Source organism: Mesoplodon mirus, assembly GCF_964341445.2.
Source record: "Mesoplodon mirus genome assembly, chromosome: 5".
Lineage (NCBI taxonomy): Eukaryota > Metazoa > Chordata > Mammalia > Artiodactyla > Ziphiidae > Mesoplodon > Mesoplodon mirus.
Window position 1 is genome coordinate 35999728 of NC_138980.1, and position 121896 is coordinate 36121623.

General features: G+C 49.6%; 3 protein-coding genes across 6 annotated transcripts; 1 reads left to right on the plus strand and 2 right to left on the minus strand.

Moving 5' to 3' along the window:
- The first annotated feature begins 35693 nt into the window (after positions 1–35693).
- FEM1A (fem-1 homolog A) lies at positions 35694–39459 on the plus strand. The gene has a single exon (XM_082623700.1). It carries the CDS (start codon positions 35812–35814, stop codon positions 37804–37806), a length of 1995 nt encoding a protein of 664 aa, XP_082479826.1. The 5' UTR covers positions 35694–35811; the 3' UTR covers positions 37807–39459.
- Positions 39460–57958: 18499 nt separating this feature from the next.
- On the minus strand, positions 57959–75539 carry TICAM1 (TIR domain containing adaptor molecule 1). 3 transcript variants are annotated; one of them, XR_014294211.1, is made up of 3 exons: positions 75409–75539; positions 59626–62396; positions 57963–58381 (listed from the first exon to the last, which is right to left on the minus strand). XR_014294211.1 is itself a non-coding variant. In XM_082622734.1 (2 exons), exon 2 carries the CDS (start codon positions 62252–62254, stop codon positions 60131–60133), a length of 2124 nt encoding a protein of 707 aa, XP_082478860.1. In that variant the 5' UTR covers positions 62255–62396; positions 75409–75539; the 3' UTR covers positions 57959–60130. The 3 variants fall into 3 exon arrangements, 2 of the variants coding, with proteins under 2 accessions (XP_082478860.1, XP_082478861.1); XM_082622734.1 differs by having other exon boundaries at positions 57959–62396; XM_082622735.1 differs by having other exon boundaries at positions 57959–62396; positions 75405–75539.
- An 8195-nt stretch (positions 75540–83734) lies between these two features.
- On the minus strand, positions 83735–108822 carry PLIN3 (perilipin 3). 2 transcript variants are annotated; one of them, XM_082621079.1, is made up of 8 exons: positions 108741–108822; positions 105825–105906; positions 101802–102000; positions 101538–101620; positions 95438–95735; positions 89310–89509; positions 87168–87293; positions 83735–84532 (listed from the first exon to the last, which is right to left on the minus strand). In XM_082621079.1, exons 2-8 carry the CDS (start codon positions 105888–105890, stop codon positions 84191–84193), a joined length of 1314 nt encoding a protein of 437 aa, XP_082477205.1. In that variant the 5' UTR covers positions 105891–105906; positions 108741–108822; the 3' UTR covers positions 83735–84190. The 2 variants fall into 2 exon arrangements, with proteins under 2 accessions (XP_082477205.1, XP_082477204.1); XM_082621078.1 differs by having other exon boundaries at positions 83735–84535.
- Positions 108823–121896: the final 13074 nt, after the last annotated feature.

Below are 121896 nucleotides of genomic sequence, written 5' to 3' on the forward strand. Positions count from 1 at the left end.
AGGTGCCAAACCCCTTAACGGGCTCGGTGACAATGACAGGATATATTAAAACGTGAATAACAAAATGTGAAGTGGAGTGATGGGTACCCAAGAGGTCATGGTACTAGTCTTGTAAACTTTTTTTTTTTTGGCCGCGTTGGGTCTTCTCTGCTGCACGCAGACTTTTCTCTGGTTGCGTCCAGTAGGGGCTACTCTTCGTTGCGGTGCATGGGCTTCTCATTGAGGTGGCTTCTCTTGTTGAGGAGCATGGGCTCCAGGTGCGTGGGCTTCAGTAGTTGTGGCACATGGGCTCAGTAGTTGTGGCTCGCGGGCTCTAGAGCGCAGGCTCAGTAGTTGTGGCGCATGGGTTTAGTTGCTCTGCGGCATGTGGGATCTTCCTGGACCAGGGCTCGAACCTGTGTCCCCTGCATTGGCAGGTGGATTCTCAACCACTGCGCCACCAGCGATATCCCTAGTCTTGTAAACTTTGATATTCATTTCAAAATAAAAAGTGAAAAACCAATATATGGAACTACTCAGCAGTTAAAAGAAACAAATTACTGATAACACCAACAACTTGAATGAATCTTCAGAGAATTATGTTGAATGAAAAAAGCCATTCCCAAAAGCTTACATGTTGGATGCATCCCTTTATAGGACCTTCTTGACATGACAAAACTGGAGAAATGGCGGATGGATTAGTGGTTGCCCGGGGTTAACAGGGTAGAGTAGGAGGACACTGGGTGTGGCTATAAAAGGTGAACAGGAGGGACCCCCGCAGTGACAGAAATGTTCAGTGTCAATATTCTGGACGTGCATCAATAATTTTGCAAGATGTTATCATTGGGTAGAGGATACACTGGATCCTCCTGTGTTCTTAGAAGTGCATATGAATCTACAATTATCTCAAAAGTTTCATAAAAGGTATATAATATTATCTAAAAATTTCTGGGCACTTACCATGTCCCCAGCACTGGTTAAGCATGTGACACGTGGGTTTAAAAAAAAGATACTTGGGGGCTTCCCTGGTGGCGCAGTGGTTAAGAGTCCGCCTGCCGATGCAGGGGACACGGGTTCGTGCCCTGGTCTGGGAGGATCCCACATCCCACAGGCCGCGGAGCGGCTGGGCCCGTGAGCCATGGCCGCTGAGCCTGTGCATCCGGAGCCTGTGCTCCGCAACGGGAGAGGCCACAACAGTGAGAGGCCCGCGTAACATAAAAAAAAAAAAAAAAGATACTTGGGCTTCCCTGGTGGCACAGTGGTTGAGTCTGCCTGCCGATGCAGGGGACACGGGTTCGTGCCCCGGTCCGGGAAGATCCCACATGCCGCAGAGCAGCTGGGCCCGTGAGCCATGGCCACTGAGCCTGCGCGTCCAGAGCCTGTGCTCCGCAATGGGAGAGGCCACAATAGTGAGAGGCCCACGTACCGCAAAAAAAAAAAAAAAAAAAAAAAAAAAAGATACTCACCACAACCTGTCAGGGGGATCCTGTCACTGCCTCCATGTTACATAAGCAGAAACCATTTCTGAGGCATAATGAGAGTTTTTTGAGCAGAAGGAAAGCATATCAGAATCTCTGGGGGCATGTGAGGGGAGATGTGAAGGCTTACAAAAGCCGATGTAAGATGATGATCATCATAAAGATAATTATCATCATGGTCACTGTCATTTCTTGAGTGGTAACTATATGCCTGACACCGTTTACGTGTCCTCCCTGTGTTAACTCATTTTATTCTCACTACATCCTAAGGGGGTTGATGCTATTAGCAGCTCTGTTCTGCATATGAGCAAACCGAGGCATGGAATTTATCTTGAGGGCAATAGGGAGCCACGGAAGAGGTTAGAGCAGGGGAAGTACATGGTCAAACTTGCTGCCAGGCTGCATGCGTTGGGTGACTCTTACCACAGAGACTTTTCTCCTGCACGTGAGGGTCAGCTCATTCTTCTTTGTCCCAATGCCTGGGTTCCTGAGGCACTGTTTATAGTGAACTGGTGGGGTTTGAGGGTTGGTAGCACCCCGATTTACTGCCAGGGAACACCTCCTTCCCTAGGTGTTGGGTCTTGGATGGGCTGTCAATTCACACATCCCACTCAGTCAGGGGACAGTTTCATGACTTTGAGACAACGGGTGGAACTTTCTCAGAATGTTCCACCTGAGTGGGAAGAGGTCAAGATGAATAATGCCTTTGCTACAGGCTCAACCGCGGTAACTGAAGCTCCCTCAAGGGGACATCCATTGGGCCTTGCTCTCCAGGTCCCCAGAACTGCCCCGGGTCCTATATTCAGCTAATCCTGTGAACAACCCAATTCTTCTGTAAGGCTCATTGGTGTGGCTTCTGTTGCCGGCAACCAGAGTTTCTCCGTTGAAACTCCAACTGGCAGAAAAAAACACTCCTGTGTTTCCTCTCTTATGACTGCTCTTAATACTTCAATTCTGACACCAAAATGTGTAGGCTATTCCCCCACACAAAACAGTTCTCAGACACCAGCTGGGTACCCTGAATTCAACTCAATTCTGACACTACAAACCCTGAGATAGCATCAGATCCCACAGGTTAAGGACCCAGTCCCACAAGACTGCTCCCACTTCAGATGCCAGTCACAAGTCCAGACCATCACCTGTGCCTCTGACTGACCAGCTATAAATGGGAGGCTCCCTTGACACCTTCCTCAGGTTGGATAATTTGCTGGAATGGCTCACAGAACTCAGGAAAACAGTTTACTAGATTACACATTTATTATAAAAGAATACAACTCAGCAACAGTCAGAATGGGAGAGATGCACAGGGCAAGGTATGGGGCAAGGGGCGGAGATTCTATGCCCTCTCTGAGTGTGCCACCCTGCCAGCACCTCCACGTGGTCATCAACCTGGAAGTTCTCCAAACCCATACATTAAGGGATTTTTACGGAGGTTTCACTATGTAGGCAAAACTGATTAAATCATTGGCTATTGGATAACAAACAACACCCATTTCATCTTTATTGCTCTTATCACTTAGGAAATTCCAAGGGTTTTAGGAGCTCTGTGCCAGGAACAGAGAAAAAGACCAAATATATCTATATCTATCCTATTATAAATCACAACATCACACCACTCCAAGCTCTTCCAACCACTTTCCTCTCTGCTTTTCACTCCTATAATCCTCTTGCTATCCTGCCCCATGACCCCAAAGCTTTGGGGTAAACCTGTAACTCCCATTTTCATAACCAACACATTGATTGATTGACTCCCTCAGTCCTTAATTGCTCTTTGTCCTGCAAGCCTCTCAAACTCACCTGGCAAGACCTTGTTACAAAATGCACCCAACTGTCACAGCCTGTTAGAATTTAGAAAAAAGAAAATAGCAAGTGATGTTGAGGATGTGGAGAAGTTGGACCCCTTGCAAACTCTTGGTGGGAATATAAAATGGTACAGCCACTGTGGAAAACTGTATGAACAGTAGGTAGGTTCTCCAAAAAGCTAAACATATAATTACCATGTGATTCAGGAATCCTACTTCTGGGTCTTTATCCGAAAGAATTGAAAGCGGAGTCTCAAAGAGATATTATCACACCCATGTTCATGGCAGCATTACTCACAGTAGTCAAGAGGTGACAGCAACCCAAGTGTTCACTGACAGATAAATGGATAAACAAAATGTGAGCCATCCATAAAATGGAATATTATTCAGCCGTTTAAAAGGAAGGAAATCCTGACACACACTACAACATGGATGAACCTTGAAAATATTATCCTAGAAAATAAACCAGACACAAAACAACATTGTAAGATTCCACTTACATGAGGTACCTATAATAGTCAAATTCATAGAGACAAAGTAGATTAGGGGTTACCAGGGACAGAGGGGAAGGGAGAATGGGGAGCTTTTGCTTAAATGGACAGGGAGTTTCTGTCTGGGGTGATGAAAAAGTTTTGGAAATAGTGGTGATGGCTGCACAGCATTCTGAACTACTCAGTGCCACTGAAATGTACACTTTAAGTGGTTAAAATGGCAGATTTTGTGCTATACATATTTTACCACAATAAGCAGGTGCACACACCCTAAGTAATGGGATGTCATCTCCATGATTAGGTTATAAAAGACTGTGACCGCCATCTTGCTAGGAGACTGTTGTCTCCTGGGCTAATATGCTTTATTTTAAAATTATTTTTATTATTATTATTATTTTGGCCATGCTGTGCAGCTTACAGGATCTTAGTTCCCTGAGCAAGGACTGAACTTTCACCCTCAGCAGTGAAAGCGCAGAGTCCTAACCATTGGACCGCCAGGGAATTCCCTCCATGGGCTAATATGCTTTAATGAAGCAATCCACCACGTTGGAGAGACCCGCAAGGCAAAGAACTGACAGCCACCTCCAGCAACAGCCCTGTAGGAACTGAGTCCTACCATGAACCACATGAGGTTGGAAGTGGATCCTTCTCCAGTCAGATCTCAGATGAGACCACAGCCCTGCCCAACACCTTGAATTCAGCCAGGAAGGCTCTAAGACAGAGCACCCAGCTAAGTCACATCCAAATTTCTGACCCACAGACACTGTGAGATGATAAATATTGTTGTTCTCAGCCATTAAGTTTTGGGGTAATTTGTTACACAGCAATAGCTACCATACTATTATCATTATTACTATTACTATTATTATTGGCTTAAGTTTTATAAAGTGAATTAAGTATGTGGGCTTTAATAGACATACCCTTGAAGGGTGGAGTCCCTTCCTCTTGGTTAGATGTTTGCCCCATTCTGAGCCTCAGTTTCTTCATATGTAAAATGGGAATAACTTAGGAGTGTAATGAGGATGAAATGCAGGTACAGTGCTTAGCTGAGGCCCTCCACGTGGGAGCTGTCAGGTGCAGGGGCTCCTGTGATGAGGATGATGATGGGGGCACAGGGACTGTCTCATCTCTGCCTTGTCTAGTGTTGCCCCATCTGAACACAGGCTCTGAGGCTGGTGGGCTTTCAGCAACTGTTGGTCAATGCAAGATCTGTGCCCCTCTGTTCTGCCTGTACACCCCGTCTGCGCATGGGGGAGTTCCTCGCAAGGGTTCTGCGTGTGCCCCCTAGCTCCATCTGCGACCCTGAATCTGCTGTGTCCACCTTCACAGATGACACGTCCACGGGGGACCAGGGGCGATTGGGATGCGGGGGATGGGCTTGGGGAGAGCTGGGGGAGGGAGGCAGCTCGCCTCGCTCACCGGATCCCCCCTCCTCGCCTCCTGCGAGTCTCGAGACCCTCAGCACAGCCACTTCTCCCCGGCACTTGGCAGAGAGGACTTGCGGCAGGCGTTGCCCTGGCAACGCCGGGATGCCCAGCAACAAGTCCACGGTGCGTGTCACGTGCCCGGCGCAGACCAATCCGAGCGCTCGCCCGGAAGCAGGTCAGTCTGGGCCAAAGTCCGCCTCCCTCCCTCCTCCCTCCTTCCCCCGCCGCCAGCAGCTCGGAGCTAATTACCGTAATTGCTGTGGGAGAGCTCCCGATGAGAGGGGGCTGGGGCTGGGGGCTGGGCAGGCCCCGAGGGGTTGAGCAGGGAGGGCACGGAAGCAGGACCCTCTTACTCCAGCAGCCTCGCCTTTGCCTCCATAACCGCCATCAAAGCGCTCATTAAGCGCCTACTGTCTACACTGTAGGGGAGGAGAGTCGGCGCGCTTGCGGTGGGGTTGGAGATACTCGTGCTTGGGTATTTCTGGGTTTGGGGGCGCGAATCAGATCAATGGGTTTGATTCCTAAGATTCGTGGTCTCAGAGGAACTGTTCAATCGCTGTTGGCTTTACTGAATCACACACACACACACCTCCCCCCTAACCAGCCCTCGCAGTCCGCTGAGTCTCGATTTCTGCCTGTACGAAAAATACGGAAAATACGCTCTTGAAGGGAGTGTATAAAGGCTTAGATCTGGATACAGGGGTTCGAATCCCATTTCGGCCTTTTACCGTAGTGTGACTCTGAGTCCCTTAACTTCTCTGAGCCTCTGATTCCTCATCAGTTAAAAAACAAATCGGGAGATCCCAATATCTATTCGTGGGAGTTGTATTTATTGAGAGAATGTATGTGAGGCACATAGTAGGCATTCAGTAAACAGAAGCTAATAATCATCATCATTGTCCCAGCTCTCAGTTATGGGCTGTGAGACCTCCCAAGTGTCATTTAATGGCTCCGAACTCAGTTTCTTCCATAGATAAAATGAAGGGATTAGATAAGGGGCCTCGTGCCAAGTTGGCTGCCACTGGGGTTTGTTTCCTTGAATAATTTTTTTTTTTAAAGAGCCTAAATCGGGCGCTTTCACGTGAAACGCTCCTGTGGGCATTTGAGTTTTCCATCCTTCGACTGACTGATCTCTTAAATTCCTTCCAGTTCTTTGCTTTGTTCATACTTTCATCAACAAACATTCATTGAGCACCTACTGTGTACTGAGCCACGCTATGGGTCTGAATGCTCAGCCTCATAACAGAGAACATAGGCTCCAAGGACTATCTATATCAGTGATCACAGGATGTGGCCCAGGATCTGAGTGGACAGGAGGGCATATCTGGCCTGCTTTCAGTTTCTCCAGGGCTGGTTCCCACCTCCAGGCTTTCAGACTTGCTGTTCCCTCTGCCTGGACAGCTCTTTCCGCTGACTGACTCTCACCTTTCCTGTCCCGGTACAAATAGCCCAGCCTCAAAGAGGCCTCCCTGATACAGGCACATCTTTTCTCTGCCTCAGCTATGGATGTGCTGCCCTCCACCACTGTGACTGTCAGGAATACTGTTCCTGTCCCCTCCTCTGAATTCTGTTCCTGTCCCCTCCTCTACCACTAGGATAAGCAGTCAGAGGAAGGACAGTTGCAGGGGAGGGTTGTACCGGAAATTTTGTCAATACTGTTTCTGAAGCATGTCCGAAAGCTTAGAAGGGAGAACACGGCGTTCATTCAGGGTCCTTCCAGGACTCAGGGCTGGAGAGGAAACCAGGTCTATACAGACTGGCAGCTTGGCAGTTCAAGAATCACCCTTCACAGACCAGGGGCTGGTCCCACTCAGGACACAGACACCAACCACGGAATGTGGCTACACATGGGGACTCTGGTTGCAAATGGCAGCCCTCTCCTCTTCCCTGCTCTGGTGTGGTTGGGCAAGTGTCTCAACCTCTCTGTGCCTGCTTCTGTCTCTGGGAAAGGGGGCTAATAGCAGGGAGCTTGGGATGTTAATGTGAGGATATGATGAGGTAGAGAGACCCCACACCTAGTAGGTGCTCAATAAATAGAAAATTGGTTTTGAAAACATGTAGATACTGAGAGAGGAGGCATTCAAGGGAGCGTCAGGATGGCATGGGAGGAGACATCCAGCCCCAGCCAACCACCCTCTCTTGGTGTAACATTAAGCTAGCAATCTGGCCTCTCTGTGCTTCCCTTTCCCCTCATCTTTCAAACAGGAACAAAACTCCAAGTTCTGGCCTCTTGGAGGGCAAGGGTGTAAGATCAGAGCAGATAACAACCTCAGAAGGGTTCTGGAAGGTTCTGGAAGGCCCCAACCTGGTACCCACAGCATCACTCACAAATATCTATTGGGGCCCAATGTGTTCCAGACATTGCGTTTGGTGCTAGGACTGAAAGGAACTATGGTAGAGCCAAGGAAAAGGGCGTCCAAGAGAGGGGTGGGAAAGCAGATTCTAATCTTGGCTGGGTCCCTGACATGCTGTGTGAGCTTGAGAAAGTTGCTTTCCCTCTCTGGGCCTCATCAAAAGGAGGGGGGGTGGTCTTTGTAATAGGAAGACCTCCCTTCAGATTCCTCCGCTGCTCCCTACTTGCTGCGTGTCCTTGGGGGAATCTCTCCACTTCTCTGGGCCTCGGTTTCCACATCTGAACAATGGGATTCAGTTATTCTGCAGTGGCTGTGAGGAGTAAATGAGATCATTCATTCACTCAATGGCTATCAATTCCGAGCACTGGGAAATAGAGTGGGGATTAAAATGGGCAAGATCCTTGTCCTTTTAAAGCTCTAAGCGTATAGTTAATGACAGATAATTAAGCATTAGTATCATCATAATTATATTATACATAAAGTTCTCCAGTATGCACTTATTACATATAAAGTGGCAGTGTTTGGCACAAAGTAGATGTTCAGGAAACACTAGGTCATATTACTGCAATAGTTCCAGGACACACACTGCAAGATGCTCCCCTCTGTCACAGGGTCTGAAGTGTTAAATTGCCTGACCTTTGGGGTGATTCTCCCTCAGGACTGAGACCTTCATTAGGGATTCTCTGGCGGCCTCAGGTGGGGAGGGTAACCTGTGTGTGGTCCTGTTGGTGCGCTCTGCCCCTTCTGGGTAAATGCCTCCATTAATCTCCCCCTGCCTGGGCTTGAGGGTCAGGTTTCAGGGCTCTAGGCAGATGTTGTCCAGAGTAGCCCTGTTTCCTTAATCCTTGGGGCTCCAGGAACTGTCCTTAGAAGAGAGAACAACAGGCCTGCTGAGGCCACCATCTGTGCATTCTCGATTTGTAAATGCTCATGAGGGTGGCAGGAAGGAGGTCTCTATAGTAACGGCTGAGGAAGGGGCTGCGTGTGTGTGCCTCTGAGTGTGTGTGTGTGTGTGTGTGTGTGTGTATAAGGCAGGGGACAGGGAGGAAGAATCATCCCAGACCCTTAACTCTCACTCCTAAACCTTTATTTCTGCCGTGATGAGCTATTAATTAATACTCACTGCTGGCTTATTATCCCCAGAGATAATTAGCTACTATTCCTAAATGGAGTCTCCTGGGGAACATTTTCTAAAGAGACTCATTCATTTCTGCCCACCTGCACCTGCCTGGGATACAGGCAAATGTTGCAGATCCTGGGGACCCAGGGAGAGAAAACTGAACAAAGGGGACTGTCCGTGAAGCTGAGATTCCCAGCGAGATGACAAGGGCAGAGCTCGAATTAGCAAGGGCACAGTAAGTGATTTTTAAATGCCAGCTATGATGATTCTATTCTGGAAGGTGGAATGGAGCCTCCTAAGGTGCCAGTGTTTGCAAGAGAAAGTCATCCCATCTGATTAAATGGACCAGTCAGACCCAAAGGCAGGCACAACGGGGCAAGAGGAGGAAAGATTCTGCAACCAGTGGTCCTGACTCCAAATGTGCCAAGTCCAGATTCTTTCCTGGCCTTTGCACATGCTGTTCCTGCTGTCAAGAACACACTTCCTGCAACTTCACCCATCTCACTCCTCCTCAGCCTAAGGTCTCAGTTTAGACAGTGCTGCAACCTCCAGGAAGCCCTCCTTGATTTACCCCTCCTTCCTCGACCTGGATGGGGGCAGGTGACTCTCTTGGGTTCCCACAGTGCCCCAAATCTCCTCCATCACAGCTTTGTTCACTCAGAGCTGTAATAGCCTGGGACTGTCTATCTCTCTTACTACACATTTTGTCAAAGACTATATCTTGTTCCTGGGCTTCACTGGTGGCTCAGTGGTTAAGAATCCGCCTGCCAATGCAGGAGACACAGGTTCGAGCCCTGGTCTGGGAAGATCCCACATGCTGCGGAGCAACTAAGCCCGTGCGCGACAACTACTGAGCCTGCGCTCTAGAGCCCACAAACCACAACTACTGAGCCTGCGTGCCACAACTACTGAGCCCACGCACCACAACTACTGAGCCCACGCACCACAACTACTGAAGCCCGCGCACCTAGAGCCCATACTCCCGCAACAAGAAGCCCCCACAATGAGAAGCCCTCGCACAGCAACGAAGAGTAGCCCCCGCTTGCCACAACTAGAAAAAGCCCGCATGCAGCAACGAAGACGCAACACAGCCATAAATAAATAAATAAATAAATAAATAAATAAATTTATATATTAAAAAAGACCCAATGCAGCCAAAAATAATTAATTAATTTTAAAAAAGACTATGTCTTTTTCTTCTACATATACTATTAAGTGAAAAAGAGCATTTTGCAAGGTATGAATAGAATGCTTCCTTATGTATTAAAAAAAAGGAAGAGAAGACAATGCATACTTATTAGGTGGCTGAAAAAGAAACTGACAATACCAAGTGCTGACGAAGATGTGGAGCAATTGGAACTTTCAACCACTGCTCACAGAAAGGCCAAACAGTGCGGCCACTTTGGAAAAAAAAATTTGGCAATTTCTCTTTTTTTAAAATATTTATTTATGTGGTTGCATCGGGTCTTAGTTGCGGCATGCAGGATCTAGTTCCCTGATCAGGGATCGAACCTGGGCTCCCTGCATTGGGAGCACAGAGTCTTAGCCACTGGACCACCAGGGAAGTCCCTTGGCAATTTCTTATAAAGTCAAACTTACCAGGTGACCCACCCATCCCACTCCTAGGTATTTACCCTACAGAAGTGAAAACATACTGTCCACACAAAACACATGTACGTGAATGTTTAGAGCAGCTTTATTCATTATCTCCAAAACCTAGAGATGTCCCTGAACCCATCGCCCCTGCACTGGTGAATGGTTAAAGAAACTGTGCTCCATCCACATAGTGGAATGCTACTCAGTAATAAAAAAGGAGCTGATTCCCAACATACACAACAACATGGATGAATCTCCGATGTATTATGCTGGTGAAAGAAACCAGTCACAGAAAGTTGCACACCATGTTATTCCTTTTTTTCTTCTGCAGCGTCCCCCCATTCCCCTTATGTGATTCCATTTAAATGACGTTCTGGAAAAGGCAAAATTGTGATGATGGATATCAGTTACCAGGAATTATGAGTAGGGGAGGGGATAGACTACACACCCCCCACCCCTAATTAGGGGGCAGTGGGAACTTTGAGGGATGATGGAACTGTTCTGTATCTTGATTATGGTGTTGGGTACATGACTATGTATTTGTCAAGATTTATAGAACTGGGGACTTCCCTGGTGGTCCAGTGGTTAAGACTCTGCACTCCCAATGGAGGGGGCCCGGGTTCCATCCCTGGTCAGGGAACTAGATCCTGCATGCCACAACTAAGAGCCCGCATGCCACAACTAAAGATCTTGAATGCTACAACTTAAAAGATCCTGCATTTCTCAATGAAGATCTTATACGGGGCAACGATGATCCTGCGTGCTGCAACTAAGACCTGGTACAGCCAAAAAAAATAAAAAAAAAAAGAAGAAGAAGAAAGAAAGAAAGAAAAAGATTTATAGAACTGTACACCTAAAATTTATAGAACTATATACCTAAAAATGTGAATGTTACTGTATATAAATTATACCTCAATATGTCTGCTTTATGAATTCTTTAAAAGGTTAAAATCATAAAAGGTGTGTGTGTAGGATGATGTATAAATTCGAATATGCATACAGGACCTCTGGAAGGGAACAGGGAACAGAATGGACATTGACAAGAACTTAGATCTTAGAGTCAGCGGACTGGGGTCCCCATCCCAGCTCCAGCCCCCGCTCACTGCAGTCTGTGGAGAAGGGGCTTGCCTCTGCCACATCTGTAAAATGGGTCATTTCGTATCTGCTCTGCAGCTTGGAAGAACTGGCAGGAGAATCTAAAAATTCTAGGTGTAAAGACGTTCTCTGCTCTCCTGGAGGTATGAGGGGGAACCCCAAAAGAAGGCAATGTTGGGGTAAGTGGTGAGGACCGTGAACTTTGGAACCAAGAGTCAGAGCTGTGTTCAAATCCCAGCTCTGTCACTTGCTCACTTGCTTTCCGGGTGGCCATGGGTTAGTTTCTTAGCCTCTCTTGGCCTCAGTTTACTCATCTGTAAATTGGGGACAACAATGGTAGGTATCTTACGGGGTCGCCTTAGGAATACTTGGCATGTAGAGTGTTGGGCACAGAGCCCTGCACAGAGTAAAAGCTTGAGCAGGGAGAGAAAGAAAGGGGGAAAGGTTTTTCTGTGTTTGTGATCTGCTCCTGTCCTGAGTGACCAGACCCCTGGCCATCTTTCTCTGATTAAATCTATTACCACCCTTGATCATCCTCCAACACATCCATCAGGGCCGGTACCCCTGCCCCCAGGGCTTTTACACCAACTGTCCCTTCAGCCCCATATTTGTCCTTTAAATTTTCCCCCAGTCATCGCTTCCCCACCTTTCAGGTCTCAGCTCAAGTGGCCCCACCCCAGAGAGATCTTCCCCAGCCTAAAGCAATGTCCCTCTCACCAGCCAATCCCATTCTACCACAGGGGCCAGCAAACTGTGGGCCTTGGGCCAAATGAGCTGCAACTGTTTTTACAAATAAAGTTTTATTGGCACACAGTCACATTCATCCATTTATATATTCTCCAAGGTTGATTTTGAGCTACAACAGCAGAGGGGAGTAGCCACGAGAGAGACCGGCTGGCCTGCGAAGCTGAAAATATTTACTTTCTGGCCCTTCACAAAAAGTTTGCTGACTCCAGCACTATCACAATCCCCCAGTCTGTTTTTTTTCATAGCCGTCATCTCTGTGTGAGGTTATCTTGTTCCTCTGTTTACTTGTTTATTATCTTCTGCACTAAATGGAGGCCAAAAATCACATCAGCTGGGTTCCCTGTTGTATTTCCCAGTGCCCGGCACATAGCAGACATTCAAAAAAATTTTTTTGTGGAGTAAATGAATGCATAAAGTAGGCTTGGGCAGGAGAAACAGATCTGGTCAAATCTTTCCAGAATGTTGGACGAGGAGGGGACTTAAGAAATCCTGTAAACAAACTCTTGTTGTAAATAAGGGGGATCAGACCCTGTGTACACTGCACAGCCTTGTAGAAGACAGTGCCTGAGCCAGATCTCAGGGTTGAAAGGAAGAGCCTGGGGTCTGAGTCTTCTTGTTACTACAAAGCTCACCCCTCTGCAAAAGAGATGGAAAACAGGACAATGAAATGCAATGCATAATTTTGAATTGGATCCTGTCTTGGGAAGAAATACCATAAAGGACAGGACTGGGATGACTGGTGAAACTGAAATATGGACTCTGGATTACACAGTGGTGTTGTAACAACTTTAACTTTTTGGTTGAGATCGTTGCATTAAGTTACATAGCAGACTTGATCTTGGGGAATGCGTGCTGAAGTATTTAGGATGAAGGGGCAGTTGTGTTTGCAATTTACGTGATTAGAACAGAGGCAAAGATCTCTAGAGAAAAAAAGACAAAGAGAAAGCAAATGTGGCCAAATGTTAAGGATGGGTAGGTGAATCTAGGTAAAGATGATATGAGAGTTTATTGCCTGGTTCTTGCAACTTTCCTGTGGGTGTGAATTTCTTTTTAAAAAAATAGAAAGATTTTTTTTAAAGAGGGAAACAAATAAATGAGGCAACCGCCCCCAGGCTGCATTCCTATTTCTTCCTCTTCCTTTTGTAGCAGGCTCCCTGCTCCTCCTTTGGAGCTGGGAAGCCAGAACTGGCCTCCGCATGGGAGGCAGGGTGGAAGAATTAAGTCAGAGTGTTTCAGACGAACTCCCACAAGTCACATAGCTGACAGTGAATTTGCTGAGTACCTACTATGTGTTAGGATTCCCTACAGCTTCTGCACGCATCATTATGGGTTTGATTGAACTTTCCCCCAGTGTGTGGATGGTGCTAATCTTTGGTTGGCACTTTGCTGACAAACGCTAGGTACCTTATCTGATGCTCCTGAATCCATGGGTGATCTACAGCCAGCTCACTTGTGAGGTCAAATTCCACAAAATGAGTAGCTCCTTCATAGGATGTTCATACTAGGGACAGCACAAGCTATGACACAAATCCCTCTATTGTCACACATACTACATTTGAGCATAGTTATAACTTCATGTCTTCACCCTCCCTAAAGGCAAGATTGGTTGCTGAATTCATGTATATGTCCCTGGTGCCTAATACAATAAAAGTCTGTTGAGTAAATAAATGAGTGGAATGTCTCAGAAAATAATAAATAGCTACATTATTGGGAAACTTATCATGTTCAGATTATTTCTAGTGCCATGCCAAGCTGCACTGGAGCCCGAGGCAAAAGGAAAAATTAGTAATGCCCATCCTGTCTTTATTTATAAAGTTTGGTATTTTGTTCATTGTGGATTTTTTGCATTAATTCTGATTTCTTAAAACATTGCATTGAAATATTATTTATCTTGATTACTGAGGGGTTTTTTTGTAGCCCCTTAAATTTTGCAACTGAGGCCAGTGCCTCCCTCACCCTAGCCCCAGTCCTGATTATTTATTCCAACATGCAATCCACACCATATCATTAATTCCTCATCACAATGCTCTGAGAAGTTACTACCATCATTGCCATTTCACAACTGAGGAAACGGAAGCACAGAGAGGTTTGATTATACCCAAATACCCACAGCAAGGAGGAGAAAAATCTGAGTTTGAACCCAAGTTCGTGTGTTTTTTGGCTCAGAGTCTGCTCCATAAAGCAAAACAATACACTAAGTTATGAGTTGGGTTCTGAATCAAGGAATCAAAAGATCTAGGCTAGAGTCTCACCTCGGCCCCAGCCTCCTCTAAGCCCTCCAGTCCCATAGACCTCGGTTTCCCTATCTGGAACTGGACTTAAATATTCTGCACTGTGTCATTTTTACCCCAATACAGTTTACTAGCCTTCTCTCTCCTGATCCAGCAATAGCACAAGCTGGGGATGGGGAGAAGCAGGTACTGGCCAGCGTCCCTGAGCCAACACGGAGTTCAGAGACCTAGGAGGGGGCTGGACCCTGTGGGAAGACCCTGAGGAACACAATGAGCGTCCCCTCCCGCTCCAGAAAACCCCTAACCCAGGTTTTGGGCAGATGCCAGACTTTTATTCTGAAGCTGAGGCCACAACCTATGAGGTAATCTTTGGAATTGCATTCGAGGCGGAGTCCCATTGGCAGGCTGGCGAAGCCCCTCCCTGGGTTCCCGGCGCCCCGCCTCCCCTGAAGCCCATAAAAGCGCAAGTCCCCGCCTAGGCAGCCAGTGGACACCTGCATCTGCCTGCAAGACTGGAAGCAGGTGAGGCACACCGGGGAAGGGCCGAAGCTGCGTGGGGGGAGGGGTGGTCTGAGGGATCCGGGTCCCTGTGAATGGGGCTGGTTTGCAGGTCAGCGCATGGACAGTTTCCCAGAAAGGGACAAAGACTGTGAAGTTTGACGGTCTGGAAAACGGAGACCAACCTCGCTGACTACCTGGGAGGTAAGTTCTGGAAACATGCCACTAGGTGAGGCGCAGGTATGAATCCTAGTTATGACCTCTCCGTCTCTCCCCCGCCTTGTGCCGGGAGGCGCACCTGGAAGAGGATCGGAGGGGAAGGAATTGTAGTGGAGGGGAGTTCCCAAGAGGGAGACGAACAGAGGGGACTAGGGTGAGCTGGGGAAGAGAGGGAAGCAAAGCAAGTTTTCTTCAGCACCGAGGTTGAGAACAGCTCTCCGACCAACAAGGAAGGAAACTGCTATTTATTTCAGCACCGAGACTCAGGACAGCGCCGCTCGGGGTCCAGGAAGGGAGCCACAATCTGCTTCAGCACCAGGGCTCCGGACAGCTCCTAGGGGGTTCCCGGAGCCGACTTCATTTCAGAACCAGGACACCGGACAGCTTCCCTGGTACCGGGAATCCCCTGTCCCCTGACGGGGGAACAGAGGGTGGTCTGAAGTGTCTGACGTTTCTGGAGACTTGACCCTCATTTAATGAATCTTTCAAAGAATTGTTTTCCAGATAAGCAGGTGAAATGAAACCGCACACAGAAAAAAAATCTGTAATTCCCAACAGGTGAAATGGCCAATCCGTAGGACGGAAGGGGGACAGGCACCTGCCAAGATGGCATTACGGTGCTCTTTCCAGACTTCTGTGAGAAGCACTGTGCCAAGCATGTTACATACATTATATCATGCCATCTTCAGCCCCAGGACATGGGTGTTATTACACTCAGGTGACAGGTGAGGAAACTGAGACCCAGAGAGGGGCAGGGACGTAACAAGCCCAAGGGCTCTCAGCCCAAGGGTGAAGCTGCAAGTCAACCCCACATCTGTCCAACTCCAAATTCCATGTTTCTGATATGGCTGGGTGCGAGTTGGGCCCTTGGAGATCGGACCCTGCCTCTCTCCAGGAGGACCAGGGACGGGAAACAGGGGGCAGTGGAGAACAGGTGTTATGGCTTAGCTCAGGTGAGGGGAAAGAGCTGGGTGGGGATCTCAGACATGGGGCAGACAGTGGCGAAGACGACTGGAACGGCTGTGGTCTAGTGCTGTGTGGAAGACTAGTGATTTTGTTGTTCTGATGTACTATGACAACAAGTCACAGCTTCCTCATAGCGTGGACTCCCGTCGACCTCTGCCCAAGACGAACAAGCAAGTGTGAGGGCTGGGGGCTCAGGGAGGAATCACTTCCACCCAGGGGTTGGGCTGACTAATTCCACAGAATAAAGGCGGGGGAGGGAACAGAATAGGGGCATGCACCCCATGAATACACAGCAGTGTGTGGTGTTGGCCATGTCACTCCTATGCCCCCATGGGCCTGGAACTACAAAATATCTGACTCTGAACCCAGGACTCTTAACCATCTCACTACACTTTCCTGGAGGATCAATGCGGGAACAACCTTTGAAGGCCTCCCTAGATCAGGATTCTAGGGAGAATTTTCAAGACATTCGGCTCAGCCCAGCCTAAGAACAGCCTTTGCCTTTGTTGTTCCCTCAGCTTGGAATGGATGCCGCCACCCAGAGTGCCCCATGGCACATTCTGCCTCCTCATCCAAGTCTCATTTCATCAAGGGAAACTTTCTTTGTTGCCTCACCGTTCCCCACATCAAGTCTACATTATACATTCTCATAGACCCGGGATATCTTCCACCTGGCACTTAGCCTAATTATTTTTCTGTTATCTATTTACAGAACTGTCTTCCCCATGATACTGTGAGCTCCGTGAGGGCAGAGACTGTGTTTGTATTTTCACTGCTGAGTCCCCGGCACCCAATACAGGGCTTGGTACACAGCAGGTGCTCAATAAATATTTGTTGACTCAATAAAGGCATCAGGGAATAAACCAATACATCAATCAATAAATGAATTGATGGTTTCGGCGCACACATGAAGATCCTACTTCTCCTTGGTCTCCCCCACAGAGATACCACAGGGTGATGGTTGCTGCAGGTGTTTATTGGGAAGTATAATTAAATTTGTGGACACTCAAGGGCCGGCCAACCAACTAGTGCCCCAGGAGACAGCCAGACTCGTTTAATTAGCAATTATGAGGCATTGATTCCTCATTAGCTCTGGCAACCCCTGTCTCCCTCCTCAGCCCCAGACAAACGAAATCTTTCTCTCTCCCGGGAGTACTGCCTCAGTGGGTCCATTAACAAGCAGAGAAAATATGATTACAAGACATCTAAATGCCAGAGGCTCTTCATGAATGAGGAGCGGAGAGAGAATTCAATGTCTGGGTTAAGGCTAACTCTGAGAGACTCTCTGGTATATTTAGAATTGTTCTCTGGGAATGGGAGAGCTTTCAGATAGGAAAAGGCACCCAGATACTGCCCTTTAGGGACACCAATGAAAGAGGAGGTTCTGCCCTGGTATTTCTTTCTTTTTTTTAAAAAATCTTATTTATTTATTTATTTTTATTTTTGGCTGTGTTGGGTCTTCGTTTCTGTGCGAGGGCTTTCTCTAGTTGCGGCGAGCAGGGGCCACTCTTCATCGCGGTGCATGGGCCTCTCACTGTCGCGGCCTCTCTTGTTGCAGAGCACAAGCTCCAGACGCACAGGCTCAGTAGTTGTGGCTCATGGGCCTAGCTGCTCCACGGCATGTGGGATCCTCCCAGACCAGGGCTCGAACCCATGTCCCCTGCATTGGCAGGCAGATGCTCAACCACTGCGCCACCAGGGAAGCCCCCTGGTATTTCTATGAATATCTCTCCCTAGGTGTCTCACCATCACTCCAAATTAATAATGTCAAGGTGAACGCCCAATCCACCCAACCCCCAACTTGCCCCTTCCCTCCATGCCCCCATCATGAGGCAGGCTCTCCACATTCCAGAGACCCTCCCCCTCCCCCTCCCATATTCCCCAAGGCAAGTCATTCTCATCAAATCTGTCCTCTTCTCCAGCCCCCTACCTCCATCACTGCCTGGTCGTCGCATGGTCTCTTCCCTCCTCCCCGAAAACACACACACACAGCCAATTCATTCACCACATACAGTGAGGGGTCTTTCTAGAACACAAATCTGATCAAGTCACCCTTGCCTTCAACACTTCCAAGACTCCCACTGCCTGCAAGATAAAATTCAAATATCCTCACACAACTTGCATGATCTGGCCCCTCCGTGCTGAATGTAATTGCCTATCATTTCCCCCACCAGCAACACTCAATAACTAGCTCACTCACGACCATCTCTTGCTTGAATTCTCCAATATTAAAAAAAAAATTTTTGGCCACGTCACACGGCATGTGGGATCTTAGCTCCCTGACCAGGGACCGAACCCGCAACCCCTGCATTGGAAGCACAGAGTCTTAACCACTGGACTGCCAGGGAAGTCCCCGAATTCTCCAATTTTATTTATTTAAAATTTTATTTATTTGTTATTTTTGGCTGTGTTGGGTCTTCATTGCTGCGCGCAGGCTTTCTCTAGTTGCGGCGAGCAGGGGCTACTCTTCTACTATTCACTGCGGTGGCTGGGCTTCTGTTGTTGCAGAGCACAGGCTCTAGAGCGCGTGGGCTTCAGTAGATGCGGTGCATGGGCTCAGTAGTTGTGGCTCGCGGGCTCTAGAGTGCAGGCTCAGTAGTTGTGGTGCATGGGCTCAGTTGCTCCACAGCATGTGGGATCTTCCTGGACCAGGGCTTGAACCCGCGTCCCCTGCATTGGCAGGTGGATTCCTAACCACTGTGCCACCAGGGAAGCCCTCTCCAATTTTAACATGAGGATGATTCCCCTAGGAAAATCATAGAGAATGCACATCCCAGGACCCTCTCAGTTTCAATAATCCAGAGGTGAGGCAGGTCAAGGAATCTGCATTTTGACCAGCTTCCCCACTGATTGTCATTTAGGGGAATCCTTCGTTTTTTTTTTAAAAAAAAAAAAACCCTCCAATCTTTTATTCTCCCATAGACCACTGGGGGGCCGGAAACCTCAGTTAATCTCAGCAGTTTGATCTTTGTACCCACCCCCATGCCCAGCTCAGTGCTAGTACCTAATAAGTATTCAGTTGAGAAGTAAATGCTGATGCCTGAACCCCTGTCACCTTCATCAGACACAGGAGCATGGAGGCCACATGCACCTATAAAGAAGAGCCATCACCCTCAGAGGTGCTGTGGACAACTGAACTGAAGGTACAACCCATGGAGCTATCTTATTATTTGGTCAGTGTCCAATTATCTTAACTTGGGAAATCCATGAAAGTAGAGTCTGAGACAAGTCTGGTTTATTTGGAAGGTGGTCCCAAGAAAGCAGAAGTGAAGAAACCAGAGGGTGAGGCAAAGAAGGAGGGAACACCAATATATAGGGAGATAGTGGGGTTACTCTAACAAAGTGGAAGTGTATTTTCTTCCCTTTTTTTTTTTTTAAGGCCAGGTAACTTTCTTTTAATTTTAAATAAATTTGGCTGCACTGGGTCTTCGTTGTTGGGTCTTCATTGCTGCGCGCGGGCTTTCTCTAGTTGCGGCGAGAGGGGGCTACTCTTCGTTGTGGTGCGCGGGCTTCTCATTGCGGTGGCTTCTCTTGTTGTGGAGCAGGGGCTCTAGGCGCGCGGGCTTCAGTAGTTGTGGCGCACGGGCTCAGCAGTGGTGGCTCACAGGCTCTGAAGTGCAGGCTCAGCAGCTGTGGCGCACGGGTTTAGCTGCTCCGTGGCATGTGGGATCTTCCCAGACCAGGTCTCGAACCCATGTCCCCTGCATTAGCAGGTGGATTCTTAACCACTGCACAACCAGGGAAGTCCCTATTTTCTTCCCTTTGAGTCAGCAGTTCTATGCCTAGATCTACACAGAAGGGAAAAGAATATCTATTTCCACAGAGCAAATTTTACAAAAACAGTCACAACAGCTTTGTTGGGAATAGCCAAAAACTAACTGGCAAATGGATAAACAAACTGGTATATCCACACTATGGGCAAGAAAAAAAAAGAAAGGAACAAACTGATGATACAAGTGGCAGCCTAGATGACTGAAGGTCATGCTGAACAAAAGAAGTTGGACACAAAAGGATACATACTGCATGATTCCATTTATATGGCATTTAAGAACCGGCAGGGAATTCCCTGGGAATTCCCTGGCGGTCCTGTGGTTAGGACTCAGACTTCCACTGCAGGGGGGCACAGGTTGGATCCCCGGCCAGGGAACTAAGATCCCGTAAGCCATGCGGTGTGGCAGGCAAACAAACAAACAAAAACTGGCAAAACTAATCTATGTTGATAGAAATCAGAATTTTGGGTGCTCCTGGGGGAGGGTAGGAATCAACTGGAAAGGGGGCCATGGGAACTGTTTAGGGTTCTGAAAACATTATCCATCTTGATTAGGGTAGCGACTATATGGGTGTCTACAATTGTCAAAAATTATTGATCTGTACACTTAAGGTCTATGCATTTTACTATAAGAAACATCCAACTCCTCTTTTTTTTTTTTTGATTGTGCCAGTTGTGGCTCCCAGTCTCCTTAGTTGTGGCAGTTGGGCTCCTTAGTTGTGGCTCGTGGGCTCCTTAGTTGTGGCATGCGAACTCTTAGTTGCAGCACGCATGTGGGATCTAGTTCCCTGACCAGGAATCAAACCCGGGCCCCCTGCATTGGGAGTGCAGAGTCTTAACCACTGCACCACCAGGGAAGTCCCCCCAACTCAACTTCTGTAAGTAAAAAAATGTACTACATTTATTTTATGTCAGAAAACTGAGCGTACACAGTTCAGGGCTGGTATGAAGCTCCATGATGGCAGGACCTGGACTCCTTCTATACTGTTGCTCTGCTATCCTTAGTGTGTCACATTCATCCCCGTGGTGTGCTGCGCCATTTGTTAAAATACTGTCTATCTTTTACACCACCAGATATGCTCAGATAAAAATTGGGGGTTCTAGTGCCGTGAGAAAGAAGGGAAGAACAGTTTTTGAGGACAGCTGGCAATCTCTGCTACAGGTATCTCAAAGAGTTGTAAATCCATCCAATGTTGCTCACGTTTTCCAAGCCAGTTTCCACCTGAGACCTCCTATAAGCCTGTATATCCAGTCTCATATTTCAAAATAGAGTTGTAAGCTCCTGAAGAGGGAAGGCGTACGAATGGGTAACATGGCAGAGCTAGTGGGTAGAGCTACCTAAAACACACCCATGTCCTGGCGGCTGCTTCAAGACCCTGGAGAGACAGACAAGGGCAGAACAAATAAAACAGACAATCCAGCCCACAGTGGCAGCAACACAGATCCAAAAGCTAAAAGCACTTGTGAGAAGACAGGGGATTTGAAATATGGAGTTATCCACTACAGGAATGAAATGCCTCAGAGGATCATGGGGAGCAAATGAGATTGTGCCTTTGAGGTACTATATGGGTTGAAAGTTAAAATTAGCCAACTTTGGACTTCCCTGGTGGTGCAGTGATTAAAAATCCGCCTGCCAACTCAGGGGACAGGGGTTCGATCCTGGTCCGGGAAGATCCCACATGCTTCAGAGCAACTAAGTTCATGTGCCACAACTACTGAGCCTGCGCTCTAGAGCCCGTGAGCCACAACTACTGAGCCCACGTGCCATAACTACTGAAGCCTGCGTGCTCTAGAGCCTGCATACCGCAACTACTGAGCCTGTGTGCTGCAGCTACTGAAGCCTGTGCACCTAGAGCCCGTGCTCCACAACAAGAGAAGCCACCACAATGAGAAGCCCGCGCACCACAACGAAGAGTAGCCTCTGCTCTTTGTAACCAGAGAGAGCCCACATGCAGCAATGAAGACCCAATGTAGCCAAAAATAAATAAATTTAAAATAATAATAATAATAATTAGCCAACCTTGGTGCCTGTTTCTTGGCATTATAATAAGTCTTTATAGGATGGTGAGGGCTAGAGACCCACATGCAATGTTTTGGGCACCAGGAAGGTGGGTGCTAAAATAATTTCTATTCTGTGATGGGCAGTGGGGCAGGGAGGTGAAGGATGCTGAGCAGGGACATTGGTCAAGTGCTTCTCCTCTCTCAGCCTCAGTTTCCCTGTCTGTAAAATGGGGTGATTATGGCCTCTCTTTTCAGGCTGTTGTAAAGATCAAGGAGATGGTGTATGTACGTGCATGGCACCACAGACAGTAAGTGCTCAGGAAATGATGATGACAAAAGTATAAAGGTGGATAAATAATGGATTGATAGATAAATGAGAAGGAAGGAAGGAAGAAAGGGAGGGAGGGAGGAAGGGAGGGAGGAAAGATGGAAGGAAAGAAGGAAGGGAGGGAGGGACCCATTTCTGAGGCCCTGGACAGAAGCTGATCAGTTCCTCTTGAGAAACTGCCTAAGTCCACACCTGGACCACTTCCCTTATCAGCTCTCATACTTAAGGGCTACCACACACCTGCTTTGATTGCCCCAGGGCCAGGAACCAGGCAACTAGGGACAGCCCCATGGTCTTGGAACCCAAGAAATTATTCAAATTAGCCAATCCCAGGAAGCCCGGGAAACCTAGCTAACCCCACTGCAGCTCCAGCTTGCTGTTACCCTGTTCAATGCAGGCCCTGTATCCTCTAGTTTGGAGCTCCAAGTAACATAAAGAGTTTTGTCTTTCTTCGATCTGAGTGTCACTGTGTGTATCACACCATCAAAAAAATCTTGACATTTTAGGGCTTCCCTGGTGGCGCAGTGGTTGAGAATCTGCCTGCCAATGCAGGGGACACGGGTTCGAGCCCTGGTCTGGGAAGATCCCACATGCCGCGGAACAACTGGGCCCGTGAGCCACAGCTACTGAGCCTGCGCATCTGGAGCCTGTGCTCCAGCAACAAAAGAGGCCTCGATAGTGAGAGGCCCGCGCACCGCGATGAAGAGTGACCCCCCGCTTGCCACAACTAGAGAAAGCCCTCGCACAGAAGTGAAGAACCAACATAGCCAAAAATAAATAAATAAACAAATGTGGGTTTAAAAAAAAAAAAATCTTGACATTTTATAAAGCAAATACGCATAACATAAAATTTGCATTTCAACCATTTTAAACGGACAATTCAGTGGCACTTAGTACATTCACAAAGGTGCAGAACCATCGCCACTACCTACTTCCAGAACATTCCATCACCCCAAAAGGAACCCCATTCCCATTAAGCAGTCACTCCCCATTTCCCTGTTTCCACAGCCCCCAGCAACCAGCAGTCTGTTTTCTGTTTCTCTGGATTTGTCTATTCTGGAATTTTCATATAAATGGCATCATACACCACACATCCCATTGTGTGTGGTTTCTTTCACTGAACATAAATGCTTTCAAGGTTCCTCCATGTTGTAGCCTGTCAGTGCTTTGTTCCTTTTTCATGGCTGAATAATATTCCATTGCACAAATATACTACATTTTCTTTATCCAGACACTGTTTTGATAGCTTTAGCTACATTACCTCCTGTAAGGTAGGTACCATCGTTATACCTCATTTTATAGGAGAGAAAACTGGGGTCCAGAGAGGTCAAGCAAGTTGCTCAAGGTTGCACAGCTAGTGGGTGGCAGAGTCAGAAGCTGAATTTGGGCACTGTGTCGCCAGGATGTGCATGTTGAACCACTACCTTACACCCCTATCACAGTTTGGTATGCAGAGACAACATGGCAGTTGTGACGTGTCCCTCTGTCATTTCCACAGGGGAGGATGCTAAAGTGCTGACAGGAGCAGAGACTTATGGTCACACAGCGCATTGTCTCCAGCCAGTGCTGGAAACAGATAGTGAGGGCAGAACTCAGATGCTTCATCATCCAGGGGCTGCTGTTCAAATGGTGGTCGCCTCCCACCAGGGAGCGTGGGGGTCTGCCAGAGACACCGTTGATTATATCCTGCACCTTAATGGGTCCTTCAAAAGAGAATGGCTTGGGTTTCCATGACAACAGGCAGGCAGCATCACAAGGAGATGGCTGAGTTTCCTCCCCCAACCCACATCTGGCTCTGGAATCTGTCCCCTTCCATCTCTGCCTTTCTGGATCCCGGGAACCCAGCCGGTGCCCAGGCCCAGACCCAAGCAGACAGCCGTGTGGGTGGTCAGTGTTCACACCCCTGGGTACGCTCAGAGCTCCCTCTCTTCGGCCCAGCCCCAGCCCAGTGAGGGAGGGAGGGACAGACGGAAACAGCACACACCAGGCACACGTGCAAAGCAAAGCAGAAGGGACAGGGCACGGGGAAGAGGTGGTCCCAGGGGCCTCCACGTCACCCCAGGTTTCCCAGACATGTATCTGGCCAACCAAGGGGATGAAGAAAGCTCTGAGGTGGAAATGGTTAACAGGGCTCGACAAGGTGAGACTTATTAACTAACAGGGACCCGACAGGTTACACAGAATATGCTCTTCAGGGCAGAGAAGGGATATTTGACAGACGTCAGAGTAAAGCTTGCCAAGACTCCAACTTATTTCTTCAAATTGTCCAGGAAACATTATATGTACAATGTATATATATTTTTTACTTTATATGTTATATGAAGGTATAGTATATTTATACATTATATATTATTTTATATATTATTATGTATAATATGTATACATAACATGTAACATAGTATTTATAACACATTATATTTTGTCATGCTATGTTATAAAATATTATGTATTATATAATATGAATATTATGGATAATATATTTATACACTTACAATATGTTACATGCAAAAATATATACTATATAGACAACAGTCTATATAATTAGACTATAGAATACAATAGTGTTTATATAGGGAGAGAGAGAGAGAGCATGATAAAGCAAATATGACGAAATGCAAACAGTTGAGGAATCTGAGTAAAGAATATGCAAAAATACTTCACCTCTTCTTGCAACTTTTCTATATGTTTGAAATTATACCAAAATAAAAAGTTACAAACAAGGCGAGGTTGGCTTAACATTTGAAAAACCAATCAAAGTAGGGACTTCCCTGGGTCCAGTGGTAAAGAATCCGCCTTGCAATGCAGGGGACGCAAGTTCGATCCCTGGCCAGTGAACTACGATCCCACACGCTGCGGGGCAACTAGGTCCACGCGCCACAACTACTGAGCTCGCGAGCCTCAACTAGAGAGCCTGCAAGCTGCAAGCTACAGAGCCCATGTGCCCTGGAGCCTGTGCACCACAACTAGAGAAGAGCCTGCGCGCCAGAATGAAAGATCCCACATGCCTCAATGAAGATCCCACATGCCGCAACTAAGACCTGATGCAGCCATAAAGATAAATAATAAATAAATCTTTTTTTTTAAAAAAAGAAAACTAATCAAAGTAATTCATTATATGAACAACTAAGTGAAAAACTACATGACCATCTCAATAAGTGAAGAAAAAGCATTTGACAAAATCCAACATCTATTCTTGATTTTTTTTAAGTCTCAGGAAACTAGTAATAGAGGGGAATTTTCTCAACCCAATAAAGGATACCTATGAAAACCTACGATGAACAGTATTTTCTTTGGAAGGAAGAAGCAAAACTGCCTTTATTTGTGGATGACAGGATTGTGTGCTTTAAATATGTCTAGTTTCTTGTAGGTGAATTTTACCTTAGTAAAGCTGTTTAAAAAAAAAATCACAGACACAGGAAAACAGTATGGTGATGTTTCCAAAAGTTAAACATAGAATTACCATATGAGCCCACAATTTCACTCCTACCTCTATACCCAAAGAACTGAAACCAGGGACTCAAATTCTTATACACAAATATTTATTGCAGCACTAGTCACAACAGATAAAAGGTGGAAACGACCCAAGTGTCCATTGATGGATGACTGGATAAACACAATGTGGTCCATCTATACGACAGAACATTACTCAGCCATGAAAAGGAGAGAAGCCCTGACACTCGCTACAATGTGGATGAACTTTGAAAACATGATGCTCAATGAGAGAAGCCAGACACAAAAGGCCACGTAGTGTGTGATTCCATTTACATGAAACGTCCAAAACAGGCAACTCCACAGAGACAGAGAGTGGATTTGTGGTTGTCAGGGGCTGGGGAAGGAGGGTGCGGAGTGACTGCTAATGGGGATGGGGTTGTCTTTGAGGCTGATGAAAATATTTTGAAACTAGATAAAGATGACAGTTGCAGAATACTGTGAATATACTAAATGCATGTAATACACTTTAATATGCCAGGGGGTGGTCTTTACAGTTAAGACTTGTGCAATTAAAAAAAAAAGATACTTCACCATAGACAGCTAGGAAAGTAGTGTGGATGACATCTGTTTATTACTCAGCAATGTCTTGTCTTGAGGGAAAAATTAAGAGGACTTTGTTGAAATGTCCTCTGGACAGATGTGTTTAGCTCTGAATCTCTCATTCATTGTGTTAAAAAAAGAACCAATTGTGTGATTAATTTGAGGGCTTTTAAGGAGAAGGGAGTGTCCCCTCATCTTTGGCGGAGAAATTACCTGAATTGCTGTCTTGTGGATGTGGGGTGATTCAATGAGGCACTGAATGCACAGCGCCTACCCTGCGGTCTTACCTTTGCAACCGTGTGTGTGTGTGTGTGTGTGTGTGTGTGTGTGTGTGTGTGACTTTAAAACATATCCACAGGGACTTCCTTGGTGGCACAGTGGTTAACACTCCCCTATGCAGGGGGCCTGGGTTCAATCCCTGGTCAGGGAACTAGATCCCACATGCATGCCGCAACTAAGAGTTCACATGCCACAGCTAAAGAGCCAGCGAGCCGCAATTAAGGAGCCTGCCTGCCACAACTAAGACCTGGCACAACCAAAAAACCAAAAAACCAAAACAAACCCACAAAACATACCTACAAATTTATTGACATCCCTCCCACAACTAATTCCCTTCCGTTGAGAGGGTGGTGTCTGCTTCTCTCCCCTTAGAGTGGGCAAGACTTAGCGACTTCCCTCCAGCAAAGAGAATGGGGAGGAAGTGACACTGTGTGACTTCCAAGGCTGTGTGGTTCCTGTATCTGCAAATACGGTCACATTGCAGGGTTAGGGCTTCAACGTAAGAATTTGGGGAGGACCCAATTCCATCCCCAGCAGTCACTAAGCTTGGGGTAGTTTGTTAAGCCAAAATGGACAACTAGAGTGATCTGGAACACTGCTTCATTCAAACACTCTAACTGAAAAACCCCTGTCCATGAATGAAGCCTCTCTCAACTTCCTCCTTCCCTCCCCAGCCAGGCACAATTTATGGGTCCCCTGGGCTCCCGCATCCCTGACTACATACCCTGACTTAAGTTCTCTCCCTCCACCAGATTCCTGGCTCCTGAGAACGCTGTGTGTCTTGCTCACTGCTGCATCCCAGCTTCCAGCACATGGCGCAGCACGTAGTAAGCGCTTAGAATATAAATCAGCGTGGCTGAATGAATGAAATGAAGACATATACCAATACCTCAGGCTGTGCTAAACAAAATCAATCTATCTGTCCCTTCGGGGAGGGGAGACATATCCAGGCTATTTCTTAGAAACTCAACTACGGCATATTCCCCGATGAACAGGCAGTGCCCCAGAGAGGGAGCAGACAGTAAACAAACTCTCAGGGGAACTGTATGATTTGCTCAGTAATTATACACACGCAAATTAAAGCCACAAGCTACATTTAACGCTGTTCTAGTTACTGCTGCTGCATCAATCTATTCCAAAATGTACAGGCTTAGAACAATCATTTTTGTATATCTCACGGATTTTTGTATGTCTCAGGTCAGGACTCGGGGCAGACTCAGCTTCTGTGGCCTGTGGGTGGGGTCAGGTGGATGGCTGGTCTGGAAGGTCTTAGATGGCCTCAGTCACCTAGGGGACACCATGGAAGGGAAGGCTGGAAGGTGGAGCTCAGCTGGGACAGTGGGCCAGAGGGTCTACACATGCCTACAGCATGATGGTCTTTGGGTAGTTGACTTCTTTCATGGTGGCTGACTTCCCAGATGGGGCACCTCAAGAGAACCAGGGGGAGCTGGTGACCTTTTCTGTCCTAGCCTCAGAAATCCCAGCGTCACTTCCGCCTTACCGTAGAGATCAAAGCAGGCACGCACCCACCTACATTCAAGTGGAGCAGACACAGACCATGGCTCTTGATGAGAGAAGGGTCAGTGAACGTGGGGGCCATGTTTCAAAAGTGCCACAAACACCTATTAAACTAGCAAGGAAGGAGGAGGAAGAGGAACAGGGAGGAGAGAGGCCTCAGGAGAAACCAACCCTCCAACACCTTGACCTTGGACTTCCAGCCTCCATAATGTGATACAATAAATACCTGCTGCTTAAACCACCCAGTAAGTCTTAGTCAGTTTGGGCTGCTATAACAAAATACCAGAGACCCAAGGGCTTAACAACAACAGAAATCTATTTTTCACAGTCCTGCAGGCTGCAAAGTCCAAAATCAGGGTGCCGGCACAGTCCAGTGAGGGCTCCCTTCCTGGTTCATAGGCAGCCATCTTCTTGCTGTGTCCTCGTTGGGCAAAGGGGCAAGGGAGCTCTCTGGGGTCCCTTTATAAGGGCACTAATCCCATCAGGAAGGGCTCCACCCTCATGACCTCACCACCTCCCAGAGACCCCACCTCCTGATATCATCACCTTTGGGGGCTAGGATTATACAAATAAATTTGGGGGGGGGGCACAAAAATTCAGCCTGTAACACAGGCCTAGCAAATGAATACACTGATTTAATTTCTTACCAGCCTTCCCCTCCACCCCACCTTGAACCAGATTCCAGAGTTAAGGGGGTTTGCTCTATTTTTCTCCCAGTTCTACCCCAGCTCCTAAAACAGTGCCAGACACACTGGTAACCTTATGAAATATTTATGGGATGAATGAGGACGCCTACTCTTTGGCATTGCTCTCTTGGGGGTCTGTCATATTATTTTCCCTATTTTCCTGAATGTTTAAAATATTTTCTCATTAAAAAGATTTTAAAGCGCCCTACGATGAAAAGCCCCCCAGCTGGGGTTGGGCACGGCCCTAGAGGTCCCCGTGGCCTCCTTGGTTCTTGGTGCACCCGGAGCGCGCAGGTGGCTGGGCCGTGGCCCCGCATCGGCTGCCGCGTTTAGGCTGCCGCGTTTAGGCTGCTGCGCTGGAGGGGAAACGCTGCAGCTGCTGGCGCCCCGCGATGCGCACCTGGCGGGCGGCCCGGGATGTGCCGGCGCATGGGGGCCGGACGTTTGCAGCCTCCCGGGCCTGGCGTGGGGACAGGCATTGGGAGAACAGGCTCCCCAGATGCAGAGGGGCTGGGGAGGGGGCCGCCGCCTGGGTGGACCGCAGTCACGGCCCAAGTAGCGGCCCCCACCGTGTCTCCTCGTGGCTGCCTCCCTGGAAGCCTGCGGGGCGTCAGAAACAAATCAGAATGAAGGAGGAGAAGGTGGATGGTGCCCGGGCCACGGAACGTTAGGCGGGGTGGAGCTGTGGTTAAAATTAGCTTCCTGGAGTGACCCCTTTATTCACATCCCCCATATTTACTGAGTGCCTACAGTGTGCCGGGCGCTGCTAGAAACGGACACAGCAGTGAACGTGACAGACCAAAATCCCTGCCTTGTCCGAGCTGACATGGTAAGCAAGCACACTGAGAATAAAGGTCGTAAACACGTCAGTGATATAGGAAGTTAGGTTGCAAACTGATACGTGCTGTGGGAAGAAAATAGAGCAAGGTCGGGGGGCCTTGCGGGGGAGGGTTGCTGAGGATGCAGATACCCCATCAAGGATGGTTTCGAGCTACCTGATGGCGTCACAGAGTGGGAAATTGCGAGGAGATGGGCAGGTCCACACCATCATATGGTATTTCCGCCATGTACCTTCATAGGCATGTTACCTCGAAAGCATAGATAACAGTAATACTTAGTGAATAATTAGGACATGATGAGTATTTGCGAGAATAATTAGGACGTGATGAGTATTTGCGTACCACCTTCGGTTTTTTATGATCTGTTAAGTGTTAAATCTCTATAATTTAATGTTCAGTACTGGCTGGGCTTAATTTCTGGTTGTCAAAAATCTAGAAAATTTGGCCCTTGTAAGCCAGGGCACGCTGGCTTCAGCACAGCCTGGAGGGGAGAATTCTGAACAGGACTGAGGTCCTAATACGAAGTTGGGAGCCTGGACCAGTGAAATTAGAACTTGCTGTGAGCGTGTGTCTTTACTCTGCCTGCAGCGGAGCACAGCTGGGGACACTCCATGACATGGGGGTCCCCAAATCTCCCCATTTCCATCCCCACATCCTGTTCTCAGTCTTTTCTCTGGAAGGTAGATGAGTGCAAGGGGAGTTCCTCCCACTTTCTGGATGCCCCTCTCAAATTCCTCTGCTATCTTGCCCTATCAATTATCCCCAACCTCATTCCAATTCTGGCCTTCTTCTCCCCAGCTCTCCCTCCTAAGATGGGGCCGGTTAGGACACATTCCCATTGTGTGTCAGAAAATCCACAACTATAGCGGCTTAAAAAGGATAAAAACTACAGTATGGATGAACCTTGAGGACGTGATGCTCAGTGAAAGAAGCCAGACACAGAAGGTCATATACAGTCTGATCCCACTCACAGGAGGTCCCTAGAGGAGTCACATCCATAGAGACAGGAAGTAGATGGTGGGGACAGGGGCTGGGGGAGGGGGATGGAGAGTCAGTGTTTCATGGGGACAGAGTTTCAGTCTGGAAAGATGAGAAAGTTCTGGAAATGATGGTGGGGATGGTTGCCCAACAATGTGAATGTACTTAATGCCATGGAATCGTACACTTAATTTTATGTTATGTATCTTTTACCCCAATCTAGAAAAATAAAGAAAACACAAAAATTTAGCTACCAGCATGTGCACTAGAGTGGAAGTTTTAATAGCTGGGGGTTATCTATATAAATCGTGGCACAAGTCCACACCGTGGAATACTATACAGCCATGAAAAATACTATCAGGGAAAAAATGTGATTAGAATGTCAGCTCTGCCACAGTTGGGAATTTTGTCTTTCTTGTTCACGATCATAGCTCTAGCATCCAGAGCAGTACCTGGCACCTACTGGGCACGCAATAAATGTCTACTAACAGGAGACTGTCTACCTAGAACATGGTACCTGTTGAGTACCATGGGAGTACCATGGGAAATATTCAAACTATACTGTCAAAAAGAAGGTAGTATAACACCTGTATTTCCTTGATCCCCAAAATGAGCACTTTTCCACGATTTTGTGTTTCAGGAACCAGAAAAAAACTGAACTATATTTAACTAAAAGCCATGCGTATGTTTAGCATGGTGTGGGATTTTGTTTGTTCATTTGTTTTTTGTTTTTGCCCCTGAAAGAGCTGTTATTAATCGAAGGTGTTCTTTTCAACAGTCTGTAGCAGGTAAGAGTGGAAGAAATTCAGATTTGTGACCAGAAAGATGCAAAACAGAAGAAGTGCTTGTAGACCATTGACGGTTTTGTCTCTGGCTGGAGGACGCTAGGAAGGGTTTTCATGATTTTTCTTTCTCATTTGCTTGTCTGCATTTCTTGATGAGAGTACATGACATTTATGCAATCAGAAATAGTCAAAACTAAGTGCACTCAATGATGTAAAGGATAGGGCTTCCCCGGTGGCGCAGTGGTTAAGAATCCACCTGCCAATGCAGCAGACACAGGTTCGAGCCCTGGTCCGGGAAGATCCCACATGCCGCAGAGCAACTAAGCCCATGTGCCACAACTACTGAGCCTGTGCTCTAGGGCCCACAAGCCATAGCTACTGAGCCCACACACCACAACTACTGAAGCCTGTGTGCCTAGAGCCTGTGCTCCACAAGAGAAGCCACCGCAATGACCAGTCCCCGCTCGCCACAACTAGAGAAAGCCTGCACGCAGCAACGAAGACCCAACACAGCCAAAAATAAATAAATAAATAAATAAATTTTTTAAAAAAAATGACGTAAAGGATATAAGTTCATCAGGACTTACAGTGCTGTGGCTATGGGCACAGACAGCCTGGGTTCAAATCCTCAAAGCACCATGTATGAATCAAGGGGCATTCCCAGTTGCCTTTGCCTCTGGTCCCCGCATTCAGGCACGCTCCCCTGCTTCCAAAAGAAACTTGCCCCACCAAGCCTGTGGGAGGGGGTCTGTCCTCCCCCCCTGCTCCTTGGAGCTCCCTCAATTCTCCCTCTTTTATGTTCAACAATTCAGGAATTCCATTAATAAGCCCTGAATCTCAGGAAGTCATTTTGAAGTATGTTATGGATGGAATGCTTCACCTCCCCACCAAAAAAACCCCAATATGTTGAAGCACTAAGCCTCAACGGGATGGTATCTGGAGTTGGGGTCTTTGGGAGATGAGCAGATTTAGATGAGGTCATGAGGGTTCTGCCCTCAGCATGCGATTGATGCCCTTATAAAGGGATGAAGGGAGCCCAGCTCTCTCTCTCTCTTTCCTTCTCTCTCCTCCACGTGAGAACACAGTTGAGAAGACAGCTGTCTACAAACCAGGAAGAGAGTCCTCATCAGAACCTGATCATGCTGCCACCCTGATCTTGAACTTCCAGCCTCCAGAACTGTAAGAAATAAACATTTGTTGTTTAAGCCACTGTGATGGTTAATTTTATGTGTCAACTTGACTGGGCTAAGAGATGCCCAGGTAGCAGGTAAAACATTATTTCTGGGTGTGTCTATGAGGGTGTTTCTGGAAGAGGTTAGCATTTGATTCAGTAGACTAAGAAAAAGAAGATCAGCCCCACCAGTGTGGGCGTCATCCAGTCCACTGAAGGCCTGAATAAAACAAGAAGGTGGAAGGGTGAATTCTCTTTTTTCTTGAGCTGGGACATCCATATTTCCTGCCCTCAGACATCAGAGCTCCTGGTTCTCAGGCCCTCAGACTTGGACTGAATTACACCACCAGGTTTGCTTGTTCTCCAGATTACAGATGGCAGATCATAGAACTTCTCAGACTCCATAATCACGTGAGTTAATTCCTAATATATATATATATATATACATATATACATATATACATATAGATAGATAGATATGGAACTGAGCAGAACCCTGCAGGGCCCTCCCCAAATACAAAGGCCCCTTTATGTCCCCTGCCTCTTGTCTGTGGAAAAGCTGAAGTCTCCCAGGCCTCCCTGAGTCACAAAAGAGCGGGCTCAAGCAGTTAACAATTAGGACACTAGAGTCACAGACTCAGTGTCCGATGAAAGAATGGGATTAACATTATTGCTCATAATAATCTATACCTGTGTGGGCATTAGAGTAATTATAGCTTGCTCTGCCCCTATATGTAAGCAGGAGACTAAAATTGTCAGCAAAGAGATGCTACAGACCCATGTCGACATCTTCCACTCTGAAAACACAGCGTCCTATGTCAGCATGAAGAAGTTATGGAAGATGAACCTTTGCCCTTAATCCCACAGAAATGGAATGATGTCTGACAAGTGGGAATTTGTAAGCAGCTCTTTGGCCCCTTTCCTGTTTGTCTATTTCTGTTCCCCTTAAACAATCATAAAAATGAGATCACTAGGTAACATTTACTCTAACTCCTGATTTTTGCTTTACTAAATGTACACAACACCTTGCCTGACCTGTTGATTCCTTTCCTAGATTAAAAGGCGTAAGAATGAAGGATTAAAGAATGACTGGCTAGGGCTTCCCTGGTGGCGCAGTGGTTAAGAGTGTGCCTGCCAATGCTGGGGACACGGGTTTCAGCCCTGGTCCGGGAAGATCCCACATGACGCGGAGCAACTAAGCCCGTGCACCACAGCTACTGAGCCTGCGCTCTAGAGCCCACGAGCCACAACTACTGAGCCCACATGCCACAACTACTGAAGCCCGCGCGCCTAGAGCCCGTGATCCACAACAAGAGAAGCCACCGCAATGAGAAGCCCGCGCACCGCAACGAAGAGTAGCCCCCCGCTCGCTGCAACTAGAGAAAGCCCATGTGCAGCAACAAAGACCCAACGCAGCCAAAAATAAACAAAATTTAAAAAATGAATAAAATCTATCTTAAAAAAACAACAAAAAAAGAATGACTGACTCTCTAACCTCAGCTGCCCCATTGCAAATTTGCAGGTGGACCACGCGTGCAAGACAGCATCCAAAATAAGATCAGGAGAAGTCAGCAGTCTGCACACAATGGGAAAAGGACAAAGAATCTGACCTCCTACCATAATGATTAACTGAGATTTCCCCCTTTTTCCCTCTAAAAATTGTCATGGCTGAGCAGAATCTCTGGACTTGGTCTCCAGACATGACTCCACCTTCTCCCCAAATTGCTGGCTTTTCTGAATAAAGCATCTTTCCTTTCTACTGACATTTGCTACTAGAGTATTAGCTTTTGAACGGCGAGCAGCTGAACCTGAGTTCAGTAACATATCTATCTGTCTACCTATCTCTTATTGGGTTCTGTTTCTCCGGAGAATCCTGACTAATATAGCCACCCAGCCTGTGGTATTTGTTACAACACCCTGAACTGACTAAAACAGAGTATTTCTCTAAGATTAAGGAAGCAGAACGTCAATGGTGCCAGGGAGGGCACCCAGTAAGCTCCAGGTCAAGGAATCATCCAAGAAGACCTGAAGTCTCAGCTGAGACCTGAAGAAGGCCCAATACGTAGCCAAGTGAAGAAGGTATGGAACAGCATTCCAAGCAGAGGGAACAGCACACACAAAAGTCGGGAGGTAGAGAACACCATGCATTTCTCGAACATTCCTGGACACAGCAACCTCCTTCATCTTTCCAGTAATCCTCAATAACCCTGGAGCAGGCAGCAGCAAATTGAAGGCAAGACAGTGTTGGGGGTAAGGGTCTGACTTTGGAGGTGGGGTTCAGGCTTCACGGGGGTGTCGATGTGCGCAGTCACCCAGGACCCCATGCTCAGAAGGGCCCCACGCTTGGTTTAATGCCCTGCTGTCCTTGTTGGGAAGTTCTTCATCACTTTTGGACAAGGGGCTCTACATTTTCCTATTGCACTGGGCCCTGCAAATTACGTAGCCACTTCTGCCTGGGTTCAAATCCCGACCAGGCCATTTACTTGCCCTGTGCCCTTAAGCAAGTAACTGAGATTCTCAAAGCCCCCAACCCCAGAGGTTTACTCACAATGATATTGGAGAAGTTCCCCAGCCAAATGACCAAGGGCTGAGGCAAATTAATTTAGATTTTGTATTGAGGATGTTGAGGGTTGAAGGAAGGAAAACTAAATTTTTAATAGGGTATTAATGAGTGAGCAAATAAACATATGAGTGTGTGAATGAATGAACGAATAAATGAGAAGTGAACGAGCGCCGGACACTGAACCTTAGAGCCACCTGTACTCCCTGCTCTCCTAACGTCCCCACCCCGCCCCACTTTCCTGCCTCTCCCGAGCGCCCCCTGCCGGTGAGCGGCTCGGCCTCGCGAAGCCCAAATCGGACCACTCGCCTGGCTTCGCCTTTGCTCTCGCTCCTGGTTGGCTCCGAGTTGCTCTCCCTGCCTTTTGCGGAACGTACTCCTTTGCCCTGCGTCTGCGTTTCCTGTCGGTTCCGGTATGGTGACAGCCACAGGAAGTACGTAGCCAAACTTTCCCAGGTCCCACAAGCCATCGCGATAGCATTGCATGACGGGAGTGGTAGTCCTCGAGGGACGAGTTTCCGCCACAATTGGCTGTGATTGGAACTGCCGTTCCCGCCATGCATCGTGATATCACTTCGCCGCCGCTGGCCCTCGGCCTTCTGGGAGTTGTAGCTTTAATACCTTACCGTTCCTTTTCTGTTTCATGGAGTGTGCCGGCTTAGAGAACTACATTTCCCTGCATCCTTCCAGGCTCCAGCGGAACCAGGTCGCGGCAGCCATTTTGTTCCGCCCCAGAAGCCCCTAAGATGGCGGCGGGGGAGACGGTGAAGGTTGCCCAGTGTTCCTCCGGGCGCTAGTCCGCCGTCCCCCCCGTCCCCCAGTACCCCGGCGGCCGGCCCATGGCCTGGCGGAGGCCCGGACCATGGACCTCCACACCGCCGTGTACAACGCCGCCCGCGACGGCAAGCTGCAGCTGCTTCAGAAGCTGCTCAGCGGCCGGAGCCGGGAGGAGCTGGAAGAGCTAACGGGCGAGGTGGCCAGCGGGGGGACGCCGCTGCTCATCGCCGCCCGTTACGGCCACTTGGACGTGGTCGAGTACCTGGTGGACCGGTGCGGCGCGAGCGTGGAGGCGGGCGGCTCGGTGCACTTTGATGGCGAGACTATCGAGGGTGCTCCGCCGCTGTGGGCCGCCTCGGCCGCCGGCCACCTGGACGTGGTGCGGAGCCTGCTGCGCCGCGGGGCCTCGGTGAACCGCACCACACGCACCAACTCGACGCCCCTGCGCGCCGCCTGCTTCGACGGGCACCTGGAGGTGGTGCGCTACTTGGTGGGCGAGCACCAGGCCGACCTGGAGGTGGCCAACCGGCACGGGCACACGTGCCTCATGATCTCCTGTTATAAGGGTCACCGCGAGATCGCCCGCTACCTGCTGGAGCAGGGCGCCCAGGTGAACCGGCGCAGCGCCAAAGGCAACACGGCCCTGCACGACTGCGCTGAGTCCGGCAGCCTGGAGATCCTGCAGCTGCTGCTCGGGTGCAACGCCCGCATGGAACGGGACGGCTACGGCATGACCCCGCTGCTGGCGGCCAGCGTGACGGGCCACACCAACATCGTGGAGTACCTCATCCAGGAGCAGCCCGCTGGGGAGGAAGCGAGGCCAGGGCTGGCCCGAGAAGACCCCTCCGCCGGCGTGGCGTGCGCGCAGCCCCAGGGCGCCCGCTGCGGCAGCTCCTCCCCAGAGGAATCCCTGAGTGGGGAATCATACGAGAGCTGCTGCCCCACCAGCCGGGAAGCCGCCGTGGAAGCCTTGGAGTTGCTGGGAGCCACCTACGTGGATAAGAAGCGAGATCTGCTCGGGGCCCTGAAACACTGGAGACGGGCCATGGAGCTTCGTCACCAGGGGGGCGCGTATCTGCCCAAACCCGAGCCCCCGCAGCTGGTTCTCGCCTATGACTATTCCAGGGAGGTGAACACCACTGAGGAGTTGGAGGCGCTCATCACCGACCCGGATGAGATGCGCATGCAGGCCCTGTTGATCCGAGAGCGCATCCTGGGTCCCTCCCACCCGGACACTTCCTACTATATTCGGTACCGGGGCGCGGTGTATGCCGACTCAGGCAACTTCGAGCGCTGCATCCGCTTGTGGAAGTACGCCCTAGACATGCAGCAGAACAACCTCGAGCCTTTGAGCCCCATGACCGCCAGCAGCTTCCTCTCCTTTGCCGAACTTTTCTCCTACGTGCTCCAGGACCGCTCGGCCAAGGGCAGCCTGGGCACACCAGTCGGCTTTGCAGACCTCATGGGGGTGCTGTGCAAAGGAGTCCGGGAAGTGGAGCGGGCCCTGCAGCTGCCCAAGGAGCCCGGGGACTCGGCCCAGTTCACCAAGGCCCTGGCCATCATCCTCCACCTGCTCTACCTGCTGGAGAAAGTGGAGTGCACGCCTGACCAGGAGCACCTGAAGCACCAGAAGGTCTACCGGCTGCTCAAGTGCGCCCCCCGCGGCAAGAACGGCTTCACCCCTCTGCACATGGCCGTGGACGCGGAGACCACAAACGTGGGCCGCTACCCGGTGGGCAGGTTCCCCTCCCTCCAGGTGGTCAAGGTGCTGCTCGACTGCGGGGCCGACCCAGACAGCCGGGACTTTGACAACAACACCCCGCTGCACATCGCGGCGCAGAACAACTGCCCGGGGATCATGAACGCCCTGATCGAGGCGGGGGCCCACATGGACGCCACGAACGCCTTCAAGAAGACGGCCTACGAGCTGCTGGACGAGAAGCTGCTAGCCAAGAGCACCATTCAGCCTTTCAACTACGTGACCCTGCAGTGCCTTGCGGCCCGCGCCCTGGACAAGAACAAGATCCCCTACAAGGGCTTCATCCCCGAGGAGCTGGAGGCTTTCATCGAGCTGCACTGACAGGGCCCAGAGGAGAACCCGGGAGGGGTGGGGCCCGCACCTGTCCCCGCACCCGCCGGAGAGCGCTTCCAGTGGCTGGAATGGGGGAAGGGCTTTCCCGCCTCCACGGCCCCCTCCCCTCCACAGGGAGAGGGGAAAGGAGTCAGCGAGCTGTCGGTGCTAGAAGCCTTCAGGATCACGCGCTAGGAGAAAGGACTTTCTCGAGGAGCCCGCGCGCGCGCCCATCCTCAACAGGGAGAAGACACTCAACCTCCCGCACCTTAGTCCTGTCTGCCTGGGTTTCTGAGGGTCTGAGGGTCTCCTTCTGACCCAGAGGCAGAGGGATTGAAGCCATCGCCATCCTCCCCTGCTAGAAACACAAGAAGAAACGGAGAGTCGGGTCAGGCCTCTGCCCCTTACGTGGCCGGATAGACCCAGCCGCCCAGTGCAGTGTTAGGACTGGGGGTCCCCGGGTGGGGTGGAGTGGGAGACTCGTCCCCTACAGCACGTTTGCACCAGCTCCCTCCGCCTTGCTGTGGGCCGGGCTCTCTGCCGGGGCGGCCTGCCCTTTGCGTAGCTTTTGTGGTTTGGTGTTCCGTTTATTTACTAAGCGGGCAGGTTACAGGTGTGGCTCAGGAGTCCTGAGGTTTTGCTGCCATATACTTTTTTTTTTTTTTTTTTTTTTAAGATTTTGGTTTGTCGGGCTCGCTAAGTTCACTTGACGCAGCGAGGGTTTTGTCGTGCCCAAGATGGCCACGGCCGGCAGAAGTGAGCTTCGTTGTGTGAAGAATTGACGGAGGGAGGGGCCATCCTGGCCTATCAGCCCCCAAAACGAGGGTGACGGTACCTTTCTGAACACTTCACTCGTTTGCCTTTTACTTGGGCCGCCCGACTTCCCGTTCACACTAGAAGGAGAAGTAATTTTCCAAACCAGGAGCCGGCCAAACACTGAAGGAGAAGGGCTTGCCGGCCGCTTCCCGCCCAGCAAGAGCTAGCATGGTTGGTTTGGGCTTTGGTTTTCACGATTTCCAAGTTAAAACTGCAGGTCACTTCTGCCTCACAAATCACACCGGAGGGCACAGGTGTGTAGCGAGCCACCCAAGTGGCTGTAGCCATTTTTTAGCTGCTTGGGGAACTGGATCCAGGTGACCCTGAGACAATGCCAAGTACACTGTTAACCCACTAAGTCAGCTAGATGAGACGCTGGATGCCGGGAATGGGTTGCCAACTAAGGTGGTACAAAGTCTTGCTCTCCCATCTTTCAGGGCGTCCAGCGCCCCTGCCAGAGAACCCATCCCAGCGAGATTCCCTCGGGGGCATCCTCCATCCGTCCCGGCCGCCAGCAGGAGAGTGATCTTGGCATGTTGGGAGAGCAGAAGGGGACGGGAGCAGCCGCCCGCCGGCTCAGGAGAGAGGTCGTTCCCACCCCATGCCTCTCCCGCAGGCTTGTCGAGGGGCAGCTACACGGAAGCCTCCAGAAGCCACATCGGGTCCCTGGATGTCCCGCCCCACTGAGGGACCTAGGTCTCGTTTGGATTTGCAGTGTTAGTTAGGACATTCTTTCTTTACAAGGAAAGACCAGGTTTCGCCTTCCGTCAAGGCGGGAAATGCTGTCACTGTCCCTCCCAAAGGCCGGAATAAAGAAACGAGGCAGTGTCCATTGCGTGTCTCTTGCTGATGTTGTTAAAAGGATGACACGGGGCTTCCCTGGTGGCGAGTGGTTGAGAGTCTGCCTGCCGATGCGGGGAACACGGGTTCATGCCCCGGTCCGGGACGATCCCACATGCCGCGGAGCGGCTGGGCCCGTGAGCCATGGCCACTGAGCCTGCGCATCCGTAGCCTGTGGTCCTCAACGGGAGAGGCCACAACAGTGAGAGGCCTGCGTACCGCAAAAAACCAAAAACAAAAAGGATGACACGGGGAGAGGGCCGTGTGGGCTAGATGGGGGAGAAGGCAGGGAGAGGGTGCCACCAGGTGTAGAAGGTCCACGTAAAGGCTAATGGCTCCCACCCGAGTTTCGGTTTGTGTCCTGGGGCTTTGTGTCAGAGTGTATTAGGAAGATGTATTACTGCAGGGAAAAAAAAAACAAACTGACTTAGTCAAAAGCCCTGCTTTTCAGGAGGGTTGCCACAGAAAAGAGGATGGCTTGACCTTCAGGAAAGGCAAGGAAGGGCTCAGGAAACAGGAAGGCCCCTAGCTCAGCCCTGCTTCGCAGAGACCCCCAATGGAGCCCATGGACCCTCTGGCCCAGGAGGTCTGTGCATGAACTTGATGTGCCCCTAACCCTCCCTTTGTCCTGCTGTCTCGCTGGTTAAATTGTTTTTCTCCCCATTCACTGTGTCAACCCTCCCCAACAGCAGTGCCCTGGTGGTGGGTCATTGAGTATTTCCTGAGGGCCCACTGTGTGCCAGGCAGGGTTCGAGCCCCCTTGGAGGTGGGAGGAGGATTGAACCAGCTATACCTGAGGCCAGTCATCTCCCCTGCGTCCTCAGCTCCTGGGACAGTGGGGAGACCATGCTGTGGTCTCTCCAACTCCTGGTTTCACTGGGCCCCAACCACACTTACCAGCTAACACCCACTCAGCTACGGTGTGAATATATGGTTGTTGCCCTGAAAGAGTGTATTTTGAGTCAGCAGATGCTCTCAGGAAACGTGTACACCAGCAGCATTTATTGAGCCCTGACTGGATGGCAGGCACCATTCTGTGTGCTTGGGTGGGCTGCCCACAGCAGCCCTGTCCCATTATTCCTATCTTGCAAATGGGGGAAACTAAGGCTATTAAGAGATTGTATTTGTCGGGAGTCGCCAAAGAGGGAAACCGATCTAGGCCAAATGCTTTCTTTAAAAGCTCACACCTGAGGGCTTCCCTGGGGCCGCAGTGGTTGAGAGTCTGCCTGCCGATGCAGGGGACATGGGTTCATGCCCCGGTCCAGGGAGATCCCACATGCCGCGGAGCGGCTGGGCCCGTGAGCCATGGCCGCTGAACCTGCGCGTCCGGAGCCTGTGCTCTGCAATGGGAGAGGCCACAGCAGTGAGAGGCCCGCTTACCGCAAAAAAAAAAAAAAAAAAAAAAGCTCACACCTGAGAATTGAGAATTGTGACTTTTGCCTGAGACTCTCCAGAGAAAGCCACCTTAAAGCTCAGGCAGGTTTCCGGTGAGGGTTGATGCAGCAGCTCAGAATTTAGGAATGATCTGCTTCCTCCCGGGTCCCAACATGGCAGCCAGCAGAATGGCACACGCCAGCCAAAGTCCTGATGTTCACTGGAATTGGACCAATCGTAGTAGCCCAGGAATGGGTTGTGCTGGCTGACTCAGCCTGGGTCAGTGATTACCTGCATGTTACCAGTGACAAGACAAGCTCAGAGAGGCCAGTTGCCTGCCCAAGGCCACACAGCCAGGATGGCGACCCACCTTGCTGATAGATGAGCAGACCAGGGCTCAGAGGGAGTGGGGCTTGCCCGAGCTCACCAGGGTCAAGGCTGAGACCCAAGATTGAGGGTGTCAAAGTGTGCAGCCCACCCCACAAGTGGGAGCCACTGCTCCTACGCACTGTCACTCCCCGCCCCACTTCCTGCCTCTGCAGAACTGAAATCAGGGTCTGAAGTTCTTTCTACTCATTGGCTTGTCTACTTGGTTAATGCCTTTCTCAGACCTTCTGGAGCCCTGGGAGGGTCTGTGTTGGTCCCCACTGAGTGACCCATGTGGTGAGTGAAAGAACGAATGCCTCTTGCCTCTGGGGCTTTCAGTCCACGCCTAACAACTTGAGCAGCCCCGATGGCTTTGCCACGCACGGAGCCTGTCGCCCCCATGGGATTCCAGGACTGTCATCTGAGCAGTGTTTACAGGAGCAGAGCGTCCCGGCCCAAGGTTAAAGATAGCACTGCTCAGGGGCTCACAGCACAGCCCCGAAAGGTGAGATGACCAGCCCCTGGGAAGGTGGCACTTGGCTGGCACTGCAGGGCACTAACTCTGCGTCCCTGGAGAAAGGGTGAGGGTGTGGATTCCTTCAGGAAATTCAGTTAGGACTGGACAAAGGGTGATTCCACCCAGTGGTTGCCACAACATGTGTTAGGCAAGACCCAGACCAGATGCAGGCAGCACCACCCTTCCTGCAAGGCGGGGGAGAAGTGCTCCCTCCCCTGACCCCAGCACCTGTGTTTCTAGTAGGTTGCAAAAGAGACAGTGACCCTCAACACTGGACGGGACATTTGAAATCCCCCAGTGCCACCCTCTCCCCCTGACCTGAGTCCTGATGTCTTCTATTAAAAGCCCATCAAGGAAAGGTCTCCGTCAGATGTCACCTCCTCCATGAAGCCCTCCCAGATCATCATTAAAAACGCAGCCCCAGACAGCCTCCACCACATCCTCCTGTGTACTTCCTTCTTAATCCTTAAAATCTTAACACCTGTCATCATCATCTTCTTTTTTAAAAAAAAAAATTCTATTTTATTTTATTTATTTCTTGACCACGCCACGCGGCACGCGGGATCTTAGTTCCCCGACCAGGGATCGAACCTGCAGGCCCTGGATTGGAAGCATGAAGTCTTAACCACTGGACTGCCAAGGAAGTCCTCATCATCTTTTTCTTTGTTTCCTTCCTTGTTTTTTCATCATGTCCCTTCCTTAGAATGTCAGCTACTCAAGCTCATTCCATACTGTGTCCCCAGCACCTAGAAGAGGGCCTGATTCACAGTAGTTCATTAAGCATTTGTTGAATGAATAAATGAACTCACGTGACTTGTTCCAAGACGAGCAAGGAACCCTGTGTGGCTGGATCAGAGTGAGTGAGGGGAGTGCAGGAGGAGCTGGTGGACACAGGCAGATGGTGCAGGGCCTTTAGGCCCTAAAGAGCAATTTGGGTTTTACCCTCAGGGCTATGGGCAGCAATGGCAAAGTTTCACACCAAGGAGAGACATGGCCTGATTTAAGTCTTGAGATCACTGGCTACAGCTGGAGGAACGGATTAGAGAGAGGCCGTGGGATGGAGAGAAGTGAACAGATTTCAGCTCCATTTTGGAGTAAGGCTGGCAAGGCTTGATGAATTGGTTTGGGGAAGGAGAGAAGTCTAAGATGACTCCTAGGTTTTTTTGGCCAGAGCCAGTAAGTAGATGGATGGTGGGGCTGTTTAATGGGCTGTGGAGAAATGGAGCAGAGTTCCTGACTCGGGGTGACTCTAGGGCCTAGTGGGAGCCCTACTGTAGCTGCCTCATTCACCACTGTATAGCTGGTATGCCTGGCACATAGTAGGAGCTCAATCAGTATGTGTTGACTAATAGACGGCTTTCAGTCCCGGGGAAGGTAGGCCTTTGAGTTGCTGAAGTAGCTTAACATTGACTTCTAAAGAGCCTTAAGCTCAGCCACCACTCAGGGAAGGCAGGTAACACAGGTGAGTGAGCTGGCAGGTAGGCAGCTGTGACCCAGCTTCAGTCGAAGAAGTCACAAACAAAACTAGAAAGTACTTTGAATGGAGCATACAACACAACATATGAAAAATGTGTGTAGTGCAGCTAAAGCAGTGCTTAGAGGACAGTGTATAGCTTTAAATGCTTGCAGTAGAAGACAAGAAAAACAAAATCTGCAAACTATGGCCCATGGGACAAATCCAGCCACACTCCTGTGCTTACACCTTCCTGTGGCTGCTTTTGTGCCGCAATGGCAGAATTGCATTGCAACAGAGACCATCTGGCCCCCAAAGCCTAAAATATTTACTGTTTAGCCCTTTACAGCAAAAGCATGCCAATGCCTGATCTAAAGTTTCACCTTAGGAAGCTAGAAAACTCAGCACAAATTAAGCCCAAAGAATAAAGAGTGGAAATCAATGAAATAGAAATGGGCAAACAATAGAGAAAAACCAAAGAAACCAAAAGCTGGTTCTTTAAAAAGTTTAATAGAATTGAATGAAACACATGTGCTGGTGGAGATGAGTTGGGGCTCCAGATTCTGCCCCGGGGTCACCACCTTGCAATCAATCCTCTGATTTAGTCCAGTCTCCTCACTCAGAATGAACATGCTCATTGGACAGTGTGGCATGGTGCTTTAGGACACAGGCCACATGACCCTGGGAATGTCACTTCCCCTCTCTGAGCCTCAGTTTCCTCTCTGTAAAATGGTATTGATGGTAGCAGCTTCCTACCAGCATTGTATGAAGAATTAAATGAGTTTACCCCTGAAAACACCCTGGCACACAGTAAATGTTCAGTGTAGCTGTCATAGTTACAGGCACCTACTGCTTGCACACTCATTTATACATATAATACACAGATGAGCCTTTTAAAAAATATTTTTATTTATTTATTTATTTATTTTGGCTGTACCGGGTCTTAGTTGCAGCATGCAGGATCTGGTTCCCCAACCAGGGATTGAACCCCGGCCCCCTGCATTGGGAGTGCAGTCTTACCCACTGGACCACCAGGGAAGTCCCATACACAGATGAACTTTAAAAAATTTAAGTGGTTATGTATTTATTTGAATGTGTCTTGAGGAACAAAGCGTCGCTAGGCCCCCTGCTCCCAACATGTGAGTTCACAGATGTTAATCCTGAAAATGACCCAAGTTTAAAAATAAAGACGAGTTCGTATTTTTTACAATCTTTTTCTGAGATAAAATTGATCATTTTAAAGCGTACAATTAGTGGCTTTAGTATGATCTTAAGGTTTTGCAACCATCACCGGTATCTAATTCCGGGGCGGGGGGTGGGGAAGAGCTGTTTTTTAAACCTGTTTAAAGAAAAATATTAAAGGACTCAAGGAGGGACTTCCCTGGTGGTCCAGTGGGTAAGACTCTGTGCTCCCAATGCAGGGGGCCCGGGTTTGATCCCTGGTCAGGGAACTAGATCCTGCATGCCGCAACTAAGAGCTGGTGCAGCCAAAATAAATAAATAAATACATACATAAATATTTTAAAAATAAAAAAGTAAAGGACTCAATGAATAGGAAAGAAATTAAACAAACAAGAGGGCAGATGGCCAGCAAAGATGCTGAGGACAGTTAGACAGGTAAGCAAAGTTTGGGAATCCTCAGGAGGCTGCCAGAGAGCATGATGGCCCCAAATGACAGAAAGGGACTCTAAGACCCAGCAAGGGGTGGGAATGGGCATAGCACCTGGTGAGGGGTCTGAGGGACCCCGCGGAGCCTCAGGGAAAATAAGAGATTGGGCCAGGCCCCTCTGAGAGGTCAGGCAGTTCCTTTTCTTGGGAAGAGAACAATTTTTTTTAAAACTTCCTTTGGAAATTGGAAACCCTGGGCGCCTCCCAGGGCTATAAAAAGGCGGTGTCCACTGACCAGGTTAAAAATAAAGATCCCCACCCAGGGGCATTTGGGGTTGGGAGGAGACACTGTGTAGGCCAGGCAGGGGTAGGACTTGCTGTGTGACCTAAGGCAGTTGTCTGCCCTCTCTGGGCTCTGGTTCCCAACAGCATTCGACTGAAGGATTTCCAAACACCCAGTTAATGGGCATATTTATACGGCTGCGGTTGTTGTTATTTACGGAGGTTGTAATCAGGGAGAGAGGCCTTTGACATGGTCTGGAACTTGGCACTCTCTGGGCTCTCTCAGGAGGAAGGCCGTCGCCAGCCCTGGGGTGGGGGTGGGGGGGTGGGAAGGAGGAGAGGCAGGAACTGTTGTACGACGGCGCCCCCTGGTGGCACCAAATGCTCATCGCAGTATCTTCTGGGTTCCCACGAATAAAGGAAGCATCCTGTTCTGGGGGAGGTGGGGGGACAGGTCTTGCACGAGGGTGGGATCACACTGGCTCCTCTCAACCCTTGGGCTGTGACTCCCCCCTCCCCACCTGGACTATCCTTTCTCCCTGGAGTGATGCCTTCCAGGAAGCCTCCCACAGCCGCTCTCATCTCCCCCTACCATCCCCCATCACACCCCGGACCACCTCGGTTGTAACCACCTAGTCTAATGTCTCCCCCACGGATCTGTGAGCCCCAAGAGGGTAGGAACAGTGTCTGCTTTAATCAACAGTATGTCCCCTGATTTGAAACCGTCCCTGGCATACAGTAGGTGCCAATACACACTGTTCAGTAAATGAATGAATGGATGGCAGAATGAATGAATGGAACCATTCACCCATAGGCAAGAAGGGAACATGGAATCAAGAGGCTGTTTTGCACAGCAAAGGAAACCATAAACAAAACGAAAAGACGACCTACGTAGGGACTGCAAGAAAATATTTGCAAACCATGCGACTGACAAGGGCTTAATTTCCAAAATATACAAACAGCTCATACAACTCAATAACAAAAAACCAAAGAGCCCAAGTGAAAAATGGGCAGAAGACTTAAATAAACATTTCTCCAAAGAACACATACAGATGGCCAATAGGCACATGAAAAGATGCTCAACGTCACTAATTATTAGAGAAATGCAAATCAAAACTACGAGGTATCACCCCACACTGGTCAGAATGGCCATCATTAAAAAGTCTACAAATAACAAACGCTGGAGAGGGTGTGGAGAAAAAGGAACCCTCCTACATTGTTGGTGGGAATATAAATTGGTGCAGCTACTGTAGACGAGTGTATGGAGATTCCTTAAAAAAACTAAAAACAGGGCTTCCGTGGTGGTGCAGTGGTTAAGAATCCGCCTGCCAATGCAGGGGACACGGGTTCAAGCCCTGGTCCAGGAAGATCCCACATGCCGAGGAGCAACTAAGCCTGTGCACCACAACTACTGAGCCTGCGCTCTAGAGCCTGCGAGCCACAACTACTAAGCCCATGTGCCACAACTAAGGAAGCCTGCACACCTAGAGCCCGTGTTCTGCAACAAGAGAAGCCAGCACAATGAGAAGCCCTCACACTGCAATAAAGAGTAGCCCCTGCTTGCCACAACTAGAGAAAACCCACACACAGCAATGAAGACCCAAGGCAGCCAAAAATAAATAAATAAATAAGTAAGTAAATTAATTTAAAAAAACTAAAAACAGAACTACCATATGATCCTGCAATCCCACTCCTGGGCATATATATGGAGAAAACTCTAATTCAAAAAGATACATGCACCCCAATGTTCATAGCAGCACTATTTACAAACGTCAAGACATGGAAGCAACCCGAGTATCCATCGACAGATGAATGGATAAAGATGTCATAAATAAATAAATAAATGTACACACAATGGAATATTAGCCATGAAAAAAGAATGAAATAGTGCCATTTGCAGCAACATGGTTGGACCTAGAGATTGTCATACTGAGTGAAGTAAGTCAAACAGAGAAACACAAATATCATATGATACCGCTTGTATGTGGAATCTAAAAAAATGATACAAATGAACTTATTTACAAAACAGAAACAGACTCACAGACATACAAAATAAATTTATGATTGCCAAAGGGGAAAGGGAGTGGGGGAGGGATAAATTAGGAGTTTGGGATTAGCAGATATAAAACAGATAAACAACAAGGACCTACTGTATAGCACAGGGAACTAGATTCAATATTCTGTAATAAACCATAATGGAGGGCCTCCCTGGTGGCGCAGTGGTTGAGAGTCCGCCTGCCGATGCAGGGGATACGGGTTCGTGCCCCGGTCTGGGAGGATCCCATATGCCGCGGAGCGGCTGGGCCCGTGAGCCATGGCCGCTGGGCCTGCGCGTCCGGAGCCTGTGCTCCGCAACGGGAGAGGCCACAACAGTGAGAGGCCCGCATACCGCAAAAAGAAAAAAAAAAAAAAAAAAAAAAAAAAAAATAAACCATAATGGAAAAGAATGTGAAATATATATATACATACGTATATATAACTGAATCACTTTGCTGTACACCAGAAAATAACACACTGTAAACCAACCATACTCCAATCAACATAAATAAATAATTTAAAAGAGAGGTTGTTTTAAAGATAAAAACAGACTTATGTGATAATTCAGATTCAGGCAGACCTCAGATATACAGTGGGTTCAGGTCCAGTCCATGGCAATAAAGTGAATATCGGAATAAAGCGAGTCACATGAATTTTGGGGTTTCCCAGTGCATATAAATTACGTTTATGCTACACTGTAGTCTAAGTGTGCCATAGCATTATGTCTTTTAAAAATGTACATACCTGGGCTTCCCTGGTGGCGCGGTGGTTGAGAGTCCGCCTGCTGATGCAGGGGACACGGGTTCGTGCCCCAGTCCGGGAAGATCCCACATGCCGCAGAGCAGCTGGGCCCATGAGCCATGGCCGCTGAGCCTGCGCGTCTGGAGCCTGTGCTCCGCAGCGGGAGAGGCCACAACAGTGAGAGGCCCGCATACCGCAAAAAAAAAAAAAAAAAAGTACATACCTTTCATTTAAAAATACGTTCTTGCTAAAAAATACTAATCATCATCTGCGCTTTCAGCGAGTCATAATCTTTTTGCTGGTGGAGGGTTTGGCCTCTATGGCTGCTGACTGATCAGGGTGATGGTTGCTGCAGGCTGGGGTGGCTGCCGCGATTTCTTAAAATAAGACAACAGTGAACTTTGCTGCATCAATTGACTCTTCCTTTTATGAACAATTTCTCCGTAGCGTGCTGTGCTATTTGATAGCATTTTACCTGCAGCAGAACTTCTTTCAAAACTGAAAACAATCCTCTCAAACCCTGCCGCTGCTTTATCAACTAAGTTTCTGTCATATCCTAAATCCTTTGTTATCATTTCAACAGTCATCACAGTGTCTACACCAGGGCTAGCTTCCATCTCCAGAAACCACTCTCTTTGCTCATCCACAAGAAGCAATTCCTCACCTGTGAAAGTTGTATCCTGAGATTTCAGCAATTCAGTCCCATCTTCAGACTCCACTTCCACTTCTAGTTCTCTTGCTGTTTCCACAGCATCTGCAGTGACTTCCTCCACTGAAGTTTTGAGCCCCTCAAAGTCATCCATGAGGGCTGGCATCAACTTCTCCCAAATTCCTGTTGATGTTGATACTCTAACCTCTTCCCGTGAATCACGAATGGTCTTCATGGCATCTAGAATGGTCAATCCTTTCCAGAAGGTTTTCGGTTGATTTTGCCCAGATCCATCAGAGGAATCACCGTCCATGGCAGCTGTAGCCTTGTGAAATGTACTTCTTTTTTTTTTTTTTCCTTTTGTTTTGGCTGCACCGCCCGTCTTGTGGGATCTTCCTTTCCTGACCAGGGATCAAACCCGTGGGCAATGAAAGTGCAGAGTCCTAACCACTGGACTGCAGGGAATTCCCAAAAATGAATTTCTTAAAGAATAAGACATGAAAGTCTTAATGACTCCTTGCTCCATGGGCTACAGCACGGATGTTGTTTTGTTACCGAATCCAAGCTTGTGCTGCTCGCTGCACGACAGGCGAATAAATCAAGAGATGAGGTGTTGGGGAAGGGAATAGCAATTTTACTTGGAAAGCCAGCAGATGGAGAAGATGGTGGACAAGTATCCCAAAGAACCACCTTCCCCACGTTAGAATTCTGGGTTCTTTTATATTAGAAGGTGTGGGGGGAAAGTTCTGGTTCTGGGTTGTGTTAATTTCTTCCTGCCTGCAGCCTCTCACAGGTGGGCCTGGTCAGGAGGTTTCTGCGAGCTGAACTAAGGTGTTTTAAATTAACGCTCATGGGAGACCGGGTTCCCAGAGACGGGCCATTATGTATAATTTAAGCTTACAGGCAACATCCCTTTAGTGATTAACTTGTAATAGAATACAAAGTTTCTTCCCTATATTGAGTTAGCAAGCATGAAAACAACATGAATCTCATTGTCCATCACCGTGAGAGCCCTTGGGTGACCAGGTGCATCGTCAATGAGCAGTAATATTTTGAAAGGAACCCTTTTCTCTGAGCTGTAGTGTAACCAAAAGTGGCGTCTGGCTGCTTGCAGCTCAGAAGCCAATAAAGAGGCAAGGTTGGTGGAAAGGAAAGTTTGCTTTATTTCGGATACTGGCAACCACGGTGCGGGGGGGCAACTGTCCAAAGGCCAACTCGCCCCCCACTGACAATCAGGGGGCAAGAGCTTTTATAGATGGAGGGAGGCGGCTACATGCAGAAACAGCACAGTCAGCTCTGACCGTCATCTTAAAATTGATCATGTGGTGGTCTGATCAGCATCATCTTGATTATTTTAAGTACAGTTAATCTTCAGTTCCAGGGTCGGTTTTTTCCCATTTCCTTGAGTCCAATTCTTGGAATTATGGCAGCTTATGTCATGGCCACAGTCTGGTCATCATGTAGTTAACTTCTTCCACCTGGTGGAGGTTTCAGTATCTACAAGACAGCTCCCAGGATATGGCTCAAAATATTATCTACAGCCCTTGAGAAGAAACTAAAAGTCCTTAACTATGCTTAATGACTATTATTAGTTAGTCTTGTTGGACTGTTTTCCTTTGTTTCTGCATTTTCTCACTTCTCTGAATAAGCTTAATCTTTGGCTAAAGTTTTTCCACAGACAAAGGCAGGCTGAGGACATGGCGGGGAGTGGTGGGGAGGGACCACAGGGTCCTGGTGCATTTCAGTAGGTCTCAACAGTCGGCTTAAAATACTTAGTAAACCACGTTGTCAACAGATGTCCTGTCATCCAGGCTTTGTTGTTCCATTTACAGAGCACAGGTAGAGTAGATTGAGCATAATTCTGAAGGGCCCTAGGATTTGGGGAATGGTAAACGAGCATTGGCTTCAACTGAAAGTCACCAGCTGCCTTAGCCCCTAACAGGAGAGCCAGGCTGACCTTTGAAATTTGGAAGCCAGGCACTGACTTCTCCTCTCTGGCTATGAAAGTCCTAGATGGCATCTTCTTCCAATAATAGAAGGCTGTTTTATCTACACTGAACATCTGCTTAGTGTAGCCACCTTCCTGAATGGTCTTAACTAGATCTTCTGGAGAACTTGCTGCAGCTTCTACACCAGCACTTGCTGCTTCCCCTTGCACTCTGATGTCATGGAAATGGCTTCTTTACTTAAACCTCATGAACCCACCTCGGCTGGCCTCACACTTTTCTTCTGCAGCTTCCTCACCTCTCTCAGCTTTCATAGAATCGAAGAGAGTTAGGGCTTTGCTCTGGATGAGGCTTTGGCTTAAGGGAATGTTCTGGCTGGTTTGGTCTTCTATCCAGACCACGAAAACTTCGACCCTATCAGCAGGGAGGCTTTCACTCTGTTGTCATTCATGTGTTCACTAGAGTAGCACTTTTTTTTTTTCTCTTCCATTATAGTTTATTAAAAGATATTGAATATAGTTCCCTGTGCTATAAACCTTTTTGTTTATCTATTTTATATATAGTAGTTTATTTATTTATTTTTTAATTGTTTTGATTTTTGGTTGTCATTTCTTGCTTAGTTTTGGTTTTGTTTTGTTTGTTTTTTTTAATTTTTTTAATTAACAAATTTAATCAGTTATACATATACATATGTTCCCATATCCCCTCCCTTTTGCGTCTCCCTCCCGCCCTCCCTATCCCACCCCTCCAGGCGGTCACAAAGCACCGAGCTGATCTCCCTGTGCTATGCGGCTGCTTCCCACTAGCTATCTACCTTACGTTTGGTAGTGTACATATGTCCATGCCTCTCTTTCGCTTTGTCACAGCTTACCCTTCCCCCTCCCCATATCCTCAAGTCCATTCTCTAGTAGGTCTGTGTCTTTATTCCTGTCTTACCCCTATGTTCTTCATGACATTTTTTTCCCTTAAATTCCATATATATGTGTCAGCATACAGTATTTGTCTTTCTCTTTCTGACTTACTTCACTCTGTATGACAGGCTCTAGGTCCATCCACCTCATTACAAATAGCTCAATTTCGTTTCTTTTTATGGCTGAGTAATATTCCATTGTATATATGTGCCACATCTTCTTTACCCATTCATCCGATGATGGACACTTAGGTTGTTTCCATCTCCGGGCTATTGTAAATAGGGCTGCTATGAACATTTTGGTACATGACTCTTTTTGAATTATGGTTTTCTCAGGGTATATGCCCAGTAGTGGGATTGCTGGGTCATATGGTAGTTCTATTTGTAGTTTTTTAAGGAACCTCCATACCGTTCTCCATAGTGGCTGTACCAATTCACATTCCCACCAGCAGTGCAAGAGTGTTCCCTTTTTTCCACACCCTCTCCAGCATTTATTGTTTCTAGATTTTTTGATGATGGCTATTCTGACTGGTGTGAGATGATATCTCACTGTAGTTTTGATTTGCATTTCTCTAATGAGTAAAGATGTTGAGCATCCTTTCATGTGTTTGTTGGCAGTCTGTATATCTTCTGTGGAGAAATGTCTATTTAGGTCTTCTGCCCATTTTTGGATTGGGTTGTTTGTTTTTTTGTTATTGAGCTGCATGAGCTGCTTATAAATTTTGGAGATTAATCCTTTGTCAGTTGCTTCATTTGCAAACATTTTCTCCCATTCTGAGGGTTGTCTTTTGGTCTTGTTTATGGTTTCCTTTGCTGTGCAAAAGCTTTTAAGTTTCATTAGGTCCCATGTGTTTATTTTTGTCTTTATTTCCATTACTCTAGGAGGTGGGTCAAAAATAGAGTAGCACTTTTAATTTCCTTCAAGAACTTTTCCTTTACATTCACAGCTTGGCTAATAATTTGTAGCAAGAGGCCCAGCTGTTGGCCTGTCTCAGCTTTCGACATGCCTTCCTCACTAAGATTAATCATTTCTAGCTCTTTTTAAATTTTTATTTATTTATTTATTTAGGGTCTTCATTGCTGCATGCGGTCTTTCTCTAGCTGCGGCGAGTGGGGGCTACTCTTCACTGTGGTGCGCGGGCCCTAGGCACGCGGGCTTCAATAGTTGTGGCTCGCAAGCTCAGTAGTTGTGGTGCATGGGCTTAGTTGCTCTGTGGCATGTGGGATCTTCCTGGACCAGGGATTGAACCCATGTCCCCTGCATTGGCAGGCAGATTCTTAACCACTGTGCCACCAGGGAAGTCCCTCATTTCTAGCTTTTGATTTAAAGAGACGTGTGATTCTTCCTTTCACTGGAATACCTAGAGGCCATTGTAGGGTTACTAACTGATCTAATTTCAGTATGGTTGTGTCTCAGGGGATAAGGAGGCCCAAGGAGATGGGGAGAGATGGGGGAACAACCAGTGGGTAGGGCGGTCAGAACACACCACATTTATCAATTAAGTTCACCATCTTACATGGTGCCCCAAAACAATTACAATAGTAATGTCAAAGATCACTGATCACAGATCATCATAACAAATATACTCACAATGACAATGTTTGAAATTTTGCAAGGACTACCGAAATGTGACACAGAGATACGAAGGCAGCAAATGCTGTTGGAAAAATGGCGCCGATAGACTTGCTTGACGCAGAGTTGCCACAGACCTTTAATTTGGAAAAAACGCAATATCTGCAGAGGGCAATAAAGTGACACACAATACAACAAGGTATGCCTGTTTATTTATTGAGCGCCTACTGTGTGCCAGTCCCAAGATCCAGCAGTGAAGTCAGAGAAAATTCGTGTCCTCGCGAAGAAGGCCAATAACAAAGTGTACAATGAATAAGTGACTTATATTTGTCCAAAAGTGCTAAGTGTTATGAAAAAATAGAGCAGGACTTCCCTGATGGTGCAGTGGATAAAACTCCGCGGTCCCAATGCAGGGGGCCTGGGTTCGATCCTTGGTCAGGGAACTAGTTCCCACACACATGCCACAACTAAGAGTTTGCATGCTGCAACTAAGGAGCCCACCTGCCACAACAAAGGAACCCACGTGCCCCAGCTAAGACCCAGAGCAACCAACCAATGACACAAATAAATAAATGAATCTTAAAAAAAAAAAATAGAGCAGAGTCAGGGGTATTGGGGGGTGCTACTGTAAATAAATTTTAAATGGGGGGCTCAAAGAAGCCTCCATTGAGAGAATGACATTTGAGCAAAGATCTGGAGGAAGTGAGAGAGGGAGCTGTGGAGGAATCTGGAGGAAAGACACCATGCAGCGGGCACAGCACGTGCAAAGGCCCTGAGGCAGAACCATGCCTGGAGTGTTGGAGTAGGCCCATGTGTCTGGAGCAGAGTGAGCGAGGGGAAGAGAGGGAGGAGGGGAGGACAGGGAGGGGATGGGACCGGTCGTGCAGTGCCTTGTGGGATGACTTGGGCTTTTACCGCAAAACAGGTAGGAGCCCTGTAGGGCCCAGGGAAGAGGAGGGGGCGGGGCCTGACTCAGGTGCTCACGGGCGCCCTCTGGTGGCTGCTTCAGGGAGGACAGACTGTGGGGACGAGGATGGGAATCCAGGGACCAGGGTGCAGCTGACCGCGCTGGTCCAGGTGGGGGCAGAGGAGGGGAGAGAAGTGGGTGGATTCTGCGCAGTTTTTTTGAAAGCAGAAGCAGGAGGACTGGCTGACAGGTCAGTCTAGGGTGACTCCCAGGTTCTCGCCGAGCAACTGCCAGGACGGAGCTTCCGTCAGCCAAGATGAGACGTGGGAGGAGCGGGTTAGCGAGGATGGTCAGACACCACGTGGCGGTGCTGAGTGTGAGACCCCCGTGAACCCCCCAAGTGGAGACGTAGAGGGGCAGCTGCACCCTGAGTCTGGAGCTCAGAGGAGGTCCGAGCTGGAGACAGGGCTGAGGGCATAGACGAGGCCGCCAGGGAGGGGTGGGGTGGGGGAGAGGAGAAGCCCGAGGGGGTCTGGGAGAGGTGGGTGGGTGGGTGGGTAAGTGGGTGGGAGGGAGAGTGGGGCGGGGGGGAGGAGGAGTATGGGGCCCGGGGACCATGTGAGAATGCAGTTCTTAGAAAGAGGCCGACTGGCCCGGTCAGACGCCTCCGAGACGGGGAGGAGGACAGAGAAGTGACCGCTGGACTTAACAACTCAAAGGTACCCATGACCTTGACCAGGGCAGTTTCTGCAGCCTTGGGAGGAAAGAGGGCTGATACTGGAAGCAAACACTGCAGGAAAAATCCCACCCTGGCCCTTCTCAGGGCTGACCCTACCTTCCAGAAGGCCCTTTATTAGCATGGGCAGAGGAGTGGGGGGTGGATGTGGGTGTCGGCTGCAGAGCCTGCAGAAACTTCCTCCTTCTGGCTCCACTGGACTTTCAGTTTCCCGAGGCCCTGCCTGGCTGGGGTCTGGGTCAGGGTAACCTTGAGCTCCAGTGTCACAACGACCCCTGGCAAAGGCCCAGCACAAGCGCCAGGCCCTGGCAGGAAGCAGATGCTTCTAGAAGAAAGAGAATAAACAGACGCTCGCTGCCTCATCACGGGCCATCTGCAAACCTCCACACCAGCACCCTGGCAAACAACTCTGCCCAGATGTGTGTTTGTTGATTGATAATCTCACTGACCCGAGAGCCTGGGCACACCAGGTATATATGATGCAACCAGAAAATAAAAATAAAAGTAGGATTTCTCATAGTTTTGTTCTGCTTTGCAGTGGGTTGCCTAACTGACCCCTAGGCACCCCTCTGCTCTAGCAATGCAGGTTCCAAGGGTGTTTCTCATACTGGTTATGAAGGGGCTCTCTGGAGGTGGAATACTATGTAGCCATGAAAAAGAATGAGGACACACAGAGTGGTGACCAGTGCTCCTGATAATGGGGGCTGCCTAGGAATGCAAGTTTATGTTCTGCTGAATAAAAGAAGCCAGACGCCAAAGGCCACATAGTGTGTGATCCCATTTATATGAAACATCCAGAATAGACAAATCCACAGAGACAGAAAGCAGATTTGTGATTGCCAGAGGCTGAGGAGGGGAATGCCCAGTGACTGCTAATGGGGACTTGGCTTCTTTTTGGAGTGATGAGAATGTTCTGGAATTACATAGTGGTGATGATTGCACAATATAGTGAAATATACTAAAAACCACTGAAGTGTACACTTAAAAAATAACATAAAAAAAATACCAAAAAAAATCATGTTATATTTTTCATTAGAATCTCTGTTCCTTGTAGGCTGTGTGACCTTGGCCAGATTACTTAACCTCTCTGAGCTTGTTTCCTCATCTGTAAAATGGGAATAATTAAATCCACCTCTTAAGGGTATTGTAAGGATGTGGTAAGGATTACACTAAAGCTCTTAGAGCAAGGATTACACTAAAGCTCTTAGAGCAATCTTTGGCCCATAGTAAGTTTTCTCAAAGTGTTTGTGCTTGTTATTATTATTATCTTATATAAAGTAAGTCAGAGCAGAGGAGAGGATTGGAGAAATGCAATTTAAAACGGATTTTAGGGAATTCCTTGGTGGTCTAGTGGTAGGAACTCTGTGCTCCCATTGCCAAGGGCCCAGGTTCCATCCCTGGTCAGGGAATTAAGATCCCATGTTCCATGCCACATGGCCAAGAAAAAAAAGTCACAATCTAAAATATATAAAGAAAAAAGGGGAAACTTTTCAAAAAATTTCCCCCTATTTTTCTTTAAGGCTGTTTGGCCAAGAGTGGGCATGGGACTTCTCCAGGAAATAACCCAGGCCCACAGGGCCATGTTGGGTAGGCTGGCCTCCGAGGTGGTGGCTGCCACCAGGGGGCGCTGAGGCAGCAGGAATTGTGGCCGTGTGTGAAGTTGCCCTTCCCTACATGGTCTCCCCTCCAGGCCTTTGCCCATGCTGTGCCCACCCCCAGGGACACTTTTCCCCACCAATGGCTCATTCCGACTTAGGCCTCTGGTGTCAGCTTACTTCCTCCTTCCAGAAGATTCTCTTAATTCCCCCCAGGCTGGTCAAGGGTCCCCTTTGGGCCTCCACAGCCCCCTACACTTCATCACAGGCCTGATCTCCCCATAACACTGTCTCTGGCACTGGACAGTGAGCCCTGAGAGGACAGAATGGGGGTGTCTCAGGTCACCCGAAAGGGTGACTACTCAGTCATCCCTGTGCCCAAGGGCCTGCACACAGTAGGAGCTCAATAAATGTTGGTTGGCTAAATGGATGGAGGAATCCATGTCCACTCCACTCACTGCCCAGTGAGCTCCATGGGGGCAGAGACCAGGTCTGTGTCCAGGGCACCCAGCATGGTCTGCACACAGTAGGTGCTCACTAACTGTTTGTCAGAAGGATTCACTTTACTGAACAGTTATTGTGTGCCACATCCTGTGCTGGGTTCTGAAAATACTGCAGTGACCAAGACACATGGGCCCCCAGCTCTCTCAGGGTGGGCAGGGTGTAGTGGAGAAGCCACAAATTAACAAGTAACAAAATGAACAGGAATATTCAAAGAATTTTAAAAATCTAGGGACTTCCCTGGCAGTCCAGTGGTTAAGACTCTGCACTTCCAGTGCAGGGGGCACCGGTTCGATCCCTGGTTGGGGAACTAAGATCCCACATGCTGTGCAGCACAGCCAAAAAATAAAATAAAATAAAAATAAAAAACGGAGGTCATAAATTAACGGGCTGGAGAGTCTCCATATGGGCTAGAATCCAGTAGAGAGATACCTGGCTGATTCTCCTGTCCCAGAATGCTACTTATAAGCCGTGTGACCTTGGATAAATGATGTCACCCCTCCTGGCCTCGGTTTCCTCATCTGTAAATTGGGAACATTGTTTCTAGCTCCTGGGGCTGTTGAGAGGATTAAATGTGTTCATCCAGCACGTAAAGCCCTCAGCCCAGGGATTTCAAAATGATCATCCTTTAAATATACGGGGTTGGGGACTTCTCTGGTGGTACAGTGGTTAAGAAAGAATACGCCTGCCAATGCAGGGGACACGGGTTTGAACCCTGGTCCAGGAAGATCCCACATGCCGTGGAGCAACTAAGCCCGTGCGCCACGATTACTGAGCCTGTGCTCTAGAGCTCACGAGCCACAACTACTGAACGCCTAGAGCCTAGGCTCTGCAACAAGAGAAGCCACCACAATGAGAAGCCTGTGCACCGCAACGAAGAGTAGCTCCCGCTCGCCGCAACTAGAGAAAACCCATGCTCAGCAACGAAGACCCAATGCAGCCAAAAATTAAAAATAAATAAATTTATAAAAATAGATAAATATACTGGGTTGACACAGGGACATGCAGGTACTGGAGTTCCAGACTGGAGGTCACTATGTCCATGGTACAGGTGAGAAAGATGAGGCCTGGAAAAGGGCTGTGACTTGCGACTCACAACATCTCAGGGATGAAATAGGGGCTCACATTCTGAATGGGCCCATTTCTCCCTCCTCTGCCTCCACCTGGTCCAGCCCCCATCCTCACTGGCCTGGACCAGTCCCCTCTGGGCCCCCAGCTTCCACCCTTGCTCCCCAGTCTGCCCTCCCCGCCCCAGCCAGGGGTCGCCCATGAACACCTGAGTCAGGCCCTGCCCCTCCTCTGCCCACAGCCCTCCATGGTCCCACCTCCCTGGGGGTAAAAGCCCAAGTCCTCCCTGAGACCCACAAGGTCCTGCATGAACTGCTCCATCCCCTCCCGGTCATCACCACCCTCTCTCCTCCTCACTCACTCTGCCCATCCTTGCTGTTCATGCAACAACGCAGGCACGGTCCTGCCCCAAGGCCTTTGCACTGCCTGTTTCCTCTGCCCAGAAGATCTAACCCTTCCTTCCCAAGCTCTTTCTCCAGGTCTTGGCTCTAATGCCACCTCCTCAGAGAGGCCTTCCTGGTCACCTGGGCCAAAGTTCTTCCTCCTGAGGCACCCCCATCACCATGCATGCCCAGTTTATTTCTTCTGAAGTCTCCTCAGTTTCTGAAGTTATCTTGCTTCCTCATTTGATGATTCATTCACTGCTCCCTTCCCTCCACCTCTACCTGCGATTGAAAAGAGAGCAGGGGATGGTTCACATCTGTCTTCGCGCCCACTGCACCCCAGTGTCTGGGACAATCCTGGCACACACTAGGAGCTCAATAAATATTGGTCAACTGCAAAACTGGCCTGTTAACTGCAGCTGACTCTAGCCTTAGTGACCCGAAACCGTCTGTTTGGGAATTCCCTGGGAATTCGGCGTTTTCACTGCCGTGGCCCAGGTTCGTTCCCTGGTCGGGGAGATAAGATCCTGCAAGCCACGCCAGAGCGGCCAAAAAGAAAAGAAAAGAAACTGTCTGTTTCCACAACCCCACCCGGAGAATCCAATCTCCCCAAGTTTCATGTCATGGCAGGGAAGCCGGAAGCAGACCTTCGACAAAATCTGAGTCAGTGACTAAAATAGTAAGTGGTGCGTGACAGTCTGGGTGACTCACACCAGGCCCGCCCTTTGGGGTGGCTGGTGGAGGAGGAAAGGACATGCTAAGTCAGTGTTCAAATCACGCTGTTGGGCGAGAGGAGGCCTGCAGCTTCCTGGCTCACCTGGCCCACATACGCCCTTCCTGGGCTGGCTTTCATTCCCTCCCTTGGAAATCCGACTACTTCACTGCAATCTCCCCACTTCCGATCTGTGTGACTTTGAGGACCAGAATTCACCTCTCTCTGCCTCGGTTTTCCCCATCTGTAAAATGGGGAGCAGCAACAGAAGCTTCTACCGTGTGGGGGGGTCATTTTTGAGGATTAAAAGACGTTTAGATGGGACTTCCCTGGTGGTCCAGTGGTTAAGACTGCGCTTCCACTGCAGGAGGCGCAGGTTCGATTCCCTGGTCGGGGAGATCCCTGGCCAGGGAGATTCCGCATACCGTGTAGTGAGTCCAAAAATTAAAAAAGGTTTAGATTTAAAGCCTCCCAGACGGATAAATGGTGAGTGCTCAACAAATATTAATTCTATTCTTATTCTCAAAAGGTCTGAGACCCTGAAAAAGATTAATCCCCTTCATACCGGGCACAAAGTTAATGAGCACCTACACTGTCCCTGGTATTTCACTGTTATCGCACACAATCTGCTGATGACCTTGGAACAATGGCCTCATAAACCCTTTTCTCAGATAAGAAAGCAGAGGCTCAGAGAGGTGAAGGCACTTGCTGAAGATTACACAGTGTGATCAGAGCCCAGCATTGGTGGGAGCATCAAAGCAGACCCCCGCTTCCCGCAAAAAGGGCTGCAACAGAAACAGCTAAATGTACTCACAATGTCTTTTCTGTCCACCTTCTCTGGCATTAGAACCAACACTTCTGGCAAAGCACGTGACCCATCAGAAGACTACATTTCGCAGCTTCCCCTGCAGCCGGAGATGGACCATATGACTATATCCTGACCAATGAAATGAAAGCAAACATGCACAACTTTTGGTTCCTGTCCCTTTTATGGCAATAGCAGCCACGTTTCTATCCTGACAAATGGCCAGGCAGAGGTCTCCCAGAGGACAATGGCGCTGTCAAAGCATTCAATAAATATTTATTACAATTAAAACACCATACCCATACCCTCAACCTATTCCCCACCACCACGGTCCAGAGAGAGGGAGGGATTGACTGAGAATTTGTAAACACATCCAATTCTGGCTACCTCGAGGGCCAGAAAGTCATGGAGTCAATTTTCCCGGCAATGTCCTGAAAGTAGCAAATGACCCCATGTTCCGCTGACCCCTGGAGATGGGGAATCAAGGCCGAGGCCATCAGGTCCAGTCACTTGGTCATTTCGTTTCTGGCGTCTTGTCCTCGGGCGCCTGCGTCCCTCTCTGGTTCCACATGTGGTTGTTGAGTCCCAGTTGTACCATCTGTGCATGATGTATGATGAGGGGCTGCAGGCCAGGGTTCTGAGAGTGCCCGGGTGAAGTCTGTGGGAAGTCCGGGGGCTGCGGGAAGGCCTGGGGCTGCGGGAAAGCCACTGGGGGCTGCGGGAAGGCTGGTGGGGGCATGCCCGCCAGCCAAGGAGGGAGGGGCGGCGGCTGATGGCCCGCCCAGGTGGGAAAGGGTGGTGGTGGGGCTCCAAGGGGCCCCGGTCCCCCAAAGGGCACCTGAAGCACAGAAGGCAGTTGAGTCCCAAATGGCATGTAGCTCTCGAAAGCTACCTGGAGCTTCTCCATCTGCTTCTGGTAGGACTGGTAGTTATGGAGGCAAGCTGAGTGCGCGGCACCCCACGCCGCTGCCTGCTGCCGCTCAACCTCCAGGTGTTGGCTCTTCTCCTGCAGGGCCCGGACATCCTGTTCCTTCCTCCACTTGGCCTTGCGGGCCCGCAGCTTCTGGGACTTGAAGGTGTTGGCCACCTTCCTGGCGAAGATCGGGGAGTGCTCGTCCAGCCACACCAGGCCGGTGAGCAGGCTGGACGTGCTGGGGCTGAGCTGGGTCTGGGAACTCTCCAGGGGCAGGAAGGGGATCACGCAATCCTGCCACCCGTGCCGCGTGAGGCTGCTCATCAGAGACTGGTTCGCCTGGTGCTGGCTCAGCCGGCAGTCGAAGTTGGAGGTGAGCAACAGGATGGTGAAGGCCGAGTGGTCTAAGGCGTCCTGCAGGCAGTGCAGCTCGCCGCGCCCTGGCACCTGGAAATCTTCGCAGAAGGTGGCGCCGTCGCTCACGCCCAGGGCCTCCAGCCTCTCGCGCACGCGCAGCGCGATGTGCTCGTCCGCGCAAGCGTGCAGCACCACAAAGTTATAGAACTTCTGCTCCTGCGACTCCAGCTCAGGAGGAGGGGGCCCCGGCTTTGAGATGGTAGGGTGAACCTTAGGAGGAGTCGATGGAGACCAAGAGGGAGGGGACGTTTTGGGGGCCGATGGAGTCGGTGGGCGTGGCTGAGCCGCCGGGTAAGTGGTGTCTTCCTCTGAAAGTTGGATTGGCGTCTGATCCGCGACAGGGCAGGCGTTTCTGGAAGGCGAGGGGAGAGATTTGGGAGCTGCTGGCACATCCGTGCACTCCACCGAGTAGTGACTGCTGGTTTTCGGAGCTTCCGGGGGGTCGTGCAGGCTGGCGGGGCATGCACATGCGGCCACCTCGGGAAGCCTGGGGGCTGGGCTGTTTGGCCGCACCGGGGACCTGGCAGCCTCCACTGATGGGGGCCAGGTCATCTCCTCGGGCTCCTGGCAGCCCATAGGGGCAGGCTCGGGCACCGGGCTGGCCCGGGGCTTGTCACACAGCTTGCTGGGCCCGTGGGGGCTGTGGTGACTGCTGAGGAGGGCCACGGTGGGCGACTGGCTAATTTCCAAGTTGCTGGCCAGAGAGGCTGGGCTGCCGGTGGATCTCAGGGAATGCCCTCTGCTCCAGTCCGAAAGGTCCTCGATGGGCCGTGGATCGCTGCGGGTCCCGGAGGGTGATGCCGAGGACGGCAGGAGGCACCCCAGATCGGAGTGGAGAGTTTGGATGGCCCCCAGGTCCCTAAGGACGTCCCATCCGCACCGGTCTCGGGCCTCTTCCTGGAGCTCCCCCAGCTGGGGGTCGTCCCTAGACCTGAAAGCACGGACGGCTGCCCGGTAGGCCTCCTCCCGCATTGGCGCTGGACACAGCCTCTCCTCGGCAAGAAGGTGGTACACCCTGGCAACGGCCCGGGACACGTCTGGGGGCTCCTCTGGGGCCTCAGTGCTGTCCACACCAGCCCACTGGCGGGCCACCAGCTTCGCCACAGCGTCCGCCTTCAGCGCCTCCAGGGAGATCCTGGCCTCGGTCTCCTGGCCCAGCTTTAGGAGCACCATGGCATGCAGGAGGTCCACCCCACGGCAGCCTGGCCGCAGGGTCTTCAGCTTGTGCTTAAGATACAAGAGCTTATCCTGGCCCGCCGCGCCTAGAATGTCAAAGGCGCCAGAAAGCGACGGCCCTGTGCTGGCCATGGGCGCAGGTGGGTGTGGCCTCCGGCGGCGGGAGAAGCACTGGGTGATGGAGTCATGTTCCACACGCCGCCCCGCTGCGCTGCAGGCCCGGTGTCCCTACCTGCTCACGGGTACTAGGTCCCCTGGGGGCTGCAGAGCAGACCTGTGAAGCAGAAAGACATGGTTATCACCAGAAAGGGGGCTCTGGGAGGCGGCCCAGACAACGCACCCCCCCCATGCCTTCAAAACCCACCAGACCTATCACCAGACCTTGACCTTGGGCAAGACTTCTTACCTCCCCCACCTTCCCTCTCCTCCTCTGCAAGAGGACAGCAGAGGCACCTGCCTGGTGTCACCCAGCGGGTAGCTGCTACTATTTTCCCCATTCACAGAGGAAGAAGGTGAGCCAGAGAAGTGAAGTCATTTGCCCCAAGTCACACAGCCGGTGACAGATCTGGGATTTGTTTGTTTGTTTGTTTTGTCCAGAAGGCATGCGGGATCTTAGTTCCCCAACCAGGGATCAAACCTGCACCCCCTGCAGTGGAAGCATGGAGTCCTAACCACTGGACCACCAGGGAATTCCCAGAGCTGGGATTTGAGCCCAAGCTGTCTGGCTCTAGAGGCTGAGGCTATGTGCATAACTACAAGACTATACTGCCTATTAGGATGATAATAAGCCCACTTATGGGATTGTTTCAGGGAGCTGAGTTGCGTTAATGTATGGAAAGCTCTGAGCCCAATGACTGGAAGTCACTCAGGAAGGGTCAGCCTCCTAGATAGCCCCCAGTGACCCCACATCCTGGTATTCAAGCCTTGGGTGGTCCTTCCAATGTTGTCCCAGAGTTCTGTGAGATCGATAGAATATGGCAGAAGTGATAGGGTGTCATCTGTGACATTAGGTTATAAAAGACACTGGCTTCCTTCTTAGTCACTCTCTCTGTCACTCTCTCGGGGGTAAACAGTGATGTGAGTGGCCCTATGGAAAGGCCCACCAGGGGAGGAACTGAGGCTTCCCACCTCCAGCCACATGGGGGCGCCAATCTCAGACTCCAGCCCCAGTTAAGCCTTCAGATGAGGCAGCCCCAGCAGACAGCGCCTCATCAGAGACCTAGAGCCAGAGCCGCCCAGCTCATCTGCCACCAGATTCCTGATATTCAGAAACTATATGAGATAATAAATATTTGTTGTTTTGAAGCCACGAAGTTCTGGGGTAATTTGTTCCACAGCAATAGCTAACTGATACAGGTTGCATTATTACTATGATGAGTTAACCATGACCAAGGGCCAGATCTATGCCTAACACTGCTGCTAAGCCCTTTGGAGGCTCTTTCCTCTTCTCTCCATTTCTTGAAAAATGCCAAGCTGGTTCCCACTTCAGGATCTTTGCATGCACTGTTCCCTCTGCTTGGAGCACCTTACCCCAGACCTTTGCCTGGGTGACCTGAAGCTCATCCTTAGCCCCCAGGTACAATGGTGCAACCTCAGGGAGCCCTCCATGACCACCCCGGTTCTCTATCCCAGTCTGTCTCTCCATGTCCCCCCACAACAGAATTGGCCACTGGGTGACCTTTTCCTGTGTGTTAAACCTTCCACATCTGTCTGCCTCCCAGTCACCACGGGCATCAAAGGGTGAGGGTTTGTGGAACCACACAACAGGTACCTAACAAATACTTGTTGAATGAATGAATCAATGTATGAATGGGGCCAGCAATATTTCCTTCCAATACTGTTGATAAGAAAACAGGCACAGGGCTTCTCTGGTAGCACAGTGGTTAAGAATCCGCCTGCCAATGCAGGGGACACGGCTTCAAGCCCTGGTCCAGGAAGATCCCACATGCCGCGGGGCAACTAAGCCCGTGCGCCACAACTACTGAGCCTGACCTCTAGAGCCCATGAGCCACAACTACTGAGCCTGTGTGCCACAACTACTGAAGCCCGCGCGCCTAGAGCCTGTGCTCTGCAACAAGAGAAGCCACCACAATGAGAAGCCCGCGCACCACAATGAAGAGTAGCCCCTGCTCACCACAACTAGTGAAAGCCCGCGTGCAGGAACAAAGACCCAACACAGCCAAAAATAACTAACTAAATTAAAACAAACAAACAAAAAAACCCAATCCCTTAAAAAAATAAAATAATATAAACTCAAAATGGTTAAAGACCTAAATGTAAGGCCGCACACTATAAAACTCTTAGAGGAAAACACAGGCAGAACACTCTTTGACATAAATTGCAGCAAGATCTTTTTTGACCCACTTCCTAGAGTAATGAAAATAAAAACAAAAATAAAAATATGGGACCTAATTAAACTCAAAAGCTTTTGCACAGCAAAGGAAACCATAAACAAAACGAAAAGACAGCCCACAGAATAGGAGAAAATATTTGCAAACGAAGCAACCCACAAGGGATTAATCTCCAAAATATACAAACAGCTCATGCAGCTCAATAACAAAAAAAAACAATCCAATCAAAAAAATGGGCAGAAGATCTAAATAGACATTTCTCCAAAGAAAACATACAGATGGCCAAAAAGCACATGAAAAGATGTTCAACATCACTAATTACTAGAGAAATGCAAATCAAAACTACAATGAAGTATCACCTCACACCAGTCAGAATGGCCATCATCAAAAAATCTACAAACAGGGGCTTCCCTGGTGGCGCAGTGGTTGAGAGTCCACCTGCCGATGCAGGGGACGCGGGTTTGTGCCCCGGTCCGGGAGGATCCCACGTGCCACGGAGCGGCTGGGCCTGTGAGCCATGGCTGCTGAGCCTGCACGTCTGGAGCCTGTGCTCCACAGTAGGAGAGGCCGCAGCAGTGAGAGGCCCGCGTAACACACACACACACACACACACACAAATCTACAAACAGTAAATGCTGGAGAAGGTGTGGAGAAGAAGGGAACCCCCCTACACTGTTGGTGGGAATGTAAACTGGTACAGCCACTATGGAGAACAGTATGGACGTTCCTTAAAAACTAAAAAGAGAGCTACCATGTGATCCAGCAATTCCACTCCTGAGCATATACCTGGAGAAAACCATAATTTGAAAAGAAACATGCACCCCAATGTTCACAGCAGCACTATTTACAATAGCCAGGACATGGAAGCAACCTAAGTGTCCATCAACAGAAAAATGGATAAAGATGTGGTACATATATATATAATGGACTATTACTCAGCCATAAAAAAGAATGAAATAATGCCATCTGCAGCAACATGGATGGACCCAGAGATTGTCATACTGAGTGAAGTAAGTCAGACATAGAAGGACAAATACCATATCATATCACTTATACATGGAATCTAAAAAAATGGTACAAATGAACTTATTTACAAAACAGAAATAGAGTTACAGATGTAGAAAACAATCTTATGGTTATCAGGGGGGAAAGGCGGGGAGGGATAAATTGGGATACTGGGATTGACATATACACACTATTATATATAAAATAGGTAACTAATCAGGACCTACTGTATAGCACAGGGAACTCTACTCAATACGTTGTAATGACCTATATGGGGAAAGAATCTTAAAAAGAGTGGATATATGTATATGTATAACTGATTCACTTTGCTGTACAGCAGAAAGTAACACAATATTGTAAATCAAGTATACTCCAATAAAAATTTAGAAGAAAGAAAGAAAACACACACAGAGAAAAGGTCTTTCCCAAGGACACAGAACAAAGACACTATGGAGAGTGTCCCAAACCCCCAAATTTAAATCCCCAGGCGCTCAATTTACATCACATTCAGACTTGGAAAAAGCATAGCCTCACTTCCAGTCCAGGGGGCCGAGAACACTTTCTCTGCCCCTCAGCTAGGCCTACTGCCTGAAACCCACTGGTGCCCACGTTGGGACCTGCCCCACTCCCGAGCCAAGAACAGTGCATCAGCACCAGGGACAACTCTATCCCCTCAGGGGACACATGGCGACATCTGGGGACATTTCTGTTGTCACGACTGCGTGGAAAAGTGCTCCTGGCATTGAGTGGGTGGGGGCCAGGATGCAGCTCAACATCCCACAGTGCCCAGGACAGCCCTTCAAGAGAATGACCGAGCCCCAGACGTTGCTAAGCGCTGACGTTGAGGATGCCTGGTCTAGATGAAGAGCTGATTCATCCATCAACCCCCTTTGCTGATAAATCACAGACGTCACTGTATAAATGACTCAGCTTTCTTTTTTTTTTTTAAATTCATTCTGAGCGGATGTCAAATGGCCCAGGACCAAGGTCGATGGTTCCAGAGGTGTGACAGGGATGTGACCGAGCAGAGTGAGCAAAAGAGAAGTGGCCGAGAAGTGTCAGAGAGAGAGAGGCGGGGCGGGGGTGGTGGTGCGGGGCCAGGGGAGAAAGGACGCAAGGAGATGAGCGGCTGTCTGGCTGTTTCGAAATTGAAAGCGGCCTGACACTGAAATGCTGATAGGGACGGGGAAATAGCAGAGACCCAAAAATGGAGCTGACTTCCTAGTATGGGGAGACAAATGATCGGCGGATACATAGTGAAATTCATGATATATCACAGTATAAATGCCGTGGAGAAACGAGGGAAGGAGAGTCATAAACTCCAAGAATGGGGGGGAGGGGTGCAGTTTTTGTTTTTTTTTTGTTTTGTTTTGTTTATTTGGTTGTGCCGGGTCTTAGTTACGGCACGTGGGCTCCTCAGTTGTGGCACGTGAACTTCCAGTTGTGGCATGCATGTGGGATCTAGTTCCCTGACCAGGGATGGAACCCTGGGCCCCCTGCACTGGGAGTGTGTAGTCCCAGCCACTGTGCCACCAGGGAAGTCCCTGTGTGCAGTTTTAAACAACATAGTTTAGGAAGGTCTTGATGAGAAGAGAGATTTCGACAGGACATAAACATGGGGAGAGAGTGGAGACATCTGAAGGAAGAGAGATCCAGGCAGAGGAAACAGCCCGTGCAAAGGCCCTGGGGCAGGACCATGCCTGGTATGTTGGAGGAACAGCGAGAAGGCCTGTGTGTCTGGAGCAGAGTGAGTGAGGGGGAGAGAGGGAGGAAGGGAGGGCAGGGAGGGGACGGGGCAGGTCGTGTAGGAACTTGTGGGCCTGAGTAGGGGGAAAGGGGGGCACTTGGGCTTTTACCTGAAAACCTAGAACCACCTCGACCTGTCTAAATGCCATGGTCTTGCCTCATGTGTGTTCCTGAGAAGGAAAATGGGCTCAGTGGGACCACATCTACTAACTTCTCAAGAGAAGCCAGAAACTCAGATTTTCAGGAATCTGCTCAGTTGTGTCAAGTTAGCAATCGATTCAAATATTTTAAAGAGACCTTGTGAGCCTAAAAGAAAAAAAAAAAAGCAAGCCAATGTGCCATCCGCAGAGTAAAAACTCTGAACATATTTGTTGCAAATAATAAATAAAGTGTGTGAAGAGGTGAAAGTTATACATACACAGCATTCATTCATTCATTCAAGAAGTAATTTTCCAGCATCTGCCATGTATTGGACACTGAATGTATCAGGACAGAGAGAAGAATAAAACAGGAATACTCTTCCCTCTTGGAGCTGACAGTCCTCCCAAAAAAAGAAGGAAGATAATTATTGCTTAAGTGCTTCCTTAGCTCCTGAATTATTTTTCCATAAAGAAAGACTAAATATGAGCCATATATTATGGCAGAGAAGAGTTCCTTTTTTCTTTTCATAAACTTTTTTGCTTCTTTCAAAAACAAATATCAATATATGGCAACTTACGGCAACAAAGTGGGTATATGTATATATAATATTACAACCTAGTATATCATATCTCTTAATTGCCCCACTGGCCTTCCTGCTATCCTTCAAACTTGCCAGGCACTGTCCTGCCTCAGGGCCTTTGCACTGGCTGCTCCTTCTGCCTGGAACACTGTTTCCCCCATGTATCCCCACAGCTCACTCCCTACCTTCCTTCAAATTTTTGGTCAAGCCTGCCCTGATGACACTGTGCACAACTCCCTAGGAAGGGGTCACAAAGTATGGCCCATGGGCTGTTTTAGTAAATAAAGTTTTCTTGGAACACAGACATGCTCACTCATTTACACAGGATCCATGGCTGCTTTGAGGCTACAATGGCAGAGCTGAGTAGCTGCAACAGACACCATGTAGCCCATAAAGATGAAAATATTCACTCTCTGGTCCTTTCCAGAGAAAAGTTTGCCAACAACTGGGCTACGAAACAGGCATATGATTTTTTTTCCCCCCATTCCATAGAGGGGCAAACTTAGATTGCACAGCTAATGATGGGCAGAACAGCCCCATGGCACCAATGTTTGTAACCCTAAGACCAGATGCCTGTGTCTCCAGCCCATATAATTATTACGGGGGATAACTGGCTGTTATTGGTTGAACTAGGTTCCCCCCTCACCAAGTTCAGATGTTAAAACCCTAACCCCCAGGACCTCAAGATGTGACTACATTTGGAGATGTGGTCTTTACAGAGGTAATCAAGTTAAAATGAGGTCATAAGGATGGAGTCCTAATCCAATAAGACTGGTGTCCTTATAAGAAGGGGAGACTAGGACACAGACACCCACAGAGGGAGGATCATGTGAGGACACAGGGAGAAGACAGCTGTCTGCAAGCCAAGGAGAGAGGCCTCAGAAGGAACCAACCCTGCCGACACTTTGATCTTGGACTTCCAGCCTCCAGACTGTCAGGCGATAAATTTCTGGTTTTTAAGCCCCCCAGCCTGTGGGACTTTGTTATGGCAGCCCCAGCTCCATGTGGCTACTGAGTACTGGAAATGTGGCTACAGCTACCGGGGAGAAAGTAAATATTAAATTTTATTCATATTTAGTTCATTAAAATGGAAAAACTGGGGCAGTGTAAAAAAAAATGTTCCCCAATTAAACCCAACTTTGGGGACTTCCCTGGTGGCACAGTGGATAAGTCTCCACGCTCCCAATGCAGGAGGCCCAGGTTCGATCCCTGATCAGGGAACGAGATCCCACATGCATGCCGCAACTAAGGAGCCCGCCTTCCACAACTAAGACCCCGTGCAACCAAATAAATAAATAAATAGATATTTTCAAAAGTAATTATCAAGGCTTTACCGTGTGTAAAATACAATGCATTTATATAATTGTATGGATTAAAAAATAAATCCTGTAAGTACTATTATCTCCTCTTTAAAAAAAATGACCCAACTTTGTTTTCGTAGGATCAGATTTCACTTAAAATGTTAAAAATGTAGCATCTGAATTGAGATCTGAAAAAATACACACCAGATCTTGAAGAATTAGTCGAGAAAAGGTATGTGAATGCCACAGCTGGATTGGAAGCCAAGCTGCCTGGCCCTAGAACCCACTGAGCCTGTGGTCTCCAAAGTGTATCGTCAGAGATTCCAGCTTACATGGACCTGGTTATATGGCCTGAGAAACAGACTTATCTAGTTTTAATTGAAACAGCCCCTGAAATGAGCTCATGGTCAGATTACTGGAAGAAAGTGGAGGACAGACGTTGTTGCCATAATGCAGGCACAAGTGAGCAGTAAGAGAAAGGCAAAGTGGGGCTTCCCTGGAGGCACAGCTGTTCAGAATCCACCTGCCAATGCAGGGGACACAGGTTCGAGCCCTGTTCCGGGAAGATCCCACATGCCGTGGAGCAACTAAGCCCGTGCGCCACAACTACTGAGCCTGCACTCTAGAGCCCATGAGCCTAGAGCCCGTGCTCCGCAACAAGAGAAGCCACTGCAGTGAGAAGCCCATGCACTGCAACAAAGAGTAGCCCCCACTCGCCGCAACTAGAGAAAGCCCGCGCAGCAACAAAGACCCAGCGCAGCCAAACAATAAATAATAAAAATAAAATAAATTAATTTTTTTTAAAAAAAGAGAAAGGCAAAGTGTATAGTTTCTCCTATCTCTGATGTGAGCTTGCTGTCGGCAACAAAATGGGATAAAAACTATGACGATCAGGTGGGACCACAAGTCAGCCAAAACTTACTGAAATATCAAAACTCCTTGAAGTATCAGATATCTCCCTCTACAGCAATGACCCTCAGATCAACTGTTCTTTCCACCTGTCAGTGGCTCCTGGGAACAGCTGCATGTATAGTAACTTAAAAAGAAAAAAATCACTGGGAACTCTACTCAGTACTCTGTAATGACCCATATGGGAACAGAATCTGAAAAAAGAGTGGATATATGTATATGTATAACTGACTCACTTTGCTGTACAGCAGAAACTAACACAACATTGTAAATCAACTATACTCCAATAAAAATTAATTAAAAAAAAAAAGATAGATGGACCTAGAGACTGTCATACAGAGCGAGGTAAGTCAGAGAGACAAAGACACATGTATATTAACACATATATGTGGAATCTAGAAAAAATGATACAGATGAACCTATTTGCAAAGCAGAAATAGAGACACAGGTGTAGAGAATAAACGTATGGCCACCAAGGGGGGCAGGGCAGGTGGGATAAATTGGGAGATTGGGACGGACATATATACACTACTGTGTATAAAATAGATAACTAAGGGGACTTCCCTGGTGGTCCAGTGGTTAAGACTCCATGCTCCTACTGCAGGGGGCCCGGGTTCAATCCCTGGTCAGGGAACTAAGATCCCGCATGCCACGCGTTCCAGCCAAAAAAAAAAAGTTAAAAAAAAAAAAAGTAAGTAATGAGAACCTACTGTATAGCACAGGGAACTCTACTCAATGCTCTGTGATGACCTAAACGGGAAGGAAATCCAAAAAGGAGGGGGTATATGTATATGTAGAGCTGATTCACTTTGCTGCACAGCAGAAACTAACATAACATTGTAAAGCAACTATACTCCAATAAAAAAAAGAGAGAAAATCAATCACGTGGTGACATGCACCCTCCAATTTTTAACGAATAAAGGGCACACCTGATAAAGTGTGAAGGACGGGGCATGAATGGGGCCAGACATTAAGTTCTGCATCATGCACTGTTCACTCTGAAAATTCAAGTTCAGTACTCAGGATCTGTGTCCTATTCTGAATTCAGGTTCTAGGTCAATAAAATGTTAAAAGGAAGAAAAGTTCACCAACTCCTGCAACTACACCACGGGCAGCAGTGTGAGAAGAAAATCTGAATTAGCTGCCAACGCTGAACAGAGGAGGTGCTGTGTGAAACTCTGGTGTTCTGGGTTCTCTTTGAATCCAGACGGTCAGCAAGAACAGAGTGGCAGCTGCCCTTGTCCTGCCCTTGGTCACAGCCTGCCCCCTTTATGGGACACCCACCCAAAATGAGTCAGCTCCAGGGCAAGAGAGCAGTGGGTGGGAGCATGCGCTTGGGGTTCAAATCTCAGCCGTATGGCTTCCCAGCTGTGACCTTGGACAGGCCACAAGCACATTGGTGCCTCAGTCTCCTCCTTTGTGGACTGGGTACGAGGATGAGCTCTTCCTGCGAGGACCGCCATAGGTCGAATAAGTTAATCTGTGTAGAAATGGCACAGAGCAGTGCCTAGCACACCCTCGGTGCGCCGTGAGCCTTAGGGTACCTGACAACTGTCTGCCCCCAGCAGCACCCGAGCTGGAGGCCCCCGCAGCAGAGGCTCAGGGCTGGGCTTGTGGAAAAGCTCACAGCCAGACTCAGAATCAGCCAAGCAGGGACTTCCGTGGTGGTCCAGTGGATAAGACTGTACACTCCCGGGGAATTCCCAGGTGGCGCAGTGGTTAAGAATCCGACTGCCGATGCAGGGGACACGGGTTCGAGCCCTGGTCTGGGAAGAACCCACATACCGCAGAGCAACTCAGCCTATGTACCGAGAGCCCGTGCTCTGCAACAAAAGAAGCCACCGCAATAAGAAACCCGCGCACCGCAACAAAGAGTAGCCCCTGCTCACCGCAACTAGAGAAAGCCCACGCGCAGCAACAAAGACCCAATGCAGCCATAAATAAATAAATAAATAAACAAACAAACAAACAAATTAAAAACGCTCCCAATGCAGGGGGCTTGGGTTCTATCCCTGGTCAGGGAACTAGATCCGCGTGCTGCAACTAAAGATCCTGCGTGCCGCAGCTGAGACCCACCGCAGCCATGTAAATAAATATTAAAAGAAAAAAGGAATCAGCCAGGCAGGCCCTCCCCTGCCTGCACTCCTGGCAAATTGCCTAAAGTCACACTGTGTTTCTCCTCCATCTCCTGGCCCGCCAGCCTGAGCCCCGACGCAGCGCCCCCTCCCCAGACACTGTGCCCTGGCATGTCCCCCGTCCACTCCATCTGCCCTGCCCAGCAGCCACCCCAACCTTCCAGAAACCTGGCTTTCATTCTACCCAACTTCCACAGCCTCCAGGGCAAAGTCCACTCTGCACCTGATAGTGGGTGCTCGGGACAGCGGGGTGGGGGTGGGGGAGCACCCACTGGGGTGAGGGACCCGGCTCTGCCACCTGCCAGCTGGTGGAGCCTGTTTTCTCAGCCTCAGTTTCCTCGTGTGTAAAACCAGCAGGAGAGTGGCCCTCGTCCTGAGCGAGAGTTCAGAATAACAATGTAAGAATCTGTACAAATCAGAAATAAATACTGGCAGAGTTTCTTTTTTCTCTTCTTTTTTATTTGTTCACCAAATCTGGAATTTGCCTACCCTCTCCTCTCCCGTCTACACTCTTGAGCAATCTCTTCACACACAGAGAGAATATTAATTGAGCACCTACTGTGTGCCAAGAGCTATTGTAGGTGCTGCTGCAGACCTCCGGCCATCTTGGAGCTCACAGTCTAGTTGGGGGAGACCCGGGATGAATGAGAAAGTAGTTCATTGCAGAGAACGGAAAGAGCCATCAAGAAAATGAGCCAGGGTGGGGGAGGAAGGCAAGGACTGGGGGAAAGGCTGCCGAGAACTGGAGATCAAGGGAGACCTCTGGGAGGAAGTGACACACGGGAGCTGAGACCTGAAGGAGGTGAGGGAGCAACTCAGGTGCAGATCTGGGGGAAGAGAGTTTCAGGAAGTGGGCACAGCATGTGCAAAGGTCCTGGGGTGGGACTGGACCTGATGTGTTGGAGGAACAGCGAGGAGGCCCACGTGTCTGGAGCAGAGTGAGCGAGGGGGAGAGAGGGAGGAGGGGAGGGCAGGTCGGGGATGGGGCAGGTCGAGCAGGGCCTTGTGAGAAGGAGGAGGGAGCCCTGGGGAGCTGCATGCAGAGCTGGGAGGGGACCTAACTCAGGTGCTCACACGTGCCCTCTGGCTACTTCAGTGAGGGCAGATTTGGGGGTAGGGTGGTGAGGGCAGGAGAGAGGGTGGGAAGGAGACATGGATGGAGGTGACCACTGGCTCAAGCAAGCAATGATGGGATCCAGACCAGGTGGTGATCTCCAGGAAGGATCTCTGGAGACCAGCACACAGTAGGTATACTTACATAAATAAATAAGTATACCTTATAAATAAATACTTATTGGCTTAATAAATCAGTGAGTGGACAGAGCAGTGCCTGGCACACAGTAGGCACCCAATAAATGTTTTCTGCTTGAATCCTTCCTCCCCAAGAAGACAGCCTAATCGGCTCCTACCAGGACTGGCACATAGTAGGGGCACACTTCACTCCTTTTGGCTAATTAAGAAATGTTCCAGGGGACTTCCCTGGTGGTCCAGTGGCTAAGACTCCACGCTACCAACGCAGGGGGCCCAGGTTCCATCCCTGGTCAGGGAACTAGATCCCACATGCATGCCACAACTAACAGTTCTCATACCACAGCTAAAGATCCCGCACGCCGCAGCGAAGATTCTACGTGCTGCAACTAAGACTCGGGGCAGCCAAATAAATATTTCTTAATAAATAAGTGTTTGGGCTTCCCTGGTGGCACAGTGGTTGAGAGTCCGCCTGCTGATGCAGGGGACACGGGTTCGTGCCCCGGTCCGGGAAGATCCCACATGCCGCGGAGCGGCTGGGCCTGTGAGCCATGGCCGCTGAGCCTGCATGTCCGGAGCCTGTGCTCTGCAACGGGAGAGGCCACAACAGTGAGAGGCCCGCGTACCGCAAAAAAAAAAAAAAAGTGTTTACTGAGCACCTACTATGTGCCGGGCACTGTGCAAAGCAAAGGACAACACTGCGAGTTAAGACTATTTTGACTGCCTGTTTACCAGTAGAAAAGGGAGGCACAGAAAGGTGACTTGCCCGGGATCACACAGGTAGAAAGTAAAGGGGCAGTAATTTAAACCAGGCAGCGTGGCTGCAGGGCCCCTGCCTTTATTCACTGAGCACCTATTATGTGCAGTACCCCTCCCATGCCTGGATCTGAGGAATCCTCAAGCCTGGCCAAGGTACCGGACAGCTGCCCTCTGCATTTGGCACACATTACTGTGACAGGTCACACTTTTGCTTCCTGTGGCTCCATGAGGACACTATTTGGCCCCTACTGTGTGCCCAGGGTACTGAACAGTGTCTCCTGGCACGCAGCAGTTGCTCCATAAAAGTTTGTTGAAGAATGAATGAATGGCCCTTATTCGGAGGAGAACACAGAGGCCCAGGCAGGTTCTGCAGCCTGGGGCACCTACCAACCATCCCCCAAACTCTGGAATCCAGACCTCAGCCTGCCTGGGTCACACTGTGGTGTCCCCTCCCCCAAACCCCTGCCTCAGCCGCAAGGAGAGGAAAGGAACACAGGTACCCTGAAGAAGTCCTGGGCCCAGCCAAGTGGTACCAGCGGCCTGGGCAGACTTGGATCGACTCCTGGACAGGTACCAACCAACCCCGTTCCCCACGGGAAGGGGTGGGGAGCGGGGGGTTGGAGATTCCCCGAGACCTATCTCAGCTGATGGATGGGACCCGCTGAGGGAAGCGCGCTTCCCCAGTGGGAGGGGGGGTCACGGAAGCCCCTGGATAAAATGGGGATTCGGGACCCTGGAGGAGCTGGGGGAGCAGCAGTGGGGGATGGCGATCACCGGGCAGGAAGAACCAGGGCTGGGGCAGAGAGAGCGCCCAGTTTGGGGAAGAAATCAGAAACGCGGAGGAGGAAAGCAGTATTGGAAGGTAGTACGTCATGTTGGGGTGGATTCGGGGTGTTGGGGAAGAGTTGGGGGGGAGGACTTGGGCCAGGGAGGGGAGTTGGAGCATTGGGGGGCGGGGGGCACTGAACACGCGACGCAAGGACGTCCAAAGCTCCCAGCGCGGGGCAGCTGGCTTCGAACCCTGGCGAGGGGCGCGGGCAGCCGGGCCCCCTGTAGGCCTGCGGGGGTCCCCTGCCCCTCCCCAGCCGGCCCTCGCCCCTTCCTCACCTACCAGGGATCGCGGGGGCGGCTGGCCGCGCCGCTCGTGTCCTCGGGGCTGGGGCTGGTGGCCGGACGGCCTAGCGGCGTGTCCGCGGATGGCAGAGAGCGAAGGGCACGCCGGTGGCTCCAGGCGCACGGCCTCCGACCGCCCCTTCCGCGTCCGGAGGGGAGGGAGGAAGGGGTTGAGATCACGCTTTCCCAGCGGGACCGGGAAAGTCCCTGAGACGCCCCGAGCGACGCCCTCTGTCCCTCCGCCGGCTGCCACTTAGGGGACGTTTGGGCACCTCCGGGGTGGCCGGGCGCTGGGGACCACAACGGGGGTCAAGGGTTACAACAGCCCTCGCGAGCCCACCGTCTAGTGAGAAAGAACCACAGCGTTTAAATTAGTTCATCTCAATTAGTAATTAATGTTTTCCAGGACACCGAACAGAGGGGATGGGATAATTGGGGGGGACGGGGGGGGAAATCATGGCCACCCTGGAGGGATTTGGGGACGCCCATGTGGTTGGAAAAGGGACAGCAAGATGGCATACCTTTTTGGCCGCGCAGTGCAGCTCGCTGGGATCTTATTTCCCCCACCAGGGATTGAACTCCGGCTCTCCGCAATGAAAGCAGAGAGTCCTAACCACTGGACCGCGAGGAAATTCCCAAGATGGCATATCTTGAAGATGCAAACATGAAGTTTTAAAATTCACAGGGAGCAGAACTAACTAAAGCCTGTAACTAAAAAATAAATAAATATATAAATATATATATAAAATAAAATTCAGGGGCTTCCCTGGTGGTGCAGTGGTTGAGAGTCCGCCTGCCGATGTAGGGGACACGGGTTCGTGCCCCGTTCCACGAAGATCCCACATGCTGCGGAGCGGCTGGGCCCGTGAGCCATGGCCGCTGAGCCTGCGCGTCCAGAGCCTGTGCTCCGCAACGGGAGAGGCCACAACAGTGAGAGGCCCGCATACCGCAAAAATAAAATAAAATAAATAAATAAATAAAATAAAATTCACAGGGGTCCTGAACCCAGGGCTTACATATCTATTGGGCAGAGTTAAATCACGGTGCTCAGAGCCCGTCATACTTCTGGGACCCACGAAAATGTTTTCATTTCTCTTAAAATCAGAAAGGAAAAAAAAAAAAAGAACAGAAAATGAATATAATCCAGCCTAAATTATATGTGTCTTTATACCAACACAGTTGTAAACTGTAATTTAATTTTTTTTTTTTTTAGTGGAGGAAGAGGCCCACAAAAGCCATAAATAATATACCTTTGGTTGGGCCACTTTGTCACCCAGAACCTCTGGTCAAAATAGCATTTGCTATAGAAAACAAACTTCTTGTTATCAAAGGGGAAGGGGGTGGGGGGAGGGATAAATGAGGAGTCTGGGATTAACAGATACACACTACTATATATAAAATAGATAACCAGGTCTTCCCTGGTGGTCCAGTTGCTGAGTCCGTGCTCCCAATGCAGGGGACCCCACCCAGTTCGATCCCTGGTCTGGGAATTAGATCCCACATGCTGCAATGAAAGATCCTGCCCGCAGTGACGAAGATCCCGTGTGCCGCAACTAAGATCTGGAGCAGCAAAATAAACAAATATTTTTAAAAATAATAAAACAGATAACCAACAAGGTCCAACTGTACAGCACAGGGAACTATATTCAATATCCTGTAATAATCTATAATGGAAAAGAATCTGAAAAAAATATATATATATATAAAACTGAATCAGTTTGCTGTACACCTGAATCTAACATGACATAGTAAATCAACGATACTTCAATTAAAAAAAAATACCTTTTGTTAGATGCATCAAGCCCAATATAGGAGGTTACAGGGAAGTCCATTATGTTGAAATATACTTATAAAAAATTTCTTTAGGGGCTTCCCTGGTGGCGCAGTGGTTGAGAGTCTGCCTGCCGATGCAGGCGACACGGGTTCGTGCCCTAGTCCGGGGAGATCCCACATGCCGCGGAGCGGCTGGGCCCGTGAGCCATGGCCACTGGGCCTGCGCGTCCGGAGCCTGTGCTCTGCAATGGGTGAGGCCACGGCAGTGAGAGGCCCGCGTACCGCAAAAAAAAAAAAAAAATTCTTTAACAACAACTTAGTGATCCATCCTTGGATGAATGGGGTCCACCCACACAGTGGAATATTATTCGATGTTAAAAAGGAAGGAGAGCTTCCCTGGTGGCGCAGTGGTTGAGAGTCCGCCTGCCGATGCAGGAGACACGGGTTCGTGCCCCGGTCCGGGAAGATCCCACATGCCGCGGAGCGGCTGGGCCCGTGAGCCATGGCCGCTGAGCCTGCGCGTCCGGAGCCTGTGCTCCGAAACGGGAGAGGCCACAACAGTGAGAGGCCCGCGTACCGGAAAAAAAAAAAAAGGAAGGAAATTCTGACACAGGCTACAAGGTGAATAAACCTTGAAGACATTGTGCTCAGTGAGATAAGCCAGAGAGGGAGGGACAAACAGTGTGATTCCACTCACAGGAGGTCCCTAGGGAGGTCAGATTCATAGAAACAGAAAGGAGGTGGTGGGTGCCACCAGTTCGGAAGAGGGAGACTGTTTCACGGGGACAGTTTCAGTTTGGGAAGATGAGAAAATTCTGGAGACGGATGGTGGGGATGGTTGCACAGCAATGTGAATGTGTTTAGTGCCACTGAGCTGTGCACCTAAAAAGGGTTAAAAGGTGGTACTTCCCTGGTGGTCCAGTGGTTAAGACTCCTACTTCCACCACAGGGGATATGGGTTCAATTCCTGGTCGGGGAACTAAGATCCCATATGCCACACTGTGCAGTCAAAACCAAAAAAAAAAGGTTAAAAGGTAAATTTCATGTTTAGTATATTTATTTTACCACCACAAAAAATTGTTTTCAAATACTTGCAAGACAGTCACTTCAAAAAGACTTTTGAAATAGAGCTATACCGAAACAAACAAACAGGCTTAGGGTTCTACCTCTGTGTGTATCACCACATTAACTAACAAAATCTAATCCCCACAGTGACTTTTCAGTAATAACAAGGGTCAGCTGTATTTTGAGCCACCTGCAGCAGTGTGATCTGATATGGAAATGCCTGTGGTTTTCTACCAGAAACAAAGCCACAAGTCCTTCATTCATAATTGAGGAAATGGCAAATATCAGTTGAGTCAGTGCAAATAAAGATGTGAGGGTTTTTTCCCCCGTCGATTCATTGGGCAACCTGAATTTTATCATCAGCTCTTGCAAATGGTGCATGGATTCCAGGCCAAAGTTCACTGAAAGGTTCTTGGCAGGGAAATGCAAATGGTAGTTATCAGGACGCTAAGTCCCCCACCCCCGCCCTGTCCTCCCACGTCAGTGCCTCATTTAGTGCCTGTCGCCTGTGAGGGAGAAATTTTCTTGAACGCCTACTGTGTGCCAAGCATGTCTAGGTTCTGGGGATACATTGGGGTGGGGATGGGGGAAGAAGTGGTCCCTGCCTTTAGGGCCTCCTGAGCTGGAGGCGGAGCAGGCATGAAACCCATCTTCCCATATGCCTCTCCACCCCACAACCATCACCAATTTTTGGAGCGTCCATCAGGTGCCTGTTCCCAGGCCAAACACATCTTGGTAGTCATCTGATCAATGTCTTTTATTTATTTATTTATTTTTTGGTTGCGCTCTGTGGCATGTGGGATCTTTAGTTCCCCGACCCGGGATTGAACCCGTGCCCCCTGCAGTGGAAGTGTGGAGTCTTAACCACAGGACCGCCAGGGAAATCCTTATCCATGTCTTAAAACAACTGTTCCTGGTAGGTTTGACCGTGCCCATTTTATAGGCGAGAAAACTGAGGCTCAGAGACGGTAACACGGCTGGAACATCCGAGGTTTCCACGGGAAGCCATGGGCTGCAGACGGATAAATTTGACCACCTGCAGACAGGTGTGGTTGTGCACCTCCCTTCATTTAAAGAAAAAAGAAGGTCCTGGTTGAGGTCCACATTCCTACTCCCACTTGGGGGCCCATTCGTTCCGTTTTCAGCTTTTGCACACACGTTTACACGCATCCATGAATGTGATATTTAGTATCCTTTGGTCTGGCTTTGCTTTTTATTCAAATTGGCCAGAAGTCAGCAAACTTTTTTCTGTGAAGGACCAGCTAGTAAAATATTGTCGGTCTTAGGCACCATAGTGTCTTTATTACAACTACCTATGCTGCTGCTGTAGCCCCAAAGCAGTCACAGGTGATACCTCAGTAAATGGGTGTCAGCTGTGTGTCAATAAAACTTTATTTACAAAACCAGGTGGCAGGGACTTCCCTCATGGCGCAGTGGTTAAGAATCCGCCCGCCAATGCAGGTTTGATCCGTAGGGATTCCACATGCTATGGAACAGCTACGCTGGTGCGTCACACACAACTACTGAAACCCGCGCACCTAGAGCCCGTGCTCCGAAACAAGAGACGCCACCTCAATGAGAAGCCTGCACACCGCAACGAAGAGTAGCCCCCGCTCTAGAGAAAGCTGGCGCACAGCAACAAAGACCCAAGGCAGCCCCCCCCCCAAAAAAAAACCAGGGCTTCCCTGGTGGCGCTGTGGTTGAGAGTCCGCCTGCCGATGCAGGGGACACGGGTTCGTGCCCCGGTCCGGGAAGATCCCCCATGCCGTGGAAAGGCCGGGCCCGTGAGCCATGGCCGCTGAGCCTGCACGTCCGGAGCCTGTGCTCCGCAACGGGAGAGGCCACAACAGTGAGAGGCCCACGTACCGCAAAAAAAAAAAAAAAAACAACCAGGCCGCAGGCCAGACAGTGGCCGTGGTTTGCTGGTTTGCTGACCCTGGATATAGATGGTATCAATACTTAGCTTTATTCTGTTGAAGATGTCTCCAACATTTTTCTAAGCCAATATATGTAGCCCGACCTTGTTCTTTTTTTCCTTTTTTTGGCTGTGCCACGCGGCTTGCGGGATCCTAGTTCCCTACCCGGGGATCGAACCTGTGCCTCCTGCAGTGGAAGCATGGAGTCTTAACCACTGGACCTCCAGGGAAGTCCCCCAACCTTGTTCTTTTTAAGTGTATTATGGTCTCACTAAGCATTGCCATATCACAGTTTGTTGAGTCCCCTATCATTGGACATGCTGGTTCCTGCCACTCTTCCCCCCAGGCAGGCATTAACACCTTATAAGTTGGTGGTTATGAACAGTGGGCGGAAGGGGTGAGGGGGAGGGTAGTCTGAGTGCTGGGTTCAAATCTTATTCTGACACTTGCCATGAGGTGGGGCCACAGGGGGGCCCGCTGAACCCTGCCTCAGTTTTCCTCTCTTGTAACACAGCGATCATTACAGCACCTGCCTCTTGGGGTTGATAAAAAGGATTAGGTGATGGGACTTCCCTGGCGGTGCAGTGGTTAAGACTCTGTGCTTCCACTGCAGGGGGCATGGGTTCCATCCCTAGTCCGGGAACTAAGATCCTGCATGCCTTGGGGCCAAAAAAAAAAAAAAAAAAAAAAGGATCCTGAGATCACAGGATCCCTGTGACTCCGTTGACAGGGTTTCTCTAGGGTGGCTGCAGAGAAAGGGAACTTCTAGGACTTTTCAGACATGGAGTACATTCTCACTCTTACTAAACACTGCCAGATTTTGTGCAAAACAGTGTCCCTGTTTGCACTCCCCCCCGGAAGTGAACAAGAGGGCTCATTTCCCCCACCGCCACCACATGCTACTTTCTCTGTCTTAATTTGTGTTGACGTGTAATTCATTGGCACCAAAGTCTATAAAGCTTAAAGGGACAGACAGCTCAGTGGTTTTTTGGGGTATGTACACACTCCCTGTAGCCAACTCCCTGATTGAGATATAGAGGTCATTTCCATCCTCTAGAAGTCCGCAAGGGCCCCTTCTCCATCCCTACCCACTGGGAAACCACCCTTTTGGTTTCTCATCATAGTTTGGTTTTTTTTCTTTATTAATTGAATTATTTATTTTTGCTGCGTTGGGTCTTCGTTGCTGTGCGCAGGCTTTCTCTAGTTGCGGCGAGCGGGGGCTACTCTCTGTTGCATCACAGTGCAAGCGGTTCTCGTTGTGGTGGCTTCTCTTGTTGTGGAGCACGGGATCTAGGCCAGGGGGCTTCACTAGTTGTGGCGCATGAGCTTAGTTGCTCCGCAGCATGTGGGATCTTCCCGGACCAGGGCTTGAACCCATGTCCCCTGCCACATTGGCAGGCAGATTCTTAACTACTGCACCACCAGGGAAGTCCCATAGTTTAGTTTTGATTTTGAAACTTCATCAAAAGAGAGGGGCTTCCCTGGTGGCGCAGTGGTGGAGAGTCCGCCTGCCGATGCAGGGGACACGGGTTCGTGCCCCGGTCCGGGAAGATCCCACATGCCGCGGAAAGGCCGGGCCCGTGAGCCATGGCCGCTGAGCCTGCACGTCCGGAGCCTGTGCTCCGCAACGGGAGAGGCCACAACAGTGAGAGGCCCGCGTACCGCAAAAAAAAAAAAAAAGAGAGAGAGAGAGAATCAGCGTGTGGATGCGTTTGTGTCGGCCTCCTCTCACTCAGCATCATGCTTGTGAGTTTCAGTCACGTTGCTGTGAATATCAGTAATTCACCCTTGTTCACATCTTCTATGGACTGGGAGAAATAGTTAAGTCTAAGCAGTAAGATGTAACAGGAAGAAGTCTGGTACAGTGGTCTCAAAACAGGTTGGCAAGCTATTCCTATAAAGGGTTAGATAGTAAATATTTTCAGCTTTGCGGGATACAGGAGGTCTGTGTTGTGTATCTTTGTTTGCTTTAAAACCCTCTTAGCTTGTTAGCCATGCCAACAAACAAACAAACAACTCTTTGGGTACTTTTGGCCCTCAGGCTATAGTTTGCAGACTTTTAGTCTAAATCATTTTACCACAGTGCCTGACATACAGCAAGTATCTATCACTAAGTGTCGACAGGCAGGTTTTCTGTGGCACCTAATTTTGAATTTGTCATTGCATGTTCTTTTTCATACTATTTCCCCCAAATGTTTAACCTTTTGTTTTCTTTTAAGATGTAATTGACATACAACATAGCATTAGTCTTAGGTGTACAACATAATGATTTGATATATGTATTCAATATATATCTGTGAAATGACCACAATAAGTCTAGTTAACATCCATCATCTCACATAGTTACAAATATTTCTTTTCTTGAAATGAGAACGTTTAAGACCTACCCTCTTAGCAACTTTCAAGTACACAATGCAGGGACTTCCCTGGTGGCGCAGTGGTTAAGAATCTGCCTGCTGATGCAGGGGACACAGGTTCGAGCTCTGGTACGGGAAGATCCCACATGCCGCAGAGCAACTAAGCCCGTGCGCCACAACTACTGAGCCTGTGCTCTAGAGCCCGCGAGCCACAACTACCGAGCCCGCCTGCTGTGACTACTGAAGCCTGCGTGCCTAGAGCCCCATGCTCCGCAATGAGAAGCCACAACGAGAAGCCCGAGCACCGCAAGGAAGAGTAGCCCCCGTTCGCCGCGACTAGAGAAAGCCCGTGCGCATCAACGAAGACCCAATGTGACCAAAAATAAATAAATAAAATTTTAAAAAATTAGCAAATACACAATGCAATATTGTTAACTGCAGTCACCAAGCTGTACTTTATAACCCCAGACTCGTTCATCTTTTTCTAAAAAATTAATTTATCATTTATTTATTTTTGGCTGCATCAGGTCTTAGTCGCAGCATGCGGACTTCTTAGTTGTGGCATGCAAACTCTTAGTTGCGGTATGCATGTGGGATCTTAGTTCCCGACCAGGGATCGAACTTGTGCCCCCAGCATTGGAAGCACGGAGTCTTAACCACTGGACCGCTGGGGAAGTCCCCCAGCCTCCCTCTTAAAAGAACCCTCGTGATGATGTTTAGGGTCCACCCAGATAATCCAGGACCATCTCCCCGTCTCCAGATCCTTAACTGAATGCCATCTGCAAAATCTCCTTTGCCACGTGAGGGAATGTAGTCACAGGGCCCAGGGATCAGGTCGTGGACATCTTTGGGGGTCGGCCTGCCACACGGTTCCCCAACATGGCCGGGGAGGCCCAGGACAGGAAAAGCAGCAGGCTTCTCACTTCTGCTGGCTGAACAGAACGTGACACAGGGGGTAAGACTCTGGCACGTGGGCGGGGGGAGATGAAAGACCCCCACAATCTGGTTCTCTCCAAGCCAAGCAAGCGTGGTGAGTGCATCTCTGACAACCCAGACAGGCCTTGTCCGAGGCACTGGGCACAGGCCTTCAGGCCCGGCCCTGTCCCATTCACGCCCTTGGGAGCAAAGCAAAGAAGGGGCTGAGAAGGTCACACAGAGACCCCAGAGTTGTTTAGCTGCTGAAAAATAAACACACACACACACAACCTGGATCCAGCTGCAGGTAAAATTTATCAAGGCAACACTGAAGCCCCACCAGGCAGGCCTCAGCCCCCTTCAGCTCTAGAATGAGTATCAGCTGCTCTGCCCCTACCCCATGCCCAGGAGGCCCACTTCACAGAAGCCCAAGTCCCTTAGCTCAAGGCTGATATCCAGGAGCCTTGATGTAGAAAAAGGAGTGGATGTAAGAGCTATATTCCTGGTTTTGGAGGAAGAAAAAAAAAGTTTTGGAACCTTCTAGAAAAAAAAATTTTTTTTTTCTGGAAATCTCGTCCTAATGACCACTGTGATGCTCAGGACATGCTTCCTCCAAAGCTCAGACAGGGTGAGGGACTGGTTGGTTTTGAGGATCTCGGTTTCCCAAGGTGGCAGCTGAGGTGAGCTGGAAGGTTTAGAGACGTGTGTTCCCAGTGAGGGGTCCCGGGCCCTAGGAGCCTCCCTCCTGCTTCTCCTATTTCTTCTCTTCTGGGGCTTTCTCGGTGATTCCAGGGGCGAAGGGTCCCACCAGCCACGTGATGGGCGTGTTCTGGGCCACATACTCCACCATGTGGTCGAGGGCCTCTCGGGCCCTGGCCACCTGCCCGCGGCTCTGCGTCAGGATGCTGCTGGACAGGTCCTTGAAGGAGTGGATGCCGGAGAAGGTGGCTTGGAGGTCCTCCACCTGCAGGCGAGCCTGTAGCGCCTGGTCCTTGACGTGGGCGGGCAGCCCCTGGAGGCTGGAGCCCAGCGAGGCACAGGTGGTCTGCAGCTGCTGGGCGATGTCACGGAACATGGTGAGCGTCTGGGACTCAACCTGCTGAGAAGGGGTGGAGGGCGACCATCAGGACCCTTTGAGTTGGGGGTAACTGCACCCAAAGCCCGGGAAAGAGAAAATGGGGGTTCTACCGCCCACCTTGGGGAAAACCTTTCCCCAGGAGAGGATGTCGAGCACAGGTGGTTCAGAATACGGGCTCTTTGAGTGTCAAACTGTGCGAGATAATCACTGATCAAATTGAAAAACAGGTCTAGCTAGACATTTTCCCAAAGAAATACGCAAATGGCCAAGAAGCACATGAAAAGATGTTCAACGTCGTTAATCATCAGGGAAGTGCAACTCAAACCCACAGGCAGATACCCCCTCACCCCCGTGCTGGCAAGGATGGGGAGAAATTGGAACCCTTGTATCTTGTGGTGCAGTCACTTTGGCAAATAGTCTAGCAGTTCCTCAAAATGGTAAGCTGTAGAGTTACCATATGACCCAGCAATTCCACCAGGCATCCACCCAAGAGAAACGAAAATACACGTCCATGCAAAGACTCATACACAAATGCTCAAAGGGGCATTATTCACAGTAGCCAAAAGTGGAAACAACCCAAATGCCCATCAACTGGCAAATGGAGACACAAAATGTGGTCCATCCACACACGGAACAGTCTTCAGCCATAAAAAGGGGTGAAGCACTGATACTACAATGTGGACGTTCCCAGTGAGAGAAGCCAGACACAGAAGGACCCGCAGGGTGTGATTCTGTTTACATGAAATGTCCACAGAGACAAAGTACATTTGTGGTTGCCAGGAATGGAGGAGGGTGTGGAAACGGGGCCTGACTGCTATTGGGGAGAAGATCTCCTTTTGGGGTGATAGGGATGCTCTGAATTACAGTGAAAGTCACACAACCCATGAACTGTACACTTTAAATGGGTCAATTGTACAGTATGTGAATTATACCTCAAAACCTTTTTAAAGTACAAGATTCTGAATTTTATATCTCCATAAAATTGTTTTTTTTTTTTTTTTTTTGTGGTACGTGGGCCTCTCACTGTTGTGGCCTCTCCCGTCGCGGAGCACAGGCTCCGGATGCACAGGCTCAGCAGCCATGGCTCACAGGCCTAGCCGCTCCGCGGCATGTGGGATCCTCCCGGACCGGGGCACGAACCCATGTCCCCTGCGTTGGCAGGCGGACTCTCAACCACTGCGCCACCAGGGAAGCCCAAATTGTTTGTTTTTTTTCTTTTTAAGTTTAAAAAAATGAGAAGGTCTGGAAGAACTTTCTAGGCAGAAGTTATAAGCAGTGGGGGAGACTGCAGTTGAGATTGGGTCCTTGAAAATTCCCCAGGCCGGGGAGGAGATCAAAGGAGGCTGGGAGGCAAGACTTTGCCCTGAGCCTGCTCACCTGAGGACTCTGGCTTTGAACCTGGCAGGGAGGTGCCGAGAGAATCAATATCTATTTTCAGGCTGCTGCGTTCAGCAGTTGAGGGGGGAAGGGAGACGGTTTTCCGCGGTTGGGGTCTGAATGCTGAACAGTTTTGCATTTATAGAGACATTCACTATACCTTATAAATATTATTTTTTAGCACTTACTATGTGCCTTACATGTCAATGTGTGTGTATATGCATGTATATAAAATAACTCACATACCAGAAAATTCACCCTTTTAAGTGTACATTTTTTAGTACATTTACCAGGTTCCGCAACCAGCACCTCTAATTCCAGAACATTCCATCACCCCAAAGGAAACTCCCTCTCCATTCCCCCTCTCCCAGCTCCCAACAACCACTAACCCACTTTTTCTGTGTCTATGTATTTGCCTGTTCTGGATGTTTCCCATCAATGGAATTACACACTATGTCCTTCTGTGTCTGGCTTCTCTCACTGAGCATCATGTTTTCAATATCTGTCCTTGTTGTAGTGAGTGTCAAGACTTCTCTCCTTTTCATGGCTGAGTGACGTTCCCGTGTGTGGAGGGACACATTTGTTTGTACGTCATCTGTTGATGGACATTTGGGCCGTTTCCACTTTTTTGGCTGACGTGACTAATGCTGCTGTGAACATGCGTGTTCATTTCACCTTAACAACCTGGCAGACAGTCTTATATCCCATTCACAGATGGGGAAATCAAGGCCCAGAGAGGTAAAGCTGAGAAGCTATTGTGCTAGGATATTATGAGTCCCTAAGAGAGAGGGACTATGGTTCAGAATGAGGCATGAGAATTGTCTAAGGCACTGATTCAGTGAAAGCTTAGATGAGTGACAGCACAGGTGGCAAAAGTCAGGGCTCCTTCAAGAGGCCAATGCCTGGGATAGATTGGAGGGGCCAGAGCACGTTAGTGAGAAGCTGACACTCAGAACCGGGCAGGTGAATTTGAAGGATGTGACGGGACACTGGGATGGAGTAGGGAAGGAGTCAGGACTCAAGTAAATGGGACATGGCTTAGAATTCAGCAGGTTGAGACCCATCACTATCAGGCGTCCCATGGTTCAGAAGCAACGCCTATACCCAGGAGTGGAAATCCATGCAGGCTTCCTGGAGGAGGTATCATCAGGTCCTGAAGGCAGTTAATGGGAGGCGAGGCTGGGGAAAGCATCCCGGGCAGGTAGGTCCATCAAGCAGAGGTGGGGAGAGGGAAGTCAGGGCCCCAGGTATCCCATGCCGCCCCCGTGGTGGGTACCTCTGGCTTGGCTGCATCCTCCTCTGGGCCCTGGAGCTGCTTCTGGTTCCAGCTGAGCCACATCTGGTGTAGTTTCTCCTGACCCTCCACTAGCTTCTGGTCGACACCCTGCTTGACGGTTTCCATCTGGAGTACAGAGAGAGAGGGTGGCTGCCTTGGCGCTTGACCAAAACCAGCAGAGCGCATGGGAATCCACAGGAATCCTGGGAGATGTGGGATTCCAGAGGGAGCAGGGGCGGTCCTTTCATCTGAGATGGGGAGAGAAGGGGGAGGGATGCTGCTTTTCTCACAGAGTGTTTCCACAGCCTGTGGGTTTCAGGGTCATCAACATGCTTGTGCCCCCTGTGGTACTTGCAAAGAAAGTGGCCACAGATTCTCTGCAGCTCCTCCCATCTTACCTGTTTCTGCCCTCCCCCCCGCCCTGCAAGTGGGCCTGGCCACATGACAGGCTTTGGCCAATGGGACACAAGCAGATGGAGCGCAAGCAGAGGCTTAAAAAGCACTTGCAATGGAATATTTTACTCAGTCTTAAAAAGGAACGAGATTCTGACACTCACTACAACATGGATGGACCTGAGGACATGGTGCTCAGTGAGAGAAGCCAGACAGAGAAGGACAAATACTGTCTGATTCCACTCACAGGAGGTCCTAGAGGAGTCACATCCATTGAGACAGGAAGTAGATAGTGGGGGCCAGGGGCTGGGGGAGGGGATGGGGAGTCAGGGTTTCATGGGAACAGAGTTTCAGTTTGGGAGGATGAGAAAGTTCTGGAGATGATGGTGGGGATGGTTGCACAACAATGTGAAGGTACTGAATGCCACCGAACTATACACTTAAAATTGGTTAAAATGGTAAATTTTATGTGTATTTTAGCACAATTAAAATTTTTTTAAAAAGAGAGAGGAGACAGTACTGAGTAGAAGCTAAGCACACAGGGAAAGAAATTAGAAATTTCTCTCTTTAGAGAACAGAAAAATTAAAAAGTTCAGGGGGCAGGATTTGACTGCAAAGAAGCAGGAGGAGGGGGGCTTCCCGGGTGGCGCAGTGGTTGAGAGTCCGCCTGCCGATGAAGGGGACACAGGTTCGTGCCCCGGTCCGGGAAGATCCCACGTGCTGCAGAGCGGCTGGGCCCACGAGCCATGGCCGCTGAGCCTGTGCATCTGGAGCCTGTGCTCCGCAACGGAGAGGCCACAACAGTGAGAGGCCCGCGTACTGCAAAAAAAAAAAAAAAAAAAGAAGCAGGAGGGAACTTTTGGGGTGATGAACATGGTCCACATCTTGATTGCAGTGGTGGTTACATGTCTGTTTATATTTGTAAAACTCCTCAAGCTGTATACTTTAAAAGGGGTGATATTCATTGTATGTAAAATGTAAGTTATACCTCAAATAAAACTGACTTTAAACAAACAAAAAAAGTGCTCATCCCGAGTGCCACAACTAGAGAGAAGTCCGCGCACTGCAACGAAAGATCCCGCGTGCCGCAAAGACCTAACACAGCAAAAATAAATTAAAAAAAAAAAAAAAGTGCTCACGTGTTCCCACTGTACCTGGATCCCTCAGGCCACAGCCGGGGGAGAGCCTGAGGTACCCTAATGGAGGAGGAGACCACACCGAGAGACCCAGCCTCCAGCCAACCTGTCATGGGCTGAACTGTGTCCCCTCCAAATTCATAGGTTGGAGCCCTGACCCCCAGGACCTCAGGATGTGACTGTATTTGGAGATGGATCTTTAAAGAGGTAATTAAGTTCAAATGAGGTCATTAGGGTGGGCCCTAATCCTATATGACTGGTGCCCTTATAAAAAGAGGATATTAGGACACAGACATGCATGGAGGGATGACCAGGTGAGAACACAGAGAGAAGCCAGTCGTCTACACACCAAGGAGAGAGGCCTCAAAAGGAACCACCCCGCCAACACCTTGATCTTGGACTCCCAGCCTCTAGAACTGTGAGGCAATAAACGTCTGTGTTTAAGCTGCCCAGTGTGTGGGACTTTGTTTCAGCAGCCCCAGCAATTCATCCAGGACCACGGCCTCGTGAGCGAGCCCAGGCGGATGTGTGGGGAGGAATAAGCCACTAGGCTGGGGAGGGGTTCGTTGGCACACACGCTGCTGGCCAGCGCCCCCATCACCGCGGGCCTCACCAGGCTGAGCGTCTGTGAGAGCTGTAGCAGGGCCTCCTGGGCCCTCTGCCTGGTGCTCTGCAGTTTGCCCAGAGAGTGTTCATAGGCACGCTGGCGCAGCCTCTCTGACAGGGAGCCCAGACGCACGAAGTAGCTCTGTTCCTGCCGCTGCTGGGCCACTGAGGCGATGTCGAAGCCCTCCAGGGATGTGGCGAGGCGGGCTGCATGGGGAAGGCAGGAGAAGCACTGTGAAGGCCAAGTTTGTGCCCCGGGTCTGCAAGTGTAAAAGGATTTCCCTGCCTTGGTTTTCCCCATCTGTAAAATGGGTATGATAGGGACTGACTATCCCAGGATTAAGAGGCCTTATACTAGGGACTTCCCTGGCAGTCCAGTGGTTAAGACTCCACACTTCCAACGCAGGGGGCACGGGTTCGATCCCTGGTCAGGGAACTAAGATCCCACATGCTGTGAGGCATGGCAAAAAAAAAAAAGAGGCCTTAGACTAGCGTGAGAGTCTGAAAACTACGGCCCTCGGGACAACCCGACCCATGAATACAACCGTCTATGTTCATTATACGTTGTCTATGGCTGCTCTCAAACAACAGAGGTGGCCTCTGGAATATGTGGCCTCTTAGCCTGCAGAGATTAAAATATTCATTATCTGGACCTTTACAGAAAAAGTTGGCCAGTTCTGCCTGTATTAGCGCGTAACATATATTAATAGTGGCCAATCTTTCACAATGTTCTAGGCGCTTTGTGGGCATTCTTGTTAAATCATAACAGTTCTAAGAGGGAGACACCATTATCCCATTTTTACAGATGGGGAAACGGGGACTCAGAGAGGTTAAGCGACTTGCCGAAGGTCACATAGCTGGGACGTCACAAATCAGGATTTGAAGCCAGGCCCCACATTCTTAACCATGATACCTGACGGGAGGAGAAGTCTGAGCCATAGGAGAACCATCTTCACAGCAGTTAAGGGAAAGTCCAGACTATCTAGTCCAGAAAATACTCATAAAGTTACAAGGCAACAGGATGGAAATCCACCTGTCTTGATAATTTGATCCTATCTTATCCTGCTCCCTTTAGACTTTACTATAGTAGTGATAAAAGTTTGAGCTTTGTAAGTAACCCGATCTGAGTTTAAATCCGGTCCTACTAAATCACTGGCTTTGTAAGGCCCTATGGCAGGGTCTGCAAACTACAGCCCCTGGGCTGAATGCCACCTGCCTTTATCAATAAAGTTTTATTGACACAAAATCACAACCATTCATTTACCTACTGTCTATGCTTTTGTGCTACAATGGCAGAATTGCATAGTTGCGACAGAGACTGTATGGCCCAAAAAAGCCAAGATTATTTATTACCTGGCCTGTCAAGAAAATGTTTGTGGCCCCCTAGATGCAGAAGTGATTTGGCCAATAAGCCTCAGCCTCCCTTCTGTACCACCCGCGTTAGAAATGCCTAAAATGTGAAATCTGGGGAATTCCCTGGCAGTCCAGGGGTTAGGACTCCACGATTTCACTGCCTTCAGAAAGGCACACAAATGAACGAATGTTTAGCTATTCTTATTACCTATTTGTAGTTTATCTGTTTATAGTAAGTGATAAAGTTCCCTTTCTAAAAGAATCTGGCAAAGTTGATTGAAAGAATAGCAAATAAACAGAACAGAGAGTACACAGGACCAAGATAACACAAGAAATGTGCTCTGGTCAGGCAGGAACAGTGGGGCTGGTATGATGAGTGAGATCTCCACTTTAGCCACCTAAATATGTCTCTCCTTTGGATTGGGCACTGTTCCAGAAATGAAAGAAAGGGGAAAATCAAGCAACAAAATTCCGCATGGTGTCATCAACCCCTTGCTCAATCAAGGTAAGACTTCAGTCAGGGGAATTCAGTTGTTTCTACTGATAAAAGAAATTTTCACATATTAAGATATAGATAGGGAAGTCATTCTGGCTTATACCTGAGTTAACTTGAATTTGATGCTACCTAAAATAGCCTTTTTGTGGCCTATCAAACCTACATTGTACATCTGCTTTAATTATTAAAGAAAAGAGCACATTGGCCAGAAGTAAAGAATGTCCATGTTCAAAATCAAGATTAAATGCCTCCCTTCCTGGGACACCAAAATGCTGGTCCTCCTTTGATGATAAGATTCCTTCCTAGGTGGCAAGGCCATACTGACTCATGTACATGCTGGTCTGTTCCTTTTTTTCTTTCTTTTTTTGAAACCTTGAAGAAATGTAACCCTGACTTGTTTAATGTTTTTTGTTCTGACAAGATAAAAAACTGTGCTGAAATCTCTGCTTCTCAGGAGCAGTTTCTCAGAGTTATCTGGTAAGCAGGCTTCTGGGGTATAGTTCTCAGTTTGGCTCAGATAAAACTCTTTTCTCTTCTTATTATTGGCTGTTTATTGATTTTCATTGACACTATAAACATTACAAAATTTTGGAAGAACATACTCTTATCCAGAGATTAATAAACTTTTTCTGTAAGAGGCCAGTTCAGTCAATATTTTCAGCTTTGCAGGCTCTACTGTGCAATTAATCAACTCTGCCACTGGTATTCAAAAGCAGCCATAGAGTAAATGTAAATGAATGGGCGTGGCTGTGTGCCAATAAAACTTTATTTACAAAAGCAGGCGGTGGGCCGGAGATGGCCTGGAGGTAGTCTAACATAGTCAGCTGGGGGACAACGATGTCACAGAAGAGTCACTTCATGATGACATTTTAAAAACTGAACAAAATAGATAACCAACAAGGACCTATGGTATAGCACAGGGAACTATATTAAATATCTTGTAGCAACCTATAACAGAAAAGAATCTAAAAAAGAATAGATATAACTGAATCACTTTGCTGTACACCTGAAACTAACACAACATTGTAGATCAACGAAATTTCAATTAAAAATTCTTTTTAATTAAAAAAAATAAAAATGAATTACAAAAAGATTAAAAAATAAATTAAAAACTGAACAAAAAACCCAAACACCTGGGACATTTAGAGGCAGCAAAAATAAAAGCTGGCATCTTGGGAAAAACAGACTCTGCCCCATTCTCCCACCAAAGGCAGGTTTGCAAAGACTAAACCCAAACCAGCAACATTTTGAACCCATCCCAATGGCCAGAACTTCTCCACGGCCCTCTGGGAACCCGGGAGCTCTGCCCTTGGAAGTGAAAGCAGCTTTGTTATTTAGGCCAAGGATGTCTGGCAGAGCCTAGGCATGTCAGAGCAAGCCGGCAGGGCCCCTGGAGGGGTGCCCTTGGCAAAGGGGAGAACTGGGAGAGAGGGGGAGCAGGGCTGTGCTCCTGCCCCGAGCCCACGAGTAATATCCTAGCTCTAACAAGGCACCTTTACTCACAGACCTCCCCAGTACCTCAAGCACCCCTGTGCACAGTGATTTCACCCTTAGTGGATGGACACAAAGGAAAGCGCAGAAAGTCAAAGCTGCTCAGACAGATCTGTTCTCTGAAGTGGCTCCCAGGCTTGCTTCACAACTGCCTCCCAGCAAACCCTGCTTCTCCCCCTACTTTTGGGGGCCAAGACCCATAGCCAAGTGTTACTTGGTCTGAGCACTACAAGAGGCCAGCAGGCACTGAACTTGGGATACAGGACGGAAGACATTAGCCAGGTCCCTTCCTTCAAGAGGTTTGGAGTCAAGTTTTGAAAACACAAAGGACAGGCGACACGCTATGCTCAAGCCACACGCTGCAGGGCTTAAGATCATTTGCCTGGAACGTCGCCCCACCTAGAACATCAAGTTTCTCCAGAAGGCAAGGGACCATGACTTTCTGCCGAGGATTCCCAGGGAGAATCATGGGGTCTCAGAGTCAGCTCAAGGAGGGCTCCAAGCAATCGAAAATAATAGGACAAGTGAAGCATCAATAAAATAAATACCTCGGATTGCAATACGTCGTGTTAATCTTCATGTTCAAACCTATAATGTAAAAACTCACTACGCACTCTTGGAGGGTGCTGGTGAACCAGCTTGCGATGCCACAATAAATAAAAAGGGGGAACGTTAACTACTTGCCCTGCTTTTCCTCTATAAACCGTACCTTGGGGTAATCAAGATTGCAACCGAGAACTTTGTTCATGGAAGTTTTCCAGATAACAGCTAGAACAGTGACACGTTGCAATCCCAATGGAAAAAGAGATTGGAGATGATGATTAGGAGCTGTCTACCCCCAAGGGAATCACGATTCTTTTTCTTTTTTTTTTTTTTTTTGGCTGCACCATGTGGCTTGTAGCATCCCTGACCAGGGATCGCACCCGCTCCCTCGTCAGTGAAAGCGTGGAGTCCTAACCACTGGACCGCCAGGGAATTCCCGTATGATTCCCTTTATATGAAGTTCTAGAACAGGCAAAGCACTGGTTCTCACTTGGGGGTGATCCTGCCCCCAGGGTATACTGGGCGATGTCTGGGGACATCTGTGGTTGTCACAATTGGGGGTGCTCCTGGCATCGAGTGGGTGGGGTCAGGGAGGCTGCTCCACACCCCACAGTGCCCAGGATGGCCCCCCACAGAGGATGACCTGGCTCCAGTGACAGTTGGGAAACCCTGATCTAGTCTGTCTTCAACTCTTTCCAGTCATCCCAAATATTTGGCATCTCATTCAAACAAACCAGCTCTGGCTAAATTTGGCCGGAGCTGAGAGGCTGCTCTCCCTGGACGGAGCATGGTGTCTGGTTACACATGGCCCTCGTGGGCCCCTGCTGCTGTGGGCACTGGAGTCTGCAACTGCTGGCCGGGCTGGAAGTTCCCGGTATGTGTGCAAAGGAAGGCCATCTCTAGAAGGCGGGGTCAAGGCCAACCCCAAGAGCCATGCGTATGAGACCATGTCAGACTGGCTGCTTTGTCTCAACACTTTTATCCCCAGTTTGTCTATTTCTCTTTATTCCTACCACCACCTGGTCCAGCCCCATCACAGCTCACCTGAACCCGGATTCCCCTGGCTCCCACCCTCTCCTCACCCGGAGTCTGTCCTCCCAAAAGCAGCCACCAGAGGGCGTGAGTGAGTACCGAGTCAGGCCCCGCCGCCCCCGCCCCCTGCCCACAGCCCTCCAGGGTCCCACCTCCCTGGGGTAATAGCCCAAGTCCTCCCCGTGGTCCACAAGGCCCTGCACGACCTGCCCAGTCCCCTCCCTGCCCTCCCCCTCGCTCACTGCTCCAGACACACGGGCCTCCTTGCTATCCCTCCAACAGACCAGGTACGCCTCTGCGCCCGGGTCTGTGTTCCCTGTGTCTCTACCCTGACATCTGCACAGCTCATTCCCTCCCTTCATGCACGAAAGGGCAAAGTCACCTCCTCAGAAACATCTCCTTAAATCTGATTGCTGTACACGTTAGACTTTAGGTTCTACGAAGGCAGAACTTTGTTCACTGACATATCCCTAGGACCTAGAGAGGGCCTGGCATACAGCCAGTGCTCAAGGAACATTTGAACAAACAAATATATGCCTAGGGTGGGGTGGGGGAATGATAGAGAAGAGTTTGAGTGATTTTGTTTGGGGATTTCAGCACCTGCTAAGTGCCAGGCCCCATTCTAGACTCAGGAAGGACACAGCTTCTGCTTTGTGGAATTGACGACCAGTGCTGAAGAGAAAAATCAGAGCCGGGCCTGGGGGGAGGTTTCAGGACACAACATGCATGAGGGACGGTGCAATTTTAGAGGCCTTATTGGGAGGTGGCATTTGAGCACAGAGCTGGAGGTAGAAAGAACAAGACATCTGGATGTCAGGGCAGAGTTCCTGGTAGAAGAAACAGCCAGTGCAAAGGCCCTGGGGTGGGAACACGCTCCAGGATGGGCAAGAAGGCTAGTGTGCCTGGAGTAGAATGAATGAGGGCAGGCAGCTAAGTACAAGGGAGCTTCCAGGAGGATTTGGGCTTTTACCCACCGGAGGTGGGAGGCTTGGAGGGGCCTGACTTGAGTGCTCACAGGTGCCCTCTGGAGGCTGCTTCAGGGAGGACAGGCACCACAGACCAGGGCAGAGGGAACCGAGCTGGTCCAGGTGGGCTAAGATAGATGGGAAGAGGGGGCAGGGATGAGATGACAGCATGTGATGGACAGACTCCTGGTGGCCGAGAGGGACCCCACGTCGGGTGGTCTGGGGAGGGGTCCCAGCCCTGTGAACTGCACTCACCAAGCTCAGCGTCCGTCATGGGCAGGTGGTTGTCCACCCACTCCTCCGATTTGCCCAGCACCGTGTCCACCCCGCTCAGCACCATCTGGCCCACACGGGAGCCCATGACCGAGTGGACGCCACTGGTCACCATGGACTTGGTCATGTCCACGCCACTCTGCACAGCACCCCGGGCCACCTCCACCGCCTCGGTCACCCGGGAGGCCATGGTGTCCTTGGCGCTGGACACGGTGTTGGACACAGCTTCTCGGGCTCCCGACACTTTGGACGACACGAGCTCCTTTGTGTCTGCCAGGACCTACGAGAAAGGGCAGCGTCAGCATCTCCGTCCTCCCTGCGTACCTGGGTACCCCCACCCTGCACCCTGGGCCGAAGGAAGGAGTTCCAGCTCCAGGACGACCCTGAAGGGTGAAAGCAGTTAAGATCATGTGCTCTGGAGCCGGACAGCCTGGTTAGAGTCCTTGGCTTGATATATCCTAGCTGTGTGGCCTCAAGCAAGTCACTCGACCTCTCTGGGCCTCCACTTCTTCTCTCCATGGTGTTATGGGCTGAACAGTGTTGAAGTGCTAACCCCCAGGACCTCAGAATGTGACTGTATTTGGAGATGAGACCTTTAAAGCAGTAAATTAAGGTAAAATGAGGCCATTAGAGTGGATCCTAATCCAGTCTGACTGGTGTCCTTATACAAAGAGATTAGGACACAGACACGCACACAGGGGTGACCACATGAGGACACAGGGAAAAGATGGCCATCTACAAGCCAAGGAGAGGAGCCTCGGAGAAACCAGCCCTGCCGACACCTTGTCTCGGAATTCCACCCTCCAGAATTGTGCAAGCACGAATGTCTGTTGTTAGGGGTACTTGTTACAGCAGCCCTAACCGGCTAAATCACAGGGTTAGAACAGTGCTTGGCTCAAGCATTGAATCAGTGTGAGACCGGCAACTAGCGACATCCCTAGAAGGGATCACTACAATCATGTACTAAGAACTGCAATCCTGTTTGAACAGGTAATCAGTATGTTAAGTCCCTCAGGACAGCACTACTCATCCAGGGTGTTTCTGCCCCCAGGGAACACTGGGTGGTGTCTGGGGACATCTGTGGTCATCATGACTTGCCGGGGGAAGGGCTCCTGGCATTGAGCAGATGGGGGCCAGGGATGCTGCTCAACACCCTACAGCTCCTGGGATGGCCCACACACAGAGAATGACTGGCCCCAGTGTCAGTGGTGCTGAGGGAGAGGGACACCCCCTTTAGAGTGAGAGGCTCAGAGCTACACTAAAGCAACAGGAGGGGAATTCCCTGGTGGTCCAATGGTTAGGACTCTGTGTTTCACTGCCGAGGGGGCAGGTTCAATCCCTGGCTGGGGAACTAAGATCCCACAAGCCGCGTAGTGTGGCCAAAAAAACCCCAAAAGCAGGGCTTCCCTGGTGGCACAGTGGTTAAGAATCCGCCTGCCAATGCAGGGGACATGGGTTCGAGCCCTGGTCTGGGAGGATCCCACATGCTGCGGAGCAACTAAGCCCTTGCGCCACAACTGCTGGGCCTGTGCTCTAGAGCCCACGAGCCACAACTACTGAAGCCCACACGCCTAGAGCCCGTGTTCCACAACAAGAGAAGCCGCCGCAATAAGAAGCCCACGCACCACAACGAAGAGTGGCCCCCACTCACCACAACTAGACAAAGCCCGCGTGCAGCAACAAAGACCCAATGCAACCAAAAAAAAAAAAACCCCCCAAAACCCAAAAGCAAACAAACAAACAAAAATAAAGCACCAGGAGGGATTTTTTTTTTTTTTTTTTTTTTTACCAGGAGGGATTTTATGCACCTGCCCAAATAACCAAATGTTTTGTCTCCATTAACTGCCAATTTAACACGTCAACTACCTTAAACTCCCCATTGCGAACTGGTGACATGCCCAAAACATCAGAGCATTTTGTGGACCCCCGAAGCCCGTATCAAGACATGAAGAACCAACACTCAGTAGTGGGCGAGAAATTGGGAGATTGGGATTGACATATACACACTACCATATACAAAATAGATAACTAATAAGAACCTACTGTATAGCACAGGGAACTCTCCTCAATACTCTGTAATGGCCTATATGGGAAAAGAACCTAAAAAAGAGTGGATATATGTATAACTGATTCACTTTGCTGTACACCTGAAACTAACACAACATTGTAAATCAACGATACGCCAATGAAAATTAATTTAAAAAAAGAACCAACACAGTATGTTCTCGGCCTTCAGGTGATGAATCTAACCCACTTCAGCAAATCTCCAAGGCACAGGAGTGTACACATTCCCCTGAAGAGAAAGCAAGGCCGAGGGAGGCTGAGCAGCTTGTGTTGAGGGCTGTCTAGCTGCTAAGGAGCAGAGCCTGAATCGTAACCTGGTATTTTGATGCTCCTGCCTGTAACCTTGACTGGTTAAAGGGGGTCAGCAACTTTCTCCAGGAAAGGCCAGATGGTAAATATTTTCAGCTTTGCAGGCCAGAGGGTCTCTGTCCCAACGACTCAAACCTGCCAGTGTTCAGGCAAAAGCAGCCATAGGGCTTCCCTGGTGGTGCAGTGGTTGAGAGTCCGCCTGCCGATGCAGGGGACATGGGTTCGTGCCCCGGTCTGGGAGGATCCCACATGCCGCAGAGCGGCTGGGCCCATGAGCCATGGCCGCTGAGCCTGCGTGTCCGGAGCCTGTGCTCCGCAACGGGAGAGGCCACAGCAGTGAGAGGCCCGCGTACCGCAAAAAAAAAAAAAAAAAGCAGCCATAGATGATGCGTAAGCCACTGTTTGCGGCTGTGTGCCAATAAAACATTATTTACAGAAACAGGCAGAAGGCCAGATTTGCCCACCTCTGGACTAGCTTTGCATTGCATCCTTGGAGAAGCCGCTTGAGCACACAGTGGGTACTGGTTGATCCATGCCTGGTGTTCTCGAATCTAAGTCTTTAAATAGATCTCTACCCACAGAGCACTCTGGAAAGTTAAAAACCATGCCCCCTCCCATCCTACCCTTCTAAGCTGGTGCCCCTCTTAACACCTAAACCCTCCTATTCATGGGAATCAGTCTCTTTTTGGGGGGAGAGGGCACGGTTGTCAGATTTGAACACCAGCCCTAAGCTCACTGAACACACAGTGGGGCTGTCACGTAGCTCACGCTGGCCCGGGTTCAAATCCCAGCTCTGACAACACTGTTGTCCCACAGGACCAGGCAGAGCTACCTCATTCTGAAGGGGAACCTCACAAGGCCCAGAATCAGGACAGCCTCCCACGATGGGAATTCCCTGGCGGTCCAGTGGTTAGGACCTGGGGCGTTCACTGCCAAGGGCCTGGGTTCAGTCCCTGGTTGGGGAACTTAAATCCTGCAAAATGCAAGGCAGGGCCAAAAAAAAAAAAAAAGAAGAAGAAGAAGAAGAGAGAGCCTCCCAGGAAGTCAGGAGCTCAGAGCGTCCGCTCTGTTGGACAACCTTGTCCAATGTCACCCTGAGCTCATCCTGTCTATAAACAGAAGGAATGCTGGCCTGGTGACACCCGCAGGACAGGAGGAGAATGCAAGCACTCAGCCCTAAGGAGGTGGCTCCTGGGCGATGATTCTCCATCCTTCTTTGGATGTGGCCGTTTTCACCTTCCACATGCCCAACTTGTTAACACCCTTTGTGGTAAGATATGGGTTCAGGTTCTGTTCCAATGCTCCCCAGCCCACTCCGTTTCTGTGTAACGGGGCTGCCCTTGGGGGACATGACATATCGCGGTCCCTGGCCAACAGGAGGCGCTTGAGAGCTAGTGGGTGAATAAACTGCCTGACAAAGTAGGTGGTCTCAGCAGAAAGCCTAAGGGAACTGGAGGAGTGGTTGGCGTGTCCCACTGCCCCTGACCAGGGAAAACCTATTTCTGGTGGGAAGATTCTCAACGTGAACAGGTTTGCCTTAGTGCGGCACTTCGGTCCCACCAGGAAAAAGGGGCAATGAAGCACCTGAGTGTTTAATAAGCATCTCCTACGTGCCAGGCTGTGTGATGGGCACTTGGCACAGCAACAAAGCAGACAGTCTGTGCCCGCACTCCAGCTGGGGAGACAAATAAGCAGTTATGTAACACGCTATCTGAAACGTTTTTTAAAAGTTAATGCATGGAATTCACTGGTGGTCCAGTGGTTAGGACTCCGCGTTTCCACTTCAGGGGGCCGGGGTTCGATCCCTGGTCTGGGAACTAAGATCTCGCAAGCTGCGTGGCACAGCCAAAAAAAAAAAAGTTAACGCAATTGGTGAATGCTGCTGCAATGAGCATGGGTATATAACAGCCCAAAGGTGAAAACAACCCAAGAGTTCACTGACGGAAGTATGGAGAAACAAAATGTGGTCCACCCAGAAATTCTGACACCTGCTACAACATGGATGAACCCCGAGGACGCGATCTTTAGTGAAATAATCCAGACACAAAAGCACAAATACTGCCTGATTCCACTCACAGGAGGTCCCTAGAGGAGTCAAACCCACAGAGACAGAAAGTAGATGGTGGTGGCTGGGGGAGGGGAAGGAGCTAAGGGATTTGGGATTTGTTTCTGGGGTGATGAAAATGTTCTAAAAGGGACGATGAAAAATAAAGTAAAATAAAAGGGGTGATGGTGGTTGCACAATTTGAATGCACTAAAACCACTGGGTTGTACATTTTAAATGGGCGAGATATATGGTACATGAATTATATCTCAGTGAAAGCTGTTAAACCAAAAAGCTGGAGGGGGATCGGTGGGATGAATTGGGAGACTGGGATTGACATATATACACTACTATGTATAAGATAGATAACTAATGAGAATCTACTGTACAGCACAGGGAACTCTACTCAGTGCTTTGTGGTGACATAAATAGGAAGGAAATCTAAAAAAGTGGGGATATACGTATAACTGATTCACTTTGCTGTACAGCAGAAAAGTAACACAACATTGTAGAGAAACTATATTCCAATAAACATTAAAAACAAACAAACAAACAAGCTGATGTAGTGTGAATGATGCTAATACAGGAGCCACAAGCCACATGTGGCTATTTCAATTTAAAATAATTAAAATTAGCTATTTAAAATTTTAAAATAATTAAAATTAGGGACTTCCCTGGTGGTGCAGGGGTTAAGACTCCACACTCCCAATTTGCGGGGGCCTGGGTTCGATCCCTGGTCAGGGAACTAGATCCCACATGCATGCCGCAACTAAGAGTTTGCATGCCACAACTAAGAAGCCCTCAAGCCACAACGAAGGAGCCCACCTGCTGCAACTGAGGAGCCCGCCTGCTGCAACTAAGACCCGGTGCAACTAAATTTAAAAGAATAAATAAAAATAAATTTAAAAAAAGAGAATAATCCCAATGTTAAAAAATAATAATTAAAATTAGTATTTGAGTTCCTCAGTCACACTCGCCACATTCTAAGGGCCCAGCAGCCACATATGGTTATTGGTTTCCATATTGGATGGTGCACAGAAAGAAGGTGTACAGAAAAAGTTCTACTGGGCAGAGCTGAACTGGAAGGACCTTCTTTAAGAGGGAAGGGAAGGCCTCTGAAGAGGTGAGATTAGAACAGAGACCCAGAAGCCTGGTCCACGAAGAAGGAACAGCAGGTGCAAAGATCCTGGGGTAGCACTGAGATGGGTGTGTTCATTGTATTTGCTTTCCCCGCTTTCCTGGAATGAAAGTTCCATGAGGGCAAGGACTCTGTTTCCATCACCGTGTCTGGTACCTATGGGCGCTGATGTGACTGAACAGGAGGATGGAGGCCAGCGCAGATGGAATGGAGCAAGTGAGGTGGGCAGGGAGGGCAGAGAGGCAGCGGGGCCACATCTGGTGGGGCCATGAGTAAGGCTTTGGCTTTTGCTCTGGGCCAGGTGGGAGACACGAGGGGGTTTAGGGCACATCTGGCTGGTGTTCAGAATGCTCCTGCAGCTGCCTGGTAGGGGTCTGGGGACAGACAGAGGAGGGGTCAGGGAGGAAGCTGTTCCACTCATCTGCTCTGGTTAAGGTGGGACCACAGACTCGATACCTAGGCAGGCCCCCGTCTCAGCTGAGCATCCCACCCCCCCTCGCCTCCCCCCACTGGCGGCGGTCAGTCACCTTCTCCGGTGGCTGCTGCAAGATGGGCAGATTCTCCTCCAGTTTGTCCAGCCCCCTGTGGGCGTATTCACTGGCCGATGTGACTGCGGAGCGGCGGGGGGGCGGGGAGACAGACAGCTGATGTTACGGCGCATGCGCATCCCTCTGGCCGGGAAGGTCCTCAGGCCGCCTCCCCGCGCCCCGCCTCCCCCACCCCCACCCCCCCGCCCTCGCCTGGGAAATAGCCAGGAGGGGCGGGTCCAGGCTCTCCCAGGCTTCACTCACGCTGGGGCTCCAGTTTGGACAGGATGGGCTGCGCCCCGCTGACGGCGGCCGCTGTGAGGGTCTTCACGCCCTTCTCGGCCGCATCGCACACAGTCTTGACGTGGGGGTGGCTCTCCTTAGTAGACATGTAGGTGGCGGACACCATGTGGCAGGTGGAGCTGATGAGCGGCATGCCGGCCACGCGGTCCACCACGCTGGGCTACGGGCAGGGCAGTTCAGGCCAGTGAAACGGCTCGCTTCCCCTCCCCCTGAACCCACGCGGTTGCACAAGTCAGGAACTCCGGGGTGCCGCCGGGCACTTCCTGTATCTTGGTCCCCACCTAAGCAACTAAGCCCGTGTGCCACAACTACTGAGCCTGTGCTCTAGAGCCCATGCTCCGCAACAAGCCCACTTGTTTGAACATGACCTTGCCACCCACTGTGCGCCAGGCAGTGACATGACACAAGAACCTATTGTCCTGGAGCTCAGGGTCTACAACTGAAGCCAGGAAACTACGGACCCCTGGGGGCAAAGTCCCGTCCACAGCCTGATTTTTTTCTTCTTGCCTGTTTTTTTTTTTCCTAGCAGCACTACTGAAATCTAGTTCACACGTCATAAAATTTCACCATTTTGAAATGCACAAGTCAGAAGTTTTTAGTGTATTCACAAGGTTGTGCAATATTCACTGTCTAATTCTAGAACTTCTTCATCACTCCAAAAAGAAACCCTGTCCCCACTGGCTGTCACGCCTCTGCCTCCCAGTCCCTGATAACCATGAATCCACTTTCTGTCTCTGTGGATTTACCTGTTCTGGACATTTCACATCAATGGAATCACACATGTGGCCTTTTGTGTATGACCTCTTTCACCGAGTAATATTTTCAAGGTTCAACCACATAGTAGCATGTCTCAGTGCTTCATTCCTTTTTTTAAAAAAGTGTGGCAAAATACACATAATTTAAAATTTACCATTCAAATCATTTTTAAGCGCACATCAGTGGCATTAAGTACATTCACACTGTTGTGCAACCATCCCCACCATCTGTCTCCAAAACTTTCTCAACTTCCCAAACTGAAACTCTGTCCCCACGAAACACTGACTCCCAAGTCCCTCCCCCAGCCCCTGGCCCCCACCATCTACTTCCTGTCTCTATGGATTTGAATCCTCTAGGGACCTCCTGTGAGTGGGATCACACAAGATTTGTCCATTTGTGTCTGGCTTCTCTCACTGACCATATCTTCAAGGTTTATCCACATTGCATTGTGTGTCAGTACTTCATTCTGTTACATGGCTGAATAATATCCCACGCTACCTGGTTTTGTAAATAAAGTTTTATTGGCACATGGCCACACCCATTCATTTACATATTGAATATGGCCACTCTTAGCCTATAAGAGCAGAACTGAGTACTCAGGACAGGCCTTCTGAGCCTCGGTTTCCCAATCCATAAAATGGGAAGTCATTTCTGTCCTGAAGGAGTTGCAAAGATGACCCGTGTGAAGGCACAGGCAGAAGACTTAACCCTCACAGGGGCTATCTGTAGAATTTGTGTTTTAGCTCACTTAATTGCCAGTCCCGGGAGATTGCGAGTATTATTCCAACATTATGGAAGGGTAAACTGAGGCATGGAGAGGCTAAGGAAGTCACCCAAGATCACAAAACAAGCCAGTGGCAAAGCTGGACCTTGGACTCAGGCAGTCCTCCTCCAGGGTTTGCCCAGGAGGTCTCTTCAGAAATTAATGACAAACTTACCACACAATCTAGCTCCTAAGATTCTACCCTAGAGACAGGAAAACACACGTCCACATAAGACTCGTACACGAATGTTTGTTAGCTGCCTTATTCACAATGGCCAAGAAGTGGAAACAACCCAAATGGCCATCAGTTGGTGAATGGATAAAGAAAATGTGGTCTAAAGCATGTTTTTAAAAATACATAGTCTCCAAATGGCTAACAGGTACAAGAAAAGATTCTCCACATCGCAAATCTAGGGAAATACAAGTCAAAACTACAATGAGCTACAACCTCACACCCTGCACTCGCTGGGATGGCTACTATCAAATGAACAGAAATTAAAAAGTAATGGTGAAGATGTGGAGGAATTGGAACCTTTGTATGATGTTGGTGGGAGTGCAAAATGGTGCAGCCATTATGGACAACATTATGGTGATTCCTCAAAAAACTAAAAGTAGGGACTTCCCTGGTGGCACAGTGGTTAAGAATCTGCCTGCCAATGGAGGGGACACAGGTTTGAGTACTGGTCCGGGAAGATCCCACATTCTGCGGAGCAGCTAAGCCCGTGCGCCACAACTACTGAGACTGCGTGCCACAACTACTGAAGCCTGTGCGCCTAGAGCCTGTGCTCTGCAACAAGAGAAGTCACTGCAATGAGAAGCCCACGCACCGCAACGAAGAGTAGCCCCCGCTCGCCGCAACTAGAGAAAGCCCGTGGGCAGCGACGAAGGCCCAACACAGCCAAAAATAAATACATAAACAAATTTATGTTTTAAAAAAGGCAATTCTGACAAGATCTACAACATGGAAGAACCTTGTGGACGTTATACTCAGTGAACTAAGCCAGACACAAAAGGACAAACACTGTATGATTCCACTTATGTGGTACCTAACACAGAAGGTGCTACTTTTATAAAATGATTCCACTTATTCTACTTATATGAGATGTTCAGAAAAGGTAAATCCATCAGCAGGAAGCAGGTTAGTGGTTGCCAGGGGCTGGGGGAGAGGGGAATGGGCGTGACTATTAATGGATATGGGGTTTTTATTTGGGGTAATGAAAAACTTCTGGAATTAGATAGTGATGATGGTTGTACACTGTGAATATACTTAATGCCACTGACCGACACACTTCAAAACAGTTAAAATAGTATATTTTTACGTTATGTGTATTTTACCACAAGTTTGAAAAAGGAACACGATAGTTAATAAGAACCTAATGTACAGCGCAGGGAACTCTACTGAATATTCCGTAATGACTTAAATGGGAATATAATCTAAAAAAGAGTGGATATATGTATATGTATAACTGAATCACTTTGCTGTACACCTGAAACTAACATAACATTGTAAAAATAACTATACTCCAATAAAAATTAATTTTAAAATAAAAATAAATTTAAAAAGGAACAAAGCACCGACAGATATTACAATGCAGATGAACCTCAAAAAGATTACGCTCGGGCTTCCCTGGTGGCGCAGCAGTTGAGAGTCCGCCTGCCGATGCAGGGGACACGGGTTCTTGCCCCGGTCCGGGAAGATCCCACGTGCCACAGAGCGGCTGGGCCCGTGAGCCATGGCCGCTGAGCCTGTGCGTCCGGAGCCTGTGCTCTGCAACGGGAGAGGCCACAACAGCGAGAGGCCCGCGTACCGCAAAAAAAAAAAAAGATTACGCTCCGTGAGAGAAGCCAGGTACAAAAGGGTCTCATAGTGTATGTTTTCATTTCTATGAAATGTCCAAAATAGGCAAATCCATAGAGACAGAACCCAGGAGAGGGGTTCCCAGGAGGAGAGAAAATGGGGAGCGACTGCTAATGGGTATGGGGTCTCTTTTGGGGGAGATGAAAATTTTCCAGTGTGGTGGTGATGGCTGCATAACTGGGCAGTTTACTAAAAATCACTGAGTAGTACTCTTCATAAGGGTGAATTTTATGGTATATGAATGATACCTAACTTAAAAAGCTGCTTATTAAAAGGGGCTTTTATTTAAACTGGGGAAAGGAGGTGAAACAGAAACTGGCTTCCTAAAAGGAGGACCCTAAGAGAACCTGTAGAGACAGGGAAGGTCTGCCTGGGGGGAGCCAGGCAGTTTCAAACAGAGCTGTACCCCTGCTCTCCCAAGAGCCCTTGGAATCCCCAGCTCTCCCACCTCCACCTATTAGTGGGGCACCTGTTAGGGGCTAGTATAATGACTCTGCCCAATCCACTCAGAAGGGTGTCTCTTGACCCACCCTGTGCTGCCATCAGCTCCCTGCCAAGGCACCACCAGGTGGGAAGCCTCATCCCACAGATCCCAGACCTTTCTCACCTGCTGTACCGGTTCTTCCGCTGACACCTGGGTGCTGGCAGTGGCTTCTGTCTCGTTGGTAGACATTTCTCAGAAGCAGGCACTGTGAACAGAAGGGCCAGTCAGGGTACAGCCTGCTCCTCTCTTCCCTCCAGGGGGATGTCCGGGTTCACACCTGCCCTCTGACCACCCCTGCCCCCAATTTCCTAGAGTCCTACCTCTCAGTTGTTGACACATACCTGTGAGCCTGTTCAAAACAGGTGCTCATTCAGCAGAGCAAAAGTCTAACAAGCTCCCAGGTGCTGCTCATGCAGCTCATCCCGGGGCCACACCTTAAAGGGCAAGGTCTGTGCACAGCCCTCCAAGGGCTCACCTCTATCAATAATATGGTGCAAAACCCCTGTAGATGGCAATTTGTCGATTACTACTGGGTTTTGGGGTTTTTTTGTTTGTTTGTTTTTTTGTGGTACGCGGGCCTCTCCCTGTTGTGGCCTCTCCTGTTGCAGAGCACAGGCTCCGGGCACGCAGGCTCAGTGGCCATGGCTCATGGGCCCAGCCGCTCCGCGGCATGTGGGATCTTCCCGGACTGGGGCACGAACCCGTGTCCCCTGCATCGGCAGGCGGACTCTCAACCACTGCGCCACCAGGGAAGCCCCCTACTACTGGGTTTTAAGAGGCATCTTCCCTTTGACCCAGAAACCTCACTGCGGGGACAGTCCCACACTGATACTGCCATGTGGACAGAGATGTGTGTACCTGTGTTGGCCACAGACACTGGAAACAATCTGATTGCCCAATAGAAGGGGACTAAAGGAAATAACAGTGGTAGCCCAGGGCAGTGGCTTAAGTGTGGAAGCTTACATGTAATTGACTGGGACCAAGATATTGTTAAGGGACAAAAGGTGTGAGTGGGGCTAAAGTTTTTGCTTGTATTTGACAGAATCTTTAAAGAGACACAGGAAACTGTTACAGTGGCCACCTTTCAGGGAGGAAGATCGGGTAGCTGGGGCAGGCCTCTGGCTTTTTGAGCCAGGTAGATAACATTACCTGTTCAAAAAAAGTTAAGGATTTTTTTTTTTTAAGTTAAATTAAAAAAAAAAAAGAGAGAGAGACTGTTCCTGGCCCCTCTGCAGACGGTCAAGTCAGTCTCAGGGATGTGGGGAAGGCAAGGGAGGCTTCCTGGGTGAATCTAATGCACACATTTGCAGGCAAGATGGCAGCCACAGGTATGCTCCATTTTCCTGGCCAAATGAGATGAGACAGCTAGAGCACTGTCAGATTAGGTTTCAGGAGTCCCAGCTCTACCCATGCTGTGCTATGTTGGGCAAGGAGCTTCCTCCCCCCTAGCCTCAGTCTTCTTATCTGTAAAATGGGGCTAAGCCTGCCTTAAGTCTGCTTCTCCAGGTCCTTTTTCTTTTCTTTTTTTTGGCTGCACTACACAGCATGTGGGATCTTAGCTGACCAGGGATCGAACTCATGCCCCCTGCAGTGGAAGCACAGAGTCTTAACCACTGGACTTCCATGGAAGCCAGCCCACCCCAGGTCATTCTGGGATAAGCCTGTGGTGAACCCCTGACCTTGAGTTTGAGCATTTCCTTCCAGACACCATGTTTTGCTATTCCCCAAATGGAACCCAGCAAACTGATGCTTTGAGAGCACCAGTTCTACAGTCCAAACTGGGTTCTAATCCCAGCTTTGCAACTCCCTAGCTGTGGGAGATTGGGAAGGCAGCACCCCCTCTTGCAGCCTCACTTGCCACGTCTATGAAATGGGGATAACCGTTCCTAGCACAGAGTCCCTGTAGACTGGAGGAGAGTCTGGAACGTAGCTTGGTGCCTGGCACACAGTAGGTGCTCAATAAACAGATCCATTTCACACCACTCTGCCTGCCACAAGGAAACGGGTGAAACTAGCCAGGATTGAGCTTCTGCTTGGTACAAAGGTCCCCCAACTGGGAAGTGGGGCAAGGAGGCACACCTACCCCTAGTGATCATCACCTGACTCCTGTTCTTCCCCTAACCTTCCCTGCAGCCTGAGCTCACTTGGGCAGCTCAGAGGTCCTCCCTCCCATCCCTTTTCTCCATCAACTCCTTTGGAAATGGTTTAACCAAGGACGCCCATTGCAGATGTCAGCACCCCCATTAAAGTCCTTGGGGTCAGCAACCTGCCTGCAGCTGGCCCCAGCAGCGAGAGCAAGAACTGGCTGAAACTAGCTGGAGTCACGCAGTCGTTCAGCTGCAGCCAGGGAATGTGAAGATCCAACTTCCGAAGTTCCCAGGACGGACCCCAGGCCTAGGCTCTGGTTTTACAGAGGTCCCAAGGACTCAGATAAGGGGATAGGCCTTCCCACCACCACTTTGTGCAATCCACTGGCCATACCCACCCAGGAATAGGGGGCGGGATTTGCCCCAAGACCTCGCCAGGCTCAGCTGGGGGGCGTCAGAAGATCAAGGGAGGGGCCGAGCCCCCAGGCGGCAAAACCATTTGGAGGGGAAAGGGCTTTGCTAGGCAGAGAGACTGCCGCCTGTTGCGGGGAGGGAGGGGGCCCACTCTGAAGACCCAGAGAGGGAGGAATTCCTGTGCGGAATGGGCTGTGGCTTGCCTCCAAAGTGCGTTTGCAAAGCAAGAGAATGTGGCTGGGACTGAAGACAACCCTCCCCCACCGCTTGATACTACCACTTCTAGGGGGCTCTTTCGCGCACCCCCCCCCGGGAAAGTCCTAGATATTGAGAGGAGAGAGTCTGAAAGTCTGAGCCTGTTCCAAAAGTTGGATTTTTTTGGGTGGGGGGAGGTGTGCTTAGCCCAGGCTGGAGACCCCTCCCCAGGCCGCGAAGACAAGCAGAGCCCCCAGGAAGACCTTCCTGCCCTTCCTCCCCTGGGGCACCCCAGGACTCGGCGGCCCCCGCCCCCACTTAATCGGGGGCCCTCGCCTCTCACCCTGATCAACGGCACGTCCAGGGAACGGTGACCACTACTTCAAGGCCAGCTCCAAAACCGTCCTGGACGGGCCCAAGGCAGGCTTTTATACTTGGGGGCGGGCGCCTGGGACTGACGGGCTGAAGGACCAATCTGGTTGGGGGGGCCGCCCGCCGCCAGGCCACGCCCCTCGCCCGGCTCCGGACGTTGGAGCAACAAGTGAAGTCCGGTAAGGGCCGGAATTTCGCGGGCGCGCGCCCTGCCAACTGTACACCCAGTGGGCGACCCCTATACGACGCCGGATCCAGCCAAGGGACGCCCCTCCCTGCCAGGGACCCTAGGAATTCGGCCCTGGGAGGTGAGTGCGATCCTGGGGTCCCCCGCCCTTCTTTCTCCAGTGGCCAGATCGAGGCAGTGGGAACTCAGAGAGCATCGCGTGATGCCTCCCGCGTGTCAGGGGCCACCCCTCCCCCCTCCTCCCCCTCTCCCCACTCCGCGTGAGGGTGATGGAGCTAACCTGGACCCAGCATTATGAGCAACTTGCCCTGACCTGCGTCATGCCACTTTATCCTCCCAACACTGTGTATCACTTTATCCTCCCAACACTGTGTATCCCTTTATCATCCCCATTTTACAGATGAGAAAACCGAGGCCCAGAGACAGTCATCTAGGGAGAGTGCAGGGGCCAACTCTTGGATCTCTGACTCCTGCATCAACCCCTTCCTGACGGTGCTCACTTGCATTTTCACCACCCCCCACCAAAAAAAAAAATCCTTTATTCTCTTCGACTATAAACCAAGCTCTCAAACTCAGATGGCCCCAGGGGCCAGGCAGGAGGTTAAAAAGTGACAGCATGCCCTGCCTAGAGCGAGCAGAGCTTTACCTTGGGGGAGACCCACCCAAGTATTTACAGATCCATGGAGATTCCAGACTGTAGACAACGTGTCCTGCCTCTTAAAAAAAAAAACCTCTGGACCAAATAAAACCCAATGGAGCCATATCCAGTCCAGGGGCCACAAGTTTGCCACCTCTGCTAAATTATGTGTGTTGGGGTGGGAATTCTGGAACCTCCGGAAAGAACATGGAAAACATTGGGTGTCTGTGACTAGTGCATTTGTTTTCTTTTTTTTGAGAGGGTCTATACTAGCACTGTGTGATAGAGCTTTCTGAGATTAGAGGAATGTTCTAGAACTCTGTGCCACCAATATAGTGGCCACTGGCACCATATGGCTGTTGCCCACCAAGAAACTGAATATACATATTTAAGTAACCACATGCAGCCTGTCCAATTCCTAAGTGACTCTGAAACCCCCAAATGATTAAAGCAATTATATAAAATGATAGCAGATAAAAATTTCACATATGCGGCAGGCCTTTTTTCCCACTCATTCATTCATTTTTCCTACTCATTCATTCAACAATTCTTACTGAGCTGCTGTGCTGGGGAGGGGAGCACAGAAGTGAGTAAAATAGATCCCAGCCTTGTGATGCTCACCACCCAGTGGGGAAATGGATGATAAACTAGATAAATGAGTGGAATGCATAACGGGTCAGGTGTTGGTAAATGCTACCAAGAAAAGCAAAGAACTGGGATTAAGAATGTGGGGGCTACACTTTTTAGTAGGGTGGTCGGGGTGGCCTTTCAGAGTGCCATTTGAGCACAGAAATGAGGAAGGAGAGGAGGGAGCCCCGTAGAGATCCAGAGAAGAGTATTCCTCATGACGGCAACAGCACGTGCAAAGGCCCTGAGGCTGTACCATGCCTGGTGAATTGGAGATGCAGCCAAAACCCTATGTGGCTGAGGCAGAGTGAGGGGAGGGAGAGCACTGGAGGAGAACGGGTCTGCAATGTGTAGAGCTCAGAGAGGTAAAGTGACTTGTCCAAGGTCACACAGCTGGAAAGTCACCGGGAGATATGCCTGGTAGCCTTCAGCTTCCAAGTGGCCTTCAGTGCTGGGATGTGGTCAAAATATCCCTGGTCAAGGGGATGTAACTCAATTCTGATTTGGAATATAAAGTCCTGATGATTTTGCCCCACATCTTCTGAACAAAAGGAGAACAGCCTTGCTCGCCTTCTTCCCTGGTGTGGAGATCAGCCCCACCTCCAGTCCCTTGTGAGCCCAGTCAAGGGTGCACGTGTAGGTGGGGGAGGGGAAGGAAAGGTGGCCACACCATCAGCTCTTAGCACCACTGCCCCTTCCTCCTGGAAGCCTTCCTGCCTGCCTCCCCAGGCTCCCCCAGGCTAAGGTTGCCAGATAAAATACAGAATTCCTGATTAAATTTGAATTTCAGGTCAACAACAAATACCTTTTGGGGGTTTAAGTGTATTCCATGCAATATTTGGTATATACTTATACTAAAAATTTATTCATTGTTGATCTGAAATTCAAATTGAGATGGGCATCCTATTTATTTTGTTGCTTTTACTAAACCTGACAACCCTACCCCCAAACCCATGTCCACTTCTCTGCCCCAGCCATGTCTTCATGAAAACTCTGTCACTTCCCAGCCTTGGGGGACTCCTTGAGGACAGCACCTGTCCAGGAGTCCGAGGGTGGGTGGTAAGAAATAGCTGCTGTTTCTGAGCTATTTCATTACGTTATTCAGAGGCCAGATTTGGATTTCCCCCATTTTCTAGATGAGGAAGCTGAAGAATCAAGAGATGATGTAGTTTTCCCTGGGACACACAGCCACAAATGGGTGGCTGTGGGATTTGGACCCAAGGTCTTCGTTTCTAAGTTCACTGCCTGCTGCTTCCTCCTCCTCTTCCTCCTCCTTTTCCTCCTCCCCATCCCCTTCCAGTGGAAAGCCTCTGAAAACTCCCCAGAACTTTTCCACTGAAACCTAAGCGGGGGAGAGGCAGGCAAGCAGTGTGCCACAAGGCGGCGCTGCTGGTCCCAGATTGGTGTCCTGGTCAATCTGCCTTCTGACCCTCCCTCCATCCATCCACCATCCATCCATCCATCCATCCATCCATCCATCCATTTATCAAGCATCTCCTATGATGTGTGAGCCAGGCCTGGCTGTGAGGACCCAGCGATTCACTGGATATTCAGTTATTCAACACAACAATTATTAAGTGCCTGCTGTATGCCAGGCCACTGCCAGGCAGCCGTGGGGACCCAGTCTCGACCTCTGCCTTTGCAGCACTCATAGTCCAGTGGGGAGACCCACATGGGATCAGCAGGGCCCCTTTAAGAACTTCACGGGGGAATTCCCTGGCGGTCCAGTGTTTAGGACTCCAGGTTTCCACTGCAGGGTTCAATCCCTGGTCAGGAACTAGGATCCCACATGCCACAAGGCGTGACCAAAAAAAAAAAAACCAAAAAAAACCAAAACAACAACAACAACAAAAAACCTTCCCGGGCCTGAGGCACTTGACGCCTCCCTTCATGAAAAAATATTACAAATGATCTCTTACAATTGAATTGGTACTATTTTATTCATTGTTTCTTATGATTTTAAGAGAAATGAAAATGAAGCCATTTTGTGGGTTCCTGAAAGTGCTGTGGACCCGGGGTCTCCTTTGTCTGATGACAAGTTGCCTCTGGTGACCAGGTGGATAAAATAGAAGTGGTCAGGGCTGTGATGGGGATGCTCAGGCATGGTGGAGTCCAGAGGAGGTGCTGGACTTAGGTTTGGGTGGTGGTCCTGGAAGGCTTCTAGGAGGAGGTGATGTCTGATCTGAGGCCTGAGAGATGAAGTCAGGTGAAGGTACTGGAGAAGCTGTTCCAGGCGGAGGGAACAGAGAGGGTGAAGGTGCAGAGTGAGGCTGGAGGGTAGACCATGGCCAGGGGATGGGGAGTATCGGTGAGGGAGAGATGGAGCTAGACAGGTTGGCAAGGGCCAGGCTAACAGAGTCCTGAGGGCACTGGAGAGCCACAGAAGGTTCTGAAGCAAGGTCAGCAGGGGCATGTTGGAGCATTCGAAAGCTATCTTGGGCCATCCTGTGGATAAAGGAAACCTGGGAGAGGAACACGAGCCCACCTGCTTCAAGTAAGTCTCGAAAGGTGGAAGGGGGTGTGCAGGAGGCTGTTCCAGAAACAGTGATGGTTATTCATTCCGGAAGTATTTATTAAACACCCCTTGTGTACCCTGCTCAGGATATAGCAGTGAACCAGACAGAACATCCCTGCCCTCACGGAGCTGACGTCCTAGTTGGGGAGACAGACCACGTGCAACAGTCAATGCATAGTATATTAGAAGATGATAAGAGTTGTGGAGAAAAATAGAGCAGGAAAGGAAGATGGGGAGTCAGGGTGGTTTACAGTTTTAAATAAGGTAGACCAGGGACTTCCCTGGTGGTCCAGTGGGTAAGACTCTGCGCTCCCAATGCAGGGGGCCCGGGTTCGATCCCTGGTCAGGGAACTAGATCCTGCATGCATGCCACAACTAAGAGTCTGCATACCGCAACTAAAGATCCCGCGTGCTGCAACTAAGACCTGGTGCACCCAAATTAAATAAATAAATAAATAAAAATTTTTAAAAGGTAGACCAGGGAGACCTCACTGAGGAGGTGACAGCTGAGCCGAGACCTGGAGGAGGGAAGGCTGTTGGACTGTGTAGCTTTTAGGAGGAAGTGTGCTCCAGACAGCAGTAACACCATGTGCAAAGGCCCTGGGGCAGGACTATGCCTGGTGTGTTGGAGGAACAGTAAGGAACCTGTGTGTCTGGAGCAGAGAACAAGGGGGAAGAGAGGGAGGAGGTAAGGGCAGGGAGGGGACAGGGGAAGGTCGTGCAGGACATTGTGGACCCTGGGGAGGACTTGGGTTTTTACTCTCAGGAAGGTGGGAACCATGGAGGCCTGTGGGCAGAGGAACGATGGGACCTGACTCAGGTTAGGAGTGACGGGCCATACCTGGGGACCTGAGAGAACAGGCAACTTTTGGGAAACCACAGCTCATTTGAGGAGGGGTTGCTGGGAGTTGGGTATAGGGGTTTGTTGGAGCCCTGCTGGGGAAGGAGCTTCCAATGTCCAGCAGAGGTTTTGGGCCTTTACTGTGGGAGCAGTGGGGAGCAACTGTCGGATTCAGAGCAGAGGAGGGGCCCCGTTCAGATCTCTGGGGATGGAGGCATGGAACCTTTGAGATTCAGGGAAGGGGGCCTGGATATCTGGGGGGCAGACAGGAACTCATGGCCCCCTCTGCTGAGGATGAGGGGCAGATGGGAGAGAGACTTCAGCGGGAGAGTGACGGGCCAAGCTTTGGAAGGTGAGGCTGACACGGGCCTCTGGCTGGGAATCCAGTGAGGGGTGAGGGTGGAGGGACAGTGGGACCACCCCTGAGGCTGGGACCAGCAGAGGAGCAAGTCTGGGGGGATGTCGGTAAGCAGTTTTGCTTCTCCCAGAGCCCCTGGCGTCGGGTAGTAGATTTAGCAAGTAAAAATATAGGACCCCCAGTTAAATGTGAATTTCAGATACACAGTGAAATTTTTTTTAGCATAAGTATGTCCCAAGTATAGCAAGGGACATACGCTGAGTAATTACTTGTTTACCTGTGAGACCTGTACTTTTTTCTGGCAACCCTACCCCAGCCAGGACAGATCTGCCCACGATGTCCGCCCAAACTGCAGCTCTGGCCAGTGGGTGGACAGCCTGACCGATTGTGGCCCCAATGGCCGGAAGACAAGGTTTTGTCTCCTTGGCCCGCTCGCAGCAGGAAGCTGGGGGTCTTTTAACATGCAGGCCCTGGCCCGTCCCCGCCCCCCCCGCCCTGGTGGCGCCAGCTGCCCGCTGCCCCCTGCGTGGCTTGGGGGAGGGGAGCTGCTCCCAGAGCCACTGTCCCCTGGGCTGGCCCCTCCCGGGCTGGGGTGGGGTGGGGTGGGGTGTGGTGTCCCACTGGGTAACCCCCGGCCCCGGAATGCAGGGCCAGGGGTGCGGGCAGCAGCAAGGCCTCCACGTGGCCTTTGTCCCCCTCCATCCTGGTGGCCCATCCAGCTCGGAGCCCGACATCGGAGGCCCCCTGGCCTTTCTGTGAAGTTCTGCAGGCAGAGCCGGCAGACTTCCTTGTCAGAATGTACTGGAAGGACAGAGGCCTACGGGCAGCTGACCAGGAACCAGATCCCTCGGGACGGCAGCCACTCCATCCCAGTGCTCCCATACTGAGTGGCGTTGTGTGGGGTGGCCAGGCCCAGAGGCTCTGGCCCAGCCCTCCGAGTGCCAGCTGCCAGGATGTGCCAGTCACATTGTCGGGGAAAGAACATGCAGTCCTTGGCTCTCCCGGCCTCCCCTTTGTTCCCGGGAAGAGGAGGGGGCTTTTGTCCTGGCAGCCAGCCCCTCCCTCCTCAAACGGTCCCTTGAGGTGAAGATCGGAGGCACCTCGGGTCTGGGGGTTCTGGCCGGAGAGGGTCCCTTGCACCCAGCATGGCAGAGGAGTCCCCTCCCCCCAGCCAGCCCTGCCTGCTCAGAGCTCCTGTGTCTGGACCTTGGGGGAGGCCAGGTCACCCCCTTGGGATCGGAATGCCGGAGGTGGCAGCAGCGGGGGATTGGGGGGGGACATTCCCAGCGGGACAGGCGCCGTGGTGGCAGCTGCTGGCCCCCGCCTGTCCTGCGTCCCCTAAGTTGGAGGCTGCAGCTGGCGCGGGTGGCTTTGGTTTGGGGGGGCATGTTATTTTTGGGGTGGTGGCAAAGGAGTGTGAGAGGCGCCTCCACCCAGGGCAGGAAGTGGGGCAGCCCCAGCTGCGTTCTCCCGTTGGCACACCTGGCCCAGCGGGCACTGGTGGCCACCGCACAGGAAGTGTTCCCAACGCCCGCCTGTGTGGTCCCCCAATCGGAGGCCCGGAGGGGAGGCGGCCAGCAGGGAGGGTGCAGGGGCCTGCTGTTGTGGGCCAGAATCTTCCAGAAGACCCCCCACTGGGGTAGCAACGCTGCCTCTGGAGTGAGTGCTTACTGTGGCTGATACCGGTTATAGACGTTAATCCAGAGACTTCGGGAGGGAGGGGCTGTTGATGAATCCGAGTTCTACAGATGAGGAAACTGAGGCTCAGAAACGGAAGCGACTCCCCCAAGGTCACACAGCACAGAAACTGGAGAGCTGGGAATCTCAGTAGCATTTAGTATCAGATATACTAACTCAACATAGGCCTCCGACCTGATAGTGTGGACAGGGGGTCCCAATCAGGGCAATCCTTGGGGTGTCTGGAGACATTTTGGTTGTCTCGATTGGGGGTACACCTGGCATCCAGTGGGTGGGAGCCAGCGATGGTGCTCCACACCCCACAGTGCCCAGGACGCCTCCCACAGAAAACGGTCCAGCCCCAAATGTAGAGTCTTGCTGAGGTGAAAAGTAATAATAATATTATTAATTATTATTAAGTATAATCTTCATTTTATTTTATTTTTAAACAAGGTTTGTTTGTTTCTTTTGGGGCCGCACCTCACAGCTTGTGGGATGTCAGTTCCCTGACGACCAGACATTGAACCCGAGCCCTCGGCAGCGAAAGTCTAGAATCCTAACCACTAGGCAACCAGGGAACTTGCTCATCTTCATTTTATTTATTTATTTTTTAAAGTCTTTATTGAATTTGTTACAATATTGCTTCTGTTTTATGTTTTGGTTTTTTGGCCGCGAGGCATGTGGGATCTTAGCTCCCTGACCAGGGATCAAACCTGCAGCCCCTGCACTGGAAGGCGAAGTCTTAACCACTGGGCTGCCAGGGAGGTCCCCTTAGTCTTCACTTTATTTTTTTACTTTTTTTTATTTTTTATTTTTTTTGCAGTACGCGGGCCTCTCACTGCTGTGGCCTCTCCCGTTGCGGAGCACAGGCTCCGGACGCGCAGGCTCAGCGGCCATGGCTCACGGGCCCAGCCGCTCCGCGGCATGTGGGATCTTCCCGGACCGGGGCACGAACCCGTGTCCCCTGCATTGGCAGGTGGACTCTCAACCACTGCACCACCAGGGAAGCCCAGTCTTCACTTTAAAGATGAGGAAACTAAGGCCCAGAGAGCCTGTGTTTTGGACTCCTGGACCCCAGGTACCCATTTCCCTTGGCTGCTTCCTTACTGTCCTTTCAAGCTTTGCAGTAAGGGAAACTGAGGCCCAGAGAGGAGATATAAGTGAAGACTGGAACCCACAGCCCAGCACAGGCCCCTCTGCTCCTTCTCACAAATCGAGCCTGCAGTGGCTGTGTGGGCTCAGACTCTCCAGGGTCCCCATCGCAGCTCAGCCACTCACTGACACCCAGGGACCCTAGCAGGCAATGTCAACGGCCTCAGCTGTGTATCTTCCTTCTCAGCTGAAGCAGTAATGATAACCACTGTGGTTTATGGAGAAGCAGCATGTACAAGGGTTAGGGCATCTAATCCTGGCTGCAAGCACTTGGGCAAATCACTGCTCTTCTCTGAGCCTCAGTTGTCTCAACTGTAAAATGGGGTGATGATCATTGTCCCTAACTCACAGATGATGGAGGGGATCAAATGAGGTAACACCATGAGCTTAGCATGGTGCCTGGGACATGGAAAGCACCATATAAGGGTTGGATATTAAAAAGTAAATTTTTTAACTGTGGTAAAATACACAGAACATAAAATGTATCATTTAAACCATTTTAAAGAGCACAGCTCAGTGGCATTAAGCACATTTACATTGTTGTGCAACCATCCCCACCCTCCATCTCCAGAACTTTCTCATCTTCCCAAACTGAAACTCTGTCCCCATGAAACACTGACTCCCCAGCCCCTCCCCCAGCCCCTGGCCCCCACCATCTGCTTCCTGTCTCTGTGGATCTGACTCCTCTGGGGACCTCCTGTGAGTGGGATCACACAGTATTCGCCCTTTTGTGTCTGGCTTATTTCTCTGAGCATCATGTCCTCAAGGATCATCCATGCTGTAGCAGGTGTCAGAATTTCCTTTTTTTTTTTTTGCGGTACACGGGCCTCTCACTGCTGTGGCCTCTCCCATTGTGGAGCACAGGCTCCGGACACGCAGGCTCAGCAGCCATGGCTCACAGGCCTAGCCGCTCCGCAGCACGTGGGATCTTCCCGGACCGGGGCACGAACCCGCATCCCCTGCATCGGCAGGCAGACTCTCAACCACTGCGCTACCAGGGAACCCCAGAATTTCCTTTTTTTTTTTTTTTTTTTTTTTTGCGGTATGCGGGCCTCTCACTGTTGTGGCCTCCCCCGTTGCGGAGCACAGGCTCCGGATGCGCAGGCCCAGCGGCCATGGCTCACGGGCCCAGCCGCTCCGCGGCATATGGGATCCTCCCAGACCGGGGCACGAACCCGTATCCCCTGCATCGGCAGGCGGACTCTCAACCACTGCGCCACCAGGGAGGCCCACCAGAATTTCCTTTTTAAAGCTGAGTAATATTCCATTGTATGGATGGACAGCATTTATTTATTCATCCATTGATGGACACTCGGGTTGCTGAACCAGGGTGGTGATAAGGGAAAGGGTAATAGTCTAGAAGGAATTTGAAAGTGGATTCAATAGAATTTGCCAAGGAATTGTTGGGGGATGTGGTTTTTATTTATTTTTTTATTAATTTTTTTAACATCTTTATTGGAGTATAATTGTTTTACAATGGTGTGTTAGTTTCTGCTTTATAACAAAGTGAATCAGTTATTCATATACATATGTTCCCATATCTCTTCCCTCTTGCGTCTCCCTCCCTCCCACCATCCCTATCCCACCCCTCTAGATGGTCACAAAGCACCGAGCTGATCTCCCTGTGCTATGCGGCTGCTTCCCACTAGCTGTCTGTTTTACGTTTGGTAGTGTACATATGTCCATGCCACTCTCTCACTTTGTCACAGCTTACCCTTCCCCCTCCCCGTTTCCTCAAGTCCATTCTCTAGTCGGTCTGTGTCTTTATTCCCGTCTTGCCCCTAGGTTCTTCATGACCTTTTTTTTTTCTTAGATTCCATATATATGTGTTAGCATACAGTATTTGTCTTTCTCTTTCTGACTTACTTCACTCTGTATGACAGACTCTAGGTCCATCCACCTCACTACAAATAACTCAGTTTCGTTTCTTTTTATGGCTGAGTAGTATTCCATTGTATATATGTGCCACATCTTCTTTATCCATTCAACTGTTGACGGACACTTAGGTTGCTTCCATGTCCTGGCTATTGTAAATAGAGCTGCAGTGAACATTTTGGTATGTGACTCTTTTTGAATTATGGTTTTCTCAGGGTATATGCCCAGTAGTGGGATTGCTGGGTCATATGGTAGTTCTATTTGTAGTTTTTTAAGGAAGCTCCATACTGTTCTCCATAGTGGCTGTACCAATTTACATTCCCACCAACAGTGCAAGAAGGTTCCCTTTTCTCCACACCCTCTCCAGCATTTATTGTTTCTAGATTTTTTGATGATGGCCATTCTGACCGGTGTGAGATGATATCTCATTGTAGTTTTGATTTGCGTTTCTCCAATGATTAATGATGTTGAGCATTCTTTCATGTGTTTGTTGGCAATCTGTATATCTTCTGTGGAGAAATGTCTATTTAGGTCTTCTGCCCATTTATGGATTGGGTTGTTTGTTTTTTTGATATTGAACTGCGTGAAGGGAATGTGGTTTTTAAAAATATGTCCACACATTTTGGACACTGCTTTAACAAGGTGGAGCCTAAGTCTATTCCCTGTGAGTATGGGCTGAATTTAGTGACTTGTTTCTCACAAACAAAACATGGCAGAAGTGATTGTGTCTAATACCCATGAGGCTTCTGAAACTAGGTCATAAAAGGTACCATAGCCTTCTTGCTCTCTCTTTTTCTCCCCTCCCCCCCTCTCTCATGTCAGTCGCTCCAGGGGAAGCCAGGTGCCATGTTGTGAGGATACCCCAGAAGCCCAGGTAGCAAAGAACTGAGGTCTCCCACCAACAGCCATGTGAGGGAGTCTTCTTGGAAGCAGCTTCCCCGACCCAGCTGAGCCTATAATCACAACTGCGTTTTGAAAAGCTGTCTCTCTGACTGCTGTGTGGAGAATGGACTGTAGGGGGCAGGCATGAAAGCAGGGCCACCTGGGAGGTGGCTACTGCAATAGTCCAGGCAAGGCTTGATGGTGGCAGGGGAGATGGAGAGAATTAGATGGACGGATTTAATAGTTATTTGGGAAGTAAGACAAACAGGACTTGGGAGAATAAAAGGTCAGTGATGACCCTCAGGTGGGGTCTTCAGTGAAACGGAGGGAGGAGCAGGTGGAGGCAGGGATGGAGGAAGATATGATGGCAGGTTCAGCTGTGGCCACATTGAGTCCATGTCCCCAAAATGTGCAAGGGTGTCCATAAACGTAGCTACTTGCATGATAAGAATAGACTAGAGGCTCTCCACTGGGGGTGATTCTGCCCACCCAGGGGACATTTGACAACATCTAGGGAAATTTCTGTTGTCACAACTGTGGCCGGGTGGGGATGGGGTGGGGTGGGTGGGGATGCTACTGGCATCTATTGGGTAAAAGCCGGAGACACTGCTTAACATCCTACAATGCACAGGGCTGTTCCCCATAAAAAGATTTATCTGACCCCAAATGTCAATTGTATGGAGGTGGAGAAATCCTATGGCTGGAATAAGAAAATCTACGATGTGGTATGCATATATATATAATGGAATACGACTCAGCCATAAAAAAAAGAACAAAATAATGCCATTTGCAGCAACATGGATGCAACTAGAGATGATCATACTAAGTGAAGTAAGTCAGAAAGAGAAAGACCAATACCATATGATATCACTTATATGTGGAATCTAAAATATGGCACAAATGAACCTATCTACAAAACAGAAACAGACTCACAGACATGGAGAACAGACTGGTGGTTGCTAAGGGGGAGGGGGTGGGGGAGGGAGAGATTGGGAGTTCGGGATTAGCAGATGCAAACTATTATATGTAGGATGGGTAAACAACAAGGTCCTACTTTATAGCACAGGGAACTGTATTCAACATCCTGGGATAAACCATGATGGAAAAGAATATTAAAAAAAAGAATGTATGTGTGTAACTGACTCACTTTGTTGTACAGTAGACTGGCACAACAAACTATAGTTCAATTAAAAAATAAATAAAGACAATCCCAACTTCAGTGGAGGTCGTTTATTCAGTAAAGTTTTATTTCTTGGATATGCAACAATCAAGTACAGATCGAGTTTCCTGAGCAGCTCGCCTCCAAACAATCTTCTCCAAGCAGCTGGCAAAAGGGGAAAGAGCGAACAAGTCTCTCAGGGGAATACTTTAAAGGATCAAGCCGGAAGTGACTTTTATCACTTCCTCTTACACCCCATTAGCCAGATCTGTCCCATGGCCTTGCCTAAGTGCAAGGGTTGCTGGGAAATGTAGTCCAGCCACGTCCCCAGAACGAAGAAGGAAACAGTTTGATGGAAAAGGAGCCAGTTTGTGCCATAGTATTATTATCATTGTCCTCATTATTTCTGATGTTATTCCGACCTAGCGGCTTCCTGGATGTATTGTATTCCATCCACAGGGTCAGTGGAATGATTTTTCAAATCTCCTTTCTCAAATCCTCACTCTCTAGCCCGTCTCCAAAGAAAAGTACTCCAAACATTTCCGCATAAGCCATATGATCGAGTCCAATGCCCTTGACCTAGCATTTCCAGAGTTCAAAATGTTGACCAAGCAGTGGGATATGGATGTCTGCAGAAATGAACCCTGAAGCTCATCTATGTTTCAGGACCTGGTAGAGGAGGGTGAGAGGCTCTGCTTGGCAAGACTGGAAGGCTTCCTGGAAGAGCAGGCCTGGATGCTGTGACTTTGAAGAAAGTAGAAGCCCCTTATCCGAAATCCGAGGAGCGGGAGAAGAATGAGAAGGGTGTGGCATCAGTGAAATCAAGGGAAGTGGATGTTTGCATAAAGAGGAAATGGTCGGGACTTCCCTGGTGGCGCAGAGGTTAAGAATCCCCCTGCCAATGCCGGGGATACAGGTTGGAGCCCTGCTCTGGGAAGATCCCACATGCCACGGAGCAGCTAAGCCCGTGCGCCACAACTACTGAGCCTGCGCTCTAGAGCCCGCAAGCCACAACTACTGAAGCCCGCGCGCCACAACGAGAAGCCACCGCAATAAGAAGCCCACGCACTGCAACGAAGAGTAGCCCCCGCTCGCTGCAACTAGAGAAAGCCCGCATGCAGCAATGAAGACCCAACACGGCCAAAAATAAGTAAATAAACTATATTAAAAAAAGAAAGAAAACAGTATACCAAGTCCTCAAAAAATTAAACATAGCA

Excerpts from the sequence above, each read along its gene's own strand:
- FEM1A (XM_082623700.1), top strand. The coding sequence starts at position 35,812 with ATGGACCTCCACACCGCCGTGTACAACGCCGCCCGCGACGGCAAGCTG.
- PLIN3 (XM_082621078.1), bottom strand. The coding sequence starts at position 105,890 with ATGTCTACCAACGAGACAGAAGCCACTGCCAGCACCCAGGTGTCAGCG. Across the intron at positions 102,001-105,824 it reads CGGAAGAACCGGTACAGCAG|CCCAGCGTGGTGGACCGCGT; the intron begins GTGAGAAAGGTC and ends CCCTGCCCGTAG. Across the intron at positions 89,510-95,437 it reads CATGACGGACGCTGAGCTTG|CCCGCCTCGCCACATCCCTG; the intron begins GTGAGTGCAGTT and ends TTCCCCATGCAG.
- TICAM1 (XM_082622734.1), bottom strand. The coding sequence starts at position 62,254 with ATGGCCAGCACAGGGCCGTCGCTTTCTGGCGCCTTTGACATTCTAGGC.